At 39.5% G+C, this 132409-nt stretch overlaps 1 protein-coding gene across 3 annotated transcripts; it reads left to right on the forward strand.

Moving 5' to 3' along the window:
* The first annotated feature begins 11483 nt into the window (after positions 1 to 11483).
* Positions 11484 to 121215, forward strand: LOC132151943 (septin-9-like). 3 transcript variants are annotated; one of them, XM_059560508.1, is made up of 10 exons: positions 11484 to 11694; positions 105720 to 105893; positions 108493 to 108621; positions 108783 to 108864; positions 108965 to 109102; positions 113440 to 113557; positions 117206 to 117301; positions 117480 to 117576; positions 120648 to 120699; positions 120809 to 121215. In XM_059560508.1, exons 1-10 carry the CDS (start codon positions 11493 to 11495, stop codon positions 120963 to 120965), a joined length of 1245 nt encoding a protein of 414 aa, XP_059416491.1. In that variant the 5' UTR covers positions 11484 to 11492; the 3' UTR covers positions 120966 to 121215. The 3 variants fall into 3 exon arrangements, with proteins under 3 accessions (XP_059416491.1, XP_059416492.1, XP_059416493.1); XM_059560509.1 differs by lacking the exon at positions 11484 to 11694 and adding an exon at positions 80785 to 80903; XM_059560510.1 differs by lacking the exon at positions 11484 to 11694 and adding an exon at positions 100602 to 100688.
* The last annotated feature ends 11194 nt before the right edge of the window (positions 121216 to 132409 follow it).

The following is a 132409-nucleotide window of genomic DNA, read 5'->3' on the forward strand; positions in this document are numbered from 1 at the left end:
CCATGGTAAGGCAGCAAAGTTCTATGATGATTACACCAGAATGAGAGTATAGTTCCTAGCCATATTGGCCCAGAAAATCGCAATTCCGTCAGTCTTAGTACACAATGTAAAAACAGAAGAGTCTTAAATAGGAAAAATATAGAAACTCTTTTGTCATTTTTGAGCGAAATGTTAATGATCTAATCTAATTCAATTATCTATGCTAAGTTAAGCTAAAAGTGCTAGTGATGGGAAGTTCGGATCATTTTACCGACTCGGAATTTTGAGTCTCGTTCAGCAAAATGAACAAATCTTTTTTCGAGTCATTTCGTTCATTTTAGCAAAATGTAATGAAAATGTTATGTGTTACTTCCCCAACACATCTAGTACTTACGCAAACGTTGATCACACTAAAAACAATACAAAACTAAAATGCTATAAGATACAGAAAAAAAATTCCTTCTTTACCTGGGTCTTCAGTCTGTGATTAGCTCACCTCACCTCTTATCTGACAAGAAGTCCTCGGGTTTAAGTCATTCCTTAATCACGTGACAGCCCCATACGCAAAACTAACGCAGTCTTGAGCCGGAAAGAGAATTGATTAGTTCATCTCATGAGTCTTTCGGGTCTCGGGTCGAGTTTGACTCGTTCCTTAATCACGTGACAGCCCTATACGCAAAACTAACGCAGTCTTGAGCCGGAAAGAGAATTGATTAGTTCATCTCATGAGTCTTTCGGGTCTCGGGTCGAGTTTGACTCGTTCCTTAATCACGTGACAGACCCATACGCTATTTCTGACATTTTCTGTCACTGTGTTTTTGTTACTGTTTGTTGAGGATCTGTGGTTTGTTATTATTTTATAAATAAATAAAACCCTGTTATAAATAAAATATTGATTAATTTGTATTTTTGACTGTCTATCGGTAAATAAACTCTAGGCTATATAATAATATAATAATTCAAGCTTACAATAAAAAGTATTTATACTAGTTTGTTCATTCTTACTCCAATTTTGAGTTTGCTAGTATAATAAGTGCTTTTCCTAGGCAGACTTGACATATTGGTGTAATATATGTATAAGAAGATTGCTCAAAAAAGGACATAATGACATATACATTAAAAGCAAATTAAATTTTTAATTTGAATTATTAATGTTAGTTTAAAACATTAAGGTTATGATAACTTCAGCTTTAACAGTTTTAACCCAGCTCAGAGTGAGGAGGATACTTCAGATCCTGGTGCTACTGCCAGTGCAGGGGCCATGTTTTGGGAAGACTTTGACGAGAGGGTAGCAAGCTTGAGGCCTTCTGCTACCTCTTCTAAGACCTCAGATGCTATAAAGGTGCAGGCCTACCTTGCAGAGCCACTCTTACCCCACACATCAGACCCTCTGGCCTGGTGGAGGAGATGTTCACCAGTATACAAAAGCCTTTCTGAAGTCACAAAGACAAGACTTTGCATTGTGACCACATCTGTGCCATCTGAAAGAATTTTTATAAAACTGGGCAGATTATCTCAGATAGAAGAAACAGACTTAGCCCATCCAAGGTCAGGGAGCTTGTTTTTTTTTTTTAATGCAAACATGCCTTAAAGCAAGTCCTAAAAATATAGCCACAGTGTGTTATTTATTTTAAAGCTTATTTATTTTTATTTATTTAGAAAAAGACTAGCTTGTTGTGCAATATTTTTGTTGTTGTTGTGATTTTAAAGGTAATTTGTTATTGTTATAAGGCTCCGTAGCTTTAGTATCTCTTAATTTTCATTTATTTTTATTTAAATGGTTTAAAATTATTTGGGGAATAGTTATCCTCTTTGATATAAAGTTTTTATTTTGGCACAAAAGTGTTATTTATTTTAAAATGTATTCATTTTAAATTATTATATAAAAAAAGCAAAGCTTGTTGTGCAATATTTAGTTTTTCTTTTTTTTCTTCTTTTTTTATATTGTACTTTTAAAGTTCATTTGTTAAGGTTATTAGACCCTGTGGCTTTATTATCTTTTAATTTTAATTTTATTTTTAATTATTTACTTTTTTATTATTTTGGAATAGTTGTCCTCTTTGTTACAAAGCGTTTCTGGCACAAAAATAAACAATAAACAACCATTCAAAAGTATGTACACAGTGTTTTTTTATGTTTATAAAGTGTCATATGTTACAAAAGTATGGTTTATACAGACAATCTGATTTAATAATTACTCTAGCTAATGTGGTCACATCACGGGACAAAAGAACGAACAACCCGAAGAACCGAAAGATGAACTAATCAATTCTCTCTCCGGCTCAATACTGCATTCTTTTACTGTCTATGGTTTTAGCGTATGGGGCTGTCACGTGATTAAGGAATGACTCGACCCGACCCGAAGACTCATGAGATGAACTAATCAATTCTCTTTCCGGCTCATATTGCATTGGTTTTAGCGTATGTGGCTGTCACGTGATTAAGGAACGAGTCAAAAACCCGATAGACCCGAACTATGAACTAATCAATTCTCTTTCCGGCTCATTTTGCATTGGTTTTAGCGTATGTGGCTGTCACGTGATTAAGGAACGAGTCAAAAACCCGATAGACCCGAACTATGAACTAATCAATTCTCTTTCCGACTCAAGACTGCATTGACTGACAGGTGAATCACTACTACTAGAACAGAACCTATAGAATAATGCGCAGGCGCGACTGAACGAATCACTCCCCGAGACGACTCGTTCTTCCCGAGTCACATTAAAGATTCGTTCAAAATGAACGAATCGTTCAAGAACGACACATCACTAAAAAGTGCTACCACCAGACCCGGAGATCGGCTAAATGGATTTGAAAATGGTAAAACTCAACTGTTTAAAATGTAAACTAAACTCTAGGGGAGTTGGATAATGATTTTCAAAAAAAGTGGAGCATTCCTTTAAGGGACTTTAAAAGCACTGTGACTGTTGCAGGCATTTTAGCAAACTCATTTATGTATCTGCGAAAATTGTTGTCTGGAATATCTGGCCCAACTTTAAAGAGATTGTGTTTTCTTCCAAGTAATAAAAATAAAAAGCTGGGTGGTGGGATTTTTTAATCCAGTGACGGAGTGGTTTGGACATGCTTGTGATCCCTTTTAGTTTTATTCTGGCCATGTTCACATATACAGATTTTATCATAAAACATATACTGGAAGTGTGTAAGATACTTAAAGGAACAGTTTAGATTTTATTCATTTGTTAAAGTTTATGACAGACTGCTATTAACTTTACTGTGAGAAAATTTATTTCAGCAAATATTTTGTCCAATAATTTATTCAGATACCATTCATTTAAGGAGGGCTAAATAAATGTAATCTCAAAAGTTTTAGCTCTGTCTTCCAATATGTATTAATTTTTTCCTTTTGAAGAACTGATTCCTTCAAAAGAAAGACTGGCAGTTGTATGGTTAAGTAACAACATCCATAATGCATGTTCTTGGGAGGGGCTTTTTTAGCGATAGCAGTTTGAAAGTGTGTTGATCTATATTTTGCCAGTGGTTATTTTAAGCCAAGATATAAAAATATTATGTAGAATTATCTAAAAAATAACTCAAAACACCTGCAAAGGTTTCCTGAGCCTTCAAAATGGTCTCTCAGTTTGGTTCACTAGGCTACACAACCATGGGGAAGACTACTGATCTGACAGCTGTCTAGAAGACAGTCATTAACACCCTTAATGTTAACAGAAAGTTGAGTGGAAGGAAAAAGTGTTGAAGAAAAAGATGCACAACCAACCAAGAGAACCACAGCCTTATGAGGAAATACCTGGAATTCTTGAATCGATTTTGCTTGACATTCCTCAGAGGAATGTCAAGCAAAATCGATTCAAGAATTTGAGTGCACTTCACAAGGAATGGACTGAGGCTGGGGTCAAGTCATATAAAAGTGTCAAGCAATTTGGCTACAGTTGTCGTATTCCTCTTGTTAAGCCACAGACAACATCAGAGGCATCTTACCTGGGCTAAGGTGAAAAAGAAGTGGACTGTTGGCCAGTGGTCCAAAGTCCTCTTTTCAGATGAGAGCAAGTTATGTATTTTATTTAGAATCCAAGGTTCTAGAATCTGGAGGAAGGGTGGAGAAGCTCTAAGCCCAAGTTGCTTAAAGTCCAGGGTCAAGGGGCACAATTTCATCTGTTGGTGTTGGTCCATTTTGTTGTTTTGAAAACCAAAGTCACTGCACCCATTTACTAATACATTTTTGAGCACTTCCTTCTGCTGACCAGCTTTTTGAAGATGCTAATTTATTTTCCAGCAGGATTTAGCAGCTGCCCAAACTGCCAAAAGCACCACAAGTTGTGAACTTGGATGGGTTAAATGCAGAGCACCATTTCCGAGTACGGGTTACCCCACGGATAACACGTCATTCACTTCTTCGTATGAAGCTTGCGTCCGAAGCATGGCAGGGAGCTAGAGGATTCAGTGTCGGTGTCAGATGAATACACATTAAGTTCTGCATCAGTGCCAATCATATACACATTTAAACACACAATCATAATCATGAAAATCATCATTGGTCAAATGCAAACAATACACCTTCCAAATAATACAATTACAATTTCAAAGCATCCCTATTCATCTCTGTCCCAGTAAATGGACTAACCAATAATTAACCTAGGAGATCAGGATGTTCACGTCATCAAAACTCTCTCCTCCCAAACACAGGACCAGATAGGCAAGTTATACTATGAAATTTATTAAACAATAAACATATGCACCATAAAAAAATGAAAACTCAAAAGTCTCTGTTCAATTCTTGTACTCGCCTACAAAATACAATTTGAACTTTAGACATGACATTGTCTCTATACACATCAAATCATAATCATAACATACCATAATCAATATAAACAATAACATCTGCCACCATGTGTCGGAAAGCCAGTGCCACCAGAGATCGGATGAGCTGGTTGGCTTACAGCTAACCTGAGTTGTAACATATTGTTGCCGTAAGGCCAGGTAAGAGATTGAATGAGTGGAGTACAACGTAGGCAATCTTTAAAGTCCAAGTGATATATTTACTGACAGCTGTCCCATCACACGTGCTCTCACCAAGTTTCAAAATAAACAAAAATAGTCCAACAAAATACTCAAATTAACTTCACATAACATAGAAATAAAACACGCTGTTTGCTCAGCAAAACAAGGTTTCAGACCTGGCCACGACAATTAAGACTTACTTGAGACATACACATTCCCTGCATTGAGCTTCACATGCTACAGCCCTTGGCCATCCATGGCCTCCCTCCCTTCAGTAAACACAGAGCGATCACTTGCATTCGATCTTCCCGCCAAACACTAGCGGATCATACCAACTGTCGGGGTAAATTAACACCCATTACAAATAATACACGTACCCCTGGTTTCACAGACAGGGCTTAAGACTAGTCCTAGACTAAAATGTAAGTCTGAGCTGTTTCCACTGAAATAAACTTGCACTGACTGATCTAAAAAATATATCAGTGCCTTTTTAGTTTTAAGTGAAAGTGAAAGTGAAGTGACATTCGGCCAAGTATGGTGACCCATACTCAGAATTTGTGCTCTGCATTTAACCCATCCGAAGTGCACACACACAGAGCAGTGAACACACACACACACTGTGAGCACACACCCGGAGCAGTGGGCAGCCATTTATGCTGCGGCGCCCGGGGAGCAGTTGGGGGTTCAGTGCCTTGCTCAAGGGCACCTAAGTCGTGGTATTGAAGGTGGAGAGAGAACTGTACATGCACTCCCCCCACCCACAATTCCTGCCGGCCCCGGACTCGAACTCACAACCTTTCGATTGGGAGTCCGACTCTCTAACCATTAGGCCACGACTTCCCCACTAAAAAAAATGGAGCAGTGGGCAGCCATTTATGCTGCGGCGCCCGGGGAGCAGTTGGGGGTTCGATGCCTTGCTCAAGGGCACCTCAGTCGTGGTATTGAAGGTGGAGAGAGAACTGTACATGCACTCCCCCCACCCACAAATCCTGCCGGCCCGGGACTCGAACTCACAACCTTTTGATTGGGAGTCCGACTCTCTAACCATTAGGCCACAACTTCCCCACATCGGCACATGCACATCGGTAATGTTTTTTTCTAAGCATGTTTATAAAAAAATACTTAAATGTCCTAATTGATCTATGGTCTAATCCTGGCTTAGTCTAAGCCCTGTCTGTGAAACCGGGCCATTAAGTTCTGCATCTGTGCCAATCAAATAGACACACAATCATTATCATGAATATCACCATTGATCAAATGCAAACAATACACCTAAATAATATCATTACCATTTCAAAGCATCCATATTCATCTCTGTCCCAGTAAATGGACTAACCACTAATTAACCTAGCAGATCAGGGGGGTATTCCAGAAAGCAGGGTTAACTTACCGTGAACTAAAACCTGAACTCTCGGTTGATTAACCCCAAACCTTGCTTACTCGAGGTATGTGGTTCCAAAAACTCGTCTGGAAGTAAGTTAATTCAACTCAGAGTATGTTCCTGGTTAAGACTCAAGACATTCTCAACAGAGCGACGAATCACTATAGAAACGGACGCTAAGAAAAAGCGTGCCATGCGGTTTCTTTCTTCTTCTTTTGTTAATTAGTTGTTTACATGCTTAGAGCATATCGCCACCTAATTGATGGCTGTGCAATCATTTTTATTTTTTTCCATTTAATCTTTAATACTTGAGAATGTGAATTATATTATTTGTTTTATGCTAATTATACATTAAGTCATATCAGATATGTATTTTGATTTAGAATTTAGACATTATAGAAAAATGCCACTCCATGCAGTGAGATATAACATATAATAAATAAAATATTTAAATATATATAAGTTAAACATTACCCTGTCATAGTGTTTTATAATTTATACATACCTCTTCATACATAATTTACAGATAACTCTTATATATGCCAATAAAAGAAATAATCATATTAGAATAATATATTACCTTATTTATTACTTATATTAGCGCTTCCTCATTAACATACATACATACATATATATATATATATATATATATATATATATATATATATATATATATAATAGGCTATATTACATATTCTAATATTATATAATGTTGTGCGGTATCTGTCACACCCACTGAAGGCTCGCTGAAGTGAACTAATCCTGGAACATAACCTGCTCTGGAGCAGGTTATGTTCAGAGAGTGAGTTGCTATGACAACTAACATATCCTTAAAGTTACCTCCGTTTTTGGACCCGAAAGTTGAGGTTATCCATTTACTTACTCTTAAACATACCCGGGTATGTCACATAACCTGCTTTCTGGAATACCCCCCTGATGTTCAAATGATGATAACCTACATGTTCATCATCACAATACGAGTTTCACTTTTCTGTCAGCAGTTGTTGTTCAGATAATTATACCTTAAAGCAGAAATAATAAAGAATAACATCATTGCTGCTTTTGTTACGCTTATTAACAAACACACAACTTTTGGGCATTAAAGCCTTTGGCCACTAGTTCATCCATCATGTCTTAAATAAAAGAACCAGGGGAACTCTGGTGATTCAGTGACCTTCAACACTCCAACAGTGATGCTGGAACAGACACCAAACATGCATGACATCTGTCTGAATGCAGTATATATATATATATATATATATATATATATATATATATATATATATATATATATATATATATATATATATATATATATATATTATTGAAATTGTGTAAAATACATTTTTATAGATATTTATCCTCACATATCATTCGCTGTTGCCAAGTGTGACGATGTCATAAGTCATCTTCAGTGTTGGGGGTAATGCATTACAAGTAACGTGAGTTACGTAATCAGATTACTTTTTTTCAAGTAACTAGTAAAGTAACGCATTACTTTTTAATTTACAAAAAAAGTCTGAGTAACTTTTTCAAAAAAGTAACGCCAGTTACTTTGTATTCCCATTTTTTGACTGACAAGCCTCCTGTTCTCATATTGGGAGAAATCGGAAGTATGGAGGCGTTGTGTGCGCTGTGTGAACATGATGTTACTGTAGTTCTAGACTAAATGTGAATGTGCATTAATTCATCCCACTCACAAAAAAACAAAACAAAACAGATTTAGTATTCATCAAAATTAATCAAAACAGTGAAATGCAAACTCAGAATATGACGCAAACCTGCAATAACTAAATATATTAAATAACACAAATGTATCTATTCCCATTTTATTAACGGTGTCTTTGCTGCTGACCTTTAATGATCCAGTTCAACCATACTAATAATTAAAAAATGACTTTAGATAAACTAACAATTGTGCTTCATTGTTTTTTTTTATTGCTGAAGAGTGTTGACCCTTCTTCTGTGTTCTACTGTACAGAGGTGAATTTACTTTTCCTTCAGCCTGAGGTTTATTCATTACACTTAATTGGTGTGAAAGGGCTTTTACATTTGCTATAAATAAAACTTCTTATATTAAAACCAATCAAGCCCTGCTCATATTTAAAAAGTAACGTGAAAGTAACGCAAAAGTAATGTAACACATTACTTTCCATAAAAAGTAACTAAGTAACGTATTTAGTTACTTTTTTAGGGAGTAACGCAATATTGTAAGGCATTACTTTTAAAAGTAACTTTCCCCAACACTGGTCATCTTTAGTCTTTGGGCTATGCCCTGTGTTTTTGTTTGGTTTATATTCATTTGGTTTACATTATTGATATGAATGTTTGTTTTTGGCTCTATTTTTCTGGTCTAAGGTGCACATTAGGTCAAGAAAGAGATGCCAAAACGGTTATTTTTGTAGTTATTTATTCAAAGTTTCAGTTTTATTTCCTTACCTTTTTTCCTCTGGGCACATGACTGCAGCATGGTTTGGGGATGAGGGTTTAAGAGGAAGTGCGGCCTTCCTGTTTCCTATTTTATACCATCAAATGGAATTCTGGGTAATGTAGGTATAGTCTACTGTCAGAGCAGGGGGGTCATCGTTTATTGTTTATTTTGAATGTGTGTGTATATGTAAATGTATTGTTCAGTTTTTAAATGTATTTTTGTAATGTTGATCTTATGTTGTTTTGAACTTTATCTTCAATTGAGTTTATGTGGCTGTTTATGTTTATGTGTGTGTATATGATTTCCCTTTTTGTGGGTTTCCCTATAATTTGGGATGGTTTGACCCTTGAGTTTAAAAAGGGCATACTTGGCCTCTCAGGGTTTAGTGTTGGTTGGGGCCTCCATGAGGAGGGTCAACTTTAATGTCTCCAGTGTCTGATGTGAGTCAAACTTTTTTTTGACTGCAAGCAAGCGTCTCCCTGCCTTTGTTCTGGTCATGTCCCCACACCAAGTCAAAAAAGTTAATAACAGAACAAAGACAATCTGTATTTATTTATCTTTATTTTTGTATTATTATCTGCAAGTGCATGGGAGATTATGAAAATTAAATTTGTGTTCTACTACCATCCAGTTTCCAGTTTGAATATCTCAAATCTGTCTTTAGCTTAAGGTGTGAATTGATGAGGAAAAGAAACCCAAATTGGTTTTCAAACATCTTTAGCTTGATATCTCAACAATTTTATTGTAAATGTTTTTTCATATTTAATATGTAATTTTTGTTTTGTAAAAGCATTATTATATTGTGTATATTGTATAATTACATATTAATCATAGTAATTGAGTATATTGTGACTTATTTCTATTTCAGCTGTCATCCAATAGTTTGATTACGTTTACAATCACTGATATCTAACAAAGTGTATCAACTGACACACTGCTGCTGTCTTTGGCCAGAGCACTGAATTTGGCTGTTCCACCCTACTGGAAAATCATTGTAACATAAAATGATGTTTCATAACTCTTCTGGACTTTTAAATGAACCCCGATTACATGAATTTTTTACCATCTGCAGAATGTTTACTGTGGGTTTGAGCAACATGCCTCATAGTCTGAATGCCCTCAGTCTTCCATTACTTTGCTAACATTATAAAATATAATTGTTAGGTTAGTTCAACTGAATGCTTTTTTGTATTATTTATATTTCAATCCTCTAATCTTTCTCTAGAATTTGATGGCTAGATCTACATGTGTTAACTAAAGGAGATAAATCTAGGAATTTAAATTTAAAATTCCAAGCTGAAGGATTTTAATTTGTCCTTTTTCTACAGCACTGAAACGCTCATTTGAAGTGGAAGATGTGGACTCCTCCTCAAACTCTTCATTACCTCACACACGACAAGCACCATCCAATGTCCAGCTTTTGGCAATGTCCCGGACCAGCAGACGGTATTATGAGCTGGGCTCCAATGGTACAAAGCCCCCTGACACCCCAAAAGCTCGAACCCCTGAACCTCTGCCACGTATGACAGGGCTAGGCTTTGACATCTCATCCAGCAACAATGGCAAAGCTATTTAAGGCTATCCCAGGTATATACTTAAACATGTATAGTTGCAATGTTCATGTAACCATCAGTTACTACATTTTACTGGCAAAACAAAAATTGTCGTGTGGTTAGCAGTTTCAGCTGTATGGTCTTGCTGTAAGCACTTTTGGTAAAAGTGAGAAATAGAAAAAAAAACAAGCTTTTTGTTCACAAACAGAATAAAATAAGACTAGTCTCTTAGCAGACTGATTTCAATATTGCTCAAAATTCAGAGCGTGAAAGTGTAAAAATGCATTGGTCTTGAAAGTCCAGGTGCTCCAATCTTCTCAGGATTTACAGCAAAACCTGATTTTCATTCAGTATGAGAGTTAGATCTGTTTTGTTGGATTGAAATATGCATTATACAGCAGTCAGTTTATTTTTGTGTGTCACTGTATGTTTTACTCAACTAATTTGTTCAACACTGATTCATTTAGGAACAACCCACTGCTTTGTGTTATTCAGAGACATGTCATGTTTTTGATTCTGCTTTGTTTTTATTCAAAATAATATGTCAATGGAGCAAAAATCTGAAATGTAACTGGTAATACTGTGTTGAACAAGGAGCTCAATCTTTCATATATATATATATATATATATATATATATATATATATATATATATAATATTTTAATATTAGCATGACTGATTTAGCTGTAAGTAAACACAGCCATGCTGACATGGAGTGAAATGGAATGATTTTGAATTAAATATTGTTTTTATATTTAACAGTTAAACTTCATAAGTATTTCATATGAATCTGTACCTCCTTTGTAGGTTTTTGTACAATTTACTCTTGAGGGTTGGTTTAGGGGTAAATCTTCGTGGTGACATTATAAAAATCATATTTTTTTGTTCAGGTCAGACCATACTGATTCATATGATATCATCAAATTGCAATACTTCTGAATTCACAAAATGGTTTTAGAAATCAGAAATTAGTTTGTTTCTGTTCAGCCAACAAGAATAATATTTGAGAAGCAGATTTATGCCAACAGAGAAGAAGTGAAACAAACAGCCTCGGCCAGGTGCCAGGTGCCTTGAGCCACGGTAAGACCCCTGAAATGCAGAAGCACTCACCTTCAGCAAGACACTGGAAATATTGCCCCCATCAAACGTGCAGCATCTATCACCATTCCCCATGCCAGTGCTAAACTCCCAGAGACCACCTTCAGGAAAAGTGAGCCACCAAACTGCAGATGGATCAGCAAGAAAGCTTGAAGTCAGTGTCACAAAATCATCAGACACTAAAGGTCATGACAGTCTTCAGCATCCACCAGTTACAACAAGGTGTCCATCACCTAATCATGTTGGACGGAAATCCCCTAGTTCTAATGGGCATAGTACCGTATTTTTCGGACTATAAATCGCACCTGAGTATAAGTCGCATCAGTCCAAAAATACGTCATGATGATGAAACAACATATATAAGTTGCATTTATTTACAACCAAGAGAAAACATTACCATCTACAGCCGCCAGAGGGCGCTCTATGTCTTCAGCGTAGACTACATGAGCACAGAGCAGCATAGAGCGCCCTCTCGCGGCTGTAGACGGTAATGTTTTCTCTTGGTTCATGTCAAATTAATTTTGATAAATAAGTCGCACCTGACTATAAGTCGCAGGACCAGCCAAACTATGAAAAAAAGTGTGACTTATAGTCTGGAAAATATGGTAAGTACAATCCACGTAAACAGATGTATTTCTCCCAGAATAGAAGAATGAAGCTCTTAAAAAACACACTGTTCAGTTGTCTTCTGATTTTCTTTTCTTTTTTATACAAATTCAATGTCTTTTAAAACAGCCATGGAGCACATATGTTATTTAGTGGGTTTTTTTTGGTGGTCTTTCCTGAGGTGCCCGGGTCTGTGGTTGGATCTCATTGTCTTTAACGTCATCTATTGCTTTAAAGGGTGAGCAAAAACTGTGTGAAACGTAAATGTGTGTCATTATTGAGAGAAGTTATTTTTTATTCTTCTGCTTCATGTGATTTTGATTTTCTGAGCCTCATCCCCCCTTAAGCTGAGCTCCAAGCTTTTCTGTTTTGTGTTTTATCTCAGCTGGGCACTAAACTTAAACTGACTCTGACATCCTGAACGAGCTGTTGAGTTTTGTCCCTTACGGTCCATGAGAAATTTGCAAGATGCAAATGAGCCATGAGTGGAAGAAAGCTGCAAGGCAGCCACAGGCTTCTTACTCTTACGAAGGATTTGAGGTAGAGGAGATTTGTGCTGAATTTTAAGGAAAGTGGTCAGTCAGTGCAGCGGTGGAGTATCTGCAAACTTGAATGGTAACTGTAGTTGAAGCTATACATAAAAAAAATATAATAATAATTAAAAAAAACATCCAGAGGCTGTTTATGCCAGACTTCATTTAAAGTTTAAAAATGTTATGATTACATACTTACTTACTGCTTGCATACAAAAGTACCTAATCTCCCAATCATAGAAAACATAATTCTCTATGATGTATAAGCCCGTTTCCTCATGGTTGACCTGGAAAGGTCCAAATTTACTGGTATTACTATCCTTGTGGAGTCATTTTGTCCCCAAAACATATAAAATAACTAACACACAAACACACACACACACACACACATTTGATTAAAGAAAAAAAATATATATATATACAAAATAAAAATCATAATAATAATAATAACCATTCCATGTACAACAAATGAGACCTTATTGTAAAACATTACCAAACAGTGTTACTTGTGCCCCCGGTTTCACAGACAAGGCTTAAGCCTAGCCCCAAACTAAAATGTAATTCTGAGCCATTTCAACTGAAAGAAAATTGCACTGACTGATCTTTAAAAATATCAGTGCCTTTGTTTTGTCTCAAGACGCACACCAGTAATGTTTTTTAAGGCATGTTAATGAAAATTACTTAAATGTCCTTATTGAACTATGATCATGGCTTAGTCTAAGCCCTGTCTGTGAAACCAGGCCATTAGTTCTCAAAACCTTTAATAGCACCAACATTAAAAACAAAGTTTTCTCATAAAATCTTACTCCAGCATTAGTGAATGCAAACTTGACTAAATAAACTCATTAATCAATAATAAATCATAATAAAAAAAGAACCCCAAATGAACTTGCTGGGAAGTGCTCTCTGTCAATGTCACAGAAGCTCTCCATTGACAGTAAATGTCATGAAGCTGCACACCATCTTTTCACAGTCTGTGTGAGTGGAAATGTTCCATAGGGGCAAGAAAGTCAGTATCTGCAAAATGCTTGGAGATATTTCTTCAGACTTCCTACAAACACCTGAATTCCTGAACACACCAACTCTACTGAAACTGAGCTTTAAAAATAGATTTAAAACAAATCCTACTTTAAAGGGAATAAAACATAACTTTATCAATTAACAGAAACTAGATAAATATCCCAAAATCCATGAAAACGGAGAAAGGTTCCTTTTTTTCTCAACTTGCCTTGCAAGCTTCTCTTGCACATCTTCATGAAGAATATTCCTGTATTTACCACGGCTGGCACAGCAAAGCTACTGTCCTCATCCTTTGGTTTGTTACCTGTAAAATATTTGATGATTAAAGGGGCATCTGTAAATGCACAAGTGGGAATATATTACTTGAATAAGATTCAAAGAAGTTAAAATCCATAGGGATAGTGACTTAATAGTACTTTTAGCTCATAATGTGTTATCAGGGTGAGCTGACTGGGCAACAATTCATTAAAGGACTCATATTGTAACACTCTTGTTTTGTCACATATATAAAAGGAAGGGATTCCATTCATCCAAGAGTAGAGAAGAATATATTTAAAGGTTTAAAGAGCGAACACCCATAACAGCACCAATATCAACAAAACATTCAAAGAAAAAAAAATTCACATATTGTTAGAGCATTTAAGCCCAACCACAACATGTTGAGTTCAATCATAAATAAAGTCCATTTCTCACAACTCCCACATAGTCATGTAAGTAATGAGTATCTCACCACATTCCGACAGTTCAATTGGAAATCCACCAAATTTCAACATACAGTGTCCCAAACCATAACCAAACGTCAGTCCAAATAAGCAAAGGTGTAGGAAAAGATCTTAAAGTCCAGATGCAGTGTGCTTGTTCGTCAAAAGAGGCCTAAAAATACCCCTCTGAACAAATATGCAAAACAAAAATCTAAATATGCAACTGAACACAAAAAATAAATGTAGGATTACAAAATATATACATAACTTACACTAAGCTGTAGAACCAAATATTTGTTCTTATATTTATTTATATAGCACATTTTGTACACAATGGTAATTCAAAGTGCTTTACATAAAAGAAAGATTAATTATTTAAAAAAAAAAATTTAAATGAATTTTAAACATTTAAAATATAAAATGATTTGACATAAAATACAGTGAATACGTAAAATACAGTGCAATCAGTTCTGACATCGCACAGTGTTCATTCAATAAATGCACAGCTAAACAGATGAGTTTTGAGTCTAGATTTAAAAGTGGTTAATGTTTTAGTATATCTGATCAAAGCCATGCCAGCAGAGTTGCCAAACCTCGCGAGACAAATAAACAACTGGAACTTCAAAAACAAGCCCAAAACAAGCCCAATATTATTCGATTATTTATTTTCCGCATTATTATTTATTACCAATAAATGAGCCTGCAACATATTAAACTGAAACCACTCCTTTATTAGAAAAGGATAAACTGATTAGGGAAAAAAATAAATCCGCTAACTGCAACAAAGCGGAGGGCACGCATTTTCCTCATCTCCAATCACCTGTGAGGCTGAATAGGATTGGAGAGAAGGAAAAGGACAAAAAGACAAGAAGGGAAAGACAAGAGCATTTAAGGAGAGCTGTAACATATATTTAGCTTAATAAAGTAAAATTGAACCATATGTATCTTCTGTTAGTATAGTATAGGATTAGGCCTACTTGTTTTTTATTAAAGCCTGTTATAATTAATATATTACAAAAACATTGTAAAAATTACAAATTTACCTTACAAAAGAAGGTCATCTTCTCCAATGAGGGGGATAAGGGGGCGGATTTAGCAGAATTTTTTGACGAATGTTAAGCCACAGCACTTATGATTGCACTGATTGGGTATATCTGTGAGCAGACGGTGTCAATCAATGTATTTTGAGATTGAGAAAACGGCAACCACCATCAATGTAAAGAAAACAAAGTCGCTTGTCAGATTTTCCTACCAAGCAACCATATATTTTTTAATAAGCCCAAAAAAACGCAACCCGTGCTGTTTAGACGCGACTTACAAAAAAAAAAAAAAAGCCCAAAGTCACGTATTATAAGCCAACTTGGCAACTATGCATGCCAGTACCTCTACCAAACAGTTTTACTCATCTCTCTTAAAAGGATAGCCTTCCCTTCAGAAACCTCCCTAGATCCCCCTTGAGGTGGGGAGAAGCATTACAGCATATGACATGAAACAGCTTTTCAGAACTGTTACATACCCCGCCCTTTAGATAAAGGTTAAACATAACCATAAAACTTTTTTCTAATTCTCTACATGATAAGTTTCAGTTTGCACAGGGTCAGTTGACACTTCGACTATACTTCGACTTTGTTCAATTGTCTGAATACCTTTGCAGGTCCTTTCCACTTAGGAGCCAACTTTGCCATGAACACATCCCCTGCTCGAGACAGTGGATGAGTATGAACCCAAACAAGATCTCCCTCTTCAAAAGTCTACTGTCGTCTTTTCTGGTTGTAGTACTTCCTTTGTCATTCCTGGGCTCTCGCAACATTTTCTTTTACCCAGATCATTAGGGATTGCTGGAGTTCAATGACATTGTACGCAGAGTGGTCAGGATCTGCGTGACGATATTGGAACTGATTCATGGGTCCTTTCATTTTGCGTCCTATAGCAACTTCTGCTGAAGTAAATGAGGTACTTTCTTGCCATGCAGAATTGATGGCAAAGCGAAACTCATGAACCCACCTATACGTAATCCCAATGGTTATCTCTGACATAAGAGGTGATCATGGTTTTGAGAGTGCAATTCATTCTCTCTGTCAAGTTGGTTTGTGGGTGATATGCTGTGGTAAGTTTTGAATCACTCCCCACTGCTTGCATGTGGCATTGAGTAGCTGAGACGTGAAATGGGGTCCCCGATCAGAAACGAGGTAAGTCGGAGTTCCCCAGCTAGTAAAAATCTCCTTGGCAAGAATGTCTGCTATCACACAAGTCTTCGCTGAGCGTAATGGGAACAGTTCCACCCACTTACTGCAATAATCCACGACAACCAACAGATACTCATTCAATTTTGAGCTTTTCGGAAAAGGGCCCATGAGATCCAAGCCCAACATATATCCGGGTTCCTTGATGGGTGTCGACTAGAGCTGAAACAACTAATCGATTTAATTGATTAAAATCGATTATTACAATAGTTGTCAACTAATTTAGTCAATGATTAGATGCTAAATAACTTTTATTTTCCGTAAGCGGCTCATTTCGTGCATATTTTAAATCTGCGCTGACCAAAGTGTGGCAGTAATGAGCCACCGGAGGTTTTACTCAGACAGTACAGCAGGAGAAGTAGCGAATAGCGAATAGCTGGCCTCGTTTTATGCCATGTACTTCCCGCACAACGTCTCTGCAGCATTCAGCAAGATGGCGGAGGCAGGCGGCAGTAGAGTAAGCTCGAGAAAGAAAAAGAAAAAAGCAAAAGATAAAACTAATCTAACAAAGTCATCCAAAGAGTTGGAGCACTTTACTTTGAGCCTTCAAAAAAGAAGAGTAACCTGTAAACTCTGCACTACTGAACTGTTTAACTGTTTAAGACTTTTATTTGTGCAGATTCTGCAGTACAATGTTGTTTGCAAATGTTTAGTCGTAAGCTTTTACATTGATAACATTGCTTTTTAACAATTAACATTTAAAGCTTTACAAACATGTTCTGTGATCAGTTTGTCGTTTACCAGTTCATAATTCAGTCTTTGAGCCTAATTATGACTGAATGAGAGAGGTAAATGTTTAAATGTATTTGAAATGCAGCTTTTTTCTAAGTATTCACTGCTCTTTTTCACACAGCAGGTTTTTTGTAAGTGTCCGATTTTTTTTCTGGACAACCTTCTGATGGATTTTTCTTTAAATTTTACTTTAAAATTTGAGTTCCATTTAGGTTTCATGCCATTGGCACTTTATTTTAAGGATTGTTTACAGTTTCACAGCATAAGCTATAAAGCTGTTTCCCAGGTATACACTGTTTACAGGAAAAAAAATATAAAATGCAATTTAATGCAATTTTATTCTGTTTTATTATTATTCTTCATAAAAAAAAATGTTCTGAAAGAGTCCTTAATAAACTTTGTTTGGGATGAACCCCTTAACTGTCACTAACGTTTTTGAAGATAGACTTGAATGTGCATGATACAAACCTAAATTTTTATAATTCATGACTGAAAACATTTTGTAACATGATATTGTTGAACCATTTACATGGTAATGCAATGTTTGATTTTAAAATTGGTTTTAAAGGATGAATTTTGAAATTTTAAGTTTTCAGTTGATATATAACTTCTGATGATTTCTAAAATGTAATAGAAAAAAGGCAATGAAGAAGTCTTTTTTTATACAAAGGTCAAAACTCTTGTTATAATTTAGATTTTTGAGGGTGCACTCTTGTCATAAATTGATCTATTACTTTTCCTTTTTCATAATTTTTAACAAAACACATTGGTAAAATATATATTTGGGAGTCTAAGACCTTTTCAACGATATATAGTTTGTCAAGATTAGATTAGATTTGATTGTAATATAGTGAAGTAAATGTAGGCGTCCCGTATTCAGGTCGGGGTGACAGTTAAGGGGTTTTAAACTACGTTAGGAGCCCTAAGGACTTTCATGGTGAAAACATTATTTGAAATATTCTTGTGAAATTTGAGTATGTATGGGTCAGTGTTTTGATTGCAGAAGAGTTCGACAAAGGATTACTAACTCCAGGTATGTTTTTGATGAGGATATGATAATGCAAAATCGTTAAAATCTCTAAATAGTCTATGTTGAATGATAAAGACCCTTTGTTAATAATTTACTTGGAAAAAATGGGCAAAACTAAAATATAAGTACATAAACTGATTAATCGATTAATCATAAAAATAATTGAAAGATTAATTGATTATCAAAATAATCATTAGTTGCAGACCTAGTGTCGACTGTAGTTGTCCATAAAGCTTGGATATCCGCGGCTTGTACTGCTGGCAAACCTGACATTGCTTGCAGTGATTCCAAACATCCCATCTAATTTCTGGCCAATATACCACATTGAGCAACCGACGTAACGTCTTCATCCGCCCCAAATATCCGCTCAGTAGATTATCATGGGCGAATTCAAGGAATTTCTGACGATGTTTGGTGGGAATAACCACTTGCAATCTACTGCCATTCAGCGAGTCAGGAATGCACCGGAACAAAAACTGATTCTGTACAACATAGTGAATATGATGTAGATCTTGTGGGGGATGTTTTGCATTGTCCCACAGGTCCTACAGTGCTTGGTCATCCTTCTGGGATCTTCCTAATTCTTCCCAGTCCACAAGCAAATCCTTACCCACATCATGTGCATGACATACTGCAATTGGACTCGGAAGATCCTCTTCAGGTAGGGCACGAGATAATGAGTTAGGAACAACCTTGCACTTGCCTTTCCTGTATTGCACAGTGAAGTCAAGACCCTGAAGTCGGATGGCCTACTTCATGAGTTTTGAAGTAGGTCGAGGATGGTTAAATACCCAAACAAGTGCTGCATGGTCTGTGAGAATTTGGACCTGTCTTCCTTCCAGATACTTCTGCCACTTTTCCATTGCCCATACCACAGCAAGTCATTCCTTCTCTGTTATAAACATGAGCTGCGTCTAAAAGGTAAAGGTGGAGGTGTTGCTTCAATTTATAACAACGTTTTCAGGATTTCTCAGAGGGCAGGCTTCAAGTATAACTCGTTTGAAGTAATGGTGCTTCATATAACATTATCCAGAGAAACAAATGTTAATGATAAATCCCCTGTTATGTTTGTACTGGCTACTGTATACAGGCCACCAGGGCACCATGCAGACTTTATTAAAGAGTTTGGTGATTTTACATTCGAGTTAGTTCTGGCTGCAGATAAAGTTTTAATAGTTGGTGATTTTAATATCCATGTTGATAATAAAAAAAGATGCATTAGGATCAGCATTTATAGACATTCTGAACTCTACTGGGGTTAGACAACACATTTCAGGACCTACTCATTGTCGAAATCATACTCTAGATTTAATACTGTCACATGGAATTGATGTTGATGGGGTTGAAATTATTCAGCCAAGTGATGATATCTCAGATCATTATTTAGTTCTGTGCAAACTTCATATAGCCAAAATTGTAAATTCTACTTCTTGTTACCAGTATGGAAGAACCATCACTTCTAACACAAAAGACTGCTTTTTAAGTTATCTTCCTGATGTAACCACATTCCTTAGCATATCCAAAACCTCAGAACAACTTGATGATGTAACAGAAACTATGGACTCTCTCTTTTCTAGCACTTTAAATAAAGTTGCTCCTTTACGCTTAAGGAAGGTTAAGGAAAACAGTTTGACACCATGGTATAATGAGCATACTCGCACCCTAAAGAGAGCAGCCCGAAAAATGGAGCGCAGCTGGAGGAAAACAAAACTAGAGGTATTTCGTATTGCTTGGCGGGAAAGTAACATATCCTACAGAAAAGCATTAAAAACGTACTCGGTTACTAAACGTAACCTCGGTTCTCTCTAGAAGAGCGAACGAGTACTGCGTCTTAGCTAAGACGCTACGGGAAAAGTCTCTTTTCACGAAATACTGAAGCAAAAAATTATCCTTAATTTTGTATTTTTGTAAAGCGCATTTGCAGCAGTACACAGCCATAGGCGAGACGGCTCGTTCGCTCATTGGCTTGTTCTGCGGCAACTGCACAGCCTATCGAGCGTGGGCTGATGCAACATCAGACCAATAAGGGCGCTTCGCGCCCTTCTTGCCACTTCCCGCCGAAACGGGTGTGGCCCAACCTATAAAAGGAGCTCGAAAAGGCTGACTCACCTGATTTATTTCATCGCCGAAGCGAACCAGAGTGAATCGTGCGCACGGCAGAGAACGCAGTACTCGTTCGCTCTTCTAGAGAGAACCGAGGTTACGTTTAGTAACCGAGTACGTTCTCTTACGAGAGCTCTCTCGTACTGCGTCTTAGCTAAGACGCTACGGGAACCCAATGTAAAACGCCGTGCGCGCAGGGATCACACACCAATAAACCTGAAGCAACGCCCAGGATTTACAGTGCACAGTCACCTGAGGGACTCACAGAGAGTCCAGGACAGAAAAGGGAAAAAGCCCTCCGTCCCATATCTAGCAGCATCCGTAGATGCGGCAATATGACGTCACACAGCCGAGGCAAGGCCTGACCAATGTGGCAATGCGGGTCTTACGCAATACTGCCCATATAACAGTCGGCAGCGCATAGCGCTCGTGAACTCAGAATTCCCCTCAGGGCCCTGATTCGCCTATACCGACAGCAGCCTTGCTTGCAAGGCGGGAACCTCCAGGTTATAGAACCCGATAAATGTAGACGGCGAGGCCCAACCTGCCGCCATACATATATCCTGCAAGGAGATCCCAGTAGACCACGCCCACGACGAGGCGATGCCTCTTGTGGAGTGTGCTCTGACGCCCAACGGGCACTGAAGGCCCCTGGAAGCGTAAGCTAACGCTATGGCGTCAACTATCCATCTGGATAGAGTCTGTCTCGAAACAGCCATTCCCTTGGAACGCCCACCGAACGAGACAAATAGCTGCTCCGTCTGCCGAAAGGCAGCAGAGCGAGACACATAAGCTCTTAAAACCCTGACAGGGCAAAGAAGACTCGAGTCTCCATCCTCCCCTGACACCGGCAGGGCAGACAGGGCAATAACCTGAGCCCGAAACGGTGTGTTGAGGGATTTCGGCACATAACCGTGCCTAGGTTTGAGTATGACTCTTGAGTCATTGGGCCCAAACTCCAAGCACGACTGGCTCACCGAGAGCGCGTGCAAATCACCCACACGCTTCACAGAAGCGAGAGCCAACAAGAATACTGTCTTGAACGACAGATGCTGAAGGCTAATCGATTGGATAGGCTTGAAAGGGGGACCTTTCAAGGCCTCCAAAACCGCCGCGAGGTCCCACATAGGGACTGACGGAGGTCTGGGAGGATTCAGCCTCCTAGCTCCTCTGAGGAACCGGATGACTAAATCATTCCTTCCTATTGACTGACCGGACGCCGTTTCAGAAAACGCCGCGATGGCAGCCACATAAACTGGGGCTCTGCCCTTATCCAACAGCTCCTAAAGGAAGGAGAGGACCTCCGTCACCTCACAACTAAGGGGTGAATAACCTCGAGCTGTGCACCAGCTGGAGAACACCGACCACTTCGAGGCATACAGACGTCGTGTCGACGGAGCTCTAGCCTGAGTGATGGTATTTAGCACTCCCACTGCGAGATCAGCGGGTAACCATTGAGTGCCCATACATAGAGGGACCACAACTCCGGTTGAGGGTGCCAAATCGAGCCCCTGGCCTGCGAGAGGAGGTCTCTCCTCAACGGTACCGGCCACGGGGCGACATCTGCTAAATGCATCAAATCTGGGAACCATGGTTGTTTATTCCAAAGAGGTGCTACAAGCAGTATTGAACATCTCGTTTCTCTCACCCGTTCTATCACCTGCGGAAGGAGGGAGACGGGAGGGAATGCATAAAGCGGGCAGCACGGCCATCTCCGTGACAGCACGCTTTCGTTCTTGGAAAAGAACGCGGGGCAGTGAGCGTTTTCATGGGACGCAAAGAGGCCCACCTCCGCCATGCCAAATCTCTCCCACAACAGCCGGACTGTTTGCGGGTGTAGAGACCATTCGCCCGTAGGAACATTGCCTCTGGACAGCCTGTCTGGACCCAGATTCTGCAGTCCAGGCACATGCACTGCTCTCAGCGAGCGCACGTTGCGCTGAGCCCAAATCAGGAGGCGTTCCGTCAGCCTGCACAGGTTTCGGGACCCGAGACCGACCTGGCGATTTATGTAGGACACCACGGACATGTTGTCCGAACGGACTATGACGTGGTGATCCTTGATATGGGGACAAAGGCGCGTCAGCGCGTTCTCCACTGCCAGCATTTCCAGGCAGTTGATATGATGGAGCTTTTCCCGTTCTGACCATAGGCCAAAGGACGGTCTGCCTTCGAGCAGCGCTCCCCATCCCGAAGTGGAGGCGTCCGTCGACACCATTTTCACACTCGGGGAAGTCCCCAGGCTTACACCTGATCGGTACCAGCCGTTCGCTGTCCAAGGTGCTAGAGCCGCAACACAGCTCTGATCGACCTTGAAATGCAGCCGGCCAGACGCCCACGCTCTGCGCGGCACCCGAGCCTTCAGCCAGAACTGCAGGGGGCGCATGCGGAGCAGGCCCAGCCGCAGAACCGGAGATGCTGAGGCCATGAAACCCAGCATCTTTTGACAGTGTTTGAGCGACACAGTCGCGCCACAGTGGAAAGAACTCGCTGCACGCTGAATGCCCATCGCGCGCTGTGGTGACAGCCGCGCCGTCATGGAACACGAGTTCAGAACTATACCCAGAAACAGGATCGTCTGACTGGGGTTCAGCGAACTCTTCACCCAATTGACACTGAGGCCGAGCTTCTCGAGGTGATCGAGTAAAACGGCTCTGTGGTCCATGAGCTCCGCTCATGATCGGGCCAGAACCAGCCAGTCGTCCAAATAATTCAGCACTCGTGTGCCTCTGAGTCTAAGAGGAGCGAGCGCTGCATCCATGCACCTCGTAAACGTACGAGGAGCTACGGACAAGCCGAATGGCAGGACTGCAAACTGGTATGCCTGGCCCTCGAAGGCGAATCTCAAATATCGCCTGTGGTTTGACGCTATCTGTATTTGAAAATACGCGTCCTTCAGATCTATTGACATGAACCAGTCCCCTCTGCGAATCTGCGCGAGGAGCTTCCTGGTCGTGAGCATTTTGAAACTGCGTTTCATCAATGCCTGTTCAGCTGTCTTAGATCCAGTATGGGCCGGAGACCCCCGTCTCTCTTGGGCACCAGAAAGTATCTGCTGTACAGCCCCCCCTCGCTTTGAGACACAGGCTCTACAGCCCCTTTGCTCAACAGTTTTGATATTTCGGCCCGAAGTATGTGTGCTACTTCTGTTTTGACCGTAGTTTCGACGCACGCTGAAAAGCACGGTGGGCGTCGAGAAAACTGTAGCGAGTAGCCTCTCTTTATAATGCCTAGCACCCAATCCGAAACCCCTGGAAGCACTGACCATGCATCTGCATGAATGGCTAAGGGCTGGATGCGAAACGCGCTCTGTTGACTGGGCAACGGCGGCGCTCGAGTGTGCTGCGCATCTGAGGCGGGGAGCGCGCTGATCACAGCGGGCAGATCGCTCTTCCTCGACCCCGTTCCGGCGCTTAACCGACTGGAGGGAGGCTGAGCGGGTCCCGTGGGACTCGATATATCTGCGAGTAACCGTGGGCTGCATGTGTGCACTTTTACCACTTTCAACTCGCTGTCTGCCTGTGCAGAATGTACGTGCACGGGCCTCGTTTTTACAGAAGCCCCGCGCCGTATGTGACATAGTGTATGTGGGCACTGGGAAGTGGGCACGTTTACTATGCGGCGCGCTCGACCGATCTGTGTCGATCTTATGTGCGCTAGCCCTGTGTGCAGGGCTGTGCTTACATGTGGAGATGGGCACTGGGTAGTGGGAATCGTCACTGCATTTATAGCACCATCGAGCATGCACGGATTTCGTTTTTACAGAAACCACATGACGCGTGTGACATAGTAATTGTGGGCACTGAGGGGTGGGCACGTTTACTATGCAGTGTGCGCGACCGACTTGAGTCGACATTATGGGCGCAGGCCCTGTGTGCAGGGCTGTGCTTACATGTGGAGATGGGCACTGAGGAGTGGGCATCGTCACTACATTTATAGCACCATCGGCCGTGGCCGGACGAACGTGCACGGGTTTCGTTTTTACAGAAACCACATGACGCGTGTGACATAGTGATTGTGGGCACTGAGGAGTGGGCACGTCTACTATGTAGTGCGCGTGATCGACTTGAGTCGCTTTTATAGGCGCGAGCCCTGTGTGAAGGGCTGTGCTTATATGCGGAGATGGGCACTGAGCAGTGGGCATCGTCACTACATTTATAGCACCATCGGCCGTGGCCGGAACACCAGAAATTACACCTTTTTCGGGAAATATCTGGGTAGCCGTGATAACGGTTTTCGTGTGCAGGCAAGCGGGCAACCGTACAGGCTTGCGCATTGCAAACAACGCTGAAACAGTCACAATCTCTGGAAAACTGAAACAGCGGCGCGCTTAGGTGAGAGCCCGGCCGCAGCGGAACTCGTACACCGGCGCTTCGATGAAGCAGCCATCGTGTGTAGTGCCGACGCAGCGTCATGCAGCATGCGTAGATGGCTTTCCCAGGATGGCTTCGGGGCTCCCGGCCTCACCATAATCCTCTGCCGCGGTCCCCGCGGCGCGGGGCGACGGCCAGTAGAGCGAGAACGGGGGTCTCGAGCTGCGTTGCTGAAGCTGTTGTGATAACGGCTTTTGTGTGCAGGCAAGCGGGCAACTGTGCAGGCTTGCGCATTGCAGAAAACGCTGAGACAGTCACAATTCCTGGAACTGAAACAGCGGCACGCTTGGGTGAGAGCTCGGCCACAGCGGAACTCGTACACCTGCGCTTCGATGAAGCAGCCATCGTTAGTAGTGTCGACACAGCGTCACACAGGAGGCTTTAGATGGCAACACCGCTTTTGCCGCCGTCCAGCAGAGGGCGGACAAAGGTGCATCGCTATCGCCTGTTCCACTGGCGGAAGTGAGTGGTAGTTCCTGTTTTTAGCATCATCAGTGTGGAGAATGCTAGTGAGACAGACGAACGAGTTCGTGCTGAATATGGAGCGTTCCAAGCCTTCGCCACCTCTTCGTGAAGCTCAGGAAGAAATGAGGCGGGCTTTGAGAAGTACGCTCATCCGAAAGGGAAATACCATCCAGCCGGGAACGAGAGGGGGGGGGCGCTGGTGCAAACCACTCGCGGCCGAGACTCATCGCGGCCAACACGAGCATTCGCCCCGGCTCCTTCTCGATGTCAGCTCGTCTGCTGGGCTTCTGAGCAGAAGGCGCCAGATCCTCGGAGCTCGCCCAGCCCTCACTGCCCGAAGCTAGCAGAGAGCGCGTGTCCTCTTCCCCCGACGCGGCCCTGAGATCGACTTCCTCGGACGACGCGCCGGCAAACAGCGGGCGCTGCCCACCGGGAAGCGATGCAGGGGGGGCCGGTGAAGCAGGGCGAACCGGCGAGCTCGGTTGAGCTGAAGACGTTTCCGGAATCCGCTGGAAGCAATGCTTTTACGGCGCCTCAGCGCAGCGGAGAATGCAGGCTCAGAGAAAAAGGCCAGGCGAGTCCTCAGAGTCACCATGGCAACAGGGTGGGGGCATCCGCCGTCAGCGAGCGAGCGCTGCATGATCTTCACCCAGGCAGGAGACACAGATGACGTACCGGTCTCCCTCGCTGAGTGGGGCTCTGACGAGCCGCAGGAAGGCATCTTAAAAAAGACGCAAGCTCTTTTATGAGTGTGTGTCGCAGGGCGAACACACACACACACATAAAGAACAGCTTGTATATAACAGGATTGAAAGGATATAGGCGCCGGATAGCGCAGCAGGAACGGCAATGGAAGGCGGCGATGCCAGCAGCTTCAGAATGGCTCGTCCTGCTGATGTGCTTTCTCAGCCGGCGCTTGCTTCCTCCGTGATCCAGCGATGCGTGAGCTTCGCTGAAGAGATGAAAAATCAGGTGAGTCAGCCTTTTCGAGCTCCTTTTATAGGTTGGGCCACACCCGTTTCGGCGGGAAGGGGCAAGAAGGGCGCGAAGCGCCCTTATTGGTCTGATGTTGCATCAGCCCGCGCTCGATAGGCTGTGCAGTTGCCGCAGAACAAGCCAATGAGCGAATGAGCCATCTCGCCTATGGCTGTGTACTGCTGCAAATGCGCTTTACAAAAATACAAAATTAAGGATAATTTTTTGCTTCAGTATTTCGTGAAAAGAGACTTTTCCCGTAGCGTCTTAGCTAAGACGCAGTACGAGAGAGCTCTCGTAAGAGAACTGCTAGATCCGATTACTTTTCTTCTCTTTTAGAAGAAAACAAACATAACCCCAGGTATTTATTCAATACAGTGGCTAAATTATGGAAAAATAAAGCCTCAACAAGTGTTGACATTTCCCAACACCACAGCAGTAATGACTTTATGAACTACTTTACTTCTAAAATCGATTCTATTAGAGATAAAATTGCAACCATTCAGCCATCAGCTACAGTATCACATCAGACAGTGCACTATAGACCCCCTGAGGAACAGTTCCACTCATTCTCTACTATAGGAGAGGAAGAATTGTATAAACTTGTTTAATCATCTAAACCAACAACATGTATGTTAGACCCTATACCATCTAAGCTCCTAAAAGAGGTGCTTCCAGAAGTCATAGATCCTCTTCTGACTATTATTAATTCCTCATTGTCATTAGGATATGTCCCCAAAACCTTCAAACTGGCTGTTATTAAGCCTCTCATCAAAAAACCACAACTTGACCCCAAATAACTAGTTAATTAAAGACCAATCTCGAATCTCCCTTTTCTGTCCAAGATACTAGAAAAGGTGGTATCCTCACAATTATATTCCTTCTTAGAGAAAAATGGTATATGTGAGGATTTCCAGTCAGGATTTAGACCGTATCATAGTACTGAGACTGCTCTCCTTAGAGTTACAAATGATCTGCTCTTATCATCTGATCGTGGGTGTATCTCTCTATTAGTTTTATTGGATCTTAGTGCTGCGTTTGACACAATTGACCACAACATTCTTTTGCATAGACTTGAACACTTTGTTGGCATCAGTGGAAGTGCATTAGCATGGTTTTAATCGTACTTATATGACCGCCATCAGTTCGTAGCAGTGAATGAAGATGTATCCTATCGATCACAAGTGCAGTATGGAGTACCTCAAGGCTCAGTACTAGGGCCGCTACTCTTCACGCTTTATATGTTACCCTTGGGAGATATCATCAGGAAACATGGTGTTAGCTTTCACTGTTATGCTGATGATACTCAGCTCTATATTTCTTCGCAGCCCTGTGAAACACACCAATTTGAAAAACTAATGGATTGCATAGTCGATATAAAAAACTGGATGACGAGTAATTTCTTACTGCTAAATTCTGAAAAAACAGAGGTGTTAATTATAGGACCTAAAAACTCTGCTTGTAATAACCTAGAACACTGTTTAAGACTTGATGGTTGCTCTGTCAATTCTTCGTCATCAGTTAGGAACCTAGGTGTGCTATTTGATCGCAATCTTTCCTTAGAAAGCCACGTTTCTAGCATTTGTAAAACTGCATTTTTCCATCTCAAAAATATATCTAAATTACGGCCTATGCTCTCAATGTCAAATGCAGAAATGTTAATCCATGCATTTATGACCTCAAGGTTAGATTATTGTAATGCTTTATTGGGTGGTTGTTCTGCACGCTTAGTAAACAAACTACAGCTAGTCCAAAATGCAGCAGCAAGAGTTCTTACTAGAACCAGGAAGTATGACCATATTAGCCCGGTCCTGTCAACACTGCACTGGCTCCCTATCAAGCATCGTATAGATTTTAAAATATTGCTTATTACTTATAAAGCCCTGAATGGTTTAGCACCTCAGTATTTGAATGAGCTCCTTTTACATTATAATCCTGTACGTCCGCTACGTTCTCAAAACTCAGGCAATTTGATAATACCTAGAATATTAAAATCAACTGCGGGCGGCAGATCCTTTTCCTATTTGGCGCCTAAACTCTGGAATAACCTACCTAACATTGTTCGGGAGGCAGACACACTCTTGCAGTTTAAATCTAGATTAAAGACCCATCTCTTTAACCTGGCATACACATAACATACTAATATGCTTTTATTATCCAAATCCGTTAAAGGATTTTTAGGCTGCATTAATTAGGTAAACCGGAACCGGAAACACTTCCCATAACACCCTATGTACTTGCTACATCATTAGAAGAATTGCATCTACGCTAATATTTGTCTGTTTCTCTCTTGTTCCGAGGTCACCGTGGCCACCAGATCCAGTCTGTGTCCAGATCAGAGGGTCACTGCAGTCACCCGGATCCAGTACGTATCCAGACCAGATTCTGGATCAGCATCTAGAAAGGACCTCTACATCCCTGAAAGACAGCGGAGACCAGGACAACTAGAGCCCCAGATACAGATCCCCTGTAAAGACCTTGTCTCAGAGGAGCACCAGGACAAGACCACAGGAAACAGATGATTCTTCTGCACAATCTGACTTTGCTGCAGCCTGGAATTGAACTACTGGTTTCGTCTGGTCAGAGGAGAACTGGCCCCCCAACTGAGCCTGGTTTCTCCCAAGGTTTTTTTCTCCATTCTGTCACCGATGGAGTTTCGGTTCCTTGCCGCTGTCGCCTCTGGCTTGCTTAGTTGGGGACACTTCATCTACAGCGATATCGTTGACTTGATTGCAAATAAATGCACAGACACTATTTAACTGAACAGAGATGACATAACTAAATCCAATGATGAACTGCATTTAACTACCTTTTTTGCATTATTGACACTGTTTTCGTAATGAATGTTGTTCAGTTGCTTTGACGCAATGGATTTTGTTTAAAGCGCTATATAAATAAAGGTGACTTTGACTTTGACTTTGATACAGAGTTAGATTTCTCCGCTCCATGAAGTAGTCGTGATGCATATGCAATGACACGTTCACCTTGGTCTAATTCCTGGGTCAGAACAGCCCCCAACCCGATGTTGCTTGTATCAGTCTGTACTTTAAATGGTCTGCTAGGATCTGGTGGCACTATAACCGGGGCTTTTTGCAAAGCATCCTTCAGTTCCTCAAAGGCATCCTGGCCCTAATCAGTCCAATTCCATGGCATATTCTTCCTCTTGAGAGCATGTAACGGAGCAGCGAGTTTTGAAAAATGTGAAATGAACTAATGATACCATCCAGCAAGGCAGAGTAAGCGCTGAACTTCCTTTCAGTTCCTTGGTGTGGGAAAGTTCTTCACGGCTTCCACCTTGGTCCCTTCTGTTTTGATCCCTTCTTCAGAAATCACATGTCCCAAAAAGGACAATGATTTTTTTACAGAGGTTACACTTCTTAAGGTTTAGTGTCAACCCACCTGCTTCCATTTCACAGAACACTGCCTTAAGATCTTTGATATGTTGTTGGACATCTTTCGAATACACCACAATGTCATCAATATACACAAAGCAACATTTACCAAGCAAATACTTCAATATTCTGTTTATTAGTTTTTGGAAGGTAGCTCCCGCATTTTTTCAGCCCAAAGGGAAGACGAATTAACTCATATTAATTATTTTTTGTAATGAAAGCAGTCCAAAAGGATGTCCAGTCCAGTTGCCTCTTCTCACTACATGAAATATCAGCTTGACTCACCAAATCCTTAATAATGGTTATAGTATTTTCTGACACTTGTATAGTTGAATGCACAGTGAATGTTAACACTGGCAGGTTGTAAATAGCAAGAAAATGATTGTGTTGTTTCTTGTCCAGGGAATGAATGAAGAAAAACTGTTGAAGTCAAGCTTTAAGCCACAAGGAAATCAAGACCAAGAATGAGTGGAAATGACAGATCTTGATTCCTCATAATGAACAGCCGCACTGGGCATGTGATATCTTGCAATGTACATTCCCAACTGACTACTCCAAGGGCTCATTGTACTTGGCCATTGGCAAGAGCAAATGACAGTCCTCTGTTGGATTCCAGGACTCAGCATAATCCTTCCATTTCCTCCACAAGGACTCTTGAATCAACAAATATGAGCTACTAGTGTCTATCACAGCTTCAACCGGATGTTTCTGCAATACTACAGAAAAGGTTAAAAGCTTGATGTTACTTTCTGATAGTAGGTCAATGTTATGGCTTCCGCCTCTGCCTTTAACTGATCTGTCTGACTCTCCTTTTCTGCTGACTTGCTCAGCATTGCGTTGCTTCCAATAAACTATTTCCTTTGCCATGTCCCATTCCACTAAAGATCCAACACGTACCAGCTCATCAAAGGCCGTGGCTGTGCTTCTCAGAATACTGGCAACTCGAGGATTACAGTTCCTTAATGTGGCCTGAAGTATTTCTCTTTCTGTCATCGATGGCCTCAGCCTCAGACACATAGCTCTAAATTGAAAAGCAAATGTCTGAATACTTTCACCTATCTCTTGCTTTCTCTCTCTCTCATTTTCCTCATGGTCATCTGGTAGAAGGGAACAAAGGAATACAGCTTTGAATTGATTCCACATGTTGACGTGGATTTTCTCCGACATCCACCAGTCTTTACCGGTGTGCATCAATACTGATGGACGTATTGCCAATATCTCACCATCACTCATTGGTCGATCAAGTTGGATCTTCAACTTCTGTACGTCCGAATACGGGGAAATCTAGTTTGATTGCCACCTTATAAGGAATTGTGTGAGATGTAGACATTGTCTGACCAACCGGGAATGACGCTGTGAAGGCTTGTGAAGCTATAGGAGTAGACACAGCATTCGGGGCAGAACTCATCATAGACTTGAGCTGATTATCTCTTCTCTTGAAACAATCCATCATGGCCTTACCCATGTCTTGCATCTGATATATGTAATATCGATATCGATTTTGTACATTAAATATTAGTCTCATTCATTACCCATTTACCTAACTAAAATACATTTTTACAGTGCAGTGTAGCCTATAATAAGGTTGTGCCGATAGACGATAGAATCGTGTATCGATGATAGTCAGAGATATCGACATAAGCAGATTTCTCTGTCGACAATCAAGGCATATTATGCTCATTTTCTTATTAATGTATTAGATTATAATAATAATCATAACTATTATTTTTATAATCTAATACAATAATAAGATGTATTTCGCTTCAGCCCCGCATTTAACCCCCCCCCCCCCCCCCCCCAGGTACACGACAACACGCTCTTCTCACACATTAGTTTACCCAGATAGCAAAATTATGTAATTAATAACTTACCCTCATGTTGTTTCAAACCCGTAAGACCTCAGTTTATCTTTGGAACACAGTTTAAGATATTTTAGATTTAGTCCGAGAGCTCTCAGTCCCTCCATTGAAGCTGTGTGTACGGTCTACTGTCCATGTCCAGAAAGGTAAGAAAAACATCATCAAAGTAGTCCATGTGACATCAGATGGTCAGTTAGAATTTTTTGAAGCATCGAAAATACATTTTGGTCCAAAAATAGCAAAAACGACGACGTTATTCAGCATTGTCTTCTCTTCCGTGTCTATTGTGTTAGAGAGTTTAGAACAAAGCAGTCTGGATATCCGGTTCGCGAACGAATCATTCAGTTCACCAAATTGAACTGAATCGTTTTAAACGGTTCGCATCTCTAATACGCATTAATCCACAAATTGACTTAAGCTGTTAACTTTTTTAATGTGGCTGACACTCCCTCTGAGTTCAAACAAACCAATATCCCGGAGTAATGCATGCACTCAAACAGTACACTGACTGAACTGCTGTGAAGAGAGAACTGAAGATGAACACCAAGCCGAGCCAGATAACGAACAAAAGAACCGGTTGCATCGGTTTTCGGATCACCAGTAGTTCTTTCGGACAGTTCGATTTGCTAGATTTGCTAAACTTAGGCTAATGCACTTAAATTTGTGTTTAAGTAACTTAGAACAACATAATGATATTCAAAGTATTATGTACACAAATGTAAACTACAGTACTATATACAAATTCGGTCCCCTCATAAATGACACTTTATGTCAAATATTATGTAGAAAATTAAACTTTGTAAAGCTCATAGTGCAGGAACTGGTGATGAAAATTTCATCTATAAGTATTATTGGAGAAGAAAGTGTATTGAAGTTTAGAAGAAAGATTTATTTTAACTGCATTAATGCACATAGTTTATATTATAGACTAAATACCTTTAAAATACATTAACAAACATTATTTTGGAGAAAACACTTAAGTTGAAATTAAAATCTGTTATTTTAAATGTGGTTTAGTATAGTGATAAAAATATAAAAATATGTGTACTTATTTAAAACAATAAAATCATAATTATGTAAAATGTGTGTTTAAGTAATACTTAATTAGATATTATTATAAAGTGAATTTTTATAAAGTGCACTTAAGTATGTTAATACCTTTTGTCATTAAAGTATACTCTCTTTAAGTACACTTACGTGGCCTTTGATTTTTTTATTTTTTTATTATATTATTTGCAAGTGCACTCTTAAAAAGTTTAGTTTTAAGATTTGAAGTACACAAAAAGCACACTTTTTTCACAAGGGTTAGCATCTAGCATTACTCTTTTGAGTAATTGTGGAAAATAAACTCTGTGACAAATTAAAGTTTATGATTCTTACATGTTTGGTTCATCATGAGGATTTTGAAACCTAAATATAATCACTGAAGAACAAACTACAGTACACCATGGTCACATGAGTCCAATGCCACCATCACTGAGTGAGAATTGTTTGCCAGAGCACAATTTTAAACACAATGCGGTTGTAAAAGCAGACAAGTGAAATTTTCCTATTCATATGATGAGGTTTATTATCCCTGACCCATTTAGCCATTTAAACCATAGGTAATTGTATTATCTCTTTGATCACAACTTTTTTTTTTCAGAGTTTCAAAGCCTGCAGACTGTGCATATGCAAGCCTGCAGTCCCTACAGACACTCATTTGAGTAAAATAAAGGGTGAAATATATGTCAGTAGGGCATGTGAAAAAGCATCCTGGTCTGTCAAGGGATTTTTATTTAACACGGACATCATAGTTACATTGGACAAACCATATGCACTATGCTTAAGTCTTTTAGCACGCATGCTAATTTTCAACACCAGTCCATAGGACATTTTTCAGAAAAGAGAGAAAAATAAATTAACAATGCCAATAATAATAAACACCAATAACAATGTTAAAGTAATAATAACAATACTAATAAAGAAGAAAAAAATAAAATTACAACAAGAAAAAAATAGACAATTCATTTATACAGAAGCTATAAAGCCAAGACAACATAGTCAGAAAATATTGCAATAGTAATATGATATAAAGAATTATTCGTGTGAGCACTGTTGTTTGGTTTTTAACCATTGTTTAAGTCCTATGTTAAAAGCATTACCATTGGTCTCTAGTTTTAAATTAGTAGGTAAGCCATTTCAAAGTTTTGGCTTCTTTCCAGAGAAAGCCAAAAGAGGTCTTATACTTTGGAACAAGACAGTCACCACTAACAGTGGCTTGTATGTTTGCCCAATGAGAGTTCGGGCGCCTACTGACCAATTCAGAAAACAGTGGTGAAACATGATTCATTAGACATTTAAAAAACTATTTGAGATTTGAAATTTAATGATATTCTCTTGGCCCCATCACAGAGTAAGCTATTGCCCTGCCTCATATTAGTCATCAATCGACTATATAAAATGGCAGACGATGCATAGTTCTGGGGCTGGGCAAGTGCATTAAATGCTTTAATAATTTTAACGTGTTAGTTTTCTCCATAATTAATTAATCTAATTAACGCGTTAAATTACCAGCCCTAATTATTATATATATAATTTTTTATTATTGTTTATTTGTTGTTGTTGTTGATTTTAGTTTTTTGGATGGGAAGTGACCTCAAACCAGATTGTCTCGAGTCCTTCCTTCCAGTTGTTTCCACGTGATCTGTAATTTACTCATGCAGTATATTTTGTAATTTATAGTCAATTTTGATTTGCTATAAAAACTCAGATCTGCTTAAATCCAGAAATGCTAAAAAAAATTTATAATATATATGAAGGGTTTTGTTCCAAAATGCAATAAATCAATTTTGATTAATTTGAGTAAAAATTTGCTTTCTTTACCATGAAAGTGGCAAGATGAAAACCACTATTTTCTGTTTCAAACTTTCACATGGCACCTTTAGATTATAATAACATTAAAAATTAAAATGCAGGTTTGATTTTCAAAGATTTATTACAAAATGATATTATTTTTTTCCCCAACAGAATCAATATGAAAGTTATTTTTCATATTGAAACTGATGAAATAACACAACATAGTAAGTTGATCCACATATGACAGCCTCTGAACTTGGTCAATGCAAATTATATTATATCATACATCAATACTTATATACAGGCACTGTACTAAAAATACATCCATCAGTCATCACTTCTGAAATGAATTCAACGGGTCATCTTGTTAATGCTATTGTCACGATCATCAGCTGGAGTGCCCATGAGCTCCAATAGAGGGCACTCCCCTCAGAACTATTGTATTTGGTGTGTATTTCCATTCCCAACTCCATTTCCCATAATTCCGTGCTTAGGGCTAATAACCACCAGGTTTTCCCCATTACCACTCCCCTATATAAACTGTGTTTGGACTATCAATAAGGGTGATGTCTTGTTTCGTTCTGTCTGGCATTTCCGAGCCTTTTCCCTGTGTTTGTTCCTTCCGTGTCTGATCTTGGATTGTTATTCCGCCTGTGATACTCTGCCGCCTGCCCCGACCTCTGCCTGGTATTGTTATTGATTCTGGATATCCCATGACACACTTAACGCTGTTACCTGAATTCTGCCTGTCTGACCATTCTTAATAAACTAATGCATTTGGATCCAAACATCTCTGACTCCATGCTACAGCTATAAATTAATTAAAGCTATAAAATAAAAATTCATCATGAACATGAACAACATCACACTAGACCACAGAAATTCCAAAATGATATTTCACTTACATTTCTATTTCCAAATGTGCATTCATCTATGCTATGTTACATTCATTTAGTTGACTAGTGCTATGTGCTGTATTAACAAAAACATAAATGGCATTAATAAAAACAGTAACACTGACAAGCTACGCAATATCACGTTAGTAATCAAATGCGATTCATCTAATAAACGCAATATAGCACAGCTTGTCAGTGACACGGCTCTGTGTATTAAATTAAATCTGCTTTACTTTTGAGATGTTGATGACAATCACATGCGATTTATCGTGCAGCCCTTGTTTGTTGATCACAAAGTACAAATTAGAGGAGTAAAACTAAGATGTGGGGTGCATTCAAAGTACCGCCATTACTGTCTAGAGTGTGTGGAATGGTGCACTGTGATTGGTTGTTACCGTTTACAGTGCGTGGAATGGTGCGCTGTGATTGGTTGAGCAGATATATCGCATTCTGCAAAAAAGGGAGACTGGCGCTTGTCACAGTTTGGAAAAAAGGGAGAAAACATGACCTGATAACTCTGCAAATAGAAATTGACTTTTCAATACCGACCAGAAACAATACTGATTTTGGCGGAAACTTTTTTTTTTTTTTTTTTATGCCGTTTATCGCGTTTTGGAGCCAAACTCTTCATATTATCTTATATTATCTTTAACTGTTGCCAGTCCTATTTTTTCTGCATGTTAAACAGTTCTAAACTTGGTTTTCTGTCCTATTCCTGACCTTGGTTCACATACCAATCCCTGGGTCCCTCCTACAGATCTGGTCAGCCGTATTACAGAGGTTTAATTTAAAAGCTTCACTCTTGGGTCGGTAACGCTGAAGTAGAGCTGTGTCTTCAGCTTCACAGAGGTAACACCCAGATCACCCAACCAAAAAGTTAAACATGCACAAGAGACGGGGCTGTCAAAATGGTGACAAATAGTTCATCAACTAAGCGCCTCCTGCTGATGTTTTGACTGGCTCCATGCCTGATCCTGATATCTTCTCAACAGCTGAATCTGAGATAGAAAGGTATTTGAGACCTACAAGTAGAAAAGAGATACACAGATTGTTTTTGTTGCCTTTCCTCTGTTTCTGTTGTACTCTGTCCTGTAATAAAGTTTTGTTATCTAAATTCACATTCATTAAGATAGATGCAAGCACAACATGTAGAGAAGAATAGTGAAAGAACACTTAACCTGTTAACATTCATACTACAGTACTAGAGACAGCAAAGAGCTGCTAACATCCACATCAAACCATGCTTTCTAACTTCTACATGCAAAGCAAATTACTATTATTTTGTTATAAATATTTAATCAATCTGTATATGTAGCTTCTATAATCAATGTACTGAAAGGCATTTTTTAAAGAACATCTTACTGACCCTTACACAGGGATAAGTAGAATGATAAAAAAAATGATAAATATGTCGATAAAGTTTTAATAATAATTCTAAATCTGTGAAAAATAAATAAATAAGTCCATGCCACAGCTATAACGATAAGGAATGATATCATTAGAATTGCTAATTTGAAGTTACCAAAAATATGTAATTAATGCTGAAACTCCAAATTAATTAAACTCTATTACAGTAAGTTCGAAATGTATGTTGAATGCATGATTGAGTAACTCTTTTTGGATAATTCTTTCATTCATTATGCCTAGTAAATCACATATAATCACTAAATGAAATTATTATACACTACACAAACAACAAAGGTAAATCTATCATACAATGTGGTAACTTCAAAGTTATCTATATCCTGTTAATTATATCAGTAGGACATAACAGAGAAGCATTTATCATACAACTAGACAATTTTTAAGACTCGTCCCACACTTAATGCATACTAGCAGTCTCATGGCTTTTACTTATGGTAAAGCTTTAATTTGACAGTCCACTTTAGACATTCTACTAACTATAAGTATATTTACAACCACGTCAACTACCAGTCATTAGAGTATTAGTAGACTGTGTGCTCAATATCTGCTAAGACTTTATTTTGAGGGTCCATCAACAGACATTCTACTCATTGTAAATAATTTGTCATTTCTACTAACCCTAATGTTTACTCTAACCCAGCGGTTCCCAAATTGGGGTGCGCAGACTGACCACCAGGGCTGTGCGAGAGAATGATTTTGATGATGTGTGCAAGCTTGCAGGGCTATCAATATCACAAAAAAGTGTAGTAAATTATAGTATTCTTTCATATTCTTTTTATTTGTAACTGAAATTTTTATGTTTTCTAATATACAGACAGTGCTTGACATTAACACCCACCAAATGTAACATGGTCACTCCCACTTTGGAAGGTCAAATTTTATAAACAGTAACAGATCTCTGCATTAATACTTGTCTGGAATAAGTGATATTTTTTCAAGGGGCAAGTGAAAGAGAATTTTACTTAAGAGACCGGACAGCTAATCTAAAGCCCTATATACAGTGAATTGTGCTATTACTAGAAAAGGGTACATGCTGTTTGGGAACCACTGCCCTTACCTAACAGTCTGCTCTAATGAAAGTTAGTTGATATATTGTTGCCAATTAATGAGTTAGTTACGTGTTAGTTGACACGTAGTTGCAAAGTTAGTAAGTAGAATTTCTAAAGAGGGCTATCGAAATAAAGTGTAACCTTTACATGAATTTGAAATGCTCTAATTGTCATTTAATTTTAAGAGTTCTCACAAGTGCTGTAATGCACCTTTGATGTAAAATGTTATTCCAGGATATATTAATTGAAGTCAAAAGCACATGCTTAATGTACACAGCTTAAAAAAAGTGAGGAAATTTGCAACACACACACACATGTTTGTTTTTGTGAAAAGTGGGGACATCCCATAGGCGTAATGGTTTTTATACTGTACAAACTGTATATTCTATGGCCCTACACCAACCCTACACCTAACCCTAACCCTCACAGGAAACTTTGTGCATTTTTACTTTCTCAAAAAAACTCATTCTGTATGGTTTATAAGCATTTTGAAAAATGGGGACATGGGTTATGTCCTCATAAGTGTCACGGCTTACGCTGCTGGAAGGAACACGGAGCCGAGGGATAAACGAAACAAGGATTTATTAAATCAAACATAGGCAAGGTAAGTAGCAAATAACAGGTGGCAAGTGGCAAGTGGCAAGTAACAGGTAACAAGTGGACAAGTAGACAAGTTGACAAGTAACAAGTAGACGAGTTGACAAGTTGACAAGTAACAAGTAGACGAGTAGACCCGACAAAACAGAACTGAAAGGACAAGGCTTTTATACAAGGGATAATAGGGAAAACACAGGTGGATGGAATGACTAAATTAACAGGGACATGGAACACATGCGGAAATGACTAGACACACCTGGGAACTAATCAAACCACATAGAGACAGAAACTGGGTCACAGGGGCAAAAACACACAAAATGAGTCCTGGTGTGTGACAGTATTCCCCCCTCCCGGTAGGTGCGTCCTCGCACCGTAGAAACAACAAAGGAAGGCGTGGGTGGGAACTTGGGAGGAGGTTCCGGTGGAGGACAGCCTCCCAGGAGGGGGCCAGCAGACAGGGACTACAGAGGAAGGAGCCAGGGAGGAGATGACGGAGGGAGGAGCCAGGGAGGAGACAGGAAGGATCTGAAGCAGGAGGTACCCAGCAGGACCCAGGCCACAGCCATAACGGCCCAAGGTGGGGCCGACGGAGGAAGGAGCCATGGAGGAGGAATGGTCACCGACTCCAGGGACTCGACCCATGGCAACGGAGCAAGTGGAGGAGGAGCCCGAGGCGGAGACGGAGAGCCGAAGAGCCAGGGTGACGGGGAGGAGCCGGAGGTCCTAGGCGGAACTGATGGCTCTGGTGACTGACGCGGCGATGTGGACCCGGAAGGCCGCGGTGAGGCCAGAGTGACCGAGGACTGAGGTGTAGCCGAGGGGATGAAGGAGCCTGACGGAGCCGGAGGGACGGAGGGATGAGGCGAAGCCGGAGGAGTGGAGTCCCGAGGCATAGGATGGACAATGCCAGACCAAGGCGGAGCCGGAGGGACGAAGGAGACAGGCAGAGCCTGCGGACTGCCGGGCCACGGCGGATAGGAAGGAGCTAGGAGCCATGGTGGAGCCGACGGGTCAACGGGCCGAGGCGGAGTCCAGGCCTCAGAGGCTGGAGGCGGAGGTGAGGGAGACGCCGACCAAGGCGTCGCTGGAGGATGGCGGTCCCGCTGAGCTCGCACCACAATGATGGTAGGCTGAGGGCGAGCAGAGGGGCAGCCAGACGACAGCGGAGGAGGAGGCAGGAGTGGGTGGGAGGGTGGGAATTTTGGAGGAGCAGGCATTGGAGTAAGCTCTGGGGCTGGAGCCCTACCTGGGCTTAACGGAGGATCAGGAGCCCGTCCTGGGCTTAACGGAGGATCAGGAGCCTGTCCTGGGCTTAACGGGGGTTCAGGAGCCCGTCCTGGGCTTAACGGGGGTTCAGGAGCCCGTCCTGGGCTTAACGGAGGATCAGGAGCCCGTCCTGGGCTTAAAGGAGGATCAGGAGCCCGTCCTGGGCTTAAAGGAGGATCAGGAGCCCGTCCTGGGCTTAACGGGGGAACAGGAGTCCGTCCTGGGCTTAACGGGGGAACAGGAGCCCGTCCTGGGCTTAACGGGGAATCAGGAGTCCGTCCTGGGCTTAACGGAGGATCAGGAGCCCGTCCCGGGCTTAAAGGAGGATCAGGAGCCCGTCCTGGGCTTAACGGGGAATCAGGAGCCCGTCCTGGGCTTAACAGAGGATCAGGAGCCCGTCCTGGGCTTAACGGAAGATCAGGAGCCCGTCCTGGGCTTAACAGAGGATCAGGAGCCCGTCCTGGGCTTAACGGGGGAACATGAGCCCGTCCTGGGCTTAACAGAGGATCAGGAGCCCGTCCTGGGCTTAACGGGGGAACAGGAGCCCGTCCTGGGCTTAACAGAGGATCAGGAGCCCGTCCTGGGCTTACAGGAGGATCAGGAGCCCGTCCTGGGCTTAAAGGAGGATCAGGAGCCCGTCCTGGGCTTAACGGAAGATCAGGAGCCCTTCCTGGGCTTAACAGAGGATCAGGAGCCCGTCCTGGGCTTACAGGAGGATCTGGCATAGGTGAATTGGAAACCCCCTCATTTTGACCCATTTGGCGCTCCACATTTTGCTCCCTCGTGGTGGGCAGTGTCGCCGGCTCTCGCACCTGGTCTGACGGGTTGCTCTCTGGCTCTCCGTCATCGGTGGGCTCGGGCTTATGCCTCGTACCGTGGGGAGATTGTAGGCTGGGCTCTGGGTCCAGAGTGGACCTGGCGAGATCCTCCATTGGGCCGACCGTGAGAGGTGACCCATTTCTCACCAGATTCCACTCTATGAATGCGGCGAAATCCTCCCGAGGACCATCTTCGGGCGACAACGCTCTGCACCTGGAGTTCAGGCTGGCGTGATAAAAGGTGCAGAGCGCGTGGTCCGGGTAGCTGGTGGCATTAGCTGTCAAGAGAAACCGTCTGGTATGGTCCTCGAGAGACAGTCCCTCCTGCTCCAGCAGGAGGAGGAGGTATTCGGGGCGATAGAGGGGATCCATGACACACTACGGAAAGAAAAAGACTGTGAAAAAACGGAAAACAAAACGGAGGGAAAACACGCAGTTTTTTTAACTTTTTAGGTCGGGTCTTCTGTCACGGCTTACGCTGCTGGAAGGAACACGGAGCCGAGGGATAAACGAAACAAGGATTTATTAAATCAAACATAGGCAAGGTAAGTAGCAAATAACAGGTGGCAAGTGGCAAGTGGCAAGTAACAGGTAACAAGTGGACAAGTAGACAAGTTGATAAGTAACAAGTAGACGAGTTGACAAGTTGACAAGTAACAAGTAGACGAGTAGACCCGACAAAACAGAACTGAAAGGACAAGGCTTTTATACAAGGGATAATAGGGAAAACACAGGTGGATGGAATGACTAAATTAACAGGGACATGGAACACATGCGGAAATGACTAGACACACCTGGGAACTAATCAAACCACATAGAGACAGAAACTGGGTCACAGGGGCAAAAACACACAAAATGAGTCCAGGTGTGTGACAATAAGTCACCCTCTCCTCGTAATACCTGTGTCATACCCATGTCATTATACAAAGTTGTGTCCCGATATGTCACAAAAACACGGCCACACACACAAACACATACACTTGCACTCTGGAGTGTCAGGTTCAGAAACAAAAATTTGAGTTCTGGAGCCTTTTATGTTGTTTTTGATAAAGTTGCTTTGCTTTAAAGTGTAATGTTGATAGAGGATGCCTCTGTCTCTGACACAAGTTGAGTTGAGATGCATCACTGGAAATATGACAGTCCTCTCTTGATAATATTTCCGGAAACATGTGTTTACTATACATGGCAAGAGGGAATGTCAAGGGTCACATAAGTTTCCCACAACAATGTAAACCAGCTCCATCCAAATGACTTTATCTTGGGGCCCAGCTGATTCAATCGTCTTTTCTTGTCTTAGCCTAGATGTTACATTTTCTTGTTCTCTCCTTAAAGGCACAAAATGTAATTTTTCTGTTTTAAAAATAGCAGATATCACTATATCTATGTTATATATATTTTTTAGTTGTGTACTTACATTATCCCAACAGTTTCCACAAACTTTCAAATTCGGAGAAAATTATAGTTTAATTAGAAGACACGGCACATTTCTTTATTTCCGTTTTGTCGCCCGTCTATGGCGTCGTATAACCTTTGACCCCTCTAGTTTATCTAACTTCCTGTGTAACCCGGCGGAACGCCAAATACAAAGGTGAACAGAAGCAAAGAAGAGACGAAAAAGAAAAAGTAGTAGCTAGCCTTGATCGAGACTATTATATTTTATATTTTTTATATTAGTATTTATACCTCAATCAATAACTTAGTTATGGATCATGATTATGCTTCGCAAACGTACGGGTGAAATAAATGACCCGAGAAGGTTTTGGGACAAGAGAAGAAACAAGACACGGGTAAATATTGGAGCTGCATTTCCAAGATGGAGAGAGCTTCGTGGCAAGCTGAAACTACAGAGAGATGCCGAACTCGCTTGCATTCTAATAAACAGGTATGCATCCATTCAGCTAACTGTATCTATCCGTATATTTTGTGAAACTATGATGTCTTGTGTAAAATGCAGACGGACTAGCTCTCATGTATAGTATAATGTAAATCCACATTTGTTCTACATCTAGCTGGATAAAGTAGCTTCAAATGCAGTTCACTATCTTGTTCGATATCATAGTATAAACGTAATTATAATTATTAACGAAAGGCGACCGTGTTTTTTAAAATATATTACTTCTAGCTAGATGGAATATTGATTTGATAGGGGTCTGATAATTCATATATCTCTCCGTTCGAAAAGACGTGATTGTCAAAATACTAAGTTAGAATGAGTGCAGAATCTGGGGAGCGACAGAGCGTGTGTTTCAATGACAACAACTCCCATGAGCCCACGCTCTTTCCCGACGTCATCAAAGTACGTCTTATGTTATTATTTTGATTGAGTGACCCCTGGTGGCCAAAAATCACATACTGTACGTTTAACATTTTTTCCCTCTTTCTTCCCTTTTTTTGTTTTTGCTTGGATATATTTTTTTGTTTTTAGGGTCCAATTCTCTTTATTAACTATTAAATATAACTTTTGCCTCAGTAAATTCCTAATTTGCTGTTTATTAACAGTAAGGTAGTTGTTAGGTTTAGGGATGGGGTAGGATTAAGGGATCTAAAATATGGTCATGCAGAATAAGGCATTAATATGTGTTTTATAAGTACTAATAAACAGCCAATATGCAAGTGATGTGAATGTTAGTTAATAGTGAAAACTGGTCCTTAAAATAATAATAATAAATAATAATAATACAACTTTATTTGTATAGCACCTTTCAAACATAAAATGTGACTCAAATTGGTTTACATAATCAAAATGTTAATTAAATGTTACCTTTTTTTGTTAAATATCACAGGCTTTTACTCTTGTAAGAGGTAATGTAACCACACATTAAGTAAGAGAATTTAAGTATGCATATTACACCTCAAGAACTTGCACTGACACATCATGTGAAGCAATCAAAGGTTAATTTAATACAGCTGCTTGACTAAAACTGCTGCTTTTTTGTGCTCTTTGGAGCTTTATCAGTCTGAAGCATCACTAACATGGTGAGGGAAATACTGTAATACGAGGGCTGTCTGGAAACTATCCAGTCATGCAATGTGAAAAATGTGAGAAATTAAATCAAAGATCACCCCCTTAAAATCTGATCACAAGCGCTTTCACTGGAGATGCATGTTACTACAAAGTGGAAAAAAATTACTCTATTGCCTAACAACTTGTGATCAGACCACCTGGAACCATGTTGAAACAAAGCTTTTGGATGTGTAGATATATATATAATGCTTATAAGAATGCATTATTCATTATTTATTCATATTCATCAAGATATTATGGAACAGATTTAGTAGATGTACATTAAAAAAAAACTTATAATTGTACTATTCTTTAAGTTAGACTGTAAGACTGTAAACCAATCCAAACATGAGCAATGCAATCTTTTGCAGCAAAGTCAATATCTGTGTATCTATAACATTGGCAAAACAAAAAATCTTTCTGTATCTGCATTTGAATAAAACTGGATGTGTACGGAGGTCAGACCTAGCCTGGCTTTGCCCTCCTACGTACTTCCGCTCAATTTCATTTCTCTTCAGTACTCCTGTACAAATGAAATGTACGAGAGTCTGGTAGAACCAGGCTAGGTCAGACCAGATGCTTGTTTTAAATGTAATTCTGTTATTCTGTATTACAACATATTAATATCTTATCAAGACCCCCATGGTGAAAATCTAGTTTTTAAGATCGTTTATATGTCTATCTGGTGTTTTTATATACTTAAAGACAAACCAGGAAAACTTGCGATGGCCAGTGTTTGTACTGTTTTTGTTTGTTTTTTTTTTCAGTTTTTTTTTTTGTGTATCAAACATGATCAGTTTCACCAGGGATGAACTGCTGAACATTCGGGACAACACACCACATACACTGGATTTAAATTATTCAGACATTTTACTGAATGTTGTAAACACCGGAGCAGCTGCGCTGAACAAGTGCTTCAGGATGCACAGACGGGGGAAGAGAGCCGTCGCGCTTGTTAAGCTCAGAAAGTGCGGATTTCAAACGCCATTGCCTAGCATCCATCTGGCGAATCTCCGCTCTATACCCAACAAAACGGACAAACTTATTTTGCTTTCCAGGACAAAGAAGGATTTTTTTAAATCCTGCTGCTCTGTGTTTCATGGAAACCTGGCTGAATGACGCAATTCCGGACAGTGCACTCCATCTGCCAGGCTTTCAGCTGTTTAGAGCAGATTGCGAGGCAGTTGACATTTTTACATCAACAAAAGGTGGTGTACAGATCTAACAGTGTTAAATGTGCTGTCTTGATCTGGAAGCGCTTTCCATTAACTGAAAGCAGTTCTATTTGCCGCGGAGGTTTTGCTCGTTCATTCTTGTGAGTGTTTACATTCCTCCACCAGTACACATGGATAAAAACTAGCAGATCAGATCACAGACACAGAACAACAACACCTGGACTCTGTTTTAATCATTCTTGGGAACTTTAATAAAGCCAATCTCTCCCGTGAACTGCCAAAATACAGACAGTACATCACATGTCCCACCAGAGACAGTAATAAATTGGATCACTTATACACCACAATAAAGAATGCATATCACTCTGTTCCAAGGACAGCTTTGGGGAACTTTGATTACTTATTGGTTCATCTTATACCAACCTACAGGGAGAAACTGAAATCAGCTAAACCTGTTTTAAGGACTGTTAAAAGATGGACCAATGAAGCAGAGCAGGATTTACAAGCCTGTTGTATAACATCTTAAATCATTTTCTGTGAATATATGTGCATTCCTACCAGGACTTATTTAACATACAACAATGACAAACCATGGTTCACTCCAAAACTCAGACAGCTCCGTCAGGCCAAAGAAGATGCTCGCAGAAATGAGGATAGATTCTTGTATTAACAGGCCAAATACAAACTTGAAATGGAGATGGCAAAGAGTAATGGCAGAGTTGCAAAGAGAAATTATACTGGAAAGCTAAATACCCTTTTTTTTCAGTGATCCTGCTTCAGTATGGAAAGGCCTGAAAGAGATCACCAACTAAAAGACACCATCCCCCAGCACTGTGGAGAATCAACAACTGGAAGATGATCTGAATTAGTATTATTGTAGGTTTGAAAAAACACCATTCACACCTCCTGTAACCCGCTCTCCCCTCCTCCAGCACTCCAATTTATTAAAGATAATGTGCATCAGGTCTTCAGAAAGAACAAAAGAAGAAAGGCACCAGGCCCAGATGGAGTTACACCATCCTGTCTGAAATCCTGTGCTGACCAGCTGGCCTAATTTTGGCTTATCTGAAGGACATCACTTGACCCTTACTGTTTGCCTTCAGAGCAAACAGGTCTGTGGATGACACAGTCAGCATAGGACTGCATTACATTCTGCTCTGGCTGTCTGGTGCAGTCTTAACAACCTGGAGCTCAACATGCTCAAAACTGTGCAGATGACAGTGGACTTCAGGAGACCCCCCCCCCCTTTTTCTCCCCTCACTCACCATCATGAACAGCTCTATAATGACAGTGGAGTCATTTAGGTTCATGGGCAACACCATGTCCCAGGACCTGAAGTGGGACAGTCACATAGACTTAATTGTGAAAAAGACAGCTGAAGAGCTACTGAAACAGTTATTTTCCGCCATCATTGAGTCTGTCCTCTGCAATTCTATAACTGTCTTGTTTAGCTCAGCTACCAAATCTGACCTCAGAAGACTACACAGGGTAGTCCGGACTGCTGAGCGAATCATTGGTACAACCCTCCCTTCTCTCCAAGAATCGTACTTGTCCAGAGTGAGCAAAAGGGCCAGTAAAATCACTCTGGACCCCTCCCATCCAGCACACACCCTCTTTGAACTGTTGCGATCTGGTCGACCAACAGCACCAAAATGGCCAGACCCAGGAACAGTTTCTTCTCTCAGGCAATACATCTCATGAACTCTTAACAATAATTTTGGAACACACAACACTATATACATTACCTATTTTACACTATACTTGTTTACATTTCAAATTTGCACACATCATACCTGCACATAATAATAGTCTATATTATATTTAGTTTTTGCTTTTTTGTACATTGTCTATTTTGTATATTATTCTTATTATTATCTGTGTCCTGTCTCATCATTCTTTTGCACTGTGGAGCTTCTGTCACTAAGGCCCCGTTTACACTAGTGCATTTTCGTTTTAAAATGCATAACTTTTGCTAAAGTTATGCCTACAGTTTACACTACCCTGGCATTTTCCACATTCCAAAATAAAGACTTTTAAAAATGCTGCTGACTCCATTTTAGTTTGAAACCTCCCAAACGGAGACTTTCGAAAACGATGAAGTGGCTGCCCACGTGATCTTTGCATATCCTTGATGACCATGTAAACGTATCATGTCTCTGTGGCTGTATTTGTTTTGGCATGACTCCAAATCGACATTTTCGGCTGCCTTGAAATCATTAGTTACTTTGAGTAACAATTCCTCCTCATTATCTGTTCACAGATGTCTCTGCTTTTCCTCCCCATCATGCTCATTGTTGAACTTGCCAGTGACTACCAACCAACTTCTTGTTTACACTTTTACGTGCATGCCCAGTAGGGTTGCCACCCATTCCTTAAAATACGGAATCGTCCCGTATTTGAGAATAAATAGCAACTCCGAAGTTTTTTCGGAGTTGTCTTCAATGCAGCATCCCATACAAATCATCCCATCGGCATTCTGAGAAGAATCGTCCTATTCTGCACCTGATTGGGTAATACTCGCTGCCATCGTTGGATTGATTGGTTTGTTTCAGGTTCACGGTCAATCAGAGTCAGAGGAGGGCGGGTCAATTTGTCGGCGAGTGTTCTCTGTTGCGCACGGTGGCTTGTCAAATATGCGACAGCATGCCTCGGGAGAACTCAATCATCTCCTGAGGCAGTTTTTTTCCAGTTTCTTTTTTTTTATCACCTCAATCTTTTTCTGATTGATTACATTAGATTTCATAGGTTGCCTATTTGTTAAAAAATAATGTTAAAAATGTTAATGAATCATGTTATGGTATGATTTGTTGGTAACACATGAACTAACAATGAGTAAGTAATACATTTGTTACAGTATTTATTAATCTTTGTTAATGTTAGTTAATAGAAATAAAGCTGTTCATTGTTTGTCATGTTAGTTCACAGTTCATTAACTAATATTAACAAGATTTTAATAAAGTATTATTAAATGTGGAAATTAACATGAACAATTGCTGTATAAGTGCAGTTCATTATTAGTTAATGTTAATTAATGTAATCAACTAATGAACCTTATTTTAAAGTGTTACCGATTTGTTTATTACGGTTAAGGTGTACAGTCAGACAACGCATTATTTTAATAAGAGGGATATAGTTAATAATAAAAATATAGGAGAGAGTCACGTGACGTGCTCATGAACCTAGTCGCACTTGAATAGAGTTCCATACGTTTGGCCCCTTTTTGCTGATTTTTTCGTTTTATTTTAAGCTTTTTTCATTAACAACACTGTTCCTAATGTCTGGCAATCGGAAACAGCAGGAGATGTCTCCGTCGGCTTCTCCGATTAAGAAGAAATCTAAGCCACCGACGGATGATGTGGTGGATAAGATGGCGAATACTGTTGCACACTTTGAGGAAATTCTAAGATCTGAGTTGACAGCGATGCGGAACGAGTTCGCTTCTCACATGTCAGTTGTTCAATCGCTATGCTCCAAAATGGATCTTCTTACAGGGGAGATGAGAGAACAAAAGAAAGTTGTCGCGGATCACGATAGGCGAGTAGCAGCGCTCGAGCAACAGGTTGTTGATTTACAGGATCGCAATAGGCGCTGCAATCTGCGTCTGGTTGGATTGCCTGAAGGGTCCGAAAAGGACGACCCTATTGGCTTTTTGAAGAGATCGCTACCGGCGTGGCTCCCGTCTCTGGCAGGCAAAGAGATTGAAGTGGAACGAGCGCATCGCGTGTACACCAGGCTCTCCTCAGATCGCGCTAAACCACGGGTTTTCATCTTTAAATTGTTGCGGTACACGGACAGGGAGCTCATTTTGCGGGCAGCCAGACTTCACGCCCCGGTGAAAACATCCGACGGTGCAAGGCTGTCTTTCTTTCCAGATTTTTCGCCGGCCACCGCCAAAAGAAGAAGTGCATTTGCGCCAGTAAGAAAGGAATTGAGAGAAGCAGGCATCCAGAATTTTCTTCTCTATCCTGCAACGCTGAAGGTCATTCTCAATCAGGGTGAACCTAAATTGCTATACTCTCCAGAAGAAGCAAGAGTGTTTTTCAGATCCCATTCATCCATCAACTCTCACTGATCTTCAGCTGGGCGCTTGCTATCTAATCGGAGAAGAGATGCTCTCAGGCGTCCATGTCTTTCACTGTTAACTCTAATATTTATTTCTGAAATTATAGTTACTAGATAGTTTCATTGAGTATACCTCTTGTTTTAATTAATTAATTTATTATTATTATTATTTATTTTTATTTTATTATTTTATTTTATTTGTTTATTTATTCTTTTTTTTTTTTTTTTTTTTTTTTTTTTCAACAGAGATACTATTTAGTCAAAATGTGACTTTGGGGCCAATGTTGGTGCTTCTGTAATGTGCAGGTTTTTGTTGACGCCACGGATCATATTAAGGGGTGCTGGCAGATCAAGGTTTGTTCTTGGTTTGGTCTGCCATAGTTCATGGAAATGTGTTAATATATTTTTTAAAACTGACGGGAAGGGTGGGGGTGGGGGGTGGTTTGATGGTAGACTCAACTGGTTTCGTTTTCAAATTTGTATTTTGACTTATTATGCAGTAATGCTGTTTGATACCTATGACTGACCTTAATATTCTAAGTTGTAATATTAATGGCCTAAATGGCCCACACAAACGCACAGGTTTTCTGGATTTTTTGCGAAGAAGAAAGATTGATATAGTGTTAGTTCAAGAATCCCATTTGAAAGAGGAGGATGTACACAGGTGTAATAATAAGTTTTATGAAGTGGTATCTCATTCATCTTCGGGGGCTAAAACCAAGGGTGTTCTAATATTGGTGCGGAGGACTTTAAATATTACTATTTTAGATAAAGGTTGTGATACAGACGGTAGAATAACACATATAAAAACAATAGTGGAGAATAGGAATATTGTATTTATTTCAGTTTATGCCCCTTGTACTCCTGAACCTACTTTTTTCTCTGTTTTGTCTTCCTATCTTTTAAAATTTTCAGATTTTGAAATTGTATTAGGTGCAGACATGAATTCTGTAATGACAAACTTAGGCAATGTGTAACCTCGTCTTCATTGGTGGATAGTTGGCGTTTACTAAATCCTTCTGGTAAGTCTTTCACTTTCTTTTCTGCTACTCATAAATCCTATTCTCGAATTGACTATATTTTCATTTCTACTTCTTTATCTTCAGCTGTTTGTGATGCCGATATCTATTCCTTATCTTTGTCTGATCATGATGGAAATTTGTGCAGATTATCTTTGATCCCTCGACCGCCTCGTGCGGCTAGATGGTGATTTAACCCTAAATTGTTACAAGATGAGAACTTTTGTAGTCAATTCAGAAATAATTTTGCTGAGTTTATTGAAATTAACCAAGGCTCAGTGGATGATCCGCGAACACTTTGGAATGCAGTTAAAGGATTTATAAGGAATAACTCAATTTCTTATGCCTCTTTCCTTCAGAGAAACCGACATAAAAAGATAGTGGAATTGGAATCACAGCTCCAGAACCTGGCTAGAGACAATCAGCGTTGTTTCTCAGACAATACACTCAGCAAAATCATGGCGGTTAGATCCGAGCTCAATTCATTACTGAGATCTAGGGCAGAATTCCTGATTCAAAGATGCAGGCAGAATTATTATTTTCAAGGAAGTAGACCAAGCCACCTTTTAGCTTTAAGAATACGCAACAGTGAAAAGTTTGCTAATATTTCAGCAGTGAAATCCCAATCCGGGCTCATTGTGACAGATCCAAAAGACATTAATATTTCTTTTCATTCTTTTTACTCTAACCTCTATACTTCTTCTGCTGTTGGTGACCCTGACTCTTTTGCATCTTTTCTGTCAAACCTTGATTTATCTAGGCTGTCAGATTCAGACTCTGATTACCTGGCTGAACCGATTACCCTTCAAGAGCTGGAGTCAGCAATTCGATCTATGAACAAGGGGAAATCCCCAGGTTTAGATGGTATTCCTGTCGAATTGTATATTACTTTTTGGTCGGATTTAAGCCCCCTTATGTTAGATATGATAAATTTTTCAGTTACTCAAGGTTCATTTCACCCATCTATTAATATAGCTGTGATTTCTCTCTTGTTAAAAAAAGATAAGGATCCGACTTCATGTTCTAGTTACCGGCCACTCTCTTTGATAGGGACTGATGTTAAATTATATGCTAAGGTACTATCTCATCGTCTAGAGAAATATATGAACAGGCTAGTTCACCATGACCAAACAGGGTTCATTAAATCTCGCTCCGCTTCAGATAATTTACGCAGGTTATATCATATTATTTATTCAACTAATAGTTCGTCCTCCCCTTGTGCAGTATTATCTCTAGATGCAATGAAAGCTTTCGGCCAGCTAGAATGGAACTATTTATGGGCGGTTCTACAGCATCTGGGTCTAGGATCGAGTTTCATAAACATGATAAAAGTTCTGTACGCCAATCCAGCAGCCTCTGTTCTCACAGGTTCTGTCTGCTCTAACCCATTCTTTATACATCGAGGTACTCGTCAGGGTTGCCCACTTTCTCCTCTGTTATTTGCCTTATCTTTGGAACCCTTAGCTCAAGCGGTCCGACTATCTGAAAGTATTTCTCCGATAAGTATAAGGAATACTCATCATCATATTTCTTTATTCGCTGATGATATCTTATTGTTTCTGGAGAAGCCGTCACATTCTATTCCCCAGGTATTGGATTTATTTGACCATTTTGGATTTCTCTCTGGATTTAAAATTAATTGGAGTAAGTCATGTCTACTTCCCCTCAATTCTAAATCTGATCCCATTTCCCTTTCTTTATCTATTCCAGTAGTTCAAAACTTTAAGTACCTGGGGATAGATATTTTTCCTTCCCTGCAAGAAATTATTTCAAAAAACTATAGTAGTATTCTAGGCAAAATATCCTCAGATTTAGAAAATTGGTCTCGTCTTCCTACTTCTCTTCAGGCTCGTATATCGGTGATTAAAATGAATGTTCTCCCACGTATTAATTTCTTCTCTTCTATGATTCCTCTAGCTCCACCAGTTGGTTACTGGAACAAACTTGATGCATGTGTTTCACGGTATATATGGGATGGGAAACGTCCTCGTATTAAACTGACTACTTTACAACGAAGTAGATTACATGGAGGTCTTTCTTTCCCTAATTTTAGATTGTATGCCCAAGCCTTTTCCCTCCGCCCTTTATCAGTTTGGTTTGACCCTGATGCTTCTGTATCTTGGAAAGCAATTGAGGAATCTATTGTGTATCCATATAAATTGAGGCATCTGGTTTTCTCTGGGGTTCCGCTTAGGCAGTGTAAATCTAGGTTTGGTCCCATTGTAACCCCTCTCCTTTCTACATGGAGGGATGTTGAAAGTCGTTTACAACTAGTTGAAATTTGGCATAAGCATACGCCAATTTTTCACAATAATAATCTTTTGTCAGGCAACACTCCATTCCATTGTCCGCAATGGACTCATCACAAAGTAAATACTCTGGGAGATATTTATGATGATAGTGGTTTACAATCCTTCCAGAATCTCAAAACTCAATATAATCTGCCAGGCACTTCCTTTTTTATGTATTTGCGCATTAGATCGGCCCTACGGGCATATGGGGTGCCCTGGAACTCTCAACTGTCTATTCACCCTTTGCGCAAACTAATGCTTCCCTCTGAGGAATCTCCCTCCTCTGCTTCAGTCATCTATCTTTTTCTTCTTGAGCATTCTTACAAACCTTTATCTATTACAACTGTTTGGGCTAAGGATCTAAATGAGGATGTGCATGTTTTATTTTCAGATCAGATATGGAGAATGTTTAAACTGTCTTCTAAAAACTCAAACCACCAAATGATTAATTGGAAATTGCTGCTTAGGGTTTACTTGACTCCAATGAAACGTTATCATATGAAGCTGTCGTCTTCTCCTAAGTGTACTCTCTGTTCGCAAGGATCTTTAGGCACCTTTTTGCATTTTTTTGGGAGTGCCCCTCTCTCTCTCTTTTTTGGATTCATCTCTCACAGGACCTTTCTTATTTGTTGGGTACTGAGATATGTTTGTCTCTACGTCATTTTTTCATGAATGACGTTTGGGACCTCACCTTGTCTAATCAACAAAGATGTTTACTGTTAGCTGCTCTCACTGCAGCAAAAAAGTTGCTAGTCAATCGTTGGAATCCTCCTCACACAATGGACAGAAGAACCTGGGCAGTTTATTTGTTAGATATAATCTCAATGGAACTCTCAACTTGTCGTATACATGGATCTAATGTGAAAACTGTTAATGTATGGCATTCATCTTTTAATGTCGTTTCATCTTTTCTAAAATCTTTGTAAATATTATTTTACTGTATTTTATGTATTAATATTACTTAATTTATTTTTATTATTGTTTATTTTACTTATTATGTATTTATTTATTATTTTTCTTCTCTACTCTTTAGTCTACCAGGGGGTGGGATGGGTTGGGATGGGTTCTACATTTGCTCAGTTGCTTTTTGTCTTCTGCTGTTGTTCACAAAAGAAAATTCAATAAAAAGTTGTTAACAAAAAAAAATAATAAGAATAATAGAGTGCCTATGTGAAGCAAATAAACCACTTAACTAATTTAAATTATTGCATTCTTCAATAGGCTACTGTAGAATTAACAATAGACTATATAAAATAGATTAACTTACCAATAAACAAATTGTGTGTTTTACATAAATTTAGAAATGTTTGTAGATCGGTTATTTATTATGTGGTTTCACTGTTTGGATGGTGTTACTGTCTGCAAAAAATGACAAATATTTTATCCAAAATCTGTGTTCACGCCACCTTATACAATTACTAAAGTTCATTAGCAATTTCTCATCCTACTCCTCTCTAGGTTACAGCAGCGGAGTTAACGAAGATGTACCACACGGTTAAACACAACCTCAGCTATAAGTTATAGCTGAGGTTGTGTTTAACCGTGTGGTATTTTTTATGAAAACATGTTTTAAGTTGTGATTTACCATCACTGGAACATCATCGGACCTGTGGTCATCGTGGGCCCGAGGGGTGTACCCCCAGGCGTCCCTTATTTTTCTGTATTGAAGGTGGCAACCCTAATGCCAAGTGGGCATGAATGGTGACGTGACATGCGTTTTTGATTAGGTAATGTAATTCTAAAACGTCGTTTTAAAACAAAAACACACTAGTGTAAACGGGGCCTAAAACAAAAATGTGAAATGTAAAACAAAAAACCAATTCAAAAATGTGGTTTGAAACAGCCCTTGTTTCCTACTGTTACAAACATGTGGGGTGGGGATTTTTATAGCTGTCTGAGATAGTGAACAGGAGCAAGGTTTGTGTAACATTAGCAACACATTATTAGCTGTTTGATAACATAGACAAGCCAAATACCAGTGACATCAGTTACTGTTTTGTGGTTTTAGAGAGTGCTACATAAAATGCATTACCATTCTGATGCATCACTTTGTGGACGGCCATATATAATTTGCTATTCATCTTTTTTTGGAATCAGTTTCTGGTTCAAACTTATATTGATAAATTAATCCAATATTGCTACATGGCATTGTGTAACACTTACTAGTTCAGTTACCCAAGTGAAAGTGGAGCAGGTAGTTTGACTTGGTGTGCTTAAGTGCAGGTGAAAATCTTCTGCAATACCTTTCTCCATTTTAATTCATACATATTATATGAAATACTGTTCATTTCCACCAGTAGTCGAATGGCTGGCCGGTTTAAACAAATCAGATGATATAGTACTGTCCAACCATATGTGAAAGAGAGAACTGATGCTAAGGATTTCCGGTGTATATTTTAACAAATGAGGCTTCTGCTTACATATTTCTACTCATGTAGCTGCCTTTTCAGACCAGCCTTTAGGAAAGTTTGAATGTATATGGTTGCCATGACAAATTCATAAGCTTGTATCTGAAACCACAACAACTATTTGATTGTGGTTTACATTCATTTTACACACTCACTATTACATTGTAATTTTAGTTATCTAAAATATTGTGCTGTCACCGGCTCATCTGTTATCCATCAAGCACAATTAGTAAATACATCAAAAAAAAAAGTATATTATATGTTACAATTTGTTATTTTATAAGTTATTATGCCATTATAAATAATGTATTCAACTTTGATGTGTGTGTGTGTGTGTGTGTGTGAGTTTGTGTGTTTGAGTGAGAGAAAGATAAATTAATTAACCAGTGGGGGCCAAAGCAACCTTTGACCTACCTTATGTTCCCTTCGTGTTCTGCACATTATGACCTCATGACTCACAGTTGTCAGCCTCAGAATACCGAACAGCAGGTTTCATCAAGCTCTTGGAGGTTTCATCCCCTACTGATTTCAAAGATGCGATGAACAACACTGCTACTTATGTGGTTGAGTTGTGATGTGGACCTGTGGCTGAGCAACTGTAAGCAAATAAGAAGCTGTGCCACACAACTGGAATGAATTAACAACAAACATGGGTACAATACAGTGTCTGTCTTTTACTATACAGTACATCAGAGAAACAGGCTTTGAATAAATGAACAAACTGTCCCTAGGTTGTTTTTCTTTTTTCATGTATTTTTCTTCTGATGGAGCCTTCAAAAAGGCCATTTTGTAAGCAGCCATTTCTAAAGGAAGGAGCTGGAGACTGTGTCCAAAAGCTTTGGCAGTTTCTTTGTTGCAGTAAATTCACAGGCAGCATTTGTGAATGAAGGTACCTCAAGAAAATGATTTTGGACAGGCTTCTGAAGCAGTATAATAAACTAAACAAACTAAATAGAGAGAGCTTTGAATTTCTAATTTCTAGCTTGAAATGATGCAGATGTTGAGAACGTTGTTCAAAAATGCATTTACACATAAAAGGAAACCAACTTTTAGATGCTAATTTATATTTTAGCTCAACTTTCAGAGACTCAAATACATATGATAGTGGGATATCATAAGCAGCAAAGGATAAATGTGAAAAAAAAAAAAGATGGTGTCTCTGTAGATACTGTAAAAATGACTGATTTTAACAGTAAAAAAAACTGTGAAAAATGCTACAGTACATACTCGTTAAATGGTTAACAGTAATAAAAAACGTAAACTGACGTTCCCTGAATTCTCTGCGTTGCATTTCAAATTTTGTTTTGAATTTGATGCTTTTTTCTTTGAAATAACTTCTGTTAAAAACGTTTTGTTTTATTTTTTCTTATTTTTTATGTTTATTAGGGTTATATGTTACATATAATGTTATTAAATTAATGTTTATTGCATATTTCATTTTAATGAGTCTCACCATGATGGTGTTTAGAATTTGTTTGAATGACACTGTGCACCTTCTATGTATGTTATTTACATCTTTCCCATGACTGAGGTACAGCTCCCACGCCACTCTCAACATCAAGGAAAACCATGTGCATACCATCCATTGGCACAATGGACAGTTTACCATCACGTCCCGTGTTTATGATTCTGAGTATCTGGACTTGTCCAGTGACCACTGTGAAAGGACAGCTGACAACATAGGAAAGTCTGTGTGACAGCTTGGAGAGACAGCTGACTGGAGGGAATATTCCCCACTGGGGCGGTCATGGGCTAGCTACCCATGGCGGCAGTCTCCAATGCTGTTTCAGTTTGTTGGAGACACCCGCCAAATGCTACAGAAAGTGAACAAAGGAACATACCCCCAGAGCCTGCGAGAGCGGGGGCGCAAGATGGCTCAATGACTGACAGCATGGTTACAGACCTAGGAACGGACATGATTACGAGCAAGAACACGGCACATGAGACAACCACAGCAGCAGCTGGACACTCTCTTCAAGTGTGCACCTGTGGCTGGGCGAAAATAACATCATACAGGGGGTTGAGGACACACCAAGGAAAGAGAGGGTGCTTGAGAGAGCAGAAACAAGGGCCTCGCATTGACCAGTACTTCCTACGAAGTAACCAGTCAAATCAGTCGATTGAAGCACAGCGACGGGAAAAAAAACAAAGTTCGCAGAGCATCAGCACCATTGTTACTGAGGAGGATAATACAAGCACAGAAATGCCGGTGGAGGAACCCACTCAACCACAGAGACCTCCCAAGGAGGAGAAGATCAAAGGGCACAGACCGAGTGTGAAGTGGCCCAAAGCTGTTGAAAAGAGAGAGTGGGAAATAGTCAACAACGACCTGACAAAAATCCTGGAGCAACAAGTGGGCACAGTGGAAAAAAAGCTGGAAAGGATGGGTGACATAATCTACCACTACGGAGAAGAGCGCTTTGGAGTAAACACAAGGAGAAGTGACAAAGCAATACCAGTACCAGCCAGATCCAGGAGGCAGCAAGAGATCGATATGCTGGTCAGAGAGAGAAGGCAGCTGAGAAAGCAGTGGAAGAAGGCCTCTGATGCAGAGAGAGAGGGTCTCATGCTACTCCAGGGGGACATTAAGTGTCGGTTAGCAACCTTGCGAAGAGCAGAGAACCTAAGGAAACTTCGCAAGAAGAAGGAACACACAAGAACAAGGTTCTATAAAAATCCCTTCAAGTTCGTTAAAGATCTCTTCGCTAAGGAAAAAAGCGGAATCCTGAAAATTCCAAAGCAGGAACTGGAAGAACATCTAGAAAAGGTCAACTATGACCCAAAAAGGCACGAACAAATGGTTATCCCACATGACATCCCACCTATTCAACCTCCCGAATTCAATCTGGAGACTGGCCCTCCAAAATGGAAGGAAGTAGAGAGTACAGTACGGCGTGCAAGATCAGCATCAGCCCCTGGGCCGAATGGAGTACCATATAAACTCTACAAGAACGCATCTGAAGTTCTACGCTATCTTTGGAGGCTCATGAGGATAGTGTGGCAGAAGGGAATAATACCTAAGGTGTGGCGAAGGGCTGGAGGGGTGCTAATTCCCAAGGAGAAGGATGCGGCAGACATCAGCATAACAGCATGATCTGGCACCAGATCCAAGCGGCGAAGAAAGACAAGAGAGATATCCATGTCATCTTCCTTGACCTGGCCAATGCCTTTGGTTCAGTTCCCCATAACCTACTCTGGGAATCCTTCAACTTCTTCCACGTTCCATCATCTGTCACTAGTCTAGTAAAAGCCTACTTCGAAGACCTGCAACTGTGCTTTACAACAACCGACTTTACAACATCATGGCAGCGCGTAGAAGTAGGCATCATGGCAGGCTGTACAATATCCCCTCTGGCATTCACAATGGCCATGGAGGTCATCATCAGGGCCTCAAGATGGGTGGTGGGGGGTGAGCGAACTAAGAATGGGATCCGCCTTCCACCTATCCGAGCATACATGGATGACATGACCACCTTGACCACTACTGCAGCATGTACCAGGCGGCTACTTGGAAAACTGCAGGAGAACATCAAGTGGGCTCGGATGAAAATCAAACCGAACAAGTCACGAAGCATCTCAATAGTTAAGGGACAGCTTAAAGATGTGAAGTTCTGCATTGGTGATGACCCAATACCAACAGTTTCTGAGCAACCTGTCAAAAGCCTGGGTAGATGGTACAACGCTAGCCTTGGGGACAAAGACCAAGTTCAGCAAGTAAGGCAAGACATTACCAACAGTCTGGAAACCATCAACAGTACCCTACTGCCAGGGAAGCTCAAACTCTGGTGTCTGCAATTTAGACTTCTCCCTCGGGTAATATGGCCACTCACTATCTATGAGCTCCCAATAACAACTGTGGAAAAGATGGAGCGAACCGTGACTTCATACGTGAAGAAATGGATCGGCGTCCCACGCTGTCTGACTAACATCAGCCTCTACGGCAAAGGGGTCCTTGAACTGCCTATAACGAGCCTCACCGAGGAGTACAAGTGCTCTAAAGTGAGCCTCCAGATGACTTTGAAGGACTCTAGGGACCAGACCATCAGCAATGCTGTTCCACCTCTGTTAACTTGGTCCAGCAAGCTATGTCAGCCCTGAGGCACAGCGACATTGTAGGGCACGTCCAGTTGGGGAGAGGAGGCCTCGGCCTTACCGCAAGTAAGCCAACTTGGCATAAGGCCTCAACATCAGAGAGGAGGAAAATGGTGATCGAGGAGGTGCGCCGTCAGGAGGAGGCGGAAAGAAGTGCAAAGGCTGTCTCTCTTGCCAAGCAGGGACAATGGATGAGGTGGGAAGGCCTGGAGAGGAGAAAGCTTAGCTGGAGGGAGCTCTGGGAAATGGAGGCAAGTAACATCAGCTTCATCATAAGAGCCACCTATGATGTGCTCCCATCTCCAAAAAACCTCCACCAGTGGTATGGAGAGGACCCAACCTGTGCCCTCTGCCCAACTCCAGCGACTCTTAAGCACATCTTGGCTGGTTGTAAAACCAGCCTCACACAAGGTCGTTACACCTGGAGACACAACCAGGTCCTCAAGAGTCTAGCAGTAGCTCTTGAGAGCCAGAGGAATACTACCAACTCCTTGCCCCTGAGAGCAATCAATTCCATCACGGCCCAAACCTTCATCCGAGAGGGACAGAAGAAGCCCAAACATCCCCCTATTAAATCAGAGGCTGGACAGCTAGCCATGGCCCGGGACTGGAAGATGCTTGTCGATATTGGGCAGCAACTAATCTTTCCAGCTGAGATTGCAGTCACCACCCTTAGGCCAGACTTGGTTCTCTGGTCCCCTTCATTGAAGTCTGTTTACATCACTGAGCTCACGGGAGAATTCAACGGATGAGGCCTATGAACGCAAGAAACTGCGCTATACAGAACTAGCAGCAGACGCTCAACAAAGGGGATGGAAAGCGAAAGTCTATCCGGTTGAAGTGGGTTGCAGAGGTTTTGTGGCTTCATCTACCATCAGACTGCTGAAAGACCTTGGCATCCATGGACAGGCTCTGCGACAGACAATTAGATCCGTCTCTGAAGCGGCCGAAAGAAGCAGCCAGTGGATATGGATTAAGAGAAAGGATCCTTGTTGGGCTCATAGAGCATCAACATGACCCACTCACTTATCGACCCACTCACTAATCCCCCCACCCTATAACCCACTTGAGAACCCAGGGCACAACCCTCCATGAGGAGGGTGAACAAGGTATGCGGTCAGCTCTAGGCTTGACTCAGGGAAGCGGACGCCTCCTGCCTTGCATAGTCCCGTGGGCTGTGCCATGTAAACAACCAAATTTTCATGATTGGGCATGGGACACAAGCTCAGGTTTGATCACCCTGTAGCTGGCCACCTTTGATGAGGGTGTCTAGTGTTGAAAGGCCGAAACACCCCCTGATTCAAAGGTACATTACTGATGATGTGTCCTGAAATTTACATCTTTCCCATGACTGAGGTACAGCTCCCACGCCACTCTCAACATCAAGGCAAACCATGTGCATACCATCCATTGGCACAATGGACAGTTTACCATCACGTCCCGTGTTTATGATTCTTCTTATTTACAAGCTGCTTGTGACTTTGGTTCATCACGTGACTTTTTGAAGTATTTTTTTACGGTAGAATTCTGTCAACCACAGTTGCCATGTCTTTATCGGAATGTTTTTTACAGTGTCACGATCATCTGATTGTGATCATAGGATTCAGATGTGCATTGTTACCTTCCTAGTATTTTTCAGCTTTCAGACAGAGCCATTGCATTTATAGCAAACTCAGATCTTGCAGCTGTAACGACTCATAACTTGGTTGTTTCAAGAGTAAAAGAGAGTGCTCAGGAAAATAGTTATTGGATAATTTTAAATATATTTCTGGATATACTGAGTAAAATAAAGCACACATTTGCATATTTAGACACTGAGTAAATTAGTTCAGAAAAATCTATAAAAAACAATCTTAAATGCTATCTAATAATATCTGACCATGGATTATGTCTGTATTGAACCACTGAGACTCTTCAGGACATTTTGAGGTGATAGTTTTACTATAACCACATTTCATGAGTTCACCTGCCCATTCAGCCCTTCCCCGATAATAGTAAACAAGTTTTGGTTGCTGTCCGTGAACGAGGTTGAACACGAGGCTTGGTTCGAGTTCCAGGTAAGTGTGGAGGAGGAAAAGGGGAGGTGGAGGGATGCCGGAAAAATTATCGCTATATATATATATATATATATATATATATATATATATATATATATATATATATATATATATATATATATGACCATAGTGATGATTGACAGGACTGGATGATGAGGCTCCTCTCGAACCTGCGTTGGGAACTTCAAAGTATCCTCAAACTAAATGTCCTTCAGCTAACTAGGACAGAAAAAAACCAGGGGGACAGGAAGGTATTAAACCCAAACCTCTTCCAGATAAGACAGGGCTACAGTCTTAAATCTATGCAGGCCTTAAAGGGATGGTTCACCCAAAAATCAAAATTATGTCATTAATAACTCACCCTCATGTCGTTCCAAACCAGTAAGACCTCCATTTATCTTCGGAACACAGTTTAAGATATTTTAGATTTAGTCCGAGAGCTCTCAGTCCTTCCATTGAAACTTTGTGTACAGTATACTGTCCATGTCCACAAAGGTAAGAAAAACATCTTCAAAGTAGTCCATGTGACATCAGAGATTCAGTTAGAATTTTTGAAGCATCAAAAACACATTTGGTCCAAAAGTAGCAAAAACTACGACCACAGCATTGTCTTCTCTTCTGTGTCCGTTGGGAGAGAGTTCAAAACAAAGCAGTTTGTCATATCCGGTTCGCGAACGAATCATTCGATGTAACCGGATCTTTTTTAACCAGTTCACCAAATCGAACTGAATCGTTTTAAACGGTCGCGTCTCCAATATGCATTAATCCACAAATGACTTAAGCTGTTAACTTGTTTAATGTGGCTGACACTCCCTTTGAGTTAAAACAAACCGGTTGAAGAAACCGGTTTAAGAAAATGGTTCACAGGTTCTTTTGCGCTCGACGTAATGGCGTCATTGGCAATGATTCCAAACCTTCAGTTTATCTGGGCTCATAACATTAGCACAGAATCAGTTCAGAATCAATCACCAAAAGAATCAGTTCGGTTCAGACGCTCTGTGTGTCGGTTTGCTTGATGCTGAATCACACATGCACAGTATCATCAGCTCCTCGGTTCTCGAATCGGACACATCTGACAGAAACGGTTCTTGACTCGTGAACAAGTCATTATCTGGCTCGGCTCGGTGTTCATCTTCAGTTCTCTCTTCACAGCAGTTCAGTCAGTGTACTGTTTGAGTAAATGAATTACTCCGGGATATTGGTTTGTTTTAACTCAGAGGGAGTGTCAGCCACATTAAAAAAGTTAACAGCTTAAGTCATTTGTGGATTAATGCGTATTGGAGACGCGAACCATTTCAAATTATTCAGTTCGATTTGGTGAACTGGTTAAAAAAGATCCGGTTACATCGAATGATTCATGCACGAACCGGACAAACTGCTTTGCTTTGAACTGTCTCACAACAGACACGGAAGAGAAGACAATGCTGAATAAAGTCGTAGTTTTTGCTATTTTTGGACCAAAATGTATTTTCGATGCTTCAAAAAATTCTAACTGACCCTCTGATGTCACATGGACTACTTTGATGATGTTTTTCTTACCTTTCTGGACATGGACAGTATACCGTACACACAGCTTCAATGGAGGGACAGAGAGCTCTCGGACTAAATCTAAAATATCTTAAACTGTGTTCCAAAAATAAACAGAGGTCTTACGGGTTTGGAACAACATGAGGGTAAGTTATTAATGACATAAGTTTGCAAATTGGGCGAACTAACCCTTTAAGAATGAGTCGTCCTTACTGCCTCAGTACTAAGAAAGCTGTGAAATCCATTCCATATGCTGTAATTATAAAGTGTGCCTCTGACTATCATAACTAATCTTACACAGCACAGACCTCCTCCTTAACACTCTCTATCGCTCTGTCCCTTTGTCTCTCTGACTGGTTTCTCTTAATTTTGCTACTGGGCAGTGATACAACTCCATTTTCTTTCTGATTACATTCTGTGAGTAGAACAGCACAAACATTCACTCTAGACTAACAAATAATTCCAGCCTAGAATCTCGGGAAGAGGCAGATCTGTGAAGAACAACCAGCCAGTAATATTCTGATGTTTATAGTAGTTATCATGGATAGGAAGTTATGTTGTCAAACCTCTAAAGACCAATCTCTCATGTATTTGAGTAATTAAGATAAGCAGAGTAAACCTAAATGTCTAAAGGAAGTAGACTGGAGTCTATCTCCCACCCTCTCTCCCTGTCTTTCTCTGGTCTTTGTCTCCAATGAGCCTAGGAGTTCCTGAGTAACATAATGTAGCTATCCTTGACAGACTACTTCCTGTACCCTAAAATCATGGCCTGGCCTCTCTCGTTATTCTCAGAGTCTGATTTCTTTCTTAAGAATAGATTTAAAGTTGTTGTCTCTCAACAATCAATCAATCTCAAAAGCTGAAAAAACCTTTGCACATGACTGTCGTCTCATCCACCTTCAAAAGTTAAAGCAATGTTTGCTGTTTAAAAAAAAATGCTGTTTAATGAGTTTCTGCATTTTGCATGTTTACACGCATAAAAAAATACAGACACACCCATGCATATTGATTTGTATACATATGCATATAAACATACTTACATATATGTATGTGTAACTGGTGTGTATAATTGATAAACTCAACAAAATTTTGTTCATTTATTATTGTTTGCAAGTTAAAATTACATAATATTAGATTCATGGAACTTTTTCTTTCGGATTCTGTCTGGGGAGGGGAATTATATCAGTAGAACACATCCGGGGTTTTCCCCGCGTGCGATGTGCGATAGCCTCAGTCCACCTGTGTGCGAGGCTACGGAGCACATGTATTATTGAGCTCTCCCCGTAATTGACTCTGGTATGATGATATTTCTTGTCCAAAATGCGTATTTATCACTGGATGAATGTGATTTATTTTATACTAGCACTTGATTGTATTAGTTATGATGAAAATGTATATTTTGAGGTGTTATTTGACCTTAAAGATGTGCATTGTGACGTTAACTAATTAGCATCATATGCTTAGTGTGCCAGAAAGGGAGAAGCGGTCGCCTTTTGATCCACTGATTATTTCTCCCTACTACAGGTATGTTGTTTAATTGGTTCTGTTTTATAAAAGAAAATAGATTTAGGGACTGTGAATGTATTCAATGTAGAGTGTTATGGGAGAAAATCTGATTTAATGATTCATGCAGTGCTTGACACACGTGGTGCGGCCTACAAATAGTACAGTGCTAAATGTATTAAATGATTAATTTAGATATGTAACATAGGAATACTGATTTATTCATACAAATGGTATTATAATTAGTTTTATTTCAATGCAGTGTGTTTAATGTATAAATACTGAAATTAATGCATAAGTTAATGTTATATAGATTTTATATCCAATGTTATATTGTAATCTATTTATTGTAATATTTTATACCCTTACCTTGTGATGTATTAATAGAAATGTGATGTATAAGAAAGACAAAGAGACATATTGTAAACAGTATAATTTAATTTTCATTATTGTATAATGTCAGTCCACCTGTGTGCGAGGCTAAGGAGCACATGTATTATTGAGCTCTCCCCGTAATTGACTCTGTGTGCCAGAGAGGGAGAAGCGGTCGCCTTTTGATCCACTGATTATTTCTCCTTACTACAGATCAAGTAAAGGAGAGTGCAAAATCTCATCGAAGAGTGGTCATGTGGTCTCTGTGTGTGTGAGGGTGACCAGTCCAGACATGCTACATAAATTTGGTGCCGTGACCCGGATGCGCCAGTTCTGCAGTAGCCGATCGCTGGGGTTTGTCAACGCCGAATCACAACGCTTCTGAAATCATCGGACAAAGAATCTTCATCGTTGACGTTTTGTTGGTGGTGTCTGGACATGGAACTGAGTAACTGAACTCTCTACATTACTCACACATTGGACTTTACACTTTGCGCATATTTGAAGGTTTCCTTTTTTATTTGTTTTCTTTATTTCTGTATTTAAAAGTGGATAACAGTGAAGTAAATTTTTCTTGTGTTTTTCATCAATCTACCTTTCATGATATGCCAGAAGGGGGTGGAACGAAGATTTAGTGACGCCACACATTGGCCGGGGCCGTGGGTTTTTTGGGGTACCTGTTCTGAAATTCAGAAATACTGAACCATCTATGTGGTCGGGAAAAAAACATTGTTAAGGTTAAGCTGAAAAGTAGTCCAGTTGCTGTACTTTGTCCCGAAGTTTTCTACGAGGAAAACAGATATATTTTTGAGATGGAAAAATGCAGTTTTAAAAATGCTAGAAACGTGGCTTTCTAAGGAAAGATTGCGATCAAATAGCACACCTAGGTTCCTAACTGATGACGAAGAATTGACAGAGCAACCATCAAGTCTTAGACAGTGTTCTAGGTTATTACAAGAGGAGTTTTTAGGTCCTATAATTAACACCTCTGTTTTTTCAGAATTTAGCAGTAAGAAATTACTTGTCATCCAGTTTTTTATATCGACTAAGCAATCCATTAGTTTTTCAAATTGGTGTGTTTCACCGGGCTGCGAAGAAATATAGAGTTGAGTATCATCAGCATAACAGTGAAAGCTAACACCATGTTTCCTGATGATATCTCCCAAGGGTAACATATAGAGCGTGAAGAGTAGCGGCCCTAGTACTGAGCCTTGAGGTACTCCATACTGCACTTGTGATCGATAGGATACATCTTCATTCACTGCTACGAACTGATGGCGGTCATATAAGTACGATTTAAACCATGCTAATGCACTTCCACTGATGCCAACAAAGTGTTCAAGTCTATGCAAAAGAATTTTGTGGTCAATTGTGTCAAATGCAGCACTAAGATCCAATAAAACTAATACACCCACGATCAGATGATAAGAGCAGATCATTTGTAACTCTAAGGAGAGCAGTCTCAGTACTATGATACGGTCTAAATCCTGACTGGAAATCCTCACATATACCATTTTTCTCTAAGAAGGAATATAATTGTGAGGATACCACCTTTTCTAGTATCTTGGACAGAAAAGGGAGATTCGAGATTGGTCTATAATTAACTAGTTCTTTGGGGTCAAGCTGTGGTTTTTTGATGAGAGGCTTAATAACAGCCAGTTTGAAGGTTTTGGGGACATATCCTAATGACAATGAGGAATTAATAATAGTCAGAAGAGGATCTATGACTTCTGGAAGCACCTCTATTAGGAGCTTAGATGGTATAGGGTCTAACATACATGTTGTTGGTTTAGATGATTTAACAAGTTTATACAATTCTTCCTCTCCTATAGTAGAGAATGAGTGGAACTGTTCCTCAGGGGGTCTATAGTGCACTGTGTGATATGATACTGTATCTGACAGCTGAATGGTTGCAATTTTATCTCTAATAGTATCGATTTTAGAAGTAAAGTAGTTCATAAAGTCATTACTGCTGTGATGTTGGGAAATGTCAACACTTGTTGAGGCTTTATTTTTCGTTAAATACCTGGGGTTATGTTTGTTTTCTTCTAAAAGAGAAGAAAAGTAATCGGATCTAGCAGTTTTTAATGCTTTTCTGTAGGATATGTTACTTTCCCGCCAAGCAATACGAAATACCTCTAGTTTTGTTTTCCTCCAGCTGCGCTCCATTTTTCGGGCTGCTCTCTTTAGGGTGCGAGCATGCTCATTATACCATGGTGTCAAACTGTTTTCCTTAACCTTCCTTAAGCGTAAAGGAGCAACTGTATTTAAAGTGCTAGAAAAGAGAGAGTCCATAGTTTCTGTTACATCATCAAGTTCTGAGGTTTTGGATATGCTAAGGAATTTGGATACATCAGGAAGATAACTTAAAAAGCAGTATTTTGTGTTAGAAGTGATGGTTCTTCCATACTTGTAACAAGAAGTAGGATTTACAATTTTGGCTATATGAAGTTTGCACAGAACTAAATAATGATCTGAGATATCATCACTTGGCTGAATAATTTCAACACCATCAACATCAATTCCATGTGACAGTATTAAATCTAGAGTATAGATTCTGAGTATAGGTCCTGAAACGTGTTGTCTAACACCAATAGAGTTCAGAATGTCTATAAATGCTGATCCCAATGCATCGTTTTCGTTATCAACATGGATATTAAAATCACCAACTATTAAGACTTTATCTGCAGCCAGAACTAACTCGGATGTAAAATCACCAAACTCTTTAATAAAGTCTGTATGGTAACCTGGTGGTCTGTATACAGTAGCCAGTACAAACATAACAGAGGATTTATCATTAACATTTGTTTCTCTGGATAATGTTATATGAAGCACCATTACTTCAAACGAGTTATACTTGAAGCCTGCTCTCTGAGAGATCCTGAAAACGTTGTTATAAATTGAAGCAACACCTCCACCTTTGCCTTTTAGACGCGGCTCATGTTTATAACAGTAATCTTGGGGGGTGGACTCATTTAAAATAATGTAATCATCAGGTTTTAGCCAGGTTTCTGTCAAACAAAGTACATCTATATTATGATCAGTGATCATATTATTTACAAAAAGTGTTTTCGTAGAAAGGGATCTGATATTCAATAAGCCAAGCTTCATCATTTGTTTATCCATATTGCTTCTGTTTTTTATTTGTTGAACCTCAATTAAATTGTTAATCTTAACTTGGTTTGGACGTTTTTAGTTTTTTCTAGTTCGGGGAACAGACACAGTCTCTATAGTGTGATATCTAGGTGAAAAAGTCTCTATGTGCTGAGAATTAACTGACCTCTGTGACGGGAGGCGGCTAGCAGACGGTCGGTTTAGCCAGTCTGTCTGCTTCCTGACCTGGGCCCCAGTTAGTCAAGTATAAACACGAAGACTATTTGCCAAATTTCTAGAGAGAAGAGTGGCGCCACCCCAGGAGGGATGAAGACCATCTCTTTTAAGCAGGTCAGGTCTGCCCCAAAAGCTTGTCCAATTGTCTATGAAACCTATGTTATTCTGTGGGCACCACTTAGACATCCAGCCATTGAGTGATGACAATCTGCTATGCATCTCATCACCACGGTAAGCAGGGAGGGGACCAGAGCATATTACAGTGTCTGACATCGTGCTTGCAAGTTCACACACCTCTTTAATGTTATTTTTAGTGATCTCCGACTGGCGAAGTCGAACATCGTTAGCGCCGGCATGAATAACAATCTTACTGTATTTACGTTTAGCATTAGCCAGCACTTTTAAATTTGCCAAGATGTCAGGCGCTCTGGCTCCCGGTAAACATTTGACTATGGTGGCTGGTGTCTCTATATTCACGTTCCGTACAATAGAATCACCAATAACTAGAGCACTTTCATCAGGTCTCTCAGTGGGTGCATCACTGAGTGGGGAAAACCTGTTTAATGTTTTGATCGGAACAGAAGAGCGGTGTTTTGACCCACGACTACGCTGCCTCACCGTCACCCAGTTGCCCTGCTGCAAGGGCTCTGGTTCCGGAACAGAACAATGTACAGGAATCCCTGAGCTAGACGCATCCAAAGCCATATCTAGAGCCCTAACATTCTTACTGTCCTCAATTAAAGTTTGGATGCGTGTCTCTAATTCTGAAATCTTCTCTGTCAGCCTAACTATTTCCCTGCATTTATCACATGTGAATCCCTCATCAGCGACAGAGATAGATAAACTGTACATGTGGCAAGAGGTGCAAGAAACAATGATAGGAGAAGCCATTACTCACCGTGCTTGATGAAACTTCTTACTGCGGTTGTTTGATGAACTTGTGAAAAACTGGAGCGAGAGGAGAAAAGAATACAGCGATAGGTTCAAATGAAGACGCTAATGACAAGCTAACGAGTGCTAACGCTTTGCAGGTGTACTGCACTCACGGAAATAAAATAAAAGTGAACGATCAAAGTTAATCTGATAAGATTGATCGATAATATCAGAAATATGGTGAATTAAGTTATATTTTACCACTTTAAAAAACAGAGAGGAATAGTAAGATAAAGATTCTAGAGAAAAAATAAAATAAAAACAGCTACACGGAGCTACGATTTGCTACTGAAGGCCAACAGGAAGTAGAGAAAACACTGTCCAACAGCGACACCCGCAGGATGATCTCGAACATCACCGTGGTATCGAGCTTCTCCTTGTGCAGTCTGCGGAGACCGATCCCATTCGACTCGCTCGCACTGCATGAAAGAAAAAAGATGCCTTGATTGTTTTGAATTTGGTCACCAACGTAGGCAGTGTCACAAGGTTGTTGCCCGGGGCGTGGCCCAGACCAGCGATGAACAGGGAAACTAGATCACTCACATTGGGGAGAGGGCAGTGTGAGTGTCCAGAATCAACCTCTAATCAGTGAGGATGATCCTATGGTCATCTATAGCAACCAGTGCCAGACTGAGTCAAGCGGCAGTATTATCTTGTTCCAAAACATTGCAAAGCTGGAGAAAGCTGACAGTTTGTTTTATACTAATGTGTTGGTGAATGATACGGTCGCTTGCCAAGGCCTGTTAGACACTGGTTCTATGGCGTGTACTATCAACAAGGAAGTTGAGCGCAGGTTGCTGGATGCATGTGGGACTCTTGAGCCTGAGCAGCCCCACTCTGATGTGTTGATTGTCAGTTGTGGTGGTGTTCGGGTCAAACCTAAGTGTATCCATCAGCTGAAGATGTGCGTGTATGGATTTCCGGTTATTGTGCCTACCTTGGTTGTGCCAGGGCAAAAAGACCAGCTAATTGTTGGTACTAACGTAATCAAGTATGTCATGAGTCAACTTAAGCAGTCACAAAGCTACTGGCGTGTCATGAACCAGCCAAATTCTACAAGGGAACCCGAGATTCAGCGGTTTTTGAGTATGCTGTCTGGACATGATAGATGGGAAGGTGGTAGTATCCCAACCGTTGTTGGTACTGCCAAGCTCACTCAGGCCGTCACACTCTTACCTCACCAAGAGCACCTTGTGTGGAGTAGACTTCCAACCAGTTCCACTGTTTCTGTTGGTAGCACAGTGTTGATTGAACCATCTAGGGCACAAACCTATAAGAAGAGTGTTCTTGTTGGACGTGTCATAGCTACTTTGCCTGGTGACAGATGGGTGCCGGTTAAGTTGATTAACCCATCCAATAAACCTGTAACTTTAAGACGTAATGCTAAAATAGCAGATGTTTCTCCCGTTTTAGCAGTTGAAGACCTCGATATGCAGCCTGGACATGATGATGGGGAAACTGTGAATGTGCTGACTCCTCTAGCACAGGTGCAGTGGTTAGTTCTCCTTCTGGGATTCGCGAGGCACTGCAGAAGCTTGGTCTCAGCAATCTTGACATTGAGTCATGTGAGGTCACTCAGTACTGAAAAGACAAGCTTCTGCAGTTGATCCAAAGATATCATGATGTGTTTTCTAAACATAAGTTAGACTGTGGTAAAGCCAAAGAGTTGGTCCACAGGATTCACCTGTCAGATAACCACCCGTTTAGACTTCCGTATCGGCGAGTTCCCCCTGCTCAATATCAGAAACTGAGAAAAGTGCTCTCTGAGATGGAAGAGCAAGAGATTATCCGCAAGTCTTGCAGTGAGTGGGCATCCCCGTTGGTCCTGGTTTGGAAGAAAAGTGGTGATCTTCGCGATTGTGTTGATTACCGCTGGCTTAATGCCCGAACCATCAAGGATGCTCACCTCTTACCTCACCAAGCAGACTGCTTGGCGCCCTTGGGTGGAAACGCAGTCTTTAGCGCGATGGATCTTACCTCCGGCTTTTATAACATCTCGATGGCGGAGGACAAAAACCTTACTGCCTTCACAACAGTTTAATCAGTAAAATAAGTTTAATCGCTTACCGTAAGGGCTCTGCAATAGCCCTGCTAGCTTTATGCGTCTTATGACGAACATCTTCGGTGATCAAAATTTCTTGACGTTACTGTTATCTTGATGACCTACTTGTGTATGCCCCAGATGAAGGTGAGGCCATTAGGAGACTCGGGATGGTGTTCAGTAGGCTCAGAGAGCATGGGCTAAAATTAGCCCCAAAAATCTTATTTTCTCCGGAGAAGCGTGCGGTTTTTAGGGCACATCATTGACAGTTCAGGGGTAGCAACTGACCCAGATAAAGTCAGCGCTATCGGAGTGGTAACAGAGATTGATTTGATGATGGAGGATGGGGTAACCCCATCCCAAAGGAAAATTAAATCTTTCCTTGGGATGGTGTTGTATTACCAGAGGTTCATCCAAAATTGTTCTGCCATTGCGAAACATCTGTTTGCCTTGACAGCCGCACCAAGGGGTAAGAAGCCTCCGGAGAAGGGTGCTTCATTCAGGAAGTTGAGTCCTGGTGACTGGAAGGAAGAGCACAGTAGGGCCTTCCAGCAGTTAAAAGGTGCTCTGATGGATTCTGTGGTCTTGACGCATCCTGATTTTAGCCGCCCATTTATTTTGTCTACTGACGCGTCCCTGGTCGGGTTGGGTGCTGTGTTATTGCAGGTTGCAGAGGGTGAGACTAGGGCCCGGCCAATTGCTTTTGCTAGCAAAGCTCTTACACGCGCTCAGGCCAAGTATCCTGCACACCGCTTAGAGTTCTTGGCTTTGAAGTGGTCCGTCTGCGATAAATTCAGCCACTGGCTGAAAGGGCATGATTTTGTCGTATGGAAGGACAACAGTTCCTTAACTTACATTCTCACTAAGCCCAAACTCGACGCGTGTGAGCAGAGGTGGGTTTCCAAGTTGGCGCCCTATCGTTTCAGTCTCAAGTACATACCTGGGAGTAAGAACATAGTAGCCGATGCCTTAAGTCGTCAACCCTTCATCCACAACCGGGTCAGTCAGAGGCTGCTGAATGAGCCTTACAATACATTGCTCGAGGAAGCGGAACAATTTGAGAAAGAGACCGTGCAGGACACATTTAGGCTTAGTGCTGGTATTCAGAGCATCGAATGTTCTCCTTGTGTAATGTCATGCCATTGTCCGCTTTCTAGTGTCGAGGTGTCTGCTGTGTTAGAGGGTCATAATGACTGGGAAGCAGGGGTAGAATCGAGAGCTGTCTCTTGGATTGCCCAAGACACCCAGTGTTTGTTGCCTCCTGGGCAATGCCCATTACCAGTCTTCTCGTTAGACGAACTTCGAGACAGACAGCAAAATGATCCTTGTCTGTCCAGGGTCCTGTTTTATGTAAATAGGGGCAAGAGAGCCTCTCGTCGTGAGCGTGCTGGTGAAACGTATAAGGTGCTCAGGATCTGGAAGCAGTGGGACAAGTTAAAGATACTTGATGGTGTACTATATCGTGTAACCAAAGATAATCTGACAGGAAAGAAACTGTTACAGTGTTTTGTTCCCTCTTCTTTGATCACACAAGTCATGACAGGCATTCACGATGAAGCAGGGCACCAGGGCCAAGGTAGAACAATGCACCTGGCAAGGCAAAGGTTCTTTTGGGTCGGGCTGGAATCTGATGTTCGCAGATATGTTAAGTGTTGCAAGCGCTGCGTTGTTAGTAAAACGCCTGAACCCGAAGGCAGAGCCCCACTAGGGCCAATTTTGAGAGTCAACTGATCCGAGAGTTGCTGCAGGTTGCCGGTGTGAAAAAATCCCGAACAACTGCTTACTACCCTATGGGAAATGGCCTTGTTGAAAGGTTTAATAGAACCTTAGGCAGCATGATCAGAGCGCTCCCGGCGAGGTCTAAGGAAAAGTGGTCCCAGTTGCTCCAGACACTGACCTTTGCATACAACTGTACCGTGCACGAATCCACAGGTTATGCTCCATTCTACCTGATGTTTGGTAGAATCCCGAAGCTGCCCATGGATGTGATGTTTGGCAACGTTGAAAGAGACTGTGACATTGTTGATTACGACAAGTATGTAAAGAGGTTAAAATATGATCTCAGTCAGCAACATCAGTTGTATAATTTGTTGAGTTGTATAATCAAAAGACAAAAGGTCGTAACATTGAGTTGGGTGATCAAGTTCTGCTGGCCAACAAGGGTGAGCGTGGGAAGAGAAAACTGGCAGACAGGTGGGAGTCCACGCCCTATAGGGTAGTTGCGCTAAACCCACAGTGTCACATTTACCGTATACGTAACACCAAGACAGGTCAGGAGAAAACTGTTCACCGCAATTTGCTGTTGCAAGCAAACTTCCTTCCACTTGAGTTTGAGGAACCTGAATCATTTGAGGACAGTGGTGGATCTGCCCTTAGCAGTAGAAGTTTGTCAATGGATGTTGTTGGTCCTGCATCTGATTTGTGTCCTTTGTCTGAACAAGTCGCCAGTTGGGTGGAAAGGACCGCAGTTTCTGACGACCCTCAGCAGAGGTTGTCCTGCAGATCTGAAAGCCTTGAATCATTGAACGGAGTCCCTGAGTCAACCGGACATGAGCAATTTGCTTCAAAGAATGATTGTACCAAGGTGGAAAGTAGTGTAAGCAGTCCAGATGAAGGACAGAGCCGTGATTCTCGCAGTTCTGTTTCTGAGGCAGTTTGCCATAGTGACCATAGCGTTTCACCTCTTGAAGCTGTTGAGCCACTTCCTGGTTCAGGGGATATGAGAGTTCGGACCAGAGTAGGTAGGCTTGTTAAACCAGTCAACAGGCTGATAGAGAACATAACTCAATCTATCAAAACTCTGAACCCAGTTGGTGGGGTTGTAAGATCCTTATTGAGATTGAGAATGTATTGTATTTCACTGTGTTTATTTTTGTCATTTTGAGTTTTAAAATACAGCACATGTGAGTCAATGTATTTCAGTATGTTGTTGTTGTTCCAGATCAGAGATTAAGTTTCATCTGATATGAATGGTGTTTAAGGCACCTTTTGCAGGTGACTGCAGTAGACCTGATCAACCCGCCGCACTCACCTTCCCTGAGGGTGGGAAAGATTTTGTTGCAAAATGTTCTGGGAAAGAAAAGTTGGTTTAATGACCCCAGTTTATACTATCCCTGTAATAGTCAAAATTTGTGAATTTTTTTTCTTTTAATTCCTATATTGGATTATTTTTTTATTTTTTTTTTTTGTATGTATATATTGTTTATGCTACTATAAATTCTGTTAGTTTCATAATAAGAATGGGTTAGTGAACTCCTCAAAATTTTGTTCATTATTGTTTGCAAGTTAAAATTACATAATATTAGAGTCGTGGAACTTTTTTTTGGGATTCTGTCTGGGGAGGGGAATTATATCAGTGGAACACATCCAGGGTTTTCCCCGCGTGCGATGTGCGATAGCCTCAGTCCACCTGTGTGCGAGGTTAAGGAGCACATGTACAGTCGTGGCCAAAAGTTTTGAGAATTACATAGATATTGGAAACTGGAAAAGTTGCTGCTTAAGTTTTTATAATAGCAATTTGCATATACTCCAGAATGTTATGAAGAGTGATCAGATGAATTGCATAGTCCTTCTTTGCCATGAAAATTAACTTAATCCCAAAAAAACCTTTCCACTGCATTTCATTGCTGTCATTAAAGGACCTGCTGAGATCATTTCAGTAATCGTCTTGTTAACTCAGGTGAGAATGTTGACGAGCACAAGGCTGGAGATCATTATGTCAGGCTGATTGGGTTAGAATGGCAGACTTGACATGTTAAAAGGAGGTGATGCTTGAAATCATTGTTCTTCCATTGTTAACCATGGTGACCTGCAAAGAAACGCGTGCAGCCCAGTGTTGTAGATTTAGATTCCAGACCCTCATAGCGACTTTTTTCCAAAAAAGCGACTAGCGACAAATCTAGCGACTTTTTTTGACAGACCTTATTTAGTCTCTGAGACTCTCCGGTAGTGTCGCACGAGCATGATCTCTCTCCCAGGGCGCGCAGACGCCTCTCTCTCTCTGCAACTGCTCTATTCAGCGAGCAGAGAGGAGCAGCACTTTCAGTTAAAAAAAAGATATTCTGTTGCTTCTAACTTTAATTTACATGCAAGTATAGCTGAAATCACAGTACAACCATTGTCTTAATCTTATGTGTATGTAATTTCATTAGACAATGTCGTGAATAGGATTTTAGTGCAGAGATTTGGAGCTGGTTATGCAGTCTTAACCCTCTGGGCTTCTTCGTAAATGGGTCACACTTAGCTTCCTCCCGCCCGAAAATGGGCGGGAGGAAGCTAAGAAAATAAATGCAGCATTTCACATCAAAATAGAGTGCCAGCCTAAAAAAAAAAAAATGTTCCAGGAGAAGAACTTCATCTAGTGGCTTTAAAAAATAGCCACTTTTGTGTAATGTCCTGTACCAGCCTGTAGGCTGCCTATAGCTTCCTATATATCCTATATAGAAAGGCTTTTTGATTCCTTTTGTTGTTTTAGACATGATTTCTCTATCTTATTCGTTTTTTTTTTATTTAGATATACATTTAGATATTCTAAGAGATGATTACTTTATTTTTTTAACAAAAATGTTTAGATAAGTATCAGGTTTTGCATTATGATTACAATCAAACTATAGCATTTGGTTAGAAAGGGAACACAATGCAAACATTTTTGTTACTCAGTACTTGATTATTCAAATAATTGAACAAAATAAGGGATGGTTAGTGATAATTCAAAACACGTTATACAGACCTTTAGCAATAAATTGGTATTTTTTATTAATTTTAATTCAATAAGTAATAACTTCAGAAGGGAACAGCAATTATGATCGAACAGAAATAAACATAAAATAACAACAGCAAACAATCATTATCAAACTCTAGGTTAAAAAATTAAATGTTATTAATAATATTAATAAACATTACACACATTTACAAAATTTTAACTATATACATACAAACTGTATTTATTTTATTTATTGTTGAATATGGAATATATATCAGGAACTCATATGCTAAAATAAAAACAAACAATAATTATCAAACCGTAAATTTAATAAAAAAATAAATATGGTAATAATAATAATGCTACATATTATTTGAAATATATACATACAAATTGTAGCCTAATTGTTTTACTAATTACTGCAGAAGTCACAGATAGTGACAAAGTCTTCTAGCAGACTGGAAGTTTGCATTTTTTGCAAATAGTGCTGGTTTTAACATCTTCCGGCCAGCACATTTCTTTTGTCCGCTTGTCGATGTACCAGTCTGCACGCACCGGCAGACGAGACAGCAGTAGGTGGACCGGACGATGAGGAAGACGAGGCAGCTGTAGGTGGACCCGCAGACGAGGCAGCTGTAGGTGGACCAGCCAATGAAGAAGACGAGGCAGCTGTAGGTGGACCAGCCAATGAAGAAGACGAGGCAGCTGTAGGTGGACCGGCAGACGAGGCAGCTGTAGGTGGACCGGCCAATGAAGAAGACGAGGCAGCTGTAGGTGGACCAGCCAATGAAGAAGACGAGGCAGCTGTAGGTGGACCGGCAGACGAGACAGCTGTAGGTGGACCGGCCAATGAAGAAGACGAGGCAGCTGTAGGTGGACCAGCCAATGAAGAAGATGAGGCAGCTGTAGGTGGACCGGCAGATGAGGAAGACGAGACAGCTGTAGGTGGACCAGCCAATGAAGAAGATGAGGCAGCTGTAGGTGGACCGGCAGATGAGGAAGACGAGGCAGCTGTAGGTGGACCAGCCAATGAAGAAGATGAGGCAGCTGTAGGTGGACCGGCCAACGAAGAAGACGAGGCAGCAGTAGGTGGACCAGCCAATGAAGAAGATGAGGCAGCTGTAGGTGGACCGGCCGATGAGGCAGCTGTAGGTGGACCGGCCAATGAAGAAGACGAGGCAGCTGTAGGTGGACCAGCTAATGAAGAAGACGAGGCAGATGTAGGTGGACCAGCCGATGAGGCAGCTGTAGGTGGACCGGCCAATGAAGAAGACGAGGCAGCTGTAGGTGGACCAGCCAATGAAGAAGACGAGGCAGCTGTAGGTGGACCGGCCGATGAGGCAGCTGTAGGTGGACCAGCCAATGAAGAAGACGAGGCAGCTGTAGGTGGACCGGCCAATGAAGAAGACGAGGCAGCTGTAGGTGGACCAGCCAATGAAGAAGATGAGGCAGCTGTAGGTGGACCGGCAGATGAGGAAGACGAGGCAGCTGTAGGTGGACCAGCCAATGAAGAAGATGAGGCAGCTGTAGGTGGACCGGCAGATGAGGAAGACGAGGCAGCTGTAGGTGGACCAGCCAATGAAGAAGATGAGGCAGCTGTAGGTGGACCGGCCAATGAAGAAGACGAGGCAGCAGTAGGTGGACCAGCCAATGAAGAAGACGAGGCAGCTGTAGGTGGACCGGCCGATGAGGCAGCTGTAGGTGGACCGGCCAATGAAGAAGACGAGGCAGCAGTAGGTGGACCAGCCAATGAAGAAGACGAGGCAGCTGTAGGTGGACCGGCAGATGAGGCAGCTGTAGGTGGACCAGCCAATGAAGAAGACGAGGCAGCTGTAGGTGGACCAGCCAATGAAGAAGATGAGGCAGCTGTAGGTGGACCGGCCGATGAGGAAGATGAGGCAGATGAGGCAGCAGTAGGTGGACCAGCCAATGAAGAAGATGAGGCAGCTGTAGGTGGACCGGCCGATGAGGAAGATGAGGCAGATGAGGCAGCAGTAGGTGGACCGGCCGATGAGGCAGCTGTAGGTGGACCAGCCAATGAAGAAGATGAGGCAGCTGTAGGTGGACCGGCCGATGAGGAAGATGAGGCAGCAGTAGGTGGACCAGCCAATGAAGAAGTTGAGGCAGCTGTAGGTGGACCAGCCAATGAAGAAGATGAGGCAGCTGTAGGTGGACCGGCCGATGAGGAAGATGAGGCAGATGAGGCAGCAGTAGGTGGACCGGCCGATGAGGAAGATGAGGCAGATGAGGCAGCAGTAGGTGGACCGGCCGATGAGGCAGCTGTAGGTGGACCAGCCAATGAAGAAGATGAGGCAGCTGTAGGTGGACCAGCCAATGAAGAAGATGAGGCAGCTGTAGGTGGACCGGCCGATGAGGAAGATGAGGCAGATGAGGCAGCAGTAGGTGGACCGGCCGATGAGGAAGATGAGGCAGATGAGGCAGCAGTAGGTGGACCGGCCGATGAGGCAGCTGTAGGTGGACCAGCCAATGAAGAAGATGAGGCAGCTGTAGGTGGACCGGCAGATGAGGCAGACAAGGAAGACGAGGGACCAGCTTTCTCATCTCTAGAGTCCTTTACGCTTTTTAAGAAGCTCACAGAGGCCGGTGTTCGAGGAATGTGCGGACGCCTTTTCATGAATGGGTAGACCAGCGCTTTCCCCAGCTCCTGGAGAAAAATCCGCCTCTTGTAGCTTTTCTGCTGCCCCCAGGTTGGATTAATCTCCCTCCATAGAACAAAGGAGTTGTAGGCCGAGACATCCAGGATGTTAAAAAAGATAGCCATGGGCCAACGAGCTGTTTTTCGGGCACAGGTGTATGTTGCAACAATCTGTAATATTACACAAACATGTACAACATTTTAGTAAATCTATTTTATAATGCAATTTACTTTTTTCTCAATACATTTCAAGTTCAATTCATCATTTATCTTAGAATATAAGTAATTATTGTACAATTATTTTTAGCATTGAACAAATACCACATACCTTGTCTAGATTATCGACTCCTCTTTTGGTGGCATTGTAATCTAGAATCATCATGGGCTTTCTGTCTTCGCGGTCACTCACTCCTGCATTATTATGCATGGTGCTCATCAGAATCACATTTTTTTGGGGGGGGGAGTACGACACGATGGTGTGTGTCTCAGTGAATCCAAAAAGTGAAGAATGAAGTGGCCTGTTTTGCATTGTCACCAATGCACTTGGGAGCTCCGCTCTGTTCTTCCTTACAGTGCCCAGCAGCCCTATTTTTCTTTGCAGAAGCTCTGTACCAAGTGCATAAGACGTGAAAAAATTGTCACACGTGAGAGAGAGAGAGTCTCTTTTGTATTTTTTTTTAGCATATTCTCAAAATTTGCTGTTGCAGTCTTGCCAGTTAATCTCTCTCTCTCTCTCTCTCTCTCTCTCTCTCTCTCTGTGTGTGTGTGTGTGTGTGTGTGTGTGTGTGTGTGAATGAATGAATGAATGAATGAATGTGTGTGTGTGTTGCATTTGAGCGAGAGTCTCTTTTGTATTTTTTATTTATTTATTTTTGCATATTCTCAAAATTTGCTGTTGCAGTCTTACCAGTCTCTCTCTCTTTCTCTCTCTTTCTCTCTCTTTCTCTCTCTTTCTCTCTCTCTCTCTCTCTCTCTCTCTGTGTGTGTGTGTGTGTGTGTGCATTTGAGCAAGTTTTTTTTTTCATTTATTGATTTTATGTGGAATATTCTACAAATTTGCTGTTGCAGTCGCCAGTTTATCTGTGTATGTGTGTGTGTGTTTGTGTGCGTGGGTGTGTGTGTGTGTGTGTGGGGGGGGGGGTCTTATTTGCGCTTTTGATGTTCTAGAGTGTCACCCCTTCATTGCTGTACACTTTTTTTCAGCACAGTTGCTGATTTGTAGCTTGTACCACCAAAAGTTTCTCTGAGTTTTCCTATTTTTTCGCATTTCCCATTCATTTCCTATGTCGCCCGTTTTCGGGCGGGAGGAAGCTAAGTGTGCCTTTTTTTTTTACGACCCTTTAACATATCAGAATCATCTCCTTGATTTTTTTGTGTGTTCATATAGGTAATACAACAAAAGTCACCAAGTTTCATCCCCATCCGATGAAGCAAAAAAATTTAACATTTCAAAACGTTCAAGTTTTCGCCCATTTTCGGGCGAAGAAGCCCAGAGGACCGCGTTTCAGTCATTATAATATTAATTCCGTTGTCGGACAACAGAAACATTAAAATATAATAATAAAAACGTTTTATTGAGAATTTTGGCTGCATTAAAATGCAGTACATGAGCACAGAAAGGGCAAGATAATATGACGCACTTACGTCATTAATATGCTAATTAGCGTATGACGTCACCTAGCGGCATTTAGCGACTTTTCAGGCAGGGTTTAGCTACTTTCCATTGAAAGAAGTTGGCAACACTGGTGCAGCCATCATTGCGTTGCATAAAAATGGCTTCACAGGCAAGGATATTGTGGCGACGTTAACTAATTAGCATCATATGCTTAGTGTGCCAGAAAGGGAGAAGTTTTATAAAAGAAAAGAGATTTAGTGACTGTGAATGTATTTAATGTAGAGTGTTATGGGAGAAAATCTGATTTAATGATTCATGCAGTGCTTGACGCACGTGGTGCGGCCTACAAATAGTACAATGCTAAATGTATTAAATGATTAATTTAGATATGTAACGTATATGAATACTGATTTATTCATACAAATGGTATTATAATTAGTTTTATTTTACTGCAGTGTTTAGTGTATAAATACTGGAATTAATGCATAAGTTAATGTTATATAGATTTTATATCCAATGTAATATTGTAATCTATTTATTGTAATATTTTATACCCTTACCTTGTGATGTATTAATAGAAATGTGATGTATAAGAAAGACAAAGAGACATATTGTAAACAGTAATTTATTTTTCATTATTGTATAATGTCAGTCCACCTGTGTGCGAGGCTAAGGAGCACATGTATTATTGAGCTCTCCCCGTAATTGACTCTGTGTGCCAGAGAGGGAGAAGCGGTCGCCTTTTGATCCACTGATTATTTCTCCTTACTACAGATCAAGTAAAGGAAAGTGCTAAATCTCATCGAAGAGTGGTCGTGTGGTCTCTGTGTGTGTGTGTGAGGGTGACCGGTCCAGACATGCTACACATTCATACACATCTGTTACAGTCATAGCAAGTATATATTTAATAATTTCCTATTGTATTGACGTTGACTGATTTTGTTGTGATTTATTATTATTTTAAATTTACATAAATGTATATTGTTAAACTTTTGTATTAGAAGCACAAGAGAACATATTGTAATGTGGTGTTACACCGTATTTCCAAGGCATTTTTGAACCTCTCATCTTCAACCGTGTAGCATTCTGCCACAAAACATCTTTTGAAAGAGAAATGCGATTTAACCGGCACAATGAATGAGTGATGCCAAACGAGTTACTTATGCATTCTAAATGAATGAATGAATAAATAAGTTTTTTTTTGGAGGGAATACATTTCCATCAGTACTACTTAATTTTAGCCTAACATTTAATAGTGTTTTTAATATAAATGTTTTTAATAAAATATGACTTTTTATTTATTTGTTTTTTTTTCAGAATTTTAAATAAAACCCGTACAATAATATACTACCAATAATACAAATTAGGGTTTAAGTACTCTTACACATGGCAATACACATTGAAGTGATTGTTTTTATATCATGATGGGAACTTCCATTGTTTTCATACTGAGCTAATGATATTTTCTATTTACCCTACTCATATTTAATCCTCACAAAATCTCTCATTTTTTTATCTCAGATATGTTTATTAACCATTTTCTTTCTCTCACAAAGTACTCTATTTTTGTGGAGACATTTGGTCCCCACAATCTGATAAACACACCATGACAGATTCTACTATAGCCTGCTTGAATGAGGGATGTGTGCTGCTTGGCTGTTCTGTAGTCACATGACCCTGGAGTGGGCGTGGCTGTGAGTCCAGCTGGTGTTGCAGGCTGACTCAGGCACAGAGAAAGAGAGATAAAGAAAGACAGCAAGAGCTACTAAGGGAAGGGTGAGTCACTATCTGCTCTCCATGTTTACTTATGTTTAAACAGGCTTTCTATGCCTGAGTTTTACGTATCTTTCCAGAGTCTCATTCAGAGAGGCTGTAGCACATTTACAGAGCTACAGAGAGGGTGATGTGTGTGTGTGTGTGTGTGTGTTTGTTGTTGCATGCACTAGTTTCCCAGGTGTCCTCACTCTGTTTTTGCCAGCAATGAAAGGAAGCAAGTGAGAGTGGAAGAGAATGGGAGATTTTGGCTAACGTTCGTGGAGTTTTGTACTTTGTTTTAAGACCTCACTTTTTCTTGTTTGTCTGATTGAAACGGATGATAGTGAACCCCTTCTTTAACTTTCTTCCACCCCCTCCCTTTCTCTCCTCCTCCTGGCCCTCTCTTTTCTTTGTGTTGGGTGGTTCGTCATCACTGGTTGTATAGTTTCTACAATCAGACATTTTGATAATTAGTTTTTCTAATTAGTTTACATTGGACCCGGAATCCCACATATTCAAACTTGTCATATCTTCATATGTTCTCTCTGGGTTTATATACAATCAGCGTTTTTTGAATGGCTTCCTATGTTCATTCTAATATGTTTGTGTTGCATGACAATACAGTTCCTGTAGTTTAATTGTTGTCATTAACATGGAAGTTAATTGACCTGTGTGTATTCAGCACCGATTTGTTCTGTTCCTCTTTTTAACTTCTGATTCCATTTGTCTGTGAGTGTCAGATTACGTCCAGTGTTTTTTTTTTTTTTTCTCTCTCAGTAACAGCAGTTAACAATTTATCTAGAACACCGAACTCCAAATTCAAACACATCTTTCAGTTGTGTTTTAGTTTGGTTATAAATCATTACAAATATTTCTGTCATCTCCAGTTACATCAACAAGGTTATATGATACCTGCTTAGCGGAGTTCCTTTTTCAGATAAAAACTACTTCCTCATTATACTGACCCAATTATTTCACAGCAAATCCTACCAGGGCCCATATTTAACAAGCTTATCGAAGTGCCATTTTAGTTTAAGTGCTGAGAATTCTTTTAATTTACTCCTACTTTCAAACTTAAGTATAAAAAGCAAGTTATCAAGTTTCTTAAAGCTAAGAATCACTCTTACTCTCCCAGTTATTAAAGACAGCTCGAGAGGTCTCTCAAGTGGTTAGGAGTTGCCAGTAGGGGCTTGTGATGGCACTGAGGAGACCGAGACATCCACAAATCTTTCAGGGGAGGAAGAATCTCCTTGAAATATTTGACGATGAGCATTTAATTAAACTGTTACATGTCCTTAGTTATTCAAAAAGAAAATGAGCAAAGAATATTTACATTACCAAAAGAACATCATAAATTACTTCAGTCTATCGCGATTATTATATGCTCTTTAAAAACACTCCCATTATAGTCAGTGAAGTAGAGCTGAAACAACGAATCGATTTAATCGATTAAAATCGATTATTAAAATAGTTGTCAACTAATTTAGTCATCGATTCGTTGCTAAATAACTTTTATTTGCCGTAAGCGGCTCATTTCGTGCATATTTCAAATCTGCGGTGACCAAAGTGTGGCAGTAATGAGCCACCGGAGGTTTTACTCAGCCAGTACAACAGGAGAAGTAGCGAATAGCCAATAGCTGGCCTTGTTTTATGTCACGTGCTTCCCGAACAGCGTCTCTGCAGCATTCAGCGTGATGGTGGGAGTACTTTACTTTGAGCCTTCAAAAAAGAAGAGTAACCTGTAAACTCTGCACTACTGAACTGTTTAAGGGGCCGTTCACATATCGCGTCTTTTGTGCGCTCATGTTCGTTATTTCCAATGTAGGCTCATAGCGGTCGCGACGCGCCCGTTTTTCCGATACTATTGGGGGCGTACGCACCGCATCGAGTTAAAAACATTTAAACTTTTCAGAATGCCGCAAGCGCACTGCGGGTCATGTGAAAAGAACTAAATAATCAGCTTCATACTTTCCCGTAACAATGTTAAAAGCTCAGTCAAGATGAAGGAACAGCTGATCATAGCTGTATATGGATTTGCATTTTGAAATAAAGTTAGTAGCAGAGCTACTGCAAGCGATTTTTTGAGCTGCAAATCCATTTATCCTTTGCTGAAATTTCCTTGTCTTCGTGGAGAGAGCACGTCATGGTTGCTTAGCAAAGGCAGACGCCTCAGGGGCGCTTCTGCCCGAGCGCTTTGGAAAGGAGGAGAAAGCGGTGCGCCTAGCGTTTTCCATGCATTTTTAGGCGCGATATGTGAACGGCCCCTAAGACTTTTATTCGTGCAGATTCTCCAGTACAGAGTGTATGTCACATTGTACTGGAGCAAATGTTGTATGTCTCCAGCAAATGTTTAGTCGTAAAAGCTGATAACATTGCTTTTTAACAGTTAACATTTAAAGCTTTACAAACATGTTCTGTGATCAGTTTGTCATTTACCAGTTCATAATTCATTCGTGCAGCCTAATTATGACTGAATGAGAGAGGTAAATGTTTAAAGATATTTGAAATAAACTTTTTTTTCTAAGTATTCACTGCTCTTTTTCACACAGCAGGTTTTTTTGTGTGTGTCCAATTTTTTTTTTTTCTGGACAACCTTCTGATGGATTTTACTTTCAATTGTGAGTTCCATTCAGGTTTCATGCCATTGGCACTTTATTCGAAGGATTGTTTACAATTTCACAGCATAAGCTATAAAGCTGTTTCCCAGTAAATAATAAAATACAATGCACTGCAATCTTATTCTGTTTTATCCTTATTCTTCGTGAAAATATGTTCTGAAAGATTCCTTAAGCTTTGTTCGGGATGTTAAACTACTTTAGGAGCTCTAAGGACTGCCATGGTGAAAACATTATTTGAAATCTCCTTGTGAAATTTGCTAGAGTATGGGTCAGTGTTCTGATTGCAGAAGAGTTCGACAAAGGATTACTAACACAATAAAACCACTCCAGGTATATTTTTGATGAGGATATGACAGTGCAAAACGGTTAAAATCTCTTAAAAATCTATGGTGAATGATAAAGACCCTTTATTAATAATTTACTTGGGGAAAAAAATGGAAAAACTAAAATATAAGTACATAAACCAATTAATCGATTAACCGTAAAAATAATCGGCAGATTAATCGATTATCAAAATAATCGTTAGTTGCAGCCCTACAGTGAAGCTACCCACACTGTAATATGAATAAATCTCTTACCCCTTATTTACACTGCACACATCTGTGGCTAGTTTCTGAAGTGGCTCTCCACAAAGCATCACTAAAGATAGGCGCCTATATTTTTGACGGATAATAATAATCGCCTTGCTGTCATCAAAGAAATCAGCAACAGGCGATATCTCTGGCTATTGTCGGTACACAATACATTTGTCTACTGGCAGAACCCTAAATTGAAGGTTGTGCTGACTATTCGTTTCCTTACCATAATGTATTTTCTTGACAATTCTTTATTGTCATATGTGTGTTGAATGTAAACTCCTTTTAGGAATTTAACCATTCAGTGTGAATTTATCTGAGAATATTGTTAAATAATTAATTAAATAAATAATAAATAATCTTTTCAGTGATTGGTCTATGTGTATTTCGTCATCCAAATTCCCATTTCTGACACAGCAAACTTGTGAATTTACTCTAAATAAGACTGACACTTAAGATTTAGTCCTACACTTTGCTTAAATTAAATACAGTAGATGCTTGATAACTAATTTTTAAATGCATCTTTGAGCCAAAAATGTTTTCACATTTAAGACAATTTTTAACAGCGTTCTTGAGAGTAATTCAAAGATGCTTGATAAATATGGGCCCTGATCTGTAGAACATCTGAAAATCAATTTTTTTCTTTAAGAAATTATTCCAATGGAGCTGTTTTCTTTCTTTTTTTAAGCATGAACCCATTTATTTTAACATCATGTACATGATGCTAATTGTAATACTTGTCATAGTTCAAATGTAAAAAAAAAATGGCTTTGATTACTTATAGTAGCTAGTTGGACATTAACTTTCTTAGACACTGTAATTATGAGGGGGCAGCTTGGAGGACCCGGACTAGTTACCAGAAGGTCGACAGTTCGAGTCTCGGTGCTGGCAGGAGTTGTATGTGGGAGGGAGTGAATGAACAGCTCTCTCTTCCACCCTTAATACCCATGGCTGAAGTTCCCTTTAGCAACCTATAGCTGACCATTGCTCCAGGGGTGTGTTTACAGTGTGTTCACTTCTCACTGCTGTATGTGTGCACTTGGATGTGTTAAATGCAGAGCACCAATTTCGAGTATGGGTAACCATACTTGGCGAATGCCTTTTATTTTTTAGGTACATTACATGGGACAAATCTCAATCTAACAATGTTCAGGACTGTTTGAAATGATGTATACAATGTATATAGAATATTCTTTATATTATTACAAATGAATTAGGAGTGTTTATTATTGTTATTATTATTATTATTATTTTATTATTCTCCTTTATATTTTTTGACAGGTTTAGTTTTACTCAGAGACAGATAAAGAGTGACACAATGACCCGTGTAAATTAAAACAATACAAGTAGTTGAACAATGGTGATACGGAGTGTACCATACCATATCTTGCATGACTTCTCTCATCAAAAATTATGGTGCCATTGCATGCCGTCTGTGCTCCGGTCAAATGTTTATTTTATTAGCGATTTTAGTGTTTGTTTTATATTCCTCGGCCCAACCTTCTTCGTCTCGCATGGTATGTAATGGCAAAACATTGTTAGATATCAAACATGGAATGAAAGACCGATCCGACGTTGATTTGAGCAGCCAATTTGAAAGAATCATCCGCCCCTGTTGCTTTTTCCATCTGACCTGTGTCGGCTGTCCTGTGTCCTTCGCCGAAGAAAACGTCGCAAGAAGCGGGGGAAACGAGGTGGTGTGCTGGCAGCGGCGAGGGTGCGCCCAGTGGTGTTCGAGTCGGCCCCTCATATACTTACCCTGGATTAGTGTTGTCAAAAGACCCGGTACTTTGGTACCAAGTCGGTACTAAAAAAATGTAAATGTGACGGTACCAGGTTTCTTTAAGTACCGGTAGTACCGAGGTCCCGTTCAAACCCGGTTCAGCGCTATGATATTCTCTTGGTCGGCGTTACATCACAAATCATGTGACCTGCATAGCAACAAGCCGCCGCCGTGTTTGAAGGGTAAAACAAACCGAAGGCAATCAAGGCAAAGCACGAGGAAAATCAAAAAGGTATCTATTCACAAGTTTTGTTGTGGATTATGTCAGTTATGGATACTAACGGACTACTTTGTATTAATGATGAATGATATCTGTGTATGCGAATGTATGTCGGTGGTGAGAAGTGAAGTGAATGTAATAAAACACTCATGTAAAGCGCTTTGTGACTAACGTTAGCTAACGTTACATGTATGTGAAAGGCGCTAGCAGCTATACAAATACAGATCTTCTTTCTTCTATTACAGAATGTCTTATCAATATAAAGAAAGTCTACTTGCGCCTGCATTGACCAGGTACCACAGAAAGCTGTCGCTTGTAGGTTTAACGTTACAATCTTGTCCCTATCGACATCCAGCTGAGTCCTGGGAGAACAACCCAAAGGCATGGCCCAGGCTCGAGTATCCAGACATATACAATTACCTCATCAAATCCCCTGGTGTGAACACCATGTGTACATACCATGTGTCCTACACTTGCAGTCATGTTTAAATACCCATCAAGCATCGATTACATTAACTGTTCACTTAGAAAAAAAAAATGTTTATTCAAAAGCACTGTGTTACATAATGGCTGTAATGAGCTCAGTCTGTCAGTGGCACAGCTTGTACAGTGTCAGTGAGGGACACGGTTTTTTCAAAAAAGCAAAAATAGACTAACTGCAGAAACGTATCTTACTCCCCACACAACTAGTGCATTTCATTGTTGCTTATCAGTGTAGAGCTGCCGACCATTATGCATAGCAATGTCATAACATAGCAACAGAAAATTGAGTGGCCATCTCTGCAGTGGTATTATTTTGTTATTCTTTGATTTGCCGAATCATTGCTAATTTTTTAGACATGATTCTCGGCAGTTTTCTCGACATAGCGCTCATTTGTCTTCCGCTTCGTGTTGCTTAATGGCGAGCGCTTGTTTGTTTTACCCTTCGCTGCGGTTGCTATGCGCGCGCAGTGCATTATGGGATTAAAAGTCCCGGATGTCCGACCTCGAGAATCCACGAAGCAGAAAATGAGGACGGAATCTCAAAATCCAGTCATGAAAATGAAACTAACATTTTAATATGGAAAGTTATAGAATTTGTCAAAGTTAGCATAAATTAATCAAATCAAATCTCCATATGGACCAGTATCTGTAAATGTTAAGCCGCAAATGTTGCTTGAAATATGAATCCGTGTTCTGTGCGTCTCTGTGTGAATTAATGAATGGCAGAGACGTGCGGGTTTGTTTACTACATAGACCGATTAAGCGCATGACGCTTGCATTAATTTCAGCATCTGAGCTTCAGAGTTCTCTCTCCATCAAGCGATCTTTTCAGTTTCTCACACATGCAAAAGAGAGAGAGAGCGAGAGTCTTACCACGCTGAATCGACACGCTATATGTAAACTATTCTTTATTGTCTTTTCCTGTAATGGAGTTCATTTAGAATTATTCATATTCATTTTTGAACAAGCAGAAGACATACCGGTTTCTCCGGTAGTGGGCGGAGCTAATGCGCAAATGGCAATTTCATTGGCTGACGCTGATTTTGTACCGTCCCTGTTTTTGATTTCAGCAAATCAGTTTGACCGAACGCAGACAACGTGATTAATATTCATGAACCCAGCAGCTCAGCAATTCATAGTGCATTGGATATACATTAGTATGATAGTAGAATTAGTAGTAGTATTATCTTTTAATAATAATTAATATGATCTATTACTATTTTTTTTACAGAAACCATCAATGACCAAAAATATCTTAAGCATCACCACCAGTTTTAAATTCAGTTAAAATTACAAATATGCATTCATTAGACCTAAAAGTTAATTTTTACATAAAGGCATTGTGCTAGAAATATTACTATTATTTAGTAAAATGTATGTGATACTGCTACTACTGTTGAAAAAATTTCAATTGAAAAACTTTATTTTTTAAAGAAATAAATCACAATATTTCTTACATGTTTTAATTTTAATAGAAAATCCCCTTTATTTACCAGAAATAAAATGTTTAAATTTCATAAATTAAAAGACAAATTAAATTTGGGTGAAACTTGTTTACTGTTTTTCATAATTATATAACTTGTAGAAAAACTTTAAACACAATTGTAAATAATTATAAAGAATGGCATTGGTTTTATTTTTAGTGCTAAAAAGTTTTTTTTTTAATTAGCATATTTTTGTGTTTTGCTTTGGTACCGAAATTGGTACCGAGAACCGTGGATTTTCACTGGTATCGGTACCGAATACTGAAATTTTGGTACCGTGACAACACTACCCTGGATGATCTCAAGTTGCCTGCTGCTTCGGTTCTGGCCATGGAGGCAGGTTCTGAGCAGCATGTATTTCCATTCATGGTTACAGATGTCACTCCTGATCAGCCCCCTCTCTCTGTCACCATCACTCATGTCAGGCCTGAGCAGTCCACTCCTGACACTACCATGGAGACCACTCCTAAGCAGCCCACTATCCGGGTCATATCTATGGAGGCCATTCTCAAGCCGTCAGCCCCCACAGGCACTGAATATGCTTCTGCTCAGGAGCCTCCAGAATCCGCTCGAGCCCCTGATCAGAGCCTAGTGTTGGCTTTAGGTCTAGAGTCTGCTTCATCCCAGTTCAATCCAAAGTCTGTTTCAGAGTCCGCTTCGGTACCAGTCCAGGAGTTTGTTCCTGAAGACCCAGTCAAGCGTCAGCATCAGTTATCCAAGAATCTGTTTATGAGTCCTTTCCTGCACCCCCCAAGGACACTGATCCTGTGGCCCCAGAGGGCAGTTCAAAAGCACCAGAGGGTGTTCCAGAGACTGTCTTTGAGCCAGTTCCAGCTCTGGAGAGCAGTTTAGCAGCCCCCAAGGGCAGTCAAGAGCCAGTTTCTGGGTCAATCTTCATAGCCCCAGAGGGCAGTTCATCAGCCCCCAGGGGCAGTCAAGAGTCGGTTCCTGAGCCTATTCCTGCAGCCCAGGAGGGCATTTCAACAGGTCCCAAGGGCTGTCCAGAGTCCATATTTGAACTTGGTCCAGCGGCCCCTAACGGCGGCATCCCTGTTATAGCCCCAAAGCCCACTTCAGACTCCGCTCCCGCTACAAAAGCAGTTTTTGTCAGTTTTGTCACATCCTTAGAGGCCAACCCTGAAAGTCTTGTCAGTCATGTAAAGCCTACAGAAAATAACCTTATCTCTCATGCTGTGCCTTCAAACGCTGTTCATGTTCTGGCCAAGGGGTTCCTTCCAGAGAGCCCTAAACCTCTCATTGAAGCCACCTCCGAATACCTTACTAGTCATGTCTTGCCTACCAAAAATATCCTGGAGTTTGCCCATAATTCCCAGTCCAGTAGGAGACCTTCGCCTGTGAAATGTGTTGGTAGAGGTGCCACCAACTATGCCCCCACCCTCTATCTGTCCCAGTCTGCAAAGTTTCCCTAAACTGGCACCACCCTGGTCCGTCCTAAACCATTCCCCTGGAACATTTTCCGCCTTCCCCATCCCAACCCTTGTGTTTCCAGACGGGTCTGGACTTCCATGGGTCCCTTTACACCCCCCACCCCCCCAGTCGGTACCATTTTGACTCCCTACCACCCCTGTTACCCCATTTAACTCCACCCAGGATGGACGCCTAGGCGTCCTTTGGAGGGGGGGGGGAGGGGCTGTCAGGATCCTGCCCTGACAGTCTTGTCTGTCCTATCTTTGTTTATTGTGTCTCTGTTCATTTTGTGCACGAGCACATGGTTGTGTCTTTGTTTATGTTGGGCGTGTGCTCCTCTTGTCGTGCCCCCTTGTTTAGTCCTTGTTTGTCCAATTGTGTTCACCTGCACAATCTGACTTTGCTGCAGCCTGGAATTGAACTACTGGTTTCGTCTGGTCAGAGGAGAACTGACCCCCCAACTGAGCCTGGTTTCTCCCAAGGTTTTTTTGTCCATTCTATCACCGATGGAGTTTCGGTTCCTTGCCGCTGTCGCCTCTGGCTTGCTTAGTTGGGGTCACTTCATCTACAGCGATATCGTTGACTTGATTGCAAATAAATGCACAGACACTATTTAACTGAACAGAGATGACATCACTGAATTCAATGATGAACTGCCTTTAACTATCATTTTGCATTATTGACACACTGTTTTCCTAATGAATGTTGTTCAGTTGCTTTGATGCAATGTATTTTGTTTAAAGCGCTATATAAATAAAGGTGACTTGACTTGACCTGATCCTTGTGTGCTTTGCTCCCTTTATATTGTGCTAATTTCCTTCCGGTCTTTGCTGGTTCGTTTTGTGTGTGCCTTGTGTACAGTCACTGGCTTGCATATTTAGACTTGTTAGAACTCTTTATTCAGTGTATTGCATCTTGTCTAGTTCCCTCTTGTTTTTCTAGTTTTTGTTTGTTCCCATGTGTAGTCTATAGTCTAGTTCTAGTCTTTGTGGTTTAGTTTAATTTTAGTTTATGAACCTTTTTGTTTTTGTTTTCTCCCTTTTTTTTCTTTCTAGTTTTCAGTAAGGTTGCTGTCTTAATCATTATCCTTTTTGTTTTCATTTAGTTCCATTTTTTTTTCTAGTATTTTATTACTTTTTTTTGGTTTGCATTGGTTTGTAAGTTTACTTTTTATCTATTTCTTGTCTCTCCTGTTGTATTGTCTTTGTGTGTCTGTTGTGTTGGTTTCTGCCCTGCTTCCTGAGTCCTCCCTGGTCGCTGTTTCTTCTGACCTGACAGACATTTTGGTGATTTCAAGAGTTCCCATCAACAGGGTCAGGCCTGTGGTTCCTTGAGTTGCTACCAGGTCTCCTTTTGCCACAGAGTCTGGAGCTACCTCCTTCCTACCAGCCTGTTCTCCTATTGTGTGCCCCGCCCTATTGTGTGGACTTCCTGCCTCATCTACAGGTGCTGGTCATATAATTAGAATATCATCAAAAAGTTGCTTTATTTCACTAATTCCATTCAAAAAGGGAAAATTGTTCATTATATTCATTCATTATACACAGACTGATATATTTCAAATGTTTATTTCTTTTAATTTTGATGATTATAACTGACAACTAAGAAAAATCCCAAATTCAGTATCTCAGAAAATTTGAATATTACTTAAGACCAATACAAAGAAAGGATTTTTAGAAATCTTGGCCAACTGAAAAGTATGAACATGAAAAGTATGAGCGTGTACAGCACTCAATACTTAGCTGGGGCTCCTTTTGCCTGAATTACTGCAGCAATACGGCGTGGCATGGAGTCGATCAGTCTGTGGCACTACTCAGGTGTTATGAGAGCCCAGCTCTTCTGCATTCTTGGGTCAGGCATATCGCATATCACAATACCCCATTAATTTTCTATGGTGTTAAGGTCAGGCAAGTTTGCAGGACAATTAAGAACAGGGATACCATGGTCCTTAATCCAGGTACTGGAAGCTTTGGCACTGTGTGCAGGTGCCAAGTCCTGTTGAAAAATGGCATCTGCATCCCCATAAAGTTGGTAAGCAGCAGGAAGCATGAAGTGCTCTAAAACTTCCTGGTATATGGCTGCGTTGACCTTGGACCTCAGAAAACATAGTGGACCAATACCAGCAGATGGCATGGCACCCCAAACCATCACTGACTGTGGAAAATTTACACTGGACCTTAAGCAATGGGGATTGTGTGCCTCTCCTCTCTTCCTCCCGACTCTGGGACCCTGATTTCCAAAGAAAATGCAAAATTTACTTTCATCAGAGAACATAACTTTGGATCACTCAGCAGCAGTCCAGTCTTTTTTGTCTTTAGCCCAGGCCAGATGCTTCTGGTGCTGTCTGTTGTTCAAGAGTGGCTTGACACAAGGAATGCTCCAGCTGAAACCCATGCCTTGCAAACGTCTGTGCGTAGTGGTTCTCGAAGCACTGACTTCAGCTGCAGTCCACTCTTTGTGAATCCCCCCCCCATGTTTTTGAATGGGTTTTGTTCCACAGTCCTCTCCAGGGTGTGGTTATCCCTATTGCTTGTACACTTTTTTTTTCTACCACATCTTTTCCTTCCCTTCGCCTCTCTATTAATGTGCTTGGACACAGAGCTCTGTGAAGAGCCAGCCTCTTTTGAAATGACCTTTTGTGTCTTTCCCTCCTTGTGCGAGGTGTCAGTGGTCGTCTTTTGGAAAACTGTCAAGTCAGCAGCCTTCCCCATGATTGTGTAGCCTACAGAACTAGACTGAGAGACCATTTAAAGGCCTTTGCAGGTGTTTTGAGTTAATTCGCTGGTTAGAGTGTGGCACCAGGTGTCTTCAATACTGAACCTTTTCACAATATTCAAATTTTCTGAGAATTTGGGATTTTTCTTACAACCCGAATTCCGGAAAAGTTGGGACGTTTTTTAAATTTTAATAAAATGAAAACTAAAAGACTTTCAAATCACATGAGCCAATATTTTATTCACAATAGAACATAGATAACATAGCAAATGTTTAAACTGAGAAAGTTTACAATTTTATGCACAAAATGAGCTCATTTTGATTTCTGCTACAGGTCTCAAAATAGTTGGGACGGGGCATGTTTACCATGGTGTAGCATCTCCTTTTCTTTTCAAAACAGTTTGAAGACGTCTGGGCATTGAGGCTATGAGTTGCTGGAGTTTTGCTGTTGGAATTTGGTCCCATTCTTGCCTTATATAGATTTCCAGCTGCTGAAGAGTTCGTGGTCGTCTTTGACGTATTTTTCGTTTAATGATGCGCCAAATGTTCTCTATAGGTGAAAGATCTGGACTGCAGACAGGCCAGGTTAGCACCCGGACTCTTCTACGACGAAGCCATGCTGTTGTTATAGCTGCAGTATGTGGTTTTGCATTGTCCTGCTGAAATAAACAAGGCCTTCCCTGAAATAGACGTTGTTTGGTGGGAAGCATATGTTGCTATAAAACCTTTATATACCTTTCAGCATTCACAGAGCCTTCCAAAACATGCAAGCTGCCCATACCGTATGCACTTATGCACCCCCATACCATCAGAGATGCTGGCTTTTGAACTGAATGCTGATAACATGCTGGAAGGTCTCACTCCTCTTTAGCCCGGAGGACACGGCGTCCGTGATTTCCAACAAGAATGTCAAATTTGGACTTGTCTGACCATAAAACACTATTCCTCTTTGAAATAGTCCATTTTAAATGAGCCTTGTTCACAGGACACGACGGCGCTTCTGGACCATGTTCACATATGGCTTCCTTTTTGCATGATAGAGCTTTAGTTGGCATCTGCTGATGGCACGGCGGATTGTGTTTACCGACAGTGGTTTCTGAAAGTATTCCTGGGCCCATTTAGTAATGTCATTGACACAATCATGCCAATGAGTGATGCAGTGTCGTCTGAGAGCCCGAAGACCACGGGCATCCAATAAAGGTCTCCGGCCTTGTACCTTACGCACAGAGATTTCTCCAGTTTCTCTGAATCTTTTGATGATGTTATGCACTGTAGATGATGAGAGTTGCAAAGCCTTTGCAATTTGACGTTGAGGAACATTGTTTTTAAAGTTTTCCACAATTTTTTTACGCAGTCTTTCACAGATTGGAGAGCCTCTGCCCATCTTTACTTCTGAGAGACTCTGCTTCTCTAAGACAAAGCTTTTATAGCTAATCATGTTACAGACCTGATATCAATTAACTTAATTAATCACTAGATGTTCTCCCAGCTGAATCTTTTCAAAACTGCTTGCTTTTTTAGCCATTTGTTGCCCCCGTGCCAACTTTTTTGAGACCTGTAGCAGGCATTAAATTTTAAATGAGCTAATTAAGTGGATAAAAGTGTAAAATTTCTCAGTTTAAACATTTGCTACGTTATCTATGTTCTATTGTGAATAAAATATTGGCTCATGTGATTTGAAATTCCTTTAGTTTTCATTTTATTAAAATTTAAAAAACATCCCAACTTTTCCGGAATTCGGGTTGTAGTTGTCAGTTATAATCATCAAAATTAAAAGAAATAAACATTTGAAATATATCAGTCTGTGTGTAATGAATGAATGAATATAATGTACAAGTTTCACTTTTTGAATGGAATTAGTGAAATCAACTTTTTGATGATATTTTAATTATATGACCAGCACCTGTATTTGTGTTCTCTCTCTTGTTAATAAACTGTTCTCCCTATCAATTCTGCATCTTGGTCCTCCCTTGCCAAACCGTGACATTGTCAACTGCCACAATTACTGTTTAAACAAAATACAGGTTTTGTGCTCTTTATTTACTGTACCAATATTTTATATTGGCCTTTGAACTTGGCTTCATTGCATGGAAAAAACAAAACAGAACAAAAAACTTGTCTTGCCAAAACACTGACAGAGCCCATTGATCTAATGCCGTTGATAAGTGCTCCAAATGCAAACTTTGCATGCAACAGTCAGGCAGCAATTGACAGCACTCTGATCCAACAGGTATCGTCAGTTTGACATTACTCTAGCCCAATGATGTTAGGGGATCCAGTGGGGGCGGCAGTCATATTTTAAGGTGACCATGCCTCTCTTTATCACAACAATGCTAAAATGTAGCAACGTAGTTCCAGTATGAGTGTTTATTGGTGCCACTTTATCTGTTGGTGCCCTAGGTGACCGCCTAGCTTGCCTATTTCTAGAAATGGCACTACAGACCAACGCTATCTCATGACCAATTCGTATGTATGTTATGAGGTGGCTAATTAATACAACCTCACTTGTATGAGTTTGTACCATTTCTGTGACCACTAAGTTTAGGGGTGGGGTTAGGTGTGGTCTTTCTTATGAATTCCTATGAATTTGCCACCTTGTAAAATATGTTTGATTTTTCACAAATCATAAGAATTTGTACAAGACATTTCATATGAATTACCCACCATGTAAAATATGTACAGATTGCCATGAGACCGGGTTGGACAGGCTTTATCAACCAATAATTGCCTATTTTGTGATTAACTGACAAATGAATATTATTAATATTATTTTTAGACAAATATTGACAAAATAATAGAGAACTTATGTCAGTTCCAGTGTTTACCGACAACTTTTTAAAATGAATAATACAGTTTTTAAAAAGTCAGATGTCCATCCTCCACAGCGCTTTTTATTTATTTTATAATTTTTTTTAATACATTAGGCTACATTACAGTATATAGCCTGTAAAGAGAATCAGATTTCAATCAATTAAAAAAAAAAATAAGGGAAAAGAAACATGTAGCACGTTGTTGTTGTTCTTCTGTCGGCACACTGAAAATCATCCCCGCTACGGCAGCAGCTTCTCCCTGACAACATAGTGATCCCACTAGCATCATTCACAGTTGGGTTATTAGCAGAGAACACAGAGCAGGGGCCCATTTCAGTAAGGAGGTTCAACCAACTCGGAGTTGAAACTCAAACTCTGAGTTGACTTACCCTGAGATGGAAAACTCAGACCAGCTAAATTGTGTTAGTTCAGTCAACTCTTGAGTAGGTTGAGTTGAGTGTGTGCACCACGACTATGAGAAGTCATGATCAATGATCAGCACCAGCACCACTGACAGATTAAGAGAAGACTGGCAAGTAGAACAATTTAAAACCCAAAGGAAAAAGAAAAACTGTTGCTTTTGTATTTGTGGAAAATAAAGATGGAAATTTGAATTATTGGGTTACAAAGGTTGCAGCAAGATGTTATCAAGTGAACAAAATTTATCAGATTAGCCTCATTTAAACCGATTTCTACAACACTTACCTACAGTCCAGTGAAACTCCTCTTTGATGGATTTGTGCCCAGGAAAAAATTCTTAGAAAGAGCGTGAGAGCAATGTACACTTTCCTTATCAGTCTGAGTCAGCGGCCTTACTAAAGTGCCCTGCATCTCCAGTGTTTTAAATAAAAACTACCATTTAAAATAATGCTGGTAATGCTTGTATCCATTTGCATTAAGATTATTGTTCTTGCAATTTACATTTGTGCATTTAACAGATGCTTTTATCCAAAGCGACTTACAGTGCACAATGTACTTCGTGCATACTTACTGTATGTATGTAATGCTCTACACACTGAGCCACAGGAGCAAATAAAACAAAAAGACAAATTTTTTCTCTCCATTTTTCTCAGCATGGAGATGGAAAGTATATGATCGCCTGCCACATACATAGATGACCCTTCTTGTTGCCATGGATGTAGCATGTGATGACATCACAGCAGATGCCTGCAGATGCTGGATTAGACACTTTAGAAGATTCTTTCCACGCTGCATTGCAAGAGAAGATATTCTTGATAATTGCAGACAGGTGGGCAGGGATAGAACCGAACTCTGCAGGTAGGTAGATCTCCAGGAACAGGATTGGGGACCCTTGACTGATAGTTGAGTGTACAGAACACGACTTGCAGGGCTTCAATCCAAATATCCTCAGAAATCTCCAATTCATTAGAAACGCACATACATTTTTACATAATGACCAAATTTTTACACAATGTTTCCTCCTTGTGTTTGATGCATCTGGTGAACGTATGAAGCATGTGAGAATCTTCCAGCTGGAGTTTTTTTTTTGTGTGCAAATTTCAAGAAAAGCTCGATGTAACTTAAGGCTTCGAATATCTGCTTCAGTCAAAGAGAGACATAAAACATTAGGACCGCTTCCTTCTTCAAATTCTTCCTGATCCATAGAAGTGGCATCTTAAGCTTTTTGACTGATTGAAACACAGGCTGCTGCTGTAGTTCTGTAGTTCTGCTGTAGTGTATCTGAGATTCTAAAACAGTCTATACATACAGTAGTAACAGTACTATTTGATTTCATGCACTCATTTCTGGACTGTATTACAAAGTGAGGTTTTTTTATTTTAATTATTGACATCTGTACATCTATGGGAGCCTCTGCTTCAGTATAACAGATAATTCAGAATTAGCTCTGCCTGACAGTCTTTGCACTTATGAATAGTTATTTTGCAGACATATATCACTGAACCATGATAAATTTGGTCACTCTGTTATGAGTTTCCTGATATGTCTTAGTTTTTTTTTTTTTTAGTTTTCCTTTAATTCACAAGTTAGGATGTATCAATTCATTCTTTCTTCATTTTGTCATTCTTATAAATCTACACTCTTTTCTGTAAGAACAGCTTTAGCAGCATTTACACTCCTAGCCTAGTGTAACCGAGACACATTTAGCTACACATTTAGGGCAAATGTCAGGTTAACTAGGCTTCATTGGCTGTTGACACTAGTTGTTATTTGAACAAATGTTTTTCATTTGGCCTACTCCTGAGTTTAAATGTCTGTTGCCAGTCCAAAGTCCAGTTACAGGGGCCTATATACCACAGACCACTAAACCTGGGCAAATTCTCAACTGTTCAGCTCAGAATGAAGATAGAATTAAATTGTATGTTGCCTGTAAGAAATTACTTGTTAGATGGCCTTGTTTGAGAATTTGCCTTGCTTTTCTGTGGATATATGGTTTCTGTATGGGGTTGGATCAGGTTCATAAGGGGGACATACAACCTCTTGAGTTCTTAAAGTGAAAACAGGAAATCAACCTGGTCAAATTTTGCATACAGGGGGAGAGAGTTCTTGATGTCTTGGAGAACTCATTGGAAAAATGAGAGATGTGAATTGCTGGCCTATGGTTGGGTATTCTCTGGTTCTAAAGGACAAACCCGGTCATACTTCTAGATATACACATCATAGTCCTTGACCATACTCGAAAATACAAAATTATAAGCATGCTCAACTGTTCAGGCTAGGGTTGGACGATGTCTATCAAATTGACATTGACTATGTCTACAGTGAAACATTTTGATGGACGATGACATGGGGAGTGTGGCGGGGTAAGGGTTGTGCCTGAAGCGTGAAACAAATAATGCATTCTATGGAGCCACTAAAAGGTTAGGCACTTGCTAATGAACATTGTTTTCTGAGTCGGTGTCGCAAGTATGAAGTTGCCAATTCTGACATGCCACCTCTTCATTAGACGCGCCTTCGGAGAGAAGTGCATCTTTATGGATTATGATTATAATTAAAGAGTTTTTGTTTTTAATTTGTTTTATTTTGTTAAGCAATCATTTAAAGCTTTCTATAGATATTTCTCATTTTTTATATTTCTCGAGTTTTGGTTCATTTTTGTGAAGCGCTCCTGTTCAAGCTGAGACGGCAGAAAGTTCATCATCTTTGTTTTCTTTATTTTATAAAAGCACAACATTTTGTTGGCATTGTGAGTGCACACAAATAAAATTAGACCCTTCACAGTTATGAATGATGTATTACTCTTACCTTTATGAGCAAAAATTACAGCGTATCCACTGAAAAAAATGCAATCAATTGCCAATTGCTAAAGTGCGCTTTAGCTTTAACTCTCCACGCAAACTTGAATATAGTGCACATTTATCTAGGTTTAACATTTAAACATTGTTATATGGTTGAACTGTTTTATATCTATAGATTTTATATTAGGCAAGTAATAATGATTTGAGAAGGCAATAGGACAATAATTTATCAGACAATAGGCTCACTGTCTGCCACTGGCCGCTTGGTCTTTACTTTTAAAAACAAAAACTTATATTTAACAAACAGGGGCCTTTCTTAAAATGTGGGGGCCAAGGCATTTGCCTGCCTTGCCTGCCCCATTGCTACACCTCTAGGCTCAACCCTAGATCAGGCATGCTATTCAGAATGGACTAAGATATATTTGAACAGCTTTATAAAAAATAATTCAGCATTGGTTTTGTTTGACTTAACTTATTATTATTAGAAAGTGTATAATTAATTTGAATAAATATAATGTAGTAATTTAAAATGTAAATTAGTGAAATATGTAATGTTATGTTTTAAAATAAATATTTAAAATATAAGACAATGGTAGCCTATAAACTATAAGACAAGAAATTATAGTAACATAAATGTGACATTTACAATAGGTGAATGTGCACTGTTTTTGCCTGCATGCGTGTGCAGGGACACACTTCAGCGGTAACCCCTATTTCCTGTTTGTTTGAACATGCTAGTGAAAAATATAGGCCACAAACTTTGCATGAGAGACAGGATAACTGTCACTGAAGCCACATATTTTCAGAATTGATTTTTATTGTTTGCTGTAGGGAGGCTTTATGATTTAAAACTGGTCCTGTGTATTAAAATCCATAGCGTGGGCTGCTAATGTATAGAGATCTTATGTTGCTTGTGACATAAACAGGGTTTGATTTTGTCTCTCCCACATTCCGTGGCCTATATGAAACAAAGCTTATTTTGCATATCTCGCTTTGGCTGTACCACGTATAAATCCCATAAACGTGTGTTTATTCAGGCCCATAAGACTTTTTTTTTTTTTTGTAGTTTGGTAAATACATTTTCCAATATATTCTTATATTATTCCTTTATTAAAGGTGCATTGTGTAATTTTGTTGACTTAGTTGATGTCAACTAACTAAGAAAGGCTTATACAGTTTCTCTGCATATTTAGCTGGGAACATAAAGTTTTGATCTACAAAATTCTGTTCCATTTTCAGAAGCCTCTTTCATTGTTTTAATGCATTCATTTTTTGCTAGATGTTTGTTTGAATTGTATTTTATATTCTAAATCGTAATGACTTATATGGTATAGTGTATTTTTACATGCTGAAAGGGCTCTTAAAGATCTGCCAAGGGCAAATCAGGATTATATGAGACAAAATGAGAACATTTAAAAGATGCTTTTTTTCTGAGTAGGTGGCCCAATCTATTTTAGATATGAAAATGCAAAATAGAGTGAGAGGTTTTAAAAGATGAATATTAGATGACAAGAGAAAAATTAGATCACAATATATATATATAGTATGAGAGACCCCATAGCAGTCACATTATGGTGTTATTAATTTAAATAACAAGTAAGACACAAAAACTGAAACTCATGAGCACACAGCATGTTTAGTTTGCTAATTCTCTGCTTCACACTTAAATGGCATATAGGTTATTTTTAGCTAAAACATGGCTGCTGGTAGTTGTCTGTGTAACTATTTAATGTTTGGGGCTGAAGGGTTTTTAGACTCTGTTTTCTCAGAAAAGGATGTCAAATAGTGTGTGTAACTCACTGACAGGAAACGGTTTTCTTAAATCTGTGATAATGCGCATCAGTTACAGAGGAGCACATGCAAAACAGTTTTGTATTTGACTGACTGATAGTTTTGAATTGACTTCTTAGAGATGAAAATATACCTTAAAAAAAGAATATTTGAAACATAAAAGAAAGATTGTTCCTAATTTGACTACACTCTTAGTTTTGTGTTTTATTGAGCCATTCTCTTTAACATACAGCATAGACTGTTTTGGTTAAGTGATAGATCAGGATTTCATAGCTTCCACCTCAGGCAACTGATGAAGCAATAGTATGTTTCTTAACTGATAAGTTATGTTTGTACATGCCTGTGCTTTTTTGCTGTTAAGTAAATTTACCGTATGCATATCTTGATATGGTGTATTATATATCATAATTTCATATTTACATCTTATTTATTTATTTATTTATTTTTGAAAACACCACTGGAAAATTTGGGTATATCTTTTTGTTTGAAGTTTGCACAAGTGTCTAGACGCTCTATGAAAAGAGGAAGCCAAATTTTGTCTCTTAAAAAAGGAAAAGCAGTTACCTTGTTCCCTCCCACTTTCACATTGCGTTGTGTGTCACTTGCTCTCTGTCATACACATTTTTCAAGCTACTAAATCATCGAATCCAGCAACTTTCCAAACTGAATACTCTCTTTTTGGTAAGCTTGTGGTTTTCATTTGATTAATGTTTAGGCATTTTTAGTATCTTTTGGTAAATACAATGAGTAATTGATCATTTGAGGATAACTTAGTTTGCTGCAGGGGTTTAATGAATTAAGAGCTTGTTAAAATTGTTATTGTAAAACATTGGTGATATAAAGGTGATTGTGGAAAATTCTGAAAAGAAACGTGGGTGCTTACATGTTTACCTGTGTCTTGTTAATCTGAGGTAACTATATATGTGTTGTGGGTTTTCTGCCCTACTTTATTTCCATGTGTTCTGACATCTGGTGTCCGTTTCAGTAAGGAGGTTCAACCAACTCTTTTCAGTAAGGAGGTTTGACCAACTCTGAGTTAAAACTGGAACTCTGAGTTGACTTACTCTGAGATGGGACACTCTGAGTTTTCAGGTTCAGAACAGCTTAATTGTGTAAGTTCAGTAAACTTTGAGCAGGTTGACTTAGTTTAGTGCATGCGGCGTGCACTGCGACTATGTAAAGCCATGATCAATGGAGCTCTGATATTACGATTTACCATTGCAACAGATAAGGCAGTATTATGGACATAATTTACAGATTTTAAATACTATCAGCATGATATACAAACAGGTGTACTATGAACATATTATACAGATGGATTATGTAAAAGTGGTTGTACACTATAGGCAGAAACTATGAACATATGAACATCAATTATACTAGTGCACTGGACAGTAAAGTACATAGAAAATATTTCAGTGTGCAAATGGAATACTCAGTATTCCATTTGCACACTGAATTAGATGCTATTTACACTGAACTGCATCCTTGTGAGGATTGTAAAGCAAAATTGTTTCAAGAATTTGAGTGAACTTCACAAGGAATGGACTGAGGCTGGGGTCAAGGCATACAGACGCGTCAATGAATTTGGCTACAGTTGTCGTATTCCTCTTGTTAAGCCACTCCTGAACCACAGACAACATCAGAGGTGTCATACCTGGTCTAAGGAGAAGAAGAACTGGACTGTTGGCCAATGGTCCAAAGTCCTCCTTTCAGATGAGAGCTGAGAGATGAGAAAGTTTTGTATTTCATTTGGAAACCAAGGTCCTAAAGTCTGGAGTAAGGGTGGGGAAGCTCATAGCCCAAGTTGCTTGAAGTCCAGTGTTAAGTTTTCACAGTCTGTGATGATTTGGGGAGCAATGTCATCTGCTGGTTTTGGTCCATTGTGTTTAAAAAAAAAAGGTCACTGCAGCCATTTTTCAAGACATTTTGGAGCACTTAATGCTTCCTTCTGCTGACCAGCTTTTTGAAGATGCTGATTTCATTTTCCAGCAGGATTTGGCACCTGCCCAAAATGCCAAAAGCACCAAAAGTTGGTTAAATGACCATGGTGTTGGTGTGCTTGACTCGCCAACAAACTCACCAGACCTGAACCCCATAGACCCCATAGTTGCACTCTGTATAATCTAGTACAGTGCCCCTCCCTTGGTCAGCGCAGGCTAACCCGGTGGCGATTGTTTATATATAAATCCTTCATTGGGACATTGCCCCCTTATTTATCTAGGCTTATGTGCTTCAAAGTTAGCACTCGCTCTCTGCGGTCTAATGATAATTTTAACCTGGTTGTGCCTAGGGCTCGCACAGATTTGGGGAAGCAATTATTTAGAATTCCTGCCCCATCAGAATGGAACCTGTTACAGAATGATTTAAAACTTGATAATTTGGTCTCTTTTGGTCAATTTAAGAGGCTATTAAAGCATCGGGAAGCAGGCACAATGGCAACCTATAGTGAAAATAGAGGATGTCATGATTTCCTCGTTGGTTGATTCATGTACTGTTGATGTACTATGTCTTGTATGTTCATTGTATTTATGATTTTTTTTTTTGTTTGTATTTTTTGTGGAACTTTTTATAGCGGCTTTCTTGGCCAGGGCGCCTTCGTAAAAGAGACTTGTTTTCAAAGGATTTCCCTGGTTAAATAAAGGTTAAATAAAAAAATTAAATAAAAATAGAGAATCTATGGGGTATTGTCAAGAGGAAAATGAGAAACAAGAAATGCAGATGAGCTGAAGGCCACTGTCAAAGATACCATATATATATATATATATATATATATATATATATATATTCCATACCACCTCAGCAGTGCCACAAACTGATCACTTTCATGCCACGCTGAACTGAGATGGTAATTAAAGCAAAAGGAGCCCCTACCAAATATTGAGTACATGTACAGTAAATGAACATACTTTCCAGAAGGCCAACAAATTACTAAAAAAACAAAATATGTATTGGTCTTATGAAGTATTCTAATTTGTTGAGATAGTGAATTGGTGGGTTTTTGTTAAATGTGAGCAAAAATCTTCACAATTAAAAGAACAAAAGACAAACTACTTCAGTCTGTGTGCACTGAATTTGTTTAATACACAAGATTCACAATTTGAGTTGAATTACTGAAATAAACTTTTCCACAACATTCTAATTTATTGAGTTGCACCTGTACATACTATTTGCACTTCTGTATTGTTGTAAGAACAATAAGAAAACCTGCTCCCGACCAGGTTAGGGTCATAGAGTAAGTTACTATGGTAACTGATTTTGAAGTTACAACATTATACAAGTTACCTCTCTTTTAGAAACAGGCTTGACTTACCCTGCTTTCTCTGGTTTGAAAAAACTCACATTCTGAAACAGAAAAATGACTTTCCCTCATTTCAGGGTTAACATACTTAGAGTTTTCTCTTAACCTTCTTTCTGAAATGGACCCCTGGGACAATAAATAAATAAATGCCTGGGACGTCTTCGTACGTCGCTCATTACATCCGAGATTAAATATCACATCCAAGATGATATCATCGCGCTAATCAGGATCTGGCTAATTCGGTTGTTCAAACAATAATAATGGTGTGATTTGACAACATTAATTAAAGTTTCTTAAGGGTCAAGGTCATGTTATCTGCATCTCCTGCATTCCATCAAGCCACTCACATAATAGCGGTCATCACTCAAATTAATGCATGACTCTATATTATCTGTATTCATGGGTGTCAGTCACATGACTTTTTTGTTGCAGCCACCATCTTTAGGACCTTGCGTAGCCTCTCCTCGCTGATCAGAAAATAAAATAACACTTCAACAACAATGAAAAACAATGGTATTGAAAAAAGATACTTTGGGATTAGATCCTTATTTACTGTCAAGCAAACTGCTGACTTCACTAGTCTAGTGAAAATTTACCAATCTGATGTTTGCTGATAGGCTATTTATATCTGTTATACAAATCCTAAACTCCACAACCCTCAACTCTCCATACGCCAATTTCTGGATCCATCTGCCGCACCCGACCTAGATGCCTGTGTACTCACATTCAGTTTCTGGGCCATGTCAACTGGACCAGATGCGACAGCCGTAACTTACCGACACTGTCACATCGAAGCTAGAATCGGCCCTTTGCACAGCACGCCAGACTTAACCCAATTTAATTTCTATATCTACTGTACTTATCATTAACATTTCATTTAAAATGTATAACATTACCTAAACAAAGTGTTTTCTTTCCTTTTTTATTATATAGATTGTTATACATAAATAACGTGACTTAACAAATCTATAAACATCTCATTATTATGAAAGCAATTTTAAAGTCCACTAAAGAAAATTAATTTACAAAACAATTTATTTACAAAACCATGCAATCACAGCAAAAAAAATAAAAAATAAAAATACAGCAGCTATACAATAAGTGTAGATAAAATATTTAACATTTTGCTAAATTACCCATGCATTTATATATACACTTGGACAGTGACATTTAATAAATAAATGGTTAAAATATAAACAATGTAATGGAGTTTGGAAAAGCACATTGGTAAATGGCAAAGTGTCTGGAATTAAACATTTTTGTACTTGGTAAAATAACTAGCATAATTATCACCTAACTGTTACTATGAATCATTTGTAAAGGTAATCAGTGAATACTGTTCTTGGTTGTTGCTCATTGTGGGTCATGGGTGCAGCATGTCTTTCCACATCTTATTCTAGTGAGTTCTTTGCTTGGGAGCTTTTATTTCTGCACCTGTAAAGAGCAAATAATGCACAAGTATCTGTTACTACTAAACTGAGTGAAATTATATTGTATTAAAGCACATGTTGTTTGAATGACTGTTTACTTATTGTTGTTTTCCTATTTAATTCTAGCACATTAAGTGGCTGTGTTCAGTATTATTGAAATTTAGAAATCGTTTCTGAATTACATGTAAGACTCTAATATAATTATGAAGTAATTATTTTATGACGAATACATCTTTCAGTGAGTAAAACTGGCTGTGTCTATAGTATTAAAGACCACACAACATTATTATATTATCTTTAAATTCATTTTTAAATTATTGCTTAGGACCAGCACATGACCAGCTAAGGACCATCTTAAACTAGCTCAAGCCAACATCCCAGCTTCAGAACCTACCTAACTAGCATATGCTGTTTTTTTTCCAATTGGGGGATACTCCTGTAATAAAGTAGTGGTGTTAGCGGACATATTTAAAGTATCAATTCTACTTAAAAATATGCTATCTAATCCTGTTTATGTACATGAAATAAGCTTATGTTCCCGTTGCTACGACAGCACCTCTTGGAGTTGCTTCGAAGAACCAACAAATCCAAGATCATTCCAAATCGTCAGCAATCAAATCCGGCTAACTGAGTTAGCAACGTACGAATAACGGGCCCCTGGTCTCTCTACAGAAACATACCAATATTGTATCACTTGTAAATAATTAGCAAAAATTCAATGCAACCAGTAATCAGACTTTTTGAGTTTAGATACCATTACATTCAAAACATGAAGTAAAAATTTAATGCAGGAAAGCAAAATTTGCATCATGTGACTTTTACACAAACTGAAAATTACTGTTTGGGTTAGTTGACCAATAAAGCTATGACACTGATCATGTAATTGAAAATTGCACATGCAAAAATGTTTGTCAATTGTTGCCATACACTGAAAATAATAACTTGCTGTATCTCTCTGTTTGTATCTTATTATTTCATTAGGGCCAGAGATCATTAAAAGTTTTTACGGCAACATGGCAGATGTAGGAAAGTTGCCTGTGGGACGAAATGAGAAGGGAAGCAGTGAGTTTGGCTATGTTGGCATCGATGCCATCTTGGAGCAAATGAGGAGGAAAGCCATGAAGCAAGGCTTTGAGTTTAACATCATGGTAGTGGGTAAGTAGAGGTTTCAGTGTGCAATTACAGATGCGTGCCTTTTTTCATTTTTATGTACAAAATACACATTTAGTATCACTGGAACCTTCAAATAAAAAGAGTTAGGTTAAATAGTTAGATCAATATTGCTAAAATAAACATTTGATAAGGGACAAACAAATACTATTGTCAGGATAATGGACCTGTTTTGTTGTGCTTTGTCCCTGTTTCTGTTCTTGTGTTCTATTATTTTGTGTTCCTGTACTCGTTTAATTAATTAGTCATTCTGTGCACCTGTGTTTATAAGTTCTTGTCTGTTAATTTCTCCTCTGTCGGGTCTACTCATTGTGCACGTGTGTTTGCTCCAGCACCCTTTCTGTGGATTTCCTCTGTGTTCCTTGGATTAAAAACTGCATGCTTTCATAACAGTGTATTGTGACAACTATTTGTTTATTAGAATAATATATATTCAGTTAAAATTTCATCACCTTAGAATTACAAGGATCTAGCTGACATTTTTGTCAAAACTGAGTTATTCACATATTCTTATTCTGTGATAAATTATTTAAATTATGTGAACATTATATTGAATTACATTTTGGGACTTTTTATTCAGAAAACAAAACAAAAAATTTTATGTACAAAGTATACTGAATGCAAAAACTTTGAAGCTCAATATCTCAGATCTGTTCAGAATGCAGATATAACCTTATAATTTTAATGTGTTGATTTGCAATATTATTATGGAATATGGTCCATGCTTGAGTGCGTTTAAACTCTGTGCTGAGTTTTGCACACTAGAAAAAAAACCTGCTCTATTAGACCGTAAACATGTTCAGCTAAATCAGTCAGAGGACGATATAGAAATGATTAACGGGCTGAATTTGGCCCAGTAAGCTGTTAGCTAAAAGACCTTGCTGTAATCAACAGTAATTGGAGAACAAAACGAAATTTCATATCCATAAAATATAATACTATATACGATTATTCTTAGACCTCTTTCTTTTAAAGTGTATCCTTTGTCATACTGTTTTTATTGAGCATAAAAGATTTCAATCATTGCATTGCATCTTGGTTTTAGAAGGATTGTTTCTTGACAGTGTTGATTGTCGTTTGCTTTTATTACTTAATAACTGAGACAAACACTTTTGTAACTCTGAATGAACATGCTGATGTTTATTTTAACTTAGTGCTTTGATAAATGAATATATGGATAGATAGCAACTTTATGAAAATATTTAAGGCTTGTTCATGGGTTGATCTTTTGGCAGTTGATGAGTGATTTTGAGTGTTTTCCTGAGGTTTGTTGTCAAACTATAATCCACTAATTACCTTGCACCCAGCTCTTTTAAGCTTGATTCTCAAACACCTAGGAATTGGGGGTTGCTTTCAGGGATTTTATAGTGGATAGTTTTTCGGTTACTTACATGTACACCAATATGTAAAAAAGGCAACAAAAAATAAATAAATATAAAAATAAAAAAACTATGAGGAATGTTCTAACGGACATGGTTGATGCTTTCTGCAGAGCTACAGGGAAAGCATCTGTCTGGCTGCTCCACTCAACTGATTCCAGCTGCAACCTTTGTTTTGCTTTATCATGGATGACAATGAGAGATCCAACAAGCTGCTCCCATGATCCTCCTCTAAAAACACTGTCTCTTTTATAATCCACAGTATAAGACACACACACATACACACACGTTTGTTTTTGTGAAAAGTGGGGACATCCCATAGGCGTAATGGTTTTTATACTGTAGAAACAGTATATTCTATGGCCCTACACCAACCCTACACCTAACCCTAACCCTCACAGGAAACTTTGTGAATTTTTACGTTCTCAAAAAAACTCATTCTGTATGGTTTATAAGCATTTTGAAAAATGGGGACATGGGTTATGTCCTCATAAGTCACCCTCTTCTTGTAATACCTGTGTTATACCCCTGTCATTATACAAAGTTGTGTCCTGATACGTCACAAAAACATGCGCAAACACACACACACACACACACACACACACACACACACACACACACACACAAACACACACATTACCAAAGACCCTTTGGCATGTTTACTCCACTCAGTATACAGAACACTATGGCTGTATGCTTGTTTACTTGAACACGTGTGAATTAGGGTTGTTAATTTTGAATGCACAGCTAAACCGCTAGATGTAGTGCAAAGGAATGCAGGTGTCTGAAGATGTATTCACATCGGAACTGTTTAACAGTAGTTTCTTGGTGTGAAATGTCATTAGCACTGCTTATAGTATGAGATGCTAAAAAAAAAAAAAAAAGATGTGTTCAAATTGCTCAGGCAGGCTGATTACTTTTTGCCCTAAATTGAGAATCTGTCTCAGACATCAGCCCTGTGTCCAAATATTGTATAGTAGGCCAGAGATTTTCAGTTCTTGCCAGCGAGGTCCACTGTCCTGCAGAATAGCTCCAACCCTGATCAAACTCACCTAGCTGTCATCTTCTAGTAATCCGGAAGGTACATGCATTCTAGGGATAATTGTTTAATATAGTGTATAATTTCAAATAAAAATTAACTCGTTAAATCGACATCCCCAGAGTCAATTTAAAACATTGATTTTTTTTTCTCTTTATTTATGCAGGTCAGAGTGGTCTGGGGAAATCCACGTTGATGAACACATTTTTTAAATCTAAAGTAAGTCGCAGATCTGTCATGACAACAGAGGAAGAGCGAATTCCCAAGACTATTGAGATCAAGTCCATCAGTCACGGTATGAAGGCCTACAGAACTAAAACTGAAACTAACACATGCTTATCCATTGAGGAATAAGTTGTATTTTAACTCTTTTGACTGTCTCATAGATTTAGTTATTCACAGTGTATACTCACCTCTTACTCATATTCTCATAACTCTAACTCATATTTTATACAGATATTGAGGAGAAAGGAGTGAGAATGAAGCTAACTGTCATTGACACTCCAGGTTTTGGAGACCAGATAAACAATGAGAACTGGTCAGTGTCAACTTTATACAAACAACAATTTCTTTGATTACCTGTGGTCTTGTTAGATCTGTTGTGTTTCCTGGTGTCTCCCTGTTTGTTTATCTGTTAGCTGGCAGCCCATCATGAAGTTCATTAATGCACAGTATGAACAGTATTTACAGGAAGAGATCAACATTGATAGGAAGAAGAGGATTCCAGACTCACGAGTCCACTGCTGCATATATTTTATTCCTCCTACTGGACACTGGTGAGACACACACACACACACAAACACACCATTTTGTTTCAAGTATCACACAAGCAGTAAGTGTGATATCACACAATTGCAAATGTGATGCCTTATATAACATTTCAATAAATAAGAAGTTAATATTGTGATTTTTAGACTCAACGTTGTCTGTTTTGCTAAATTTTGCCAATAAAAATATAAATACAAAGCAGAACAGTTTGTGTCCGAGCAACACACAGTGGCATTTAATTTCTTAATCCACGTTTTGAATAAATTGGGTGAACCCTTAGGCTTGTTCTACTTGAAGCAGATCATCACCAGATCGATGGTTAAAGGCTGATTTATACTTCTGCGTCGGATCTACGGCATATGCTATGTGTCAGTTTTCATTTATACTTCTTCGTTGTCCGCATCAATGTGCAGTACACATGCAGATAACTAGTCTGCAGTGTCCACGGGTATGTTGCTTGTGTAATCAGCAGTACCACGGCAAAAGCCAAAGGCTCCTCGGAGAACTATTATAGAGACAGAGCACATTTAGGCCACGCCCACATCGGGGATTGGGGGAGGGGTACAATCCAATGCTCTCCATTGACTCTCTATTGCGTGAAGCTGCCTCCTTGCCATTTCTGACTTAAAACAAAAAACAGAGCAATTCATAAAAGCTGCTATGTGACAAAGTTTAATGTAAACAAGCTAAAAAAAAACAGAACTACATTTTTATAAGCTGGGTTGGGGGACTGACATAGACCAATAAAATGTAGTTTCTTAATAAATCTCCTCCTCTCAGATTCACATAGGGTAGTGAAATAATGCTTTATATGGTTAAATATAACGAATGGTCGCTGATTACGTTTCCCTCCAGTGGGCACAGTTCTCAGAGTAATATTACACGTTACGCTCAACTTTTGTGACCTGAATGCTTGCTTTTTGGGTCGACAGCTTATAAAAATGTAGTTCTGGGTTTTTTAGCTTGTTTACTGAACACCTTGTCACATAGCAGCTTTTAGGCATCGATCTGTTTTCTGTTGTAAGTCAGAAATTACAAGGAGGCAGCTTCCTGCAATATAAAGTCAGTGGAGAGTGTTAAATTGAATTGAATAAATTGTGTCATCATTTACTCACCCTAATGGTCCAAAAGAGTATATGCAATAAATCTTATGTTGAATCAAACAAAATATTTCTTTCTGAAGCTACAGTACTTTGTGTAATGTCTGTTTGATGCTTTACACAACAATGACTTTAAATTATCTTTTGGGAGTAATTTCTCAGCCAAATTTAATTATGTGTGATTCATTTGTGATTACCAACGAACCTCTTGTAAACAAAATGCATCTTAATATCAGGTGTGAATAGGGTAATATCAGGTCTGCCATAGTTTTCTAACTCACTTGCATAAATGAGAGTCATGCAAACCAGGTTATGTGGGTGTGATTGTGATGGGGCTTGGGGAAATTACACTTTTTTTGGCTTTCTCATTTTATGGGTATATATGTGTATGTGTGTGTAGTGTCTGCATGGAGAGAAGAAAGTTCGGGGGCAGGGCTATTTTTTCTTTTTTAAAGAGGGTAATGTATGTTGATGTGTGTGCACACTGTTAGTAGACACTGTCAACCAGCTGCTGCATGCTTGTAAGATATCTGAACAGCTACTTACACTGTGTGGTCCTGTGAGTGTTTTTTTTTTTTTTTTTTGGCTTTCACATTTCATTGGTATATATGTATATGAGTGTAGTGTAGTGTCTGCACAGAGGAGAGGAAGGTTGGGTTGGGTGTGGAGGGCAGGGCTAAGTTTTTTTTAAAGAGGGTATTTCCTTCCACGAGTGTGTGTTGATGTGTGTGCACACTGTTATTAGACACTGTCTCGCAGCTGTTGCATGCTTGTAAGATATCTGAACAGCTACTTGTCTTGATATATGTCACAAAGCATGAGTAGCACACAGACTGTAGTTTCTGCGTTTGACATTTTGTTTTTTCGAAACAGCCACATTCACCTCAAAAGCATAGGCGGAAATAAGGGTGGAACCACAAAATTTTTAATGGTTTGCAATCAGCCAGTCAGTCTTCATGGACATAGCTGTCATATTTCATTTGATTAATTAGTCAAATTACATTTAAAACTTCAGTGATCTGTTTAAAAATGGACATTTAATTTAACTTGAATCAAAAAATGCAGACTAGTTTTCTGTGAGGTACAACAGGACAGCATGGATACTGACTTTATAGTGCAGTGTGGGCTCATGTCTGTAAGCTGTTCAACTGTACTTTGTCTTAATATGCCCACTGTATCCCATATGGCAATCATGACGATAGCATAACTCTTATGCAAATTTAATGGGTTAATTCACCAGGAAGTAAGCAATTCCTACAAAACCTCTTTTGCAGAATGTACAGATAGTTGTGCAAATTATTTATTTATTTATTTATTTATGTATGTATTTTCATTTGGTTACTGTGCTATTTTCGCAATGAGGAAGTTCTATGAAGAAAAAAAAATCCAGTTAGCATGTAATATTAGATGTATTTATTATTTAGTTTCCAGACCGCAATACCACTGTCAGCATTCAGGTCTTTACCTTTAAATCATTATGTTTTCAGAAAAGTAGAAACGAACCATAAACACTTTAGTTGCTGATCAAAGCCCAGGTGCAGATGTCAGCACTGGCTGCAAATTTGTCATGATGTTTATTCTTAAACATTTCACACAGATCCTTTGAGACCTTGTGGGAAATTTTATAATCTCATTAGGGGATGTGCCACTCTGGTGGCTAGCCATCTCCATGTGGTTTTGTGGGAAACAGGAAGTAAAACAAGAAAGTGTCCACCACAATGGTGACTCCTTCCTCTCTGAAAGAATTATGTGACCAACAGATGGGAGTAGATGATTGAAATATCAAATTTGCTTTTCCTGCGCCAGGGCTTGTGCAAGTTATGTGCATCTATTAAGTTTCCTTTCAAATATACAGTACATAAATAAGTAAACTGATTAAATCGTAGAAGGAAATTTACTGCCCAAAGTAAAATTGTTGTCTACATCCCAGTGGACAATATATTAGAAATGTGATTTGGAATGACAGGAAGATTTTTCTTAAAAAAATGTTAAGCATTGTGAGAAGTAGAGTGTCCACAATGATCTAATAATATGTCAATTTATTAAATATAATGTATCATTTACCTTTCTTTTAACCTGTATCAAAATTATAATACATCTAAAGAGTCTTGATATAGCATGTATTTATTCATAATTCAAACTGAAAAATATATATCATTAAAATCTTTATGAATTTATTTTGTCAAAGAAATATTTAATACAAAATATATGTATAATATATACACGTTATGATTATATATAAAGCAACATTTACAATTCTGTAAATACATTGTTAATCTCAATTCGCATTCAATCATTTGTATTCATTCAGTTCTGTATGCCCCACAGATGCAGCTTCTAATCATTCAAATGTTGTACCCTAGACACATTTCTCTGTGCATGCACTTATACAACACCACAAATGTGTTTTAGTTTTATGGGCTTTCACTTTTTAACATATTATAATGCACTGTATTATGTCACTGTGCATGTAATGTTCTTATTTTCAAGAAGGCATGCCTTTATCAATGCATTTAATTCCTCACAGGGCTTGTTGTGTATACATGTGTATATTTTGTGTGTTTTAGCACTTATTGGAATATTCAAAGCCCTGTAGCTCTGCAGTCCTCACCATGTGATAGTTTTGTAAACCCAGATTGTGACATATTTCTGTCCCGGGGACTAAGAGGCTCTGTACATGTTTGTTCCAGTTTATTAAAAAGGCAAAATGTAGTGTGTCATGTGAGTTGAGTGAACCGAATGTCTGGCCATTAAAGATGTCAGTGTTGCTTGTTTATGTGTTGTGGTTGTCGATACACTCCACCCAGCAGACTTAAATACACATGCCTACTGGTTGTACTATGTACTAATGTACTGTACATTTTATTATAATTTACCTACCCCATGTTGTTCCAAAACTCGTATGATTTTCTTTCTGCTACATATCACAAATATTTATTTTTATTTATTATACTTTCTGCTAAAATCTCCTTTTGAGATCCACATAAGAATAATATTATGGTGAATAAATAATGACATATATTTTATCAATTTTTAACCCATATTCTCCATATTGACTTTCAATGCCGTGATTATTAATGGTGCACCTACAGTATAAGAGTGTGATACTAAAGTTTGAAGCAAGTGTTATGTGCTGTTTTAAATGTTATTGAATAGACACCATTCTATTTAACACTTTACTTCATGATTTTTAATTCATCCATTTTGGGTCTGACTGCTTTTCTTTGCTGTCTCCTCTGTTTTAGTTTGCGGCCAATTGACATTGAGTTTATGAGACACCTAAGTAAAGTGGTGAACATTGTTCCTGTTATCGCCAAGGCAGACACACTCACCCTGGAGGAGAGAGACTTCTTCAAACAGAAGGTGAGCAATTCATCTCTCTGCTTGTAGATAATGAATCTCTTTCAACTGTATGATGGGAGGTTTTATTAGATCTTTTAAATTTCTCACCTTGTAAAATGCTGGTGAGGGTCCTTTTTACCAAGGTTATAATAGAATGAAATAAGATATTTATTTGAGAGAATCTGACATGTTTTCCATTTATTTGAAGACATTTTGCCTCACTCATCCAGAGGCTACTCCAGTTGAACAATGATGAAAATTTTCAAGCATTTAACCTCAATACAAACTGCCATCACACAATGTCTGTGGAAATCTTTGTGTAAATATCTGTGGGAATCGACTTCCTGATTGTGTGAATTGATGTAAAACACTTCCCTTCTGGGCATTTCTCATGGCATTTCTAAAACTTTGGTAATGGTAAAAGACTAAACCGTAGGCATGTGTATATATTTGGTACAATACTGTTCCAGTCCTAGCTGCTGAGAAGTTGTTCCAGCGTTTTGAAATACATGATGGTTCAGTCATATTTACCATTGTTCAGCAAATTTTTGTGGGTGAAATTTATTTAAGCCGAAAGATTTCCCTGCACAGATTGTAACTAGATTTTGGTAAAAAGTTGGCCATGCAGTCTCTCTGCGTTGATTAAAAGAAAAGAAAATTACTTGGTTTGAATGTACTTTCTGTGTGAGCTGTGCTTCATTCATTACTTCATACATTCATAATTTTATATATATATATATATATTTATATATATATATATATATAAAATATGTGGCACATATTAGTATAGTATTGGCATTACTATAGCCTAGTAATTTTTTAATTATTAAAAACAAATTATTTAACAAAATTATTTTATGTTGAATCCTTTATGTGACACAAACACATCCTTAAGTTAGATCCTTCCTTTTTTAACAAAAGAATATTTACAACAAGAAAAAAAAATATTAATAATTAAATCACACAAACCTTGCACCTATTTATAATGTGCATTATTAATTTGTGAGTGAGTGAGTGAGTGAGAGAGAGAGAGAGAGAGAGAGAGAGAGAGAGAGAGAGAGAGGGGTGAGTTGAGTGAGTGTGAATAATTAATATTTGTGAGTAAATGTGTGTGTGCATGTATGACTGAAAGTGTATTGATTGTTTGCATGTGCATGGTTGTGCTTGCAAGTTTGAGGGTTTTTGTTTTGTTGGCAGCTGTGGCATAATGGTTAGAGAGTTGGATTTTTAACCCGAAGGTCGCAGATTCGTGTCTCGGTAATGGGAGGAGTTGTAGGTGGGGGAGGGAGTTAATGAACAGCGCTCTCTTCCACCCTCAATACCTTCAATACCCATGGCTAAAGTGCCCTTGTGTACCCCCAGTTGCTCCCCATGTGCTGGATACAGCTGCCCACTGCTCCGGGGGTGTGTTCACTTCTCACTGCTGTGTGTGTGCACTTGAATGGGTTAAATACAGAGCACAAATTCTGAGTATGGGTTACCATACTTAGCAAATTTCACGACTTTCACTTTTGTTTGTGTATGCATGGTTGGGTTCGCATGGTTGGAGTCGTTAAAGGGTTCTGAAAAGTTGCTAAATCTACTGACAAAGTAACTAAGTTGGCAGCTCTAGTCCATGCTCTTACATTAGCTCTCTCTGCTGGCCTGCTACGTCACAGTTTAGGATGCGGATGCTTCTACATGCTTGACGCAGTCAAATGGGGCATCTACCTATATATGTCTATGTGGCAAATGGCTTATGTATAGCCGCCCATAGTAACAGTAACTAAAGAGGCATCTACTTATACATTTCTATATTATACATTGTGTTTTTGCTTTTTTGTACATTGTATATTTTGTATATTTTTATAATTATTCTTTTTATTATCTGTGTCCTGTCTTGTCACTGTCATTCTGTTGCACTGTGGAGCTTCTGTCACTAAAACAAATTCCTTGTATGTGTAAACATATCTGGCAATAAAGCTCATTCTGATTCTGATTCTGATTTCTAAGGTCACATTATGTCTAAGATGTATATGTGGATTTTCTGCACGAGGGCGCCCTCTGGCATCCAGTATGAATGAAAAATACATTACATTACATGTGTTTACAGTGCTAAATAATGGCAAATTCAGTTGAAATATAAGTCAGTTTTGGGTCAGTATACATATAATAAGTTTTGGGTCAGTATACAGTTATGGTTAGGGTCTATGGATATTGTTTTGCAAATTATACCTCAGAACATTTTGTTATGTGTCTTTGAGGGAAAATGCATACACTTTTTGAATATGATTATTTTTATGGGTAAAATTTTTATTTTTAAAGCTGAAACTTTATAAAAACTTATGTATAAAACACTTTAAGAATAGAGTGTTTTATCAGTATATGCTAGAAACAATTATTGCAGCAAATAACAACAGAATAATGGAATGTCTGCTTATTTGAGTTAGAGATATAAATATTAGGTGTACGTTCTTAAAGGTGCGCCATGTGTTATGGCATAAATGTTTTGCTAATTCTATTGTGTTTTTTGTTTATTGATTTTTTGATCAGTAGTATTGATTTATTTTATTTTTCATTTTCTTATGTTATTAACTTTGTTTGCTTTGTGCTTCGTTTTACTTTGCTTTCTTGTCATAACAATGTGTGGATGATTGTGGTTGTGGTATGAATGCATGGTGGGGTGGGTGGGGGTTTTGAAGCTTGTCTTGTTATTTTGCTCTGTAATAAAAAAATAAAATAAATACATAAATAATGGCAAATTCATAAAAATAGTTCTTCTCTGAAAGGAAATTTGTAGACGTATAATAATCCATGTTTTTCTACAATCTACAGTGTACAGAAGTGTACTAAAATTTTAGTTGAAGTGTACTGGAAAAAAAAAAATTCTAAATAGCATTCTACATTGCAAATTGCAAAAAAGACTTATGACTTAAGACTTATGTAACAGAACTTAACTGAACTGAAACCCTTGGTTAAACTTTCTTCCGTGGAACAGAAAAGGAAGAAATATGAAGAAAGTAATAGCTGCTCATTTGCATATAATAAAAAAAATTAAGTCACATTAATCTTTTAATCAAAAGGTCTATATGATTTGTTTACAAATACACTGAACAAAATATCAAAACTTGATATGCCACACCTGTGAGATGGATGGATTATCTCGGCAAAGGACAATTGCTCACTAACACGGTTTAGACAGATTTGTGAACAATATTTAAAAGTAATAGGCCTTTTGTGTACATAGAAAAAGTCTTAGATCTTTGAGTTCAGCTCATGAAAAATCTGGGCAAATGAGGGCAAAAACAAGTGTGTTGTCTTTATAATTTTGTTTAGTGTTTAATTAATTCAGTTATCAAACCTGTACGTAAAACAAAGATACTGAATTGTTTCTGATAATTTGGAATTTATTGAGTTTTTACCATTTTAATTATAATTTTGCATCGTTTTCAAGCTTGAAATCAATTAATTGCATGGAAAAGGGCAACCAGTACATTCTTTAACATTTATTCTGTGTTCAGTAGAAGAAAGTAAGTCATGCAGGTTAGTAACAAATTTATTATTTATTTATTTTATTTCTTTTAAATTGTAAATGACCTAATGTTCTTCGCACACTTATGCATGTCCTGCAAAGATGAATTAGGTACTCAACACTGTTTCCTGGATTCTTTATTGTGTGTGTGTTTGCAGATAGGAGAGGACCTGCTAGCCAATGAAATCGATATCTATCCTCAGAAGGAATTTGATGAGGATGCAGAGGACAGAATGATTAATGAGAAGATTAGGGTATGTCCACTTGTCACTTTTTATCTTTATTATTCAACGCCTCATACAAAAACGAGCTTGTTTATGACTTAGAGTTCATGAAGTGAGCTTTTGTGTCTTCTGTTTTTGCCTGACTGTATATTGTAATTCAGAGTGTTGCTTTTGTATATTGATGGCTTTCAAATGATCTCTGTTTTAGGAGATGATCCCATTTGCTGTGGTGGGAAGTGATCAAGAATATCAGGTCAACGGAAAAAGACTTCTGGGCAGGAAAACAAGATGGGGGATAGTAGAAGGTAGTGCACACACAAACAGCCAGCCTCTCTCACAATAATTTTCTCCAATCTTACTTTTTCTTGCCCAAAATCACATCTGCATATTCTTTCTGCCATTGAACTTTCTTGCTGGGATGTCCCGTTTTTTTTTTTTTTAAACATTTGGTTGATTTAAAGGAATTAGATTTACTTGTGTCCACATCATCCTACATTGTTTTGATTGTTTTACTGTATTTAAAGATTTTGATGATTTAAACAGCTAGGCTGAACATTTAAAAGAGCCACATCAAATAGCAGTGATGGACTCTTTACAGGACATAATATATGAATAACTGAATGTTTTTAACCCTTAGGGTACTAAGCCCTTTTTGGTCCGTTTTCTCTATTTTTACATTTCGGCTTATAAACCATATGTAATGATGATGGACCACCATGTATTTGGTATCGATGGATTCAGAAGACCCTAAGCTACCATAAGCATGCATGCAATATGTTTATAAAGGAAGTATGAGTGAAAAATTGTACAATAAACTAGAGAATTTCAAAAACGAAAATTAGATTTTTTTTTTGTCATTTATTACTGAAAAACACACAATATAGAACAGTTTTTGAAAAAAAATTTTTTTTTCAAACTCTTTGCTTGACAGAAATGTGTTATTGTTTAATCAAATGTGTAAAGAACAATTAAATAATTAACTTTTTTTACAAACAGTCCTAGGCATGCCAGTGAGCAAAGCAAGGCCAGGAGGTCTTGTTGTACACTTTGCTTGCCTTGCAGTGCTCACAGTACTTTCTGACATCTGCAGGCTTGTGTGCAGGGTTTGCTGGGTCCAAGGGACAATGGGTAGGGGTGTGCGGCGAGTTGTCCTGTCTGCATCCTGCATCAGAGCAAATACACAATCAAACTGGAAGCTTTTTTTGTGTCAAAATTCAATGTAGAAAAAATAACTCCTATAAACTCATGTAACCCTATGAAACTCCACTGTACACTAAAAACACATTTCACCTCTCTTGACCTGAGCAGTTTACTTAGTTGAGTAAGTCAGTCTATTGAAACAAATTGCACACCACTCTTGAACTGAGTTTACAGGGAAAGAGTAGTATGGTACACTAAAACAAATATTTCATGCCTCAATCGCTATCTGACTAAAAATCCAAAACATATACATACTCAAGATGTATGATATAATAAATTATAATGATAAAGAGGTTATTTGAAGTTACATACCAGTCCTCAAATGGATCTTCACCATCCTGGTAAAATACTTCGTCATCTGTGTAAAAGCTGTCTGCTCCAGATTTCCCCTTGTCACTTTCCAGTAATTGTTCCAGAGCTTGTTCTGCCCTAGATCTTTTACTGCTTGCAATTTTGATAAAACAATTCTGTAATAATGCTATATCTCTCTTGAATTTATCTCTTTGTGCTCGCTAATACTCCGATCGTTCTCTGTAACACTCCGATCGCTTTCTGCTTTCTCCACCTCATGCTGATTCTCCGATCGGTTATTGATTACACCTGGCTGGAGGTCGTTTTACTATAGTCCAGCCCAGCTTTAACAAGGCTACAGCAGAGCTACAGAGTCCTCTGAATGGCTAGAATAAATCATGGTAACCTTCCTCTGATTGGGTTAGAAAAATATTCCTCCCAGCGGTTTTTACATTGGTTGTTGCGTGTTGAATCTGCCTAACATAATAGTTTTCAAACTATAGTTTTCACAAACTGGATACCGCTGTTTTCAGTGGAATCTGAGGAAGACGGCAAAAAAAACCGCATCTCTCTAGCATTAATAGTTTTTGAGATAACTACACATTTGTAAAAGTATGCCATTTTGGGCGGTACCGCCCAATCCGTCCCCAGAGGGTTAATGCAGTTATTTTTTTTTTATGTCCAAGACATTTTCCTCAAATGGAAATTAGCATTTCATTTTGTTCTACGATATTTAAAATTTGATGAAAAATTATCATAGAGAGGCATGATGTGAGAGGAACAGGATGGAACTAAAAGAAAAACATTACCTGCAAAACATACTAAATGCAATTGCTGTGTAAGTAAAGTAAATAAACTTACAGCTCTATTACACAAATTCACATTTCTATATTGTGATTTTGTCTACAGTATGTAAATTGGTTCTCATTCTTGCTGTAAATGGAAATCAAGTTACTGTTCCCAATTCATTCAGCATAAGGAATAAGTCACTCTACAAATGAGAATTTAAACTACTACTCATGAAAGTCTATGGCCAATATTAGAAAGAAAAACTCAACCTTGCATGGACAGGAGAGTAGTAACATGTTGGCTTAAACTAGAACCAGTCTAATATCATTAATATGTGAAGAGTTTTGGCAGTGTTCTGTAAGTGCAAGTGCTGTCTTATTATTAAGATGCCTTTCAGGTGTGTTACATGCAAGAGTTAAATGGCATTCACTGACATTGATTTTCTGTGTCCATTAGGTCATTGATTTGCAGTAAGCATTGTCAAATAGAACAGACAGACACTGCTAGTAATGCAACGTTTTCCTTGCAAATGCATACAAATTAAGTGTGATTACTTATAGGAGTGCAAATTAGCTTTCATGACCTTTAGACCATCAGAATTAAGATAGTCAGTATGTATAAGTAAGAAATAGATCAACACTTATCATTAAAAGTATAATGAAATTATGCTCCTGTTCTACATATTTTCTAATTTTATCATTCCATCTATAGTTGCCTTCTGTGCTTGTCTTACCCACCACATAATCTCCCTTTCTTCTCCTCACCCCTGAAATTGTCATAAAGTGGCTGAAAACTATATTAGTTTTCAGCCTTACATGTTAGTGTTTAACTGTCACTAATCAACAAAAGTTAAAATTAGATTTAATTTATTTGTATTAATGGGGCTTTCGTGGACATTCATGCACATGCTCACTCTTCCAGTGGCCTATTTTAAATGTGATGTAAGCATTTTGTTGCTCAAATACTCTATGTATTACGGCACTTCCATATAGTGGCAATAAGATGCTACCACACCTCAAACACAATAACAGATATAGAAACATACACGGTTATACAATAATATAAATGTGGTAATGCCTTTTTTTTTTTTTTACAGTTGAGAACACTGCACACTGTGAGTTTGCCTACTTACGGGACCTGCTCATCAGGTATTCAACCATTCAAAGTGTACTTTTTTTTTTTTTTTTTTTTTTGAGTATTTGTGTAACTACAGTTCATCTGTTATATATAAGTGTTCTCTCTCTATCTGTTTTCTAGAACTCATATGCAGAACATCAAAGATATCACAAGCAGCATCCATTATGAAATGTACCGTGTACGCAGACTCAATGAGAATAACACGCAACCAAACGGGCAGCTAGCAATCCACACCAATGGCGTACCTGGGCATGAAGTCCTCTCCAATGAAATGTAGATGTCGGTCTGACCATCTACCCATTCATCCATCCATCCATCAGTCCATCCATCTAGCTTTCTTTCCTTCAGTCTCTTAATTTTCATCAGTCACTTCCTCAGTTCATTTTGCTTTCATCATTTTGCCTGGCTCTGTCTGTTGACTATTGTTTTATAACACCAAAACTATTTCCAATCAGTGGAATATGAATCTTTAAATGTGTGACAAAATGATGTTTTGGAATGAGATTTTTATTAAAGATGTGTTATGATGTTTTTTCAATGTTTTTACCATAATGCTTAAAGCTCTCTCACTTAATCATTACAAATAACACAAGTGGTTAAGTTGCAATCTGAACAAAATCATACTTTGACTATTGGGTATAAAAATTGTATATTTATAATTTTTTTTTTTTTTAACTTTAAAAAAATATATAATGGAACAAAGACAAGTGTCTTTGTTGTCTTTGACAAGTGTCAAAGACAAGTGGTAATAATATGGTGTATTACAGGTCTTCTGATTGTGCAGTATAATATGGTGTATTACAGGTCTTCTGACTGTGCAGTCACCCACTTTTAGGAAAGAGTTTTTTGACCTGGATTAAAGCATTGTATGAAGATCATTTTGGTTGAGTATAAACATAATGCAGTTTCTGTATCCCCGTTTTTGTGGTTACTATGCTCTGTGTGGTATCTTTACCGATCTATGAAATTTTTATGTGCTTTGTGCCATGTTTGCATTTGTTTTTTCAAGAATAGTTCAGTTATTTTGTCATTGTAATTATTGTTGTGCTTTTTAATTGTAAAGGCCTTGACATACGTATGTGAAATTAAATGTTATTTTTCTTTTTAAGAGAGCCAGACATCTTTTAATATGTAAATAGATATAATTTTAAAACGAATCATGTTACCTGAATGTTATAGTATAGCTTTTGTCAACTGTTTAGATTTCCAGAATGCCACCACAGTGACCCAAAGCACCTGTACCTACTGTTCTTTCTTTTGTGACTCTCAGTATTTAGGAAAACAAGTGCTAAGCCATTTTGTTCTCTATTTGTATACATGTGACCATGATTTGTTGATAGATACATTTCATGTTGTCACCATGCAATGACTCCCTTTTTTAAGTTTTGCAGTTGCTATTTAGTTTAATATTTTGGATTTGATTATTCATCAAAATCAGAAAGAGCTTTATTGCCAAATATGAGTGCGCATACAAGGAATTTGTTTTAGTGACATAAGCTTCATGAAGTCGTTTGAAGACTGGTTCTGGCTTATCTGAAGCACATCACTGAACCCTTAGTTGACCCCCTGTAGTTTGCATACCAAGCAAACAGGTCCGTGGATGATGCAGTAAACATGGGACTGCACTTCATCCTGCAACATCTGGACAAAACAGGAACTTAATGTGAGGATCCTGTTTGTGGACTTCATTTCGGCTTTCAACACCATCATCCCAACAGCCCTCCAGACCAAACTGACCTAGCTTTTTCAAATCTACACTCTAAATCTAAACTCGTTCAGTTCGTTAGCAAGTTGCTGATCCGATTGGCTCTCGGACCTTTCCACACTGAAGTTGAGTCATTGGAAGTGAACTGATCCTCCAACTTTTTAGCATACGGTCCTTTTAGCCACTCTAATCTCTTTATTCAGTGTGTTCCTGGTCTGATTGTATAAGACTCTGTCCCCATTTCTGTAGGCATCGTCTTTGGCCTGAAAAAGATTTCTGAGTTTTGATGTAAACCATGGCTTATCATTGTTGAATGTTGAATAAGTCCTGGTATGAATGCATATATACTCAAAAAAACTAATATAGGATGTTACAGTCTCTGTGAGTTCGTCCAGATCGGTGATAGCAGCTTCAAAAACACTCCAATCAGAGAGGTCGAAACAGGCTTTTAAAGTCCACTCTGTTTTGTTGGTCCATCTCTTTACAGTTTTTACTACAGGTTTAGCAGATTGCGGAGGAATGTAAACACTCAAAAGAATGAATGATTGAAACTCCTGTGGCAAATAGAATGGCTTGCAGTTAATGAAGAGTGCTTTTAGATCAGGACGGCACATCTTATTTAACACAGTTACATCTGTACACCACTTTTCTTTGGTGTAAAATCCTGTCCCACCACCGTGCGATTTCCCCTATGATTCTGCGTCACGATCTGAAAGCCGGGTAGATGGAGCGCGCTGTCTGGAATGGCGTCATTTAGCCATGTTTCCGTGTAACACAGAGCAGCAGAGTGTGAGAAATCTTTATTTGTCTGGGAGAGCAGAAGTTAGTCTTGTTTTGTTGGGTAGAGAGCGGAGATTTGCCAGATGGACGCTAGGCAACGGCCTTCGAAATCCATGCTTTCTGAGCCAAACAAGCACGCCGGCTCTCTTCCCCCGTCTGTGCATCCTGAAGCTCTTGTTCGGCACAGGTGCTCAGCCAACTACAATGTTCAGTAAAACGTCAGAATAATTGAAATCCAGTAGAAGTATCTGTGGTGTGTTGTCCCGAATGTTCAGCAGTTCATCCCTGGTGAAACTGATCGTGTTTGATAAACAAAAAACTGGAAAAACAAACAAAAACAGTTAAAACACTGGAGAACCAACCACTGAAGCAGCCGTGTGCGGCTCCATCACCATACATTTATATGTGTTACTAACATGTCGAAAATTGTAAAAAAAAAAAAAAAAAAAAAAAAAAACCGTTTGACACCCGTCTTAGTCCATTCACAGATGACTTGTCATTTATTTTGCTTACATAGTGTATACTCAAGGTGATGTACATTTGTTTTTGTTTTTTTGTTGTTTTGTTTTTTTACCAAAAGATTATTATCTTAAGTCCCATCCAGTGCTGCCTAATGATTTGCAAAACAATTGAAAAAAATCACATGGTTGTCTAAATCCTGACTGTTATTCTGTAGCAATAATGAATGGAAACCAAATATCCTAGAACGACATTATGCAATTTCATGCCCCAGTACCATAAATATTCTACACATTAAAACAGACTGTTTTATGAATATTGTACACCCATTTTATTATTTTGTAGTATGAGGTAAAAATTTATAAAATAAATAAAGATTGTTATTTTTATTGTCATCTAATTGTGTATCTGATTATTTCTTATGTCTTAACAAAGTATTGGTTGAATTAGGAAATATGTTTTCATGCACTTCAGATTGTAGAAGAAAATGCCTTCTATATTAGAGGTAAATTAAGAGACTGCTGGGCTTGTGATTTGTTCTGCATATCATCACACATTGATGTAGGTTTATGAATCAGGTAATGTATTCCTTATAAGGTCTCTGAGGTAATGATCATGAGGAAATTATTCTAAACTGAATATAAGAATGTCATATTGCAAATATAATTTTTAAAACAAAGAGATGAAGCAGACTTTTTTCTGTACAGAAGCCTAATTAAATTGGAAATATTTATTTAGAACTTTTTTTATCCAGCTATGGAAATAATCAAAATGTAATTTCCCCAGGAGCCGAGGGAGAGAGAAAATGAAAGTAAATGAAGTAATCTGTATCCTTGGGTATGTGTGTAAATTCCGTAAGTAAAAAAAAGAAAGTTGATCATAAGCCATTAAACGGTCATTTCAATTGTGGCAGTTATGAAGTTCCTTTATTTTTTTGCCCTGGCACAATCAGTATTGTATAAAGCGCTATACAAATTAAGGTGACTTGACTATACTACTAGGGATGCAATGATACCATTTTTTCAGAACCGATCCAATCAGATAACGAAAATTCTGAGTATCTGCCGATACCAATCCAATCCGATACCAGCACAGTTTTTTTTTTTTTTTAATCAATGTAGAATTTCTATACTTCTCTCTGTTGACCTGATCATCACTATTTTGTGTTAATCACAATCTACTACATATACACAACGTCATTTTAATGGAAAATAAGAAATAAAAAAAAAATATATAATCATAATCTATGACAAAAATTATATTATAAACTAGGTTAGTGGATAATTGAGCAGCAAAATATACTCTAGATTCTAGAAAAATCATGGGTGCACAATCATTTTATAAAATCTTTATTTATTTATTTACAAATAAAAGTGAATACGTCTAAAATCTGGTAAAACGTTTCACATTGCTCTTTGTGTTGTAAAATACATTCATGAAAAAAAAACAAGTATATACATTTATTTAGAAATCTAAAAGAAGGTTTTTTTTTTTTTTTTTTTTTTTTTTTTTAGCACAGTATTAAAGGCAGCATCATGTTATAGATAGGACAGAACAAGAAAGCATGGGCGTAGGTTTAGGGGGGGACGCTAGGTACTAGTCCCTATCAATATTTTGAGATTACAAATTTGTCCCCACCAATACTTAGCAAGCTCATTTGTGCTGCTATTTGGATCTTTGCATTGTTATTTAGATCGATTCTAACGGCCAGGACGACGACAGTACAAGAAACGCCGTAATTTGATTGGCGGCGGGGTATCTGACAGACTACACGCGCGGACCGGGACTACTTTTGTGCTTGCACTAGCAGCGAGTGGGTGGTGGTGTGTGTGTGTGTGTCTGTGTGTGTGTATGTTGATGACGCCGACGGTAAGTTACCAGGGCTGTCTCTATGCCACATACTAAGGCCAGAGTAAAAACATTTTAATATTCCGGTTTTTTGCCCCTTTTTGTAATTTGGAGATGCCACCCAAGAAGAAAAAAGGGGACATAAGAAGCTTTTTCATAAAGCAGAGTCAGAGTGTAAGTAGGCAAAATAACTAGCTAGCCACATAAATAAACTAGCAGTATTGACTGACTAGGCTTTCGAATGAAGATTCTACTGTGGAAAATTGTATTAACTGGTGATAGTATGTGTTACCCAGGATGATAGAATGCTACGTTAGCAAGTAACTGAATGTCAATTAGCCTGTAACGTTACCTTAACTTAGAATCTTGGGGTATGGGGGTGTCCCCACCAAAGCTGAGACCAAACCTACGCCCATGCAAGAAAGTCTATTAATACACTTTAATTGCTCAGAATAATATTTTAATACTAAAGGCGCCAATACAGAGCGGCACAGAGCGCTTATGCGCATCCCGTGCACAGAATGATGAGCTTGAAACAACACAGAGTCACAGTGTGCAGGCTGGTCAGGCCTTCGAGTCTGCATAGAACAGTTAGTACAACACACATGCTGCTCGGCTCAGATTCATCTTCAGTTCTCTCTTCACAGCAGTTCAGTCAGAGTACTGTTTGAGTAAATGAATAACTCCGAGATATTGGTTTATTTTCAACTCGAAGAAAGTGTCAGCCATGTTAAAAGAGTAAATAAGTAATTTGTTGATTAATGCTTACTGGAGAGAAGAATTGTTTAAATCAAACTCTTCATTTGCGAACCGGACATCACAAGAACAAAGGGATGAGATATTGATATGTAGTGTATTAAATATGTGCGTTAGTTTAATGAGCCTTTTCTTTTCGTTTTAAACCTCAGTTACTGTGCACTCTTGAAGAGAGTTTCATCTTTTTTTACTGTAGTAACTGAACTGAATGGAGGATGACAGACACCAGCAGCTGAAAGAAGAGTTTATGCGATCTTGTATTTAATGACTTAATTATTAATATGTACCTCACAATGAACTATGGAACAGCTTCAGAACACTTGAAATATGTGCATGGAAATGTTTTGGTGCTTTTTAATGTTTTTGTGCATTTTGTTGGGCTCAACAATAACACAGAATAGTAAACACACAATATCGGATTTGGAACTGTCTCTTCTGACCGATATGCGATCTGCAGAAAATGCCAGTATCCCAAAGTATCGGATCAATGCATCCCTAATTTCTACTCTCACACACATTCTCCTTTCACATTGATAGTTTTTTGCTCTCATAGTCACACATTTTAACGCACACAGTCATACATTTTCCTCATACACATTTATACTCATATGCAAATGTATTCAAAGTATACATTTAATATTAATAAAACGTGTAGCGAATCAGCTCAAAGGGGAAATATGAATAATCAATCATAACTAGTTATGTTAAATTATAAATATTTAGATCCGCTGTAAGTATTTACTTGACATCTCAGTGTCAACTGTCTGTCAATTCTAAGAACGTTACTTTCCCGTTTAAGGAAAATAACTTTCTTATTGTACAATACTACTCAGAGCATGTAGCTAAAATCTGCATCATTAGGGACTTCAGTTGTATGAGTAAACAATGAACAACCTCAAGTGTGATACAAATAAGACTTTATTAACTACATACACACTTAACTAATCTAACATACACATACAGTGGGCATAGAAAAATGGTTAAAGCTTAAGCAGTAAAGAGAGGAGAAATAAAACATGAAGCTATTATACAATTTGATATTTAGCAGATCTACAGCCTTAATGAAACATCAGTTTCTTAGTTAAAACCCACCTTTGTAAAATTGCATATGACACTTAAATATATCAATTAATAAGACTAAGTTTGGTACTTGCCCGTCTCACTCGTTTGAAAAATAGTCCTGAAGCAGTTTGGGGCTCCAGTTGGGGCTGCTAAAGTGATTTTTGAGGCTCTTAGCTCAGCATCTTCTCCTGGAATTCCTGTATGTAAAAGAACCCCCGATCTGGTGATCAGTGACCTATATAGGGAGAGGATGTCACACCCTCAGGATTTGACTGAGCCAATGAGGAATGGTACATATTATAATCAACATATAATATACACTCTTGTTTAAATCATCAGAAGACGAATTCATAAATCTTAAAAATGGTAAGAATACTTATAGGTAAAATTACATGAATGAGTAGTTCTATCACAAGCATGCATAAAACAGGATACAAGACAATAAGACAATATACAAGAACATTAACAACATACACAATGACCTGAAGTATATGTGTGTTCATTCAAAGAAAGGTTTTTCTAAGAATTAATTAGAGAAGAGTACATTTTTATAGCAGTATGTTTCAGAGAGAACTAGGCAGGCGGAAGGTCCTCTTCTTTCAGGTCGCAAAAGTCTTGCTAGTCTGGCTGAGGTGTTGTGGTTGCCATGGTAACCAGGGGTCTGGAGTCATTCGCAGACACCCTGGTACCTAGTATGTTTATTGGCTGAGGGGTCTCTGATCATTTGTTGATCTAATTAATAATTGGTTTGTTAAATCAAATGAAAAATGGTGTGTCCGATTGATCCAGATGCTATAAATTTATGTAAGAAGAAAATACATGAAGAAAACATGTGTATGTAAGAGAAGAATGTATGTGTGAGAGAGTATAGTGGAAACAGAAAGTGTGTGTTGGAAATGGAAGGTAGGTTAGGCGCAATCAATGTTATACTTAGGTCCCTTTTCCACTTACCGTAAAACTTCAAATAATAGCCCGGGCTTCTATTTACCCAAATCGCTGAACTGCACCGGCTTGTATTTGAGACAGGCGTCTATAATAGACAGGCCTTTAATTTAGTGTTGAGATGTTCAAGCATGACAGTAGGAGGTTACCACATTATATTACGTTTTATTTATAATTAATTTGAATGTGTTTAACAAATCATTTAATGTAAGAAATGTCTTTGGCTATTGGCAGCATAAAAAAAACATAAAAAACGAAACGATGTGACAGCAATGGGCAGAACAATACAAGTTACCCCTAAACGAATGTGTTTAACAAATCATTTAGTGTAAGAAATGTCTTAGATTATTGGCAGCATAAAAAACGAAACGATGTGACAGCAATGGGTAGAACAATATAAGTTACCGCTAAAATTCATCGAGCATATGAACTTGTTGCCCGAAACATATCAACTAGAAAGAATGAAGGCTACCCTGTAAAACAACTGCAATCATGTGATAGAAAATTACTCTATTCATCACTATCATCATCCCCGCGATCCTCAATTACAAGTTCATTGGCGAATTCCTCCTCCACGTCGCTCTCCTCCACTTCTCCCTCTCCAGCCTCTGCTAACTCTGCCTGCCTTGCTTGCACTAACAGCTCTCGCCCAGATGCACACGGCTCTCCCTCTTTGAAACAATGGATAAGGTGATCCTCACTTCCATCAGAAGCTACTGTCAGGCCACATACCTAAGGATAACATCCCGAAGTTAATTAAATATATTATCTCCTCTTTCTCCCTCGCACACATACACACACGCGCGTGCGCGCGCAAGCATACCTTAAAGGAATTTTTCAGCCGCTCCGTATCCAGCTTTTCCCATGCTTGAAGTACCCAGGAAACCAACAAGCGACGAGCTGGGGCCCTCATATTTCCTCCAGCTGTGTACTCTTTGTCCACATCCCCTTTCATCCAGTTGTCACAGGACTCGTGCAGGCTGGCTTTGAATGGTTGGTTCCATACGACGTCAGGGGCCTGTATGTACTTTGTACAGCCACCGGGTATCACAGCCGTGGTTATGTTGTAGCCCCTTTTGAGCTCAGCTTTGGTCGCTGCGCTGATATGATAGTGATATGAATCCCAGGTTAGGAGACGAGGGGCAAAGTTGAGCTTTCCCACCACTCTCTGAAGCCAGTCTGCAGTCAGCTCCTCGTTCATCCATCCATTTTTGGACGTGGCCACCACCACCCCACTTATATTCTGCATTAATTTCACCTCCTTAATCCCCCCTTTGAAGACAATGTAAGGTTTCAATTTGGTCCCGTCTGCTTTCGCAGCCACAGTTAAGTGGCTCTTCTCATGGCCTGTGGTTTTCAGTGGAACACTGCGTGCACCTCTTGCATCCACTGTTGTAGAGCCCACCATATCAAACCACACCGCTGTTTCGTCCATGGCTATAATGTTTTTCGGCTGTATTTTCTTTGCTTTAATAATCCGCATTGTATATGTGACAAAATTTACCAGTTTCTCAGTGAAGTGCTTGGCGTCTTTCTGTGCCACAGTTGTGCGTCTTCTGACTGGAAAGTCGTTGCGCCTCAGGAATTTGTCCAGCCAGCCAGCGCTCGCAGTAAAACTCTCCTCATCCCTGCCGTCACTTACTGTTGCATACACTTCTTTTGCCTTGGCCCTGATCATTTTACGTGAGACTCTGAGATGCTTTGCCCGCATGTTGTGGATCCACTCACACACGCTCACCTCCAGCTCTTCACTGGCCTTCTTCCTCCCTCCACCTCGCAGTCTGGCCCTTTTGTCGTCTTCCTCGGACAGACATTGCAGTTCAGCTTTATTTTTATGCCATTCTCGCACTCTCTTTGGATCAACCGAGAAATGTCTTGCCGCTGCTTCTCCCGAATTTTGTTCAGCAAATTTGACAACTGTCAACTTAAATGTCAAATCATACTTTTTTCTTTTTGTCTCCATGGTAGTATTGAGAGAATTAAGAAAAACTGAAGACTAAAAGAAAGTTTGTTAACCTCTTTGTTATGTTGCCATAGTGATGAGTCGTTCATGAACTGTTGTTGTGTCTGTCACATGAAATCAAAACATAGAACAGACGATCTGATGGGTTTGAGAAGATCAATACAACCCGATACTAAAAAACAGACCAGGCCTCTATTTGAGACCGGCCTTTATTTATCCAAACCTGTCGTCACACCAGGCGTTTAAAAGAGACAGGTGTCTATTTGGGACTCGGCTATTATTTGAAGTTTACGGTATATGACAATTTAAGAAGTGAATAAGTGTGATGTTTCAGGTTAGGGTCTCCAATATCTTCATATTATTCTCAAAGTTCAAGATGTGGACTTATTTCAGTTTATTTTTGTTTAGATTGTGTTGTTTGTTTTTCCTAGCAACATCTGGCAACACCTGACTGACAGTAAATGGCGAGAGTGACAGAATGAGGATTCGAAGACGGCACTCATCGCCTTGACAGGACAGGACAAGAGTTCCTAGATGGCCTCCATAGCCATGACAGGGCAGGATGAAGTTTCACAGACGGCCTCCATAGCCATGACAGGACAGAACGAGAGTTTATAGATGGCCTTCATAGCCGCGACAGATGGCTTCAGTGAGTTCACAGACTCACTGAAGTGAGTTCATAGAGGTTTTTGCAGTGGTTGCCACTACCTCTAGAGATGCTGCAGCATGTGCCGCCACCAATGGAGAAACTGCAGAGGATACCATTGCCTCTTGGGACACAGCAGCAAGCGCCACTACCTTGGAAGGTTCTGCAGCATTAGCTGCAACCTCTGGAGAAATCATAGTGGAAGCCACCACCTCTAGAGTTTCATTGGTGGTGTATGTAGCCCAAACACAACATAAAACAATCCCCATCATGGGAAGCACTTCAGACTGGGGAATCAGTTTCTGCACAGGAGGGGTTGAGCGCGCTGGTTTTGGGTTACCAGCTGCTCTTACTGACAGCAGCGGTGGATCCTCCATGCTGGATGCCAGTCTGGGATACTGAAGAGCTGACCTCCAGGCTCTATGTGCAAAAGACAAGACGTGATAAGCCTCCGGATGATCAGCTGTGAAGTGATGAGCCTCTGGAAGTTCAGCTGAGACGTGACGAGCCTCTGGAAGTTCAGCTGAGATATGATGAGCCTCTGGAAGTTCGACTGTGACTAGACTTGATCCTAGAAGATCAACAGTGACTTGACTTGGCTGATGACGATCAACTGTGACTAGACTTGATTCAGGAAGATCAGATTTGACTTTAATTGACTCTGGGAAGTTACCACTCTTATCAACAGTTTTAGAGTTGGTGTCCATCTTATGAAAAGACTATGGACTGGCAGCCATTTTATGAAAAGTATCTGGGATGGTAGCCATGTTAGTAAGAGGTTCTGCCTCTCCCACGGTGAAAGGAGAGTGACATAACAAAAGAGTGTTGTCCATAATGTCCCTCAAACTACAGTTAAATTCCCCTCCAGCTAACAATGACCTTGTGCTCTCATTAAGTCCATAACAGAACAAATCCTTAATCAAAATTTCAGCATAAATTGGTACATGGTACAAAACCTCACAAAATAGATGATCGTATTCCTCAAATGACAAGTCCTTTTGGCTAAGGTGAAGAAGCTGATCGACTGGATCCATGATTTGCCTGGAGTGCTCAAAAAGCTGCTGGATCCAGGTGTGGCTGGTGTTTCTGTTACGATGGAGGAGTCGTGACAATGAAGTGGGGATCCAATAGCAAACTTTAGTTCACATCAGCAATCAACAACAGCAGAGACAAGGCAAAAGAGTAATCCAGATAAACAGGCGAATGTCAGGGCAGGCAGCAAAGTGTAAGGAAGTCGTGGCCTAATGGTTAGAGAGTTGGACTCCCAATCGAAAGGTTGTGAGTTCGAGTCCCGGGCTGGCATCGAACCCCCAACTGCTCCCCGGGCGCCGCAGCATAAATGGCTGCCCACTGCTTCGGGTGTGTGCTCACAGTGTGTGTGTGTTCACTGCTCTGTGTGTGTGCACTTCGGATGGGTTAAATGCAGAGCACAAATTCTGAGTATGGGTCACCATACTTGGCTGAATGTCACTTCACTTTCACTTTTCTTAGGGAAGTCGTGGCCTGGTGGTTAGAGAATCGGACTCCCAATCGAAGGGTTGTGGGTTTGAGCCCCGGGCC

This window comes from Carassius carassius, chromosome 10 (genome assembly GCF_963082965.1).
Source record: "Carassius carassius chromosome 10, fCarCar2.1, whole genome shotgun sequence".
Taxonomy (NCBI): domain Eukaryota; kingdom Metazoa; phylum Chordata; class Actinopteri; order Cypriniformes; family Cyprinidae; genus Carassius; species Carassius carassius.

Excerpts from the sequence above, each read along its gene's own strand:
- LOC132151943 (XM_059560508.1), top strand. The coding sequence starts at position 11,493 with ATGCCAGTGCTAAACTCCCAGAGACCACCTTCAGGAAAAGTGAGCCAC. Across the intron at positions 109,103-113,439 it reads ATTCCTCCTACTGGACACTG|TTTGCGGCCAATTGACATTG; the intron begins GTGAGACACACA and ends CCTCTGTTTTAG. Across the intron at positions 120,700-120,808 it reads TTACGGGACCTGCTCATCAG|AACTCATATGCAGAACATCA; the intron begins GTATTCAACCAT and ends TCTGTTTTCTAG.